Source organism: Pseudorca crassidens, chromosome 6 (genome assembly GCF_039906515.1).
Source record: "Pseudorca crassidens isolate mPseCra1 chromosome 6, mPseCra1.hap1, whole genome shotgun sequence".
Taxonomy (NCBI): domain Eukaryota; kingdom Metazoa; phylum Chordata; class Mammalia; order Artiodactyla; family Delphinidae; genus Pseudorca; species Pseudorca crassidens.
In genome coordinates, this window is record NC_090301.1 from 90,402,016 (window position 1) to 90,546,194 (window position 144,179).

At 39.7% G+C, this 144,179-nt stretch overlaps 1 protein-coding gene across 1 annotated transcript; it reads left to right on the plus strand.

Moving 5' to 3' along the window:
* Positions 1–6,573: 6,573 nt before the first annotated feature.
* Positions 6,574–115,193, plus strand: NXPH2 (neurexophilin 2). Its single transcript, XM_067742051.1, has 2 exons — positions 6,574–7,067; positions 112,739–115,193. Exons 1-2 carry the CDS (start codon positions 7,017–7,019, stop codon positions 113,480–113,482), a joined length of 795 nt encoding a protein of 264 aa, XP_067598152.1. The 5' UTR covers positions 6,574–7,016; the 3' UTR covers positions 113,483–115,193.
* Positions 115,194–144,179: the final 28,986 nt, after the last annotated feature.

Consider the following 144,179-nt stretch of genomic DNA (forward strand, 5'->3'; position numbering starts at 1 on the left):
CCACTAAACGGAGAGAAGGCGCCTCGGTGCGATTATCACTCTGCCAGGGAAACATTAGACAAGTTCATTTTAGATCAGCAGAGGGGGAAAAGAGATGCCCCCCAAACACCTAGAAATTGGGATTTTTTTGTACAAAACGCCAGCAGCCACTTAATGTAAATCTGTACTTTATTAGGGTAGGAAAACTAGCCCACTTGTTTCCTAACACAATTTCTGTTGGAAGACAAGGAAAGTACCACTCATGTGACACAGACTGAAATAAAACATGAAAGCAGCACCTGAATGGTAATGTTGAGGTCCAGAGAGACCACAAGTGGAATATGCCAGTTGCCTTGCACAAAAAGACTAAAAAGGCAAAACGCTGTGACTCATCCATCCTGCTAAAAAGCCACATGCATTTCAGAATGCCATGATTAAATAAATAAGAACATGGCTATAAACAAAAAATGAATTGTAACTGCTTGAAGCCAATGGACAGTGCCTTGGCATGGTTAGACCTACGCATAAGGGTAACTACTGTTACGCTTTGATAAGTGATGGCTTCCACGGTGCGTAAGAACCAACTCATGTTTGCTCAGAGGCAGGAAGTGGTAAAGGGAGCTGCTCCTGTGATTTTTTTGTGTGTGTGGTACGCGGGCCTCTCACTGTTGTGGCCTCTCCCGTTGCGGAGCACAGGCTCCGGACGCACAGGCCCAGCGGCCATGGCTCACGGGCCCAGCCGCTCCGCGGCACGTGGGATCTTCCCAGACCGGGGCACGAACCCGTGTCCCCTGCATCGGTAGGCAGACTCTCAACCACTGCGCCACCAGGGAAGCCCTGCTCCCATGATTTTGAACCATCTCCCACATGTCGCGAGCTCAGTTCATCTGATACAGCAAGTACGGGTCTGTGCTAAATGAGGTGATGGTTATCAAGCTGCTGTCCAAGCAGACACAGAAAGCTGGAGTGTGAGAAGCTAAGAGATGAGAATCATTCAAATATCTATCAAAGAAAAAGTGGAGGCACCTAAGCTAGGGAAGACCATGTCAAGGGAAAAAGACATCTGAAAAAAAAAATCAGTGAAAAACTAAAGAAACAACTTCAAATTCCTTCTGCAGAAAATTGGTGGTGGTTGGGAGGTGGTCAGGCTCTTACAAAAGTCAGTTCCTAGGAGGACAGGTTTTCATTCCCTGCTCTCCAGGGTCCAACCTTAAGCTTTCTACAGCTGTGCTCCCAGCCCACTTTCATGAACTTACACACAGAATGGCTAACCCAATATCCTGCTCAAAAATTTCTTAATTTAGCCTCAAATTGCCTGAAACTACCTTTAGCCTTTGAACTTACTGTTCCCATAGCCATTAAATGGCTTTCTGTTGTAACTGCTCAACTTGTTTGAGTTGTGTTTGGGTATTTGCAACCAAAAGTCTCTTTTGACTGTGCTAGGCTTACTCTGGAGTAGGGTGGAGCTGTGGACTGCCTACTGCCTGATCCGCAATGATTACGAAAAAGACAGCAAGGGAAAAACACATTTACAGAATGCTATCTTAGCCAATCAAAGGACAATTTTCCATTGAGAATGCTTAGGGTTCCTAGAAGGAAGACAGAAATCTGGGATGAAAAGAGATTGGATTGAGCTCCCCCTTGCACTGACCCTGGAGTCTAGCCTTCTTCTGCCACAGTCTGGCTGTGTGACCTTGAGAACATCACTTTCCATCTCTGGGCCTCAGTTTTTTCATCTATAAACTGAAGGGTTAAGCAAGATGTTCCAATTCTAACCTTCTATGGCTCTGTTCTCCTGCCTTCTTTCCATATAGGAAGCTACATCTGAAAGAGGTTAAATGATTTCCTAGTAATGACATCCATCATATTCGATGCACCAGTAGAAAAGGTGATTGATTATTCAGTCAAATAATCATGCATATATGAACAATGCATGGGAACACACATGGAAAGACAGTGACAAGTTTGCAAAAGTCAGTCTGATTTGGTAGAGATGCTCTCTCCTGCCTTGTCGGTCTTAAGTGATGCTCTCTTCACCCAGGCACCTTCTTATCACAAGACCCACTGGGACCCCCAGGCTGCCTCTCTTCCTCTCCCTCCAGCCTCTCCCCTTGGCTTCTGACAGTGGCATCAGCCACCAGTACACTGCTGGCAGCATCTTCTGACATCCAAGGGAAGAGATGGTGAAGAGAGAGAGTTGTGGCAAAAAAAACAATTTCACTGTAGAAGAATTCTTTGATTTGTGTTTGAACTTGGAACAACTGATACGTTTGTGTGATAAAACTTCATAAATCCCCTAATCATGTCGAAATGGCTACAAAGAAAATGTCCAGTTCTCTCCTGAAAAGTTCTGTAAAAACGAAGGATGTAAATAGGTTCTGATGATGTTCTGTTAAAGGCCTGAGTGCATTCCAAATGTGGGGCCTATGATTCTGTAGGGGAAGGGAGGGAGGGAAGGAGGGAGGGAGGGAAGGAGGGAGGGAGGGAAGGGGGGAGGGAGGGGGGAGGGAGGGGGAAAGAAATGTTTCTGGTAGAGTAGTAGCTCTCAACCATGGCTGTATAGTGAAATCTCCGGGTGAAAAATACCAATGTTTGAGTCCACTTTTAAAGAGGTTAAAGTCCCCAGTGCCATCAGGGTTGAGAGTCAATGTAATGCAGCATCATTTTAATAAAACAGCGACTCAAGAATAGTCAATTACTCAACAAGAATGGCAACTCAAAAGGATTTTCATTAAGAATTGCTGCCAAAAAGCCCACCAGCTTCTTATCATAGAGGTCTAAGAGGTCCGAAGGGTCCCTGAGAATTCCCTCTATCCTTGGGGTAAGCACTGCCATGTTCTTGAGTCCCCATTCCTCCTCTGAGCCCTGGGCCATGTAATTCTCCGTATCTCTCACCCTTCTAAAATTATTACCTGATCAGTGCTTCAGGCTCAGTACAGTCAACCCTCTTTTCCTGATAATAAGATCGACTCAGGGGCTTTTAACATCCGTAGATCATTCCTGTAACTCTTACTCGCTAAAGGTTCATTCATTCACTACATCACAACTTTTACAACTGCTGGCCAGCTGAAAAATACCTGAGGCAGAGTGATGAATTGGAAAGACACTGCACCGAGAAACTGAAGGTCTTGAATCAAGCTTCAGATTCGCCCATGCCTCTCTCCAGATGACCTGATGCAAGTCACATAACATGTTGAGCTTCCATTTCCTTAAAGGTAAAGTGAGAAATCTGGTTCATGTCTGATATCCACCGCAGCTCTGAAATGTTATACTGCAGATGATGTTCTCATCCACGTTCTGGTAACGATGCTAATGAACAGTAAAGGGTGAGAAAGTAAGTGCAGAGGAGAAGCACAAGGAAAAAGCTAATGGTCCCGGTGAGCCACAAGTTGACAGACTGGCTCTCAAAGCATCGACAATATCCCTATGAGTTACCTTTTTAAAAGACTACAATGGAATCTTATGGCAGTAAAATTTGGTAAGTTCTACTTTCTGCTACTTTGTCTGTATGGAAAGACCATTTTCACTCCCCTCACACTGGGAAAACCACCCTTTCAAAATGAAAAGGCAATGATCTGATTCTCCAGTTGTTAAATTGCCTCTAAGAGGAAAAGGGATTATGTTAAAAAAAATTCCTCTAATATGCCAGGAAAGTTTTACAATATTCCAACCCCAAATTCAGTTCCTTGTTCCTCTGTAGGAGCTCTTGCACCCACATCTCTCCATTCTCTTCTTTCCAGCAACCATGACCATCTCCTCATGGAGCTTCGTCCTTAAGACAATCCTGCCTGCTACCACTGCGTATATCTTTATGCCACTTGATGTCTGACTTTTCTACTCCAAAAAGTTTGAAGACCAAACTTTGGTCTTATTTCCTGCAGACCAAGTTAAACTATTGATATTTAGCCTGGCATTTCCAGATCCCTACAGTCTAGCTTTTAACCTACTTTTTCTCTCCCTTTTTCTCAAAGCCAGTCTGACCCACTTTACTGTCCATCCCTCAGTTAAGTCACACGAAGTCCCTCCACTGGGCATTTGCTTGTGCTGTTCCTCCCACATGGAATAGCTTTCCCCATTTTCTCCCACATAGACTAACCTTGGCTATTCTCAGAAACTGAGCCAGCTCACATTTTATCTCTGCCATGGAGCAGTCATGCTGGTCTACAATGATCTGTCCTTCCTCCAACTGTACTAGGCAGCACTTAAACTTGAACTCCCCTGTATTGTCTGCCTTTTGTTTGTTGCATGTTTCCTGGTTAGACTGCATGTTCGGAATGACAGTCCATGTATCTAATGCTTCTATCTTTCCCCCTTTTCTCCCTCCCTCCCTCCTTCCTTTCTTCCTTCCTTCCACTTTCCCATAGTACTTACAGCAAAATTTGGGGAATACACTAAATTAGCAGTAGTCACCTTATAAATAAACACAGTAATACCAGATGTTAGTCAAGGGGGTCCTTGGTGCTTCTCTCTGCCACAGCCTGATCAACAGGACACACGTTCTCTTGTGTCCGTTAGCTCTTAGCTTGGAATCCAACACCCTGCAGCAAGTTCCATTGTGAGAATACTTAGTATTATTAGGACACATGTCCAAGTTTAGGTTCTAAAATTTTATGCATAAATTTCCCAAAAGGGTAGAAATGGTCTAAGAAATAGGAACAAATTTAAAGAAAAGAGTGAAATATTCCAGTCATTAAATCACTTATTCATTTCAATAGTGTGTTAAGTCAGGCGCTCCTCATTTAAAGAGCTAATGATAACAGAATCGGAAACTACTAAATCAAGAAGGGACCTCACCTTCTGGTTTTAGAGACGAGTCAGCTGGGGCTCCGGCAGAAACACTGAGTCTATATGAGGTACTGCCTCTTGCAATGCCGTTTGCCTTCTTCCTCTTCTAGCAGCCCCTCTCCAAAAAGGGGTCCTTCTAATGTCTGCCAAACTCGTTCCCTATTAATCACTTCCCAAAGATTGTCTGTAAATAAAATGCAGAGACAAAGTTGGACAAGAAGATCAACCTACAGAGACCGCTCCCAATTTTTGAAATTATCTTATTTATGCTTCTAGGATAGAATAACTTTCTAGAAGTGAGCTCTAAGCCTAGGTAAAGAGAATTTTTGTGGAGGTGAAGGGTAGCTATAAGGAGGTGAGTTAAATATTTAGATATGCAAATAATGATTTTGTTTGTTTTTGAGTCTGTTGCAAGGAAAAGGAAGAGTCTGAGGACAAAGTGGGTTCTCGCTGCTGCAGCCTTTGCCACGGGCCCCAGAATCCCCCAGTCAGGCTAGGTGAGGCGTTAGGAAGGATATACAACCCTCGCTTGCCTCTCTTCCTCCATACAGGAAATGGAGTTGTATTAGAGAGGTACCCCACCTGCAGCCTCAGGGACAACTTTCAAAGTCACATTGGGACCCCAGAACACTCTGGAATGACCTCCCTCCCCATCTGCACAAAATTGACACACCCGGTGAAAGGAAGGGTGGGACCTTGCCCTACCCAGGTCAGTCCTCCTGCCCTTGGTCCTGCACCATTCAAAGACTTACCAACTCCCGTTGCATTTTATTTGGGGGTAGAAGAGCAGTAAGAGCAGGAGATGGAAACGTTTTTCCCCTAAAATTCCAACCCAAATTTCACTTTTTGTTGTTGTTTTTTTTTTTTTAAATAAAAATCTATCTCAATTCCACTCTCTTGCCTCAACGTGTTTTTCATTTGCAAGAGGATGTAGGAACTAGCCTTGCCTTGAGTGTTCTTTTGAAGTAGCTGCCTAGAGGCTCATCCCTGGAGAACTGATTTTACCTCTCTGGACCTTAGATTTCCCATCTGTTCAATAAAGAGGCTGATGGATGATGTCTAAATTCTCACCCGCCGTAAACGTGGGAGTACCTGAGCCCCACTGTCCCTTGACTTTTCCACTAGAGGGTCCAGCACAGAGATAGTTAAAGGTTAAGGATCTCTCCAATGGAGAGTTGTTAACATGGGGTTGAGCGAACGCGGGCAGCAGGTTTCTGGCCTCGCCCAGCCGCGGCCTCAGAAACCCTCTCCAAGATTTCCCAACTGGGAGGGAGGCTGCGGCAGGGTCTCCTCTCCTTATTCTTCTCCCCAGGCGCCCGGGCGCAGCTCTATCCTCCTCCTGGACACCGAGCAGCCGACAGCATCCTCAAACCCGAGTAAGCCTGGACCTCTACACCTAGCTCGGTTTCTCAGAGCCCTGCCGCTACCCCTCCTCAATGACCCTCTAGGTGCCCACTACTTTCCACTTCCAGACATTCTTCCAGCCGCACCAGCCTCACTTTGGAACCCCTGCGCCGGGCTCTGAGAGCCAGGGCTGCTGCGGAGCAGGGCGCTCTCCCGGGGCGTCCCGGGCTCCAGCACCCCTCAACACCACCACCACCTCCGCCCCCCGCCCCGCCTCAGGACCCTGCCGTCGCCTTCCCCTAGAACTCCCTGGGTGCTCTCCCGGCGCGCTCCTTCCTGCATCCACTCAGGGAGACCACCCGCCCCCCCACTCCCCGGTGCCACCTCCCCGGCAAAACAAGAGCTGGTCAGTGGGCAGGGCACCCGGCCCAACCGGCCCTCTGCTGAGCGGGGGCGGAGAAGGCCCCGGAGCCTCGCAGGGCTCCCGGGCGCGCTCAGCTCTTCCGGGAGCAGCCTCGCGCGGGAACCCCGCATCAAAGCGCCGGAGCCGCAGCCTCCCGCCCGCGGGCGCCCGCCGCGCTCACCCTGACCCCGGGACGCGGGAGCCCCGGGCGCTGCTGGGACCCCGCGCAGCACGCCGGAGCTCGAGCTGCCCCCCCACGCTCCTTTTCCGGCCCCCTCCAAGGAGGGGCGCGCGGGGCCCCAGAAGCATCTCCCGCCCGCCCTCCCCCACCCCCTTCCCAGCCCGCCCACCCGACCCGCGCGGCGTGGCGCCGCGCTGCGCTCGGATTCCGGGAGGGAAGCGCCGCGCGGAGTCCCTGGCGTCCTCAGTCCTGCCCCGCGAAGTGGAGATGCGCGAGAGGCAGGCGAGGGCGCGCAGCTCGTGAGACGCCGCGCCAGCCGGCACCATGCGCCTGCGGCCGCTGCCCCTCGTCGTGGTCCCCGGCTTGCTGCAGCTGGTGAGTGCCCGGCCCGCCGCGCGCCCCACGCCCCACGCGCCGGGGCCGCGTTTCGGCGGGAAAACCGCTCCGGCTGCCGACTCGGAAGCAGAGTCTGGAGCTGCTTGGGCCATGGGGTCGGGGGCGCAGGGAGTGGAGGGAGTTTAGGGTTGCCTTAGAGGTTGAAGGGAAAGAATCAGGGAACGGGGATCAGAGTGGGGACCCTGAGGCGAGTGCGGTGCTTATGGAGGATTGGGACTGGAGGGCTGAGGTAAAGAAGGCAGAAAGTGGCAGGGAAGAAGGCGAGAGAGAAGGAACACGTTTATTGAGGAGCGGTCAAGGAGGGGATAAGGGTAGACGGGCGCGATGAGGATGGGCTGAAAGACCTGCCTCTAGCCCAGAGTTTGGGGGGCTTGGTGGTTATTTTTCACGTGGTATTTTGCCCGGATGCCCGCAAACACTTATAAAGCACGGCATCGTCCATCCTCGCTCTCAGGGCCGGTTGGTGGCTCCTTGCTGGGGAAAAACTTAGGCAAAAGACCGATTTGGGAGGCAGATTGGATTTCTCTTCGTTTTCTATCTGGCACTGGGGACTAGGATGGGGTTTTGTTCCGGCGGGGACGCAGGATGTAACTTTCAAATCCAACTACACACAGGAGCCCCCTCCCCGTCGTCTCTACGCATTTTGTTCCCGAAGACCTCTCCTGTCTGGTCTGGGCGGCTCAGGGGCACCGAGGAATATGAAGGGTATTAGAAGGTGGTTGCACGGTCCGCCAGGGAGGCTCTAGGCGACCGTTCCAGTGGTGCCTCTCTCCTCGCTTTTCCCGCGTGGCGCCACCCTCTCCTCCTTCCGAAATATACCTGTATGCTGTATGGATTGCTAGTTAATTCTGTTTAAGGGAGATCCCAAGTAAGACGTTCAAGAAGACAACTTCTAAAGTACAATTATAGAAGGGGATTGCTTTGGCGCAGTCCGCCTCTGTGATGGATTTCTCTTGCTCTCTTGGCACTTGTCTTAATACGGTGCTATCAAGAGGGCTTTCTCCAGAAGCCAAGGTTTCTTTGGTCTTCATATTTAAGACTTGACCCAGTTTAATCTGGCTGTTAAAACAGGGTTAAGGAACCCAAGGATGATGATCCTTCCTTTTTTCCTTCCTTCATCCCTCCCTTCCTTCTCTCTCTCTCTCTCTCTCTCTCTCTCTCTCTCTCTCTCATTTCCCTTTAGAGGGAAAGATCAAGTAACTTATTAAAGTTTCTCTATGATACATATGATATTGTAGACGCAAAGCTACTCTGTAAGTTTGAGGATGGAAGGAGTTCTAAAATGTCTTAGTGAAGGGGAGAGAGCACGAAAGGGCCTGTCCATTCCTTTTCCACAGAGATTAGCTTCACCTGCACAGCATCAAGAAATTCTTCAGTGGCTTCAAGAAGAAAATGCAGTGATGTTCCCAAATGTCCTTAAATGAGCCAGCACATACTGCCTATATACAAGATGGCATGTTAAAATAAATTTTACATCTAAGGCATTAAGCATGCCACATATATGCCATAATACTCTTCAGTATCCCTTGCTTTTTGAAATGTTTGATCTAGATTCCAAAAAAAGGTGATTTAACAAAGCAACATTTGTATGGTGTGTGTAAGTAAAACTGTAAAAACCTGGGGAACTCAGGTACTTAGGTAGGATCTTCAGAATATCTTCATGAATCTCTTAGTTCATTCATTTAATTTTGCATTCAGTGATCATGAACTGTGTATCTGTTCCACTGTATTAGACTCTTAAAGATAAGGAGCTATATTGGGGGATCTGTTGGGAAAAGTTCTTCTATCAGTTTACTGTATTGGGAATATTAGATTTTTTTTTTTTTTCACACCACCAGAGTCAATAGGGAATAAGAAGTACATCTTGACAAGATTATATACCCTCCTTAAGAGCTAGATTCTAATATTACAGCGTGGCTTGATTTATCAGTTTTTAAGGAAGTGTATGTCAAATTCTAATCCATTTTTGGATTGTGCTTGGGTTGTAATGTTTTTTTCCTGGAGCACTTTATCATGGTAAGTGAGGTGGGGAGCTGCAGCTGGGCGATAAGCATACATTCCTTACACTGCCATCCTTTTGGACAATAAAAAGCTGTTTACATTCTCCACAATCTTAGAGCTGTTTCCAGCCTTATAACACAAAGGGGTTAGGATGTGAAAGGAAAACAGAGTGGCTGAGCAGGGTAGATCTAAATGAAAACACCCCCCAATCCCACCATTCGCCCCAACCCAGCAGGTATCCAAAAAAAAAAAAAAAAGTTATAATTTGGCCCTTTGGATGGCTTATAGTTTTAGTCTACCTTTTCAGCTAATATTGAACTTCTTTGCTAAATCCCAATAGCAAGTGGATAAAATGATTGAAAACTAATTTTTTCATTTTCTAGGAACCGTGTGTACATAGTACATCTGCCCTTGGGGGGAGGGAGTGGAGACGAGGTTGGGTTATCGCTGGAACTGGATTTTACTTTTCCATTCCCACTGCCATCCTAAAATGCTAAATATTTTTAAATGAGTAGTGGATTCATTGGGGGATATTGACATTTTAATTTTAAGAAAATTGCCTGATTCATATGAAAGCAGTCAGAGGGAGTTGGGCCCAAATAAGTCCCTATCATATAATACTGTTACAATAACTAGATTTTTACTTGTTTGGGGGATATTTATAATTTTTAAGAAAACAGTAAGCTGAATTGATAAATATTGCAGGTAAACTATGAAGTATGTGTGTCTGTGATTTGTCCTTACCCAATTTTCCTGGCCTGTGTCTAGTGTTTTAACAGACAGGTTGCTATGCCTAATTAATAAGATTACTAGGCATTTGCAGAATTAAGTATCAATCCTGAATGTATTATTTTCTTTGAAATTCTTATTCAGCAACATATCTTTATAAAAATATTAATAGCAAATTATCTCTTGTCTGCCATCTAATGAAGAGAAAATTAGCATTTGAAGTTAATATTATAATGAGTGTTATTTTGTGACATGATACAAGGTAAAGACTTCGCCAGTTGACAGCTTCTCACAGATTTGCATGATTATTTGTAACTCATAATAAGTGTGATTTTTGCCTCTAAGTAAAATGCAGATTGTAAAAAGATTAAATTTGAATTTAAATGGATGATAAGCTTGAGTTTAAGATAAAATTTAGTGGTGATTTTAAAAATTAGTTTGTTATACATTTCAACTTGTTTTTCTGTGATATAATGATGAGTTTATCAAGTAAAATATAAATTAAAAAAGCGATGCAAGTTAGCAAATTTTTAGAATCCTATAAAATCAGAATACTTGTGATGCAAAGTGTTAACAATTTTAAGTTCATCCTCATTATACAGTATCATCCCACAGGAACTTATTGAGGATATTTTTATCTTAACAAATGATTGATTTTAATATTTATTTAGTGTCATAGTCATAACATATATTTATTCCCAGTTCTGTATTTTCAAGAAGTGATAACTCATGACTGTCTTCCATTCAGAAATCACAATTTCCCTCATACAGTTTTGATCAATTAACATCAAAACAGTATTTTCCAGTGTAGGATCAATAGTCGTCTGTTGCCTAGATGACAATGCAGAGGAGAAGAAAATACCACCATATCATGGTTATGACTTAGAGTTGGCTGGGCTTTGAAATTGACTCCTCATTAAAAGCATCATTATCTTAGACATTTTTAAAAATGAGAACTAGGATTAGACAATTAAGTCCTCTATTCCAGCCACTCACCTCCCAGTATAAATTGTGTTCCCTTGGCCTATTTTAGGATTAGGTTGTGTAGTTCAGTTTTAAATGCCTTCCACATAGGAAACTGACTCCCCTTGGGAACCTATTTTATAGCTCAATAGATTTCCGAATGGAAAAGAAAAGCCTTGTTACTTTTTGTTCCATAGTTTTTTTTCTTTCTTTTTTTTTATAGTTTTTTTCTTAATTTTTTATTGTTTCTGATTAGTGGTCAAAATGCTAAATAAGGCAGAAGGCTTTTTTGCAAAACTTTTATTAGAGGTTTTCCATTCTCAGCTTAAAATGTGTAGCTCTTGCAAATCGAATGAATTAAAAAATGTTGATTTTTACAACACACTGCCCACCTTTTATCTATTAAAGAGCTAATCAATACATTGTGAATGATCTCGTTATTTAGTAGTAGCAATCAGAGATGAATATAAGTGTGTCACAGGTTTGTGATTTTGTAAAAGCACCAGGACTGTCTCCTACCGTTTACATATTCTGCGGTCTCTTTTACCTGAAGCTTTGCTGGGTAAGATTTGAAAAAAGAATTATAGCCACACGCTCAAATGCCTACAGTTAGGGCTGTGTCAGCATTTCTGTGAAGAATCTCATTTCTATCTTAGCCATAAGCATTATAGCCGGTTAGAAGTTGGCATTTAATATCTTGATTTGGGAGTCAATTATTTTAAAGCTGCTTTAAAAAATTGGTCCAAGTGATTTTGAGCACTCATCCATGTGAGTTTACTCTCTAGATATCCTTATAGTATGTGGAATGATGATTTAAGAAACTAATTTCTATATCATTCTTGCACAGTGGTTATAATTTAAAATGTAGCATGTTTAAATCATTTTCAATAGTCTCTTCCAAGTTAACCTATTTATTGAACCACTGTAAGATATTGTAACACTGTTTCATCACAAACAATTTTAATTGTGCCAAATTCAGATGCCTTAGTTGGTCTTTATTCACTAAAAATTGTAAGAGTCTTTATTTGCTAACAATCTGTTTGAATTTTTTATTACTTGTGATATGACCAACGGTATCGATGACAACTCTGTTCTTTATTTCAAAATCTTGCTCAATAAAAAAAGTATCTAAAGCAATTTACAATATAGATTTTCATATTATAGAAAGAATTCTAAGATTGATTGAAAACTTCCAATTTATGTTGGTTTTAGTTTATGAAGATCTAGATGAAAACCTTCAAATAAGTGTTTGGTTCATTATGCTGTAAGATCAGTATATAATAAGGAATTCTGTTTCTTTATAGAACTACCATTAAAAATGAATATTTCATTATCTAAACCCAAAAGCTATAAGAAATATTTTTCCTAGCCAGATCATTCAAGAAGTTAAAATAGTTGTCTTTAAAATTGTCATTCTTGTAAATTTTGCTTTTCTTAGATTTATGGACCCATAGTAAGAAAACTGGGAAGTTTTACAAATTTAAACTACAATGATAATAATGCTCTCTTAGATTTGCATATACCTACCTGTTTTCAAGTTTCTTTCACACAGTTTATCACATTCTGTTCTCCCAAAAAATCTACAAGAAGGACATGTTGAAAGTTTCCATTTGTGTACTGGAAAGAACAATGTATTTGGAGTCGAAAGACGAGTTCTATCTCTAAATAAATTGCATATTCAACAAATATTTACTATTTTGTCCCTGACTTTACACTGAGACTGTAGCTGACATTGAGGACATAACAGTAAAAAAAATGGAACTGCTATGAGAATATGAGTGTGTGTGTGTGTGTGTGTGTGTGTGTGTGTCTGTGCGCACGCGCGTGTCTGTGTGTCTTGGGCTGGTCATTTAATAACCTCAAATCCCTCATCTGTACAATGACGTCATCAGTGATAAAGAGAATGAAAAATGATTTCTAACATCTCTTTCCTTTTTTTAATGTACAGTAACAGTGTTACTGTATTTTTCTTTTATGAATTATGTACATCTTTACTGTACAATTTAAAGTATGTCTTACCTACAAACATAATTGCTTTAAATATAAGTTTTACATGGAGTTTGTGCTTTTAACCATATCACAAATGGTACATATATTTAGAAATAGATTTAAAATACTACAAGACTGCTTAATGTTATATCTTCTTATGGAAAAGGACAATTTAGTGAAACTAGGCAAAGGGAATTGACAAATACTGATTTAACACTTGTAATCAGCAAAATCAATAAAATTTAAATTAAAATGGTACAATAAGGGCTTTTCCCCCTATATACCATTTTTAAATTGTAAACCACTAACATCTACTCATTTCTTTAATTTAAATAAAAAGTAAATTGGCTCTCAGTTAAATTCTAATTATTAAGATAAGCAGCATTACAGCTTAATACTGTACTTCAACCAGAAAACTAGCATGCGACTTTTTGTACACCTCAGTAGAATCCAACCTATTTAAGTCAGGAATACTATTAACTAACTCCAAAGGTCTTGGGAGTTCTGATGTTAATGGTATGAAATTTTAAAAAGAAAACCAAGAAAGAACTGGCATGTGAGACCTATCAAAGATGGAAGAAATTGTTAATGCTTTTAACATCAGGCGACAAGTCAACTGAAACAGACTGACTAGTCCTGGGGTTCAGTCCAACTATATTCTAAACAACATGAATGTCTTTAAAAACGAAACTTGACTTTGTGATAGTGCTGGTTTGGGCCAAGTAAAAGGATTCTCAGGTCATAAAAACACTTAAGTAAATCTCTTTATTCAAGATTATGCAAAATGGTGATTTTCAAGCATTGACATATATATTGACAGTTTTAAAATCTCATCAGTTTTACCTTAAGTTATATGGCTTGTATATTTATTCACTCAAAACTGTAACTTAGGAAATAGTTGAGATTACTTGAAGGGAGAGACCACATATGTAATTTATATGGCTGTTAAAAGTCCATGATCTGCATGATATTTTGAATGGATAATGTATACATAAGAGAATAGGGACTCAAAAGAACCATTTAACACTTTGTAGCAATGATAACAATCATTTTTATTAATACAGTTTTTGCATTTGGATAACCCAAACAGAAGACCCAAAACATAAGAAATGTGGCTGCAGAAATGAAAAGGGAGGTGAAGTTTTCAAAAGTGTGTTTTCCACAGTCATGAATTCACCTGCTGCTTCCATGTTGATGACTCCCAAATTTGTACCTCAATTCCTACCCTACTGCTCAGCCTCCAAGGCCATCTCTCCATAGCTCACTTTCTTTGCCTTGGATGTTTTACTGCCAACTCACACTCAACATGTCCACAGCCACACACAGCTTTCCTGAACAAGTAACCTTCCAACATTCATGGATTCAGATCTTGAAGTCACTACCTTGTCCCCCTTTTTAATGTCTGGTATCTTTGTGTTGGGACAAGCGACTTAGTATAAAGCATCACATGGTTTATAAGATAATTTCATGTGTGTGATCTCAGGGTTCATCTTCACATCAGCTCTGGAAGGTAAACAGTACAATAGTTATTGCATCCATTTTTAAAAATGAAGACACAAAGGCGTGGAAGGTTTCCAAGACAGACTGTATACAGACCACACAAAAGGCGCAACTTGAATTGTCCGCCCAGTCCATCCCCAAGGTCACGGTAGCATCTGTTTGTAGCAGAAGGCTGTGAGATCCATCATAGACCCCCAGAGTGAAGGGCTTGAGGGACGTTTCCAGGAAATGTTCTGTTCTGCTCAGCAGCCATGCCGAGGCAGAAACCTCGACTCATTCTAGGAAGGTTTTAAACAAATTTGCCATGAAGTCAACAAGTTTAACAGAGTAAACAGATTTTTAGAGCCTGGCTGTTATTCGGGAGTCCCATTTAGAATTTAGCCTCAGAGTTTAGTTTCCAGGTGCTCCAGCTTTTACAGCTTTAGGGCTACGTGGACGGCCTAGTGATGTGGTTCCAGTTAGGATCAGCAGAGGGTTGGAGAGTTCCTCTAATTCCTCAAGATCTCAACCTGTCCCGCTTCAGATGGAAAAGGTGAACAAGAAGAGAGAGAAGGGCTTCAACTGCTATGAAGGGCTACTTAATCTTGTTTTTTTTAATGGACAGGTGGGAATATGAGAAGGAGCCAGTGGGGTGGGGGGAGGCATCTAGTAGGTGCTGACACCTACTAGACTCGCAGGACTTGTGAGCTTCCGTAGAAGATTTTACTCTACCAGTAGCATTCTGGCTCTTGCCCTCTCTCCCTTTCTTACTTTTTATGAAAATATGTATTTGATTACAGAGGTGGTATAGCATAGTGAATGTTATTGGCTTTCCACCCAGATCCCTTTGGATCTCTTCTTACCATTTCTGTGCGCCCTCTCCTTTTTTGGTTTCTGTTCTAACACTGGGCACCTATAACTCTCCTTCAGAGGATTTCCCTGGGGGTGTTGGATGCCCCCTCGCCAGAGAGCACTCAGAGCCAGACTGCAGTTCCCTTCCTTCTGGGACAGCTCTTGACAAATGACTGACAGGTGCCAGAGTGTGAAAGGCCCAGCTCCCTTGCTCAGAGGTTTAAGGAATATATTGGAGTGTCCCTGTGAGAGCAGGTCAAAGCTCCGCTCAAGGGGACTTTGCTTGGGATCGCACACGTCCATGGCTTCCTCTTGTTCACTGACCCGCTGCCCCACTTCCCCACCAGACTCCCCTGGACACGCTTCACGATAAATCACTTGCACTCAAACACTTGTCTTGCTGTCTGTTTCTGGGGAACCCAACCTAAGGTGTCTGTTTAAATTTTTTTTTAACATGCAGAAATTTTTAAAGCAGCTATTCGTACCTCTGCCTGCTTTGTGCTATCTTATACTAAGAGATAATCGCTATTAGTAGTTTAATGTGTCTCTTTCCAGAAATTACGGATATGTATGCTTTCATCATAATTATATCAACACAACATAACATCACGTAACATGTATTTTTAATGCAATAATATACTGTGGCCATTTTTATACCATGTACAACTTATATTTTTGAGAATTCTTAGTATTTCATGGCACTGATATGCCATAAGGTATTTAATCAGTCTCTTATTAATGAAAATTTTGGTTGTCTTGAATTTTTTCAGTTCATTTGTGAGTATATTTATAAAATGAATTCCTAGGGGGGTGGTGGTGGGATGAATTGGGCGATTGGGATTGACATGTATACACTGATGTGTATAAAGTGGATGACTAATAAGAAAATAAATAAATAAACATTTAAAAAATAGAAAAAAATAATAAAAAATAAACAAAATGAATTCCTAGAATTGAAAATACTTGGCCAAGGCTGGGAATGTACAATATGAATTTTGATAAATATAAATTTTCCCCTTAATAACCATACAAAAATACAGTACCACTCACAGTGGATATGCATCCTACATCCCTATCTGGATAGTGGCTTTTTTGTTTACTTTTTCAATCTGTTAGAGGAAAACACCTCATTGTTTTTAAAATCTGTTGTATATTACTTATTAAGAAGGTGAAGTTTATTCTTATATTTAATAACCCTTTGAATTTATTTTGTGATTCCTTCCTTTTTAAATAACTTCCCATTTTTCAATTCTTTTTGTCTACAGCTTTTAAACTTTTATAGTTTTTTTTTTTTTTTTTTTTTTTGCAGTACGTGGGCCTCTCACTGTTGTGGCCTCTCCCGTTGCAGAGCACAGGCTCCAGACATGCAGGCTCAGCGGCCATGGCTCACAGGCCCAGCCGCAGCGGCAGCGGCATGTGAGATCTTCCAGGACCGAGGCACGAACCCATATCCCCTGCATTGGCAGGCGGACTCTCAACCACTGCGCCACCAGGGAAGCCCTATAGTTTTTTTTTTTATATTGCTCTTGCACAATTGTTTATTTTACTATTCCTGGATATTTTATATATTATGGGGTTGTGGCTACCATTTCTAGGCCTGACATTTTAAAATTGATTTTTGCTGGAATTTAAAGAAAGCTATTTATTTTAGTATATTTATTGTATCAGTTCTATTTCTGGACTGGATTATTAGTTTTAATAATTTTTAATTTGATTCTCTTGAATTTTATATATAGACAATCATATTACCTATAAATAATCGTATATAGAAGCTAAATGGAAGCTTTCTGGGGCAGATTCCATAGCTAACTGACTAAGTGGCCTAGGTTGAATGAAGCCTGGAGTTAAGGGGTGAGCATTCAGGACCTCAGCCCTCTTTCTGCTTTAGTGAAGGACATGCATCCTCCTGGTAGCTGCTCTGCGCCTGCTTGCACTCCCAGCTCCTCCTGTGCTGATTTTGGTGGTGGAGAGGGGATTCTGTTGAGGGGGTAAACCCCTGTTCAGGTGCTGTTCTCTTTTGCCTTTGTTTGGTTACTGGCTGCTCAGCACAATTGGCTTCTCCATCATTCTGATTCACTCTTCTTTACATCTTCCAGAGATTCTCACATTTTGTGGACCCTTGGCATCCTTTCCTCTTTGTAGCACTAGGCACTCATTCTTGTTTTTGCATTCCTAGTTCATTTCATTGGAAATTTGGGAGAGAGGCAAGGTAAACACATTCACTCATCTTTCCTCATTGCAACTCAAAATCTTTCAGTCATTTTTGGCTCATCTTTCTTCATCCCCTTCAGTATCCATTCAGTCACAAAATCCTGTGAAATTTCCTTCCAAATCCATCTGTAAACTGTCTCTTTCTCTCCACCTGCTTCCATTTCATCACTACAGCAGCCTCCTAGCTGGTCTATTTTATTCCAGCATGAGCCCTCTGAATGCATTCCACATGTCACAGATCATCTTTCTTAAATTCTCCTTTGATTTACTATGCCACTCCACTATTAAGGATGAGACTGTGATTCCCTTTTCCTTAATACATTGAGTCTAAATTTCTCTTTCTGGTTTTCCAGCCTTAAATCTCCCATCCAATATTCATCACATACTCTTAACTGCAGCCAGGTCTGTATCCTTATACTCCATGAATACTTCAGAGTAAAGGGAAAGCATAGGTTTTAGTGTCAGACTGACTTGGATTCCAATGCTTTTTCTGGCACCTTGAACAAGAGGACACATCTACTCAATTTCAGTGGGGTTTTTTTCCCTGAAATAATGGTAATTATAGCTATTTCTTAGGGTTATGATTATATACCAAAAAAGTGAAATGCCTAGTACCTAGCATTAGCTTAACAAAGGTCAGTTTTCCTTTCCACCTGCAACAGCTTAGGTTTTTTGTGTGTAAGCAATAGAAACTGACTTTGACAAACTTAGAGAAGAAATTCCTGAATACAGGGTAGCACACAGGAAAGGTTGGAGAATCGGGCATGCCTAGAGCAAAATCAAGGGTCTAGGTATCGGGAAAGTATCAATTGGCCAAGATGATGAATAAATGTCCATCTTTTTCTCTCAAGTTTTTCTTTCACTTCATTTAAGATGCCACGTTCTGGTTGAGAGAGCCTAGATGGCTTGGGTCATAATGCCTTGGCTTGAGAAGGGTGGGACACTTTGATGAACAGTTCCACGCATCCTAGGGAATCAACACTATATGTTCCTGTTAGAGAACCTGTGATCAGAACTCCCACCACAGGAAGAGCTCAGAGAAAGAGACCCAAGCACCCACAGTGAAGACCCATTCCAGCTCTTTGTGTTAATCAACCAGATCTCCACTCGTAAACAGACATAGACCACAAGATCACCAGACATTTAAGTGAAATCTTTAGCAAAAAATAATAAGAAGGAGAAGGACAAAGAGAAACTAACAGAACCTACCCTGGAAGAAACAAATAATACAGGGGACAGAGTTCAATTTTAAAAATTCCTAATTAGGATTCTCAGAGAGTCAAGAGGATATTGCATCCTAAAAACAAGCACTTTTCACAGACTGCTATGAAGAAAGATCGACTGGGTAATAAGAAGGAGTTCTTGGAAGTGAAATATGTAACAAAATTAATACGTCAGGGAGAAGGTTAGGAAAAAAGGAACAGAGATCATGCTGGTGAACTGTAAGGTGAAATCAAGGGAACCTGCCATGACAGAGCCGAAAGACCAACATGGAAAATACGAGAGAACAGTGACAAGACGTAGAGGATAAATCCAGCGAGGAGCCCCAGAAACAGATAACAGGAGGCTATGAGGGGAAGGAACATAGTCAACAGGGTTGAATGGGCTGATAAAAAAAATAAAATCCTGGTGAAATTCCTGAACTCAAAGGAAAAAACAGAAAACCCTAAGAGCTTTCAGAGATTACTAACAAAACAAACATACGCCTCATCAACCACACTGGATGTTAGAAGCAATGGAACAATGCCTTCAAATTTCTGAATATTCTGAAAGAATATTGAACCAACAGCCAAATTATCAATCAAACATGAAGGGGAAAAGTAGGAGGAAGAGAAGGAAGAGAAAATAAACAATGACATCTGGAGCATGCAGGCGTCTCGGGGGAGTTACCACTCACTCCATATGGAAAAATCCTCAAAGAAGTACATCAGCAAAGCAAGAAAGAATATAGCACAAGGGGATGATGTGAGGTAGCGTGGTGTCTGAGTATGACTCAGAAGAAGTGAAGGAGGCTAGAGCCATTAACCTCTGACCCAGGGGAGATGTGGGTTCTGTTTCCTTCAGTGTGGTCCAGTCACACTGTGGCCCTACTGGGAATTTCATTTAAACCATTCAGTTTTATAAGTGCTGTTTATTAATTTGCTGTGTTTAAAATGGATTTGTACTCAAAGCAGGAATGATTTAAACATAGTTTAAGAATGGAATGGGCTTCCCTGGTGGCGCAGTGGTTGAGAGTCCGCCTGCTGATGCAGGGGACACAGGTTCGTGCACCGGTCCGGGAAGATCCCACATGCCGCGGAGCGGATAGGCCCGTGAGCCATGGCTGCTAGACCTGCGCATCCGGAACCTGTGCTCCGCAACGGGAGAGGCCAGTGAGACGCCTGCATACCGCAAAAAAAAAAAAGAAAAAAAGAGAATGGAATGTAACTATAATAAACATTAATGAACTGAAATAGTATAATAAAAATTGGAGGTAAAGGGAATACAAGAGGTGAAGCTAGGTGAGCATATCAGTTTCCTTGTTTTTCATAGTAAGAACTTAAGCTGTCTAATGTTAATAAATTAAGAAGTAGACTTATGAATAATAATACAACCAACCAAAACCAAGAATTGGAGAAAGGGAGATAGGCACAGTCATCACCCTTCATAAAAAGAAGTCAATGATGTTATTTAAACTGAAACAAAGTAGTAAAAAAATCAAAAATTTTAAAAAAATCTTCATGGTAAAAAAAAAAAAGAAAGAAATAGACTTAAAGCCTTAAAAGCTACCAAATAATAGAATTAAAAATAATACAACCAACAAAAATTCAATATGTAAGTTTATTTACTCTGTGCTCTAATTTCTTCTATCATTTAAATAGATTAGAAAGTGAATATTAACATCTGGAAAAGGCATTTTGACCTTAAAATGTGATTTTGTATTTGTGCCCTTCTTTTTCTGTAGTGCTTTTGACAAATATCATTCATCAGTGAATTTCAAGATAAAGTGGGTCTTTTCAGTGGAAGGAGCTGTCCAGCAGTTGTAAAGACATGCTCAGGACATGGCCATACGTGCGCCTTCCCTAGGAGGTGATAGATACGTTTATGGTGTAGATTGTGGCTTGATGGTTTTTCACGGGTGTATACTTATCTCCAAACTCATCAACTTGTATACATTAAATATGTATAGCTTTTTGTGTGTCAGTCATTCCTCCAAAAAAGTAATTTTATAAAAAAGAGGTAAGCAGAGGCCATCTGTTGGGTCATGCCTCAGGGAAGGGTTTCTCAGCCTTAGCACTACTGACATTTTGGGCCAGATAATTACTTGAGTGGGGGGAAGGGGTGGGAGAAAAGTGGCTGCCCTGTGCCTTGTAGGATGCTTAATAGCATCCCTGGCCTCTACCTACTTAGATGCCAGCAGCACACTCTCCCCATTGTGACAACCCAAAATATCTCCAGACATTGATAAATGTCCCCTGAGAAGCAAACACACCCCAACTGAGAACCACCAGTGAAGGGAATTCCTGGCTGTGAGAAGCTGAACCAGGTGAGCTCTTTGGACTCTCCCAGTTAAATACTTTGTCTTTGAACTGTTGGGAAGGGGTCAGCATTTTGCAAAGACCTAGTTTATTCCTTAACACTTCTTTCCATCTCAGGCAAGTTTCCTTCAGTTCAGTTTTTGAGTGCCAAGTCCATCAGGCGCTGTGCCCAGTGCACACATCTCTGACAAATTTTCCTTTTTGAGGGAAATGATTGATGAGTGATCCCCCTGATATTCCTCTCCTGGATAAGAGTTCCCTCCAAGAAAAGTTCACACATTTCATCTTGCCTCAGGTACACATCTTACCAGTAGTTAGGGCTGGCTCCAAGAGTTTTAGGAAAGCTTTCGAGTTTCCATATTTTACAGTGCAGTAATGAGGAAGTGTTACTTTGTAATGAAGATAGCAAATAAAACTGAAAATGATAACCATAAATAATAGTTGGTTAATAAAAACGTGAACTAAATCACCCTCGATGTGCCTATTTGTTATAATTAAAATATAGTGGGACTACATTCTTCAAAGAATTTATCCCAAACCCAGATGACACTATGGATATCAAAACAGGACAGTAACACTTTTGAGTGGAAGATTTGATCTAGTTTTTGAGATTTTTTAAATGTAGCTTAAAACTATTCAGTTCAACTTTTGAGGGCTAGACTGCATTTCTTTTTGTTGAAAATTGGGGATTTTCAAGTTTACAAATGTAAACTGTGAGTTAGTCTATTTTTTATAAATGGTATATGAATCACTTTCTCCTACATCAGAATGTATTTTTTAATTAAGTTTCTCCTTTAAGGCAATTCTCATTTTTTAAGAAATTGTATCTATGAAGGTACTATAAGACTTGCATCTTCTTCCCCAGAGATAAACGTGGTAATAAAAAGTAAAAAGAATCCCAGCTGGTGTTAAAATTTGAAATAGAGTATATTTTCATGAAATTAAATCTATACATAAATAGTGACCTTACTTATTGGGATAAAATCTGAGAACTCCAGTGAACTGCAGCTGGGCTGCCACTCCAGGGATGTATAAAGAGATATATCCCTTTATGTCAAGGCGGGTGGGCCTTTGTATAGGCTCCTGTAGCTTTCCGAGTGAGTGTGTTACAGACACGCCAGGCAGGTCAGGGCTCCTGCATTCCAGCCCGTGCCTTTAATACATACACACGTACATGCACACAGATGACGTTCTCCTACTGAACCTTTCCCACTACATCAAAAGTGGTATCCTGGGGCTTCCCTGGTGGCGCAGTGGTTGAGAGTCCGCCTGCCGATGCAGGGGACACGGGCTCGTGCCCCGGTCTGGGAGGATCCCACGTGCCGCGGAGCGGCTGGGCCCGTGAGCCATGGCTGCTGAGCCTGCACGTCCGGAGCCTGTGCTCTGCAACGGGAGAGGCCACAACAGTGAGAGGCCCGCATACCGCAAAAAAAAAAAAAGTGGTATCTTTTCACTTGCAAGAGGATGTGTTGTCTCTACCGTGAAAGTAACAGTCCTGTATAATGCTTCTGTCACTCTGTACAAATGCCTAAATAAGCTGTTACTTACTGATATACTCTTAGCTTCTGTCAAAGATTAATGTAGGATGTGGCTGTAGGAAAACACTTTTTTGGTTAACGCATATTCACATTTTCATTCATTGCTTTATTCGACAGTTGAAGTGTCTTCTGTAGGCATGACACTATGCTAAGCCTTTCCTTGGAATATATTCCTAAGGACAAAAACCTGTTTTCCTGATAAATCAAGCATCCTTATTTAAAGAATGAGAGTTTCAACTCAATTTGGCTCCTTTTTCACTTTTCATACCAGGAATAGCAGAGGTAATTTATAGCTCATTGCAACAAATACCTTTATTAAGCCCATTTTCTTTTTTTTTTTTAAATAAATTTATTTTATTTTTATTTATTTTTGGCTGTGTTGGGTCTTTGTTGCTGTGTGTGGGCTTTCTCTAGCTGCGGAGAGCGGGGGCTACTCTTCGTTGCAGTGCATGGGCTACTCATTGTAGTGGATTTTGCTGCGGAGCACGGGCCCTAGAGCACAGGCTCAGTAGTTGTGGCACATGGGCTTCAGTAGTTGTGGCACACAGGCTCAGTAGTTGTGGCTCGCGGGCCCTAGAGTGCAGGCTCAGTAGTTGAGGCACACGGGCTTAGTTACTCCGCGGCATGTGGGATCTTCCCAGACTAGGGCTCGAAGCCGTGTCTCCTGCATTGGCAGGCGGATTCTTAACCACTGCGCCACCAGGGAAGTCCAAGCCCAGTTTTCTTGACGTTTTCTCTCCTATTATGTAGTTCTTGACCTTGTACAAATGGTCCTGTTTTATATGGCTTATATCATGCACTTTGGAAATACTCTTTGAAAGTATTTGGACCAAATTTTTCTTTGCCAGATGTTCCACCACTGCTGTCCTAATGTGCCCGAAATCTGTTGAAGTCAGTTCAATTCTGTGGGTGTGAATTTCCTTTAAAATTCTCCTTGTGAAAATGGAAGTGGTTGGAGTCGGTGATTCCCAAACGCTGGTTCATGGGCTGGCTGCAGCGAGAGAGCCTTTTCAGAGTCTCCAGGCATGTTACATCAGTGTCTCCAGGCTGAGGCCCAGGCACCAGGTGATGCTGGGGCCCAGCCAGATTTGGGAACCCCTAGAGCAGATGGTCTTTTGGATGTCCCTTGGCTTTATGAATTTATCGTGCTGTTGGAACCTTGGCCCTTGGTTGGTGGAATATAAGCCAGCCCCGAGGAAAAGAGCCACAGTTATACAGATTACACTGCCAGTGACACAGGAGGAAGAATGCCTCAGGTCCCCAGGGGTCACCTAGCTTTTCAGATCTCCTCTCCAAAGATACCTCTGTGTTAAGTGTGTCCCTCTGGGCTCCTGCACACTGTGCATACCTCCGCTGTAGTATTGATCTCATGGCACTGTATCTGCAGGTGCTCCTCTTTGCATTCCACTTAACCCAGGTGAAATCTATGAACACAGAGAATGTGGATTTCAGTCTGTGTCACACCACAGCCAGTCACATAGTAGGCATCCAGTAAGTGCTCAAATGAATGAATGAATGAGTGAACCATTGAGAGAAATCACTCAGTATCCTTCCTGATAGGCTGTGTTTCCAAGTCAATGGAAAACTACCTGTGACCGATTACAGAGAAGTTTGGCTGGCAAATTAAATCCAAGCCCTAAGTCTGCTTGTTCAGTATCGCTGAACTCCTTCAAAGTGTTCTTGAAGCCCTTTTGTTTTGAAGCTCTGGATTTACGTGGGAAAAGGCCCTTAACTTTTCTTATTCTTAGCAGTATCATAAGGCTCCTTTGGGACAAAACTTCTACACCTAGGTTGAAGTGCCAAACTAAAATACTGTTATTTGTTCTGTCTGATTCTCTCAAGACTAAGTCTGTTTTCTTACATTAGAACAAAGAAAGGATATTCTCAGTAGCCAAGGAACTGGTTTGTTCCATTTTTTACCCTTTTAGAAGTAAATACAGTTAGCCACAAAAGATGTTTGTCCACAAATATCCACTTTGTAATGCTTTACAATCTCTTCCTATCATTATTGACTCGTGTTTTTAGTACAACATGCCATGCTCTTGTCCTTTTTAATATATCAATATTTATATAATTAGAGAAGAAATAATTAATATAGGAAAAAATTATTTCTAAAGTTTGCAGTCAATCATAAGGTGGAAAATAAGGATTTAGACATTCAGCAATTTTAAATTTATGATCAAGATTTCTGATCTGGTTTTTAATTGTGATATTTTAGCGCTTTTCTACATTAAGGTCCTTATTTCACTTATTTATTTTTTTGTGAGGTAGTAGGTTTAATTTGCTGACATTTATACACTAAGGGCTTTTTCTTAGTATAGATTAACTTACTCTTTTCAAATTGCAATCACTATGAATCAGATTTTTATTTAACATTAACATTAATTAAGGTGATCATTTCATGATTTAGGTTATTTTAAAAATTTCAAAGACCAGCTATGGTTTTAACATACCATATAAGCACTGTAACTTTGTTGTAACAATGAGATAGGCCACAACTCTCCTACCTTCTCTACAAGTAGGTGAAACGTTACATAATGGTGCACGCACGTAGGGACAGCCGGACCTGAGGCGCCAGGCATGACTCTGTAGGGAATGGCCCCTCTTCTCATTATACTAAACAAGCATATTTCCAGCAGATAAGGGAGAGATCTACTTTCAGTTGAAGAGCGCTATCTGGTTTAAGCAGGACACAGCCCACAAGCTCCCATGTGATAAAGGCATCCTCTGTTTATCCACAGCAACCCCATAGAGGCTGTCAGGGAAGGAATTTTTCATCCAGGAAAAGCTTTTCTTCTGGGTTCTGAACAACAAAAATACCAGGGTATAATGAGCCCTTCTCGTGTGTTGTACAACGTTGGAGTTGGTAGACCAAAACTGACACAGTGAAGGCACATGACCGGGTAATTAAGTGCATTCCTTCTACAATATTTGGTTTTGATTTGTCTGTGTTTGGATTTATATTGGGGAGATGTAGAGGCAAAGCATCTCTATCCAAGTTGTTACTAAATGAAATGCCTACAGTGGAAGAACAGTCTTTTATGAGTGCCTGCAGTGAGCAAAAGCTGTCAGCTTTGAATGTTATTAATGAGAGATTTGAAGTTTGTATTAAGAATTCTGGAATGTTCAAGGCTTCTGGGTAAACTGCTAAGCATGGGGAGAGACGTGCCAGCATTGGCATGAAATCTGGTTCCTTTGGTGATGTAACAACTGTCGTAGCCCGTGGACTTCTGTTATGTCAAGTTGACCTTGTTGACGATATAATAGAGTGTAGTTCAAGGCTCTCGTCTCCAGGTATGTCAGGGGCAGGCTAGAGGGTGTGCTATGAAAGAAGCAGAAGTCGTGCTTTTTGTCCTCACATCTGCTCCCTTCTCTCCTCTCACATATACTCAGCTTTGACTCTGCTTAATATGCTTTCCAACAGAAGCGCCTGCTAAGCTCTTTCTCTGGGGACCCGTGTTGTCCTGGCTACTTCCCGGTTCTGTATATACCATCCTTCTCTAATCCAGGAAAGAAACTCTCTTAAATTTCAGTTGTACCTGACCCTTATGCTACTCTGGATTTTAAGAAGCCTAAACCTTTGCCACCGTATACTCTGAAATGTGATGACCTTTTGTCTATTTAGCACTACTCCCATGACATCCCCTTCGAACACCTCCAAGCACTTTTAAATGGTTTGCTTCAGACGCCTGGCTTTTACTTTTCTAAATTTCAGAGCTGCTAGGTTTCTCTTTAGGTGAGTCTGCCAACCTTCTTTTTTATCTTCAGATGATACATACATTTGAATGCACACGATAAAACGTATTTTGCTTCAGATATGTACTTCAATCAGAATCTTTGAGAGTTAAATATTCTCATAGCTGCAAGCGGCCGGAAAACTACTTTCCCAACTTTATTTTAGTGAACTTTGTGGGTGGGAAGATGTACTCGGGTACTGATGCCCCATCCAGGATCCTCGTTTCTCAGCTTCAAATGGCACAGGAAACCCCCTTCTGATTTCCAACATACTCTCAGAATAGCACTCATTTCTGTTGCCACAGAACATGCTTCAGCTTCTTGCTAAAACCAACAGGAGGCACAGCAGATGTATTAGTAAATCACAGAAATTTCAAAACTACAAAGAAATACAGCCATATCGCATTGAAAAGCTCTGATGCATAGGTGTGACTGGGAGCCGGCTGCGGCCCCTGACTGTTGGGGACCTGGCCAAGAAGCTGGGTGTCAGGGTTGCCCCATTGCTAGAGCAATTGACAGCCATAAGTGAGCGGTAAGGTCAGGTAATACAGATCAGAGAGAATGTTTGGCATAGGGGTTAACCCTGGGCAGCCAGAGAACATTTTAGACACTGCCCTGGCGAAATAATTAGTTGAGGTTCAGCAGAGCCCAGGCAGGGAAGACTGGAACGGCCTGGATAAGGTCAAATGGAGGGGAGGGTTGAGACATATGGCAGCAGTAGGTCAGGCACAAGGACAAAAGCTTTGGACCTTTGTGGATCTCTGAGCTTCAGGTAAAGCTAGCTCCAGCACCCTGAAATCCCTTTAGGGTAGTAGACATTTACCTGGCCACGGTGTTAGTCAGTTGGAAGCTTGTAGGTGCAGAGCCTGGTTTAGTCAGTGGCCACTCTTGCTCCGAATAGTCACTCGGCAAAGGGAGCTCAGGCCTTTGTCCAGAGCATGGTTTATGTAAAGAGCTGAAATTCTTGTTCTCCCACCAGCATTTGGCTTCAGAAAGAAGGTCCACGTCTGGTCTGACTGAGAACTCTGCCAGCCTGTCCACTCAGCCTATGAGTCTGGAATGTTAATCTGTGAAAGTGGCTCTCAACTTGGAGTATGCAGCCACCTGGGAAGACTGCTAAAGATGCGCATTCTTGGGCTGGTGCTCAGGAGATCGATACCAGGTGTTGAAGTTTGGGCCCAGGAGCCTGCATTTTAAGCAGCATCTTGTAGGGCTTCCAAGGCAGATTTTAGAGGCAATTTGAGAAACACTAGCCTAAAGGGAGCTGGTTCTACTTTGTTTTAGAAAATATTCCTCTAAGGACATTATGGCTTTTTTTTTTTTTTTTAATTTTTTTTGGCTGTGCCGCATGTGAGATCCTAGTTCCCCAACCAGGGATCAAACCCGCACCCCATGCAGTGGAAGCACTGGAAGAGCAGATTCTTAACCACTGGACCGCCAGGGAAGTCCCGACATTATGGCTTTTAATGAAAAACCATTAGCTAAGGATCTTGACAGCATTTCTCCTCCAAAGCAGGGACCCTTTATGTGGCGAATGAGATGTGGTTCCCCATACTGTACATGTAACTTCTCAGGATGTCACCGTTGGTAAGCATGTTTCTAACAGACAGCTCTTTCTGTTTCAGAGGGTCAGGCTGAGTGATCTTAAAACTTAAACAGATATTGAGTATGGGGACAGACTCAGAGCGTGCAACAAGGAAAAGAGAATGGTTTGAAGATGAGTTTATTATTGCCCCCTAGTGGCTGGGGAGCAGGTAGCCCACTTACTTTACTGCTGTCTCACTAAGATATATAGGTATTTGTTCAATGTAGGGTTGGGTTTCTTAATTTTCCCAATTGTCCTTGAGAATGAACAAATTGTAGGTGAGTTTTAACTTTTTAATTTGGGGAAAAAAGTTTTAGGTTATGAACATGAAGACTTTTTCAGAATGATTGTTAATTTAAACACTTTATAGAAGAATAGTGGCAGAGGAATCTATAACAGACACTATTGGCTGGCTGTCACAATCATCGTCTACAACCTCTTTGTTCCTTGTAAAATTCTAACACAAGGTAGTTTATAAGACCTAGATATGGCCAACGGCATATGAGTACAAATTTACTGAGTGCTACTGCCAGGAAATCTTTTCCTTTTTTGATTAGAATAAGGATAAATTTGGCTGGAATGCCTTTGGCCCTTTGGCACTTTGCCCCTTTCCCACCTTCCTCCTGGATTATAGAATTATAGCTAGGGGATGCAGCAGCCATTCTGTGAACATGAGGCAGCAAGCATGGGCTGAGGGCTACATCTTGAGAATGGCAGAGAAGAATGATGACAAAGCCTGTGTCTCTTATGGCTTTGTTGAGCATCTGTGCCAGCCCTAGTCTGCCTGTCTCAGGACTTCTTGTTTCTTGAATTTCTGCCTATTTAAGCCACTGTGGTAATTAAGTTTTTGTTAGTTGAAACCACATGCTGTCCTAATAGACACAGGGTACTAAAATATTTTGTGAATGCATGACCTTAATAAAAAATAACCATTATCAAAGATAGCTGTGGGGCTTCCCTGGTGGCGCAGTGGTTGGGAGTCCGCCTGCCGATGCAGGGCACACGGGTTTGTGCCCCGGTCCGGGAAGATCCCACATGCCGCTGAGCGGCTGGGCCCGTGAGCCATGGCCGCTGAGCCTGCGCGTCCGGAGCCTGTGCTCCGCAACGGGAGAGGCCACAACAGTGAGAGGCCCGCGTACCGCAAAAAAAAAAGGAAGAAATAAAATCCTTAAAACCCACACACCAGAGTCTTATGGGGTTCAGAAGGAGTTACAAGGACTTTCAAATGACAGTTTTCCTCCCCAGCATATATATTGCTTTATAACTCAAGGTGGAGGGCACAAAATGTCTCAGGAACCGAGATGGTGACTTCTGTATCTCCTAAGGTAGCCAAAGGAAACACTTCCGTGACATAAATGTATTGTGATTGGACCAGCTCTCATCCTCCCAGAACGGGAGGCCAAGAACGAAATGTCCTGGAACCGTTTTTGAGTGAACTTTGGCTGGTGTTCTTGGTGAGGTGCAGAGCAAAGTCTGATGACTTCAGGATTCTCCAGACATGGTACACCCTCAGGGAAATCGATCTCTAAGGCCACAGTCTCTAATTATGAGTCTTTCAATTTTGAGAACTGGAATTTGCAAATGCAAGCATATGACAAGAAATGTAGGGCGTTTGATAGTGAGGCAGGGCGTGTTTCAGCCAGAACACTTATGTGGGAGTTTGCAGGGCCTGATAGGTGAAGACATGAGTCAGGCACAGAAATAATATCGTGTAGGGCACTCTGGCTTGGGGGCAGGAAATCAAACTTGAACACTGAACTCTTCTCGTTGACCAGCTGTGTGACTGTGAGCAAGTCACCATATCACTGAACCTAAATGTTCTTTTGTAAATAGTATATGAGCTTTAAAGTTGTGCTCAGACCTGAAATTCTATGATTCTACAGTTATTTCACAAAGATAGAGGAACACGTCTTTTGGATCAGAGCACATTTCAAGCAGAGGTCTCCTAGGTCCCTGGATAGCTCCTTGGTAATAATATTTAATAATGTTATACATAGAACCCAGGTGATAATATTTAAGATCAGTGACCAGATTTTTCAAAAGAGGTACAATCTTATTCAATTATGATTTTTCATTTTTCTGGACTTCTCTGTTTTATAGAGGGTTTTGGCCTCTTTTATAAGAGTTAGTCTGTGGATTTAGGAAATAGAAATTTTCCTAAAACCTTGAGTCTATCTGAGAGTCAAACAGACTCATCCCTGCTTCATCCTTGTGCCTCTCCCTTCTCTCATCACACAGCTTATTGAAGGCAAAATCATAACAGTGGTACCTGCTTGGACAATCACTCCTGTCATTCAGAAATGACTCTGGGAGAAAGTTCATGGTTGTGTATATTAGGGGTTAACTAGACAAGCAGAACCAATGAGGGATTAGATTAGATGATCGATAGATAGATAGATAGATAGATAGACATTACATATATATATATACACACACATATATAACCATCCATCTGTATATGCATATTACAGATAGATACATACATACATGCATATACATACATATACACACATGTATCCATCTATATATGTGTGTGTTGTACATATACATATACACATATAGATTACATATATATATATATATATGAGAGAGAGATTTGTGTATTTTGTGTGTGTATGCATAATATACACATATAGATTACATATATATATATATATATATGAGAGAGAGATTTGTGTGTGTATGCATAATTGGATCTATTATAGGGACTGACCTAATGCAATCTGGGGGCTGGTTAAGCTGTCTCTGTAAGGCTGTTGTCTCTGCATTTGATGCTAGAACTTGAAGGCCAGCCACACAGGCAGTCAAGAAGGGGAGATGACAAGCTGGCTAGAACCAACAAGGATGAGCTGCAACCCCACAAGGGTAGACCACAACCTATGTCAGGTCTCATTAACTCTGACCTTGGTTACAAGGCTTTCCTACAGAAGCCAGGGCTCTTCGACACGAGCTAAACACACATACCCGGCCCAGGAGTAGAGGAGGTGGGGAGAATCCAAGGGAAGGTGGCCTGATCACAGACCCACCTGCTGCTTCGTCTCAACACAACAGATCAGCAACACGTGTGACCCACCAAATGGCCCTTTCCTTCCCTCTGCCTTCCAAATCTCACAAGAATCTCTCTTGTGGGCCACCCGATCAGCTTAAAGAAAATTCTGAGACATGCAGTCCAGCCTAGCCAAATTGGCCCATTACACAGCCAACCCAGTGAGGAATACGAGGAAGTTTAAAGCATATATCTTGCCCCCAGGAACTTTATGACTTGCTCAAATTAATGGGAATCTCTATGTAAAAGTGCTCAGCATAATTCTTGTAAACTTCTAGTTCCCTTTCCCAGGGAGCTTTGTTTTGTGGAGGATTTAAACCCATGTTCATTCTTTTCTGTTGCAGTCATACTCCTTATAGACAGTCACACTTTCACAAAATAAAAAAGAAGACTGCGTGTTACATCACTTTGCCTAGTGTGAGAGTTTAGTTATTAAAATGAGTGTCTCACAGACCCGCCGAGTGCTGCCTCATTTGTTCATTGATCCAAAAGTAAGGCTATAATTTAATACAGTAAATTACCTTTTAACCCATTTAACTGGTTTGCCAGTCTCACTAGTGGCTTCATTTCTCTCTGTCAAACTATGCGGCACTGAGAGTTTGAGGTCACTAGATACCTTTCTGAGAACTTTCTCAGTACAATAGAGTTGCTGTTATCAAGTCAGCACCCAACTTATTCATGCCACCTCTGTTATTGTGATTCTGTAATTAATTATTACTGTAAACTGATAAAAACTGAAAGACGTTTTTATTTCTAAATAGTATTTAGTTAAATGCCTTTGAAAGGTTAAATAAAAGCTAATTTTTTTTTTAATCACTGGAAAATTAGGATGGGCAAGGCAACTGGGAGAAAAGCAAAACATTTCCTAAAACTCTAGGCAGATTCTGTACCCAGATTACTTTGCAAGTATGTTCATTGTGGGGCGGGGGGGGGGGGGGGGGTGGTACTTAAAAAACTGGCACTGGAAATCTTAGAAAAGCTGTGGTTTTTATAAGAAATATGATGCCTAACTCCCATCACTGGGCCCATTCTCAGGGAAAGGTCTTGGCCTTACAATGAAAGATTGGCATATTTATATGTTTTGATCAAAATTTTAAATGTTTATATTAGGAGTCTTAATAATGCATTGAGACAAGGAAAATAAGTAAATCCTGTTCATATTAGAAAGGAATGAATAAAACTCTTTATTCATGGTTGACATGATTGTATAACTAGAATATCCCAAAGAATCAACAGCAATAACAACAAAAAGTTCTGGAACTAATAAGTGAGTATAGCAAGGTCTCAAGATACAAGGTTAATATGCAAAAGTCAGTTTCTTTCCAATATACCGGCAAAGAACAATTGGACTTTGACTTTTTTTTAAAAAATACCGTTTACAACAGCACCAAAAATAATGAAGTACTTAAGTATAAATCTAACAAACTATGTCAGGATCTATATGTAAAAAACTACAAAAGTGATGAAAGAAAACAAAGAAGATCTAAGTAAATGGAGAGATATGCTTGCTATGTTCATAGATTGGAAGTCTCAATATTGTTAAGATGTTATTTCTAACTTGATCTACAGATTCAATGCAATACCAGTTAAAAACCTCAGTAAGCCATTTTGTAGTTATTGACAAACTGGTTCTAAAATTTACATGGAAAGGCAAAGACCTCAAATAACCAACATAGTACTGAAGGAGAAGAACAATGTTTGAGGAGTAATACTATTCAATTTTAAGACTTACTACTAGGCTATAGTAATCAATACAGTGTAGAGTTGGTAACATAGACACACAGATCAATGCAACAGGATAGGGAGCTCAGAAATAGATTTACACAAATATAGTCTGCTGATCTTTGACAAAGGAGCAAAGGCAGTTCAACAGAGAAAGGACAGTCTTTTCAACAAATGGTGCTGGAACAATTGGACATCCATATGCAAAAACTGTACCTAGACACAGACCTTACATCTTTCACAAAAACTAACTCAAAATTGATCATAAACCTAAATGTAGAATACAGAACTATGAAACTTCTAAACAAAAATATAGGAGAAAATCTAGGTGACCTTGGATTTGTTGATGTGTTTTTAAATAAAAAACCAAAAGCAGTCTGTGAAAGAAAAAAAACTTCATGGTGAAAGGACTAATAAGAAAATGAAAAGACAAGCCATAAACTGAAAGGAAATATTTGCTGAATACATACCTGATAAGGAGCTTGTCTCCAAAATATACAAGGAACTTTTATAACTCAACAATAAAACATTTTAGAATGGGCAAAAGATCTGAACCTCATCATAGAAGACATACAAATGGCAAATAAGCATGTGAAAAGATGCTCAACGTCATTTGTCATTAGGGAATTGCAAATTAAAACAGTTATGAAATATCACTACGCATCTATTTGAATGCCTACAATCCAAGTAACTTTCAATACCAATTGCTGGCAGGGATGTTGTGGAGCAACAAGAACTCTCATTTGTTGCCGATGGGAATGTAAGATTGTACAGACAATTTGGAAGACAGTTTGGCTGTTTCTTCCAAAGCTAAACATAGTTTTATCATATGATTCAGCATCTGAGCTCCTAGGTATTTACCCAACAGATTTCAAAACCTATTTGCACACCAAAACCTGCATGAAAATGTCTGTAGCATCTTAGTTCAGAGTCACCAAAACCTGGAAGCTCTCAAGATGTCCTTCAGTAAGTAAACAGATAAACTGTGGCACACCCCATAATAGAATATTATTCAATGATAAAAAATTTGAGTTATCAACCTTTGAAAATATACGGATGATTCTGAAACGTATACTGGTAAGTGAAAGAAACCAGACTGAATGGCTATATACTTTATGATTCTAATTATATGACAGTTTGGAAAAGGCAAAATTATAGAGATGGTCAAAAGATCAGTGATTGCCAAGGGTTCAGGGGGCAGGGGAGGGTTTGAATGGTAAAGCACAGGAGAGCTTTTAGGACAGCGAAACTATTCTATAGGCTACTATGATGGTAGATACATGACATTATGTGTTTGTTAAAGCACATACCATTTTGCAGCACAGAGTGAATCTTCATGTGTGTAAATTTTTTAAAATTATATAGAATTTGACTGAACTGAAAGAGCTTCCAGTGGTCAAAGCTGGATGATGTGGGCAACAAAGTCAATTAGTATTAGTCATAACCCAAAGTTTAAAATAAATAACTCTGAGTCCTTACTGATACAAGTTACTGAATAAACAAGTGGGGGAGAATAAACAAATCTCCCAGGCAGAATTCCAAATGATTTATCGAGATGCTCCACCTTCAAGGATATGGACCATAACTCCACTTGTTAAGCTCAGGCTGTCCATAGTGACTTCCTTCCAAACTGTATGGAAAGGGAAAAAAATGCACATGTGGTGGGGAAAGCTGGCAAACTTTGGTCATCCAGGTGACCAGAGTTAAAATTAACAGTGATGTCATATTGATCGTCTATTTCCTTGATATAATAGAATCAAAAAGGCAGATTAACTCTGTGGTCTTCCTCCTAAAAACAGAAGAGCATCAGACAAATCCCAGGGGAGGGACATTTCTCAAAATACCTGACCAGGACCCCTCAAAACTGCTAAGGTCCTCAGAAACAAAGTAAGTGTGAGAAACTGTCACAGACAAGAGGCGCCTAAGGAGAAACGAGAACTGAATGGACTGTGTATCCTGGATGGGATCCTGCATCAGGAAAGGACGTTGGGGAAAAACTAAGGGGATCTGAACAAAGTATGGGGCTTTAGTTAATAATAATGTATCAATATTGGTTTATTAATCATAGTAAACAAGTATACCATACTGATGTAAGGTGTTAATAATAGGGGAAATCAGGCATTGTCACAATTTTCTATAAACTTAAAAATGTTCTAAAATAAAAAGGTTATTTTTTAAAATTTTATTGGGGTATAGTTAATTTATAATGTGTTAGTTTCAGGTGTACAGTGTAGTGATTCAGTTATACAGATACATGTATCTAGTTTTTCAAATTCTTTTCCCATTTAGGTTATTACAGAGTACTGAGTAGAGTTCCTTGTGCTATCCAGTAGGTCCTTATTTGGTTATCTGTTTTCTATATAGTAGTGTGTGTATGTTAATCCCAAGCTCCCAATTTATCCCTCCCCTGACACATTTCCCCTTCGGTAACCACAAGTTTGTATTCAAAATCTGTAAGTCTGTTTCTGTTTTGTAAATAAGTTCATTTATATAATTTTTTAGTTAAATTCCACATATGAGTGATATATGTGCCTTTCTCTTTCTGACTTACTTAGTATGATAATCTCTAGGTCCATCCATGTTGCTTAAAAAGTTTACTTTTAAAAAAATGTTTAAGGTATGCATGATGTATGTGCACATCTCAGATAGAGATAGATGTCTTTTGAACTGGCTGAGTGCCAGGTCTAAACTCATCAAATAAGAGGCCTTCTCCTGAAACCTCTGCCATTAATTCAGGACCGGGAATTCCACCTGATACTTGCCTTTTATTATATCATCCAGTCCCGAACATAACCCCACAGAGACAGTGTTTTTCTTCAGACCTGTGAATAAGGAAACTAATGCTGATAGAAAATAAAGGATTTATCAGAATTCTATAGCTCGTTAATAAGATTGGAGTGGAAAAGAAATCATATGTGGACTTTTTCTCTTTACATTTCCTTTCCACATCGTTAGATTCAGGAGGCCTTTTAAACCATGTTGTTAGCTAGAATTAAATCATTCTTTATTACTCTATTCTCAAATTTTATTTTTTAATCCCTTCACGGCTCCATTTCATAGTTTAATGTATCTTTGAGACCAAACTCAAAGTAATTTAGGCATTTCAAATATTACTAAAGTTATCTCCCCACAATTTCAGTGATGTCTGTTAATCAATTTAGTGTCAGGTATTTAATGTTGAGTATTAAATGTAATATTTAGTATTACAATTTAAATTCAGTATTCCTCACAGCCTTTCAAATAAGAATTGAAGATACCCTGGAAAGAAAAATAGAGTAAAATTAATTTGAAAACATCTAAACAGAATTACGACAGGATAAACAAATACTTTAACCATAAAAGTTAATACAGTTGTTAAAATTCATCATGAAAGCTGCCACTGTTTTACCCGGTGGCCAAGAAAAACAAGGAATGTGATCAAATTATGTCTCCTTTGAAGAGGGAAAACACCAGTTTCTCAGAGAGGCAAAACAAAACTTTCCCCTGTTCCAGATTCTGAAAGAATTTATTATTTAGGGTATTTCAAGGGGGTAAAATAAAAGAATTGTTCACAATAGCTTCACAGCCAATATGGAAATAAAATGTATACGTTTGTTTCTCATAAAACCTGACTAAAAGATGGAAGACATAATAGTAAATGGTAATTCTATGCATATAGTTATTTGAGATGATATTCTAATGTGATCCGTGTGTATTTTAATATATTCCAAATTCTATTTCACTTTGAGAATATATTAGATAACCAAGAGCAGTATATAGATATATGGATACATAGGCCTGACATGACATGTGAGCTGAGACCAGAGTGAAATGAAGAAACCGGAAGTGGGAATAGCTGGGGAAAGAGAATCTGTATCCAGGAAGAGGGTACAGAAATGCAATAATGCCCATTACTTCCTATTTTAGGTATTAGTAGATTGAATAACAACAGCATTGAAATAGTAGATATAAATTTCAAAGGAAGGATGCTAAGGCTTGTTCTGATATGACACCATTTAATATTGTCTGGTTCAGCAAGAATCCTTTTTGCCTCCCCTTGATGATGGTGGGGCTACTACAAGGCAGCTTTTGAAAGAGTAGTTTAATAAAACTGGAGATTGTGTCCTTGAAAGATGTAAATAGACTTACATTTTTCTTGGACTATTTTTCCATAAGATGAGAAAGACTATAATGGGAATAAACTTGCTTCTTCCACAAAAAAAAAAAAAATATTGGATTGAGAGACATAAATTTGCCATTTATTAAAAATAAAATTTTAAAGCTAGGAATAATATTGAAATGCAGTATTGAAAGACCCTAGTAAAGTCATCGGCCTGCCTTTGTAAAAAAGCAAACTGTATGGTAATTTTAATTATACTTTTAATTTATCTGCAGGAAATCAACTCTGAACTAAAGGGTAAAATTAGGAAAATAATCTGTGAATAGCTAATGGCAGGGTTTAGATTTAGCAGAGAGAAGTATTTAAAGAGGTCTTCTTGCCTTATCTAGCAAGAGGGTTAGGGACGTGGAATTTGAAGTATATTTCCTAGAATAGAAAGCTTTATGTTATTACTCTAAGGTTATGTCATACACCGTTCACCAAATAAATATGTTCCCAAACTGACCATAGTTCTAAGAGCTAAACCTAGTGCCTCCCGTAGGGTTTATTTTATATTTTTTTCAAGTAACAAAGCATTTGTTAGAAAATATTTAATAAAATCAACTCTGTTTAATTTAACTCAGTGCCATTGACTAACTCTTGGTTAGTTTTTTAACAACCTAGAAATGCTTTTTCTTTCCAGTTATTTTTATCATGTTCAGGGGTGCATTTGTCTCACCACAGAATGTTTTCATTCAATCAGTCTTGTCAGGTCCTTCAATGGAAAGAGCTGTCCTATACCAGTGTGAAAAAGTCTGTAATATTTAGGGGTTTTTTTAATTGTCTTAAAGTTTCTGGGGCTGTGCATACATCTCCTTTTCCTGTTAATTTGATTTTTGAAGTCATGTTATTATCCAGTAGATTTGTCGTCATCCACTTGTCTATAAGGCCTTCATAGGCAAGGACTGGGTCTTATTCGCCTTTGTGTCCCTAATATCTAAGCAGAGTTCATGGCCTTACAGTAGCACTCAATACATGTTTGCTGAATGAATGAATGAGTGACTAGACAGATGAATGAGGCTTCATGCTGCTCTTACACATTTACAGCTCTACTTGCTGGGCTAGATCATGATATTTGTAATATCTAGATACTCTAGATAGAACTTTTTCTTATTTCGTGAGTTCTTTTATATCCAAAAAGTGATGCATTATTTAATCCTTCACTTGCTTGTATTGTCGGCTATATTTGGACTGTATATTACTGTTTAGAATTAAATTATTTGCATATATTCCAAGTTTTGGGGGTTTTGAGAGACACTAAAAGGAGAACACACAAGGACTTTCACATTCATAAAATGCTTCTTTTGAACATAGTAAATGGTGAACTACAAAAAGAAACATCTTTTCGGTCTTTACCATGGAAAAAAAATACAATAAAATAAGAATAAAATAAAATTGCCTCCTGTATTTTGGAGGCAGCAGAAGATTGCATTATTATTTTCCTTCTGTAGGAGCCTCGTGTCACTGAATATCATTGTGTGTGTACACACCCTTGTGTGTTTTCTGTTTAGGGCCAGGAGGAAAGAATGTTTAAACTGAAATGCCCCCTAATCAGTGAAACGCCCGGTATGCTATTTCCTTGCCTTCCCTGAGATCCACGGGTAATACGAGCACCAGTGCCCTGGGTTCCTGGCTGCAGCCTGACTTCTAAGCATTTTTGAAATGAAAAACAAAACAAGTCCTTTATGTAAGCAACACACTCCCTGCTATTGGTTTGTTTTAGATACCAGGAAACGCTTGCACTGGTCTTAAATTAAGCTGGTAGAGGAATGTTTGCTCATTTAAATTCATCCCTTATGAGGAACAAAACTTAGACTGTGGTGTTTTCATAAAAGAAATATTTCATGTCAGTGAATTTATTATCTTATCCTGACATTATAAACTGTACTCTTAACTATTTGTGATTTAAAATCATCACTCTTTTTTTTTCTTTTCTCTGTAGTTCAAGCAACCATCCTCAAACCCTTGAATGTTTTTGCTGTTTTATTTTTAAACTGAGAATTCTGCTTGGGTTAAAGAGGCAGATAAAAGATAATGTGTATGGAAACCTCTAATTCTTGAACTTGTGTTAAATTTTTGGTTTTTTTCTTTAGTAAAGAGTTTATTCTTTGAATATCTTACGTGATCAAAATCCATCATTAGAAAATTTAAACACATATTGATAATATAGGGTAAAGTGTATAAACATAATTTGATAAACATAAAGAAATGTATGAGGCATATATGGAAATCACATATATGTGATTAAGCACATTAAGCACATTAAGTTTAGAATTAAGCACATCAAGTTTAGAATTACTTCAAAATAAAACTTTTTTTTAAGATGGGAAAAAAAATAAATATATAAGGTATTATCATTAATAGTAGCTTTACTAATCAAACCTGAAAATTTAGGACTAAATGTACTAGGTCATAAGAAATGTGGCCTTTTGGTAAGAGAAGTAGATGTAGAAGCGAGAATGCAAAACTATTTTTCTTTTGTTCCATTTTATTATGTAATCACAGAGTAGTCCTTAAGCTTGCTGACCACAATGCACCATTTTCTTTTTTAAAAAAATGCCATTCTTAGTCTAACAACAGGTGCTCTGTTTTGTATATTGATTCCTCTTATTTTTAGTTTGTAGTACCATGCCATCTTTGATTTCTAAAAGCAAATCCAATAGTAAGTGGAAGTTCCTCTTTCTGCTGTTTCAACATGGCAATTCCTTCCTCTCACAATAAATACATTGCCAACAGTATATTATTGTGTGCGCGTGTATTTGTGTGAATCTCAAATCTCGTTTTCCATTTCTGGCCCATTTCTATCCAGTTCAGTAATAAATCTTTCTAGCTGGTACCATAATTTTGGCCCACCTTTTTGTTGTTTCTGCTATCGTTCTTGTGCAAGGTTTGGACCTTGATGGGGAGGCGACCCAGAACTGGCCTTACTGGGCAACAGGACGCCTTGTTGCAATGCTGACCTGTGGAGGATATAAATGATGACACTGAGCTAAGGTTTAATGAGCGCTCACTCTCAAACACCATGCTAAAACCTTCACAGCAGACCTTACAACAGTCCTCTGAGATCAGTATAGCCATTTCATTCCTGCATTACGGATGAGAAAACTGAGGCCAGCAAGATTAAACAAACATTAATTGTTCATCATCCCTCTTCCTTCCTGACACACTGCAACGTCCCTAGCACCTAGCACAGTGCCTGGCACATAACGGCATTCATAAAACATTGGTTGAATGAATACATGAAGATGCTTGCCCTGGTAAATGACAAAGCCATACAAGAATCCATGGCATCGGATTCCAAACCCATTCACCTAATCTCTAAAATAAGGTAGAGGGAAGCTGTTAAAATCATGGTAGGGAAACAAGTCCAGAAAGGAAGATCTGAGCAAGAAAGTCAGAGGATGAAGAACAAGGGGAGGTGTGCAGGTTAAAATGAGTCCGAGGCAGGGTCGATGAAGGTAAGCAACTGAAACTGGAAAAAAGAGAGATAGTCTAGACAAATTCTGGAGAGACAGTTGATACCCATAAATGGATTTTATGAGTGGTTGGCATATTGTTTTGTGTGGTCAGGCTGGGTCAACTTCAAGCAGGGAAGGTACTCTCCCAGCATGCCTTCTCAGGCCTTTGTCCCCGGAAGGATGGACCCAGCCAGAGTTTGCCTAATTTCAGATAAAAAGCTCTTAAAGTGCACTGATGTGTGTGTGTGGTGAGATTTATGGCCACCTTTCTGATACACACTCGTCCTAGAGCAAGCCCAGGTACAGCAGGGCCTCCAGCATCACAATGGTGCCATGTTCCAAAGAGGGTCCATCAACACTGTGATGGTCTCACAGCCATGGCAAGGAAAAGGTCATAATCTGGGGCCAAGTGTACCATGTGGGGCCCCCCAACAGCCTTTGGGATTGTATTAAGAGTTTCAGTTGGACCTTCAGTGGTCCATCCAGATGGTGTCAAGGCACAGTCCCCAAACTCGGGTATGTGCCTCCTTGACTGTTTGTCCTAATAAACCAGGCCTTCCCCAAACTCTGCACCCAGCACAACCAGCCCCAGGACACTCACCATTTCAGCAAGGTTTGTTAGGCAAGGGCACCATTTTTCTCTCCCTGCCAGATCTCCATCAGGCTTAATAGGAACTGAACTGTCATAACCCGGTCGAGCTTGAGGATGTTTGATAAATGTGCATGAATGTTCATCACAGCACTGTTTATGACGGCAAATAATTAGGAACAGTTATCAACAGGAGGATGCTCAAGTAACTTGAGATTTATCTTCATAGTAGAGTATTTAACCCTAGGTGGGCAGGAAATATAACGTACTTGATGAACCCCTGAAATAGGTTGGCACCTATAAATTTAAGGAGAAGCTTCTCACAAGGCAGGGCCAGGCACTGCGTCTATCATACAGTTACTCGTCTTTAGTGTCTCCTGGTCTAAAAACATCTTTCTTTGTAGGAAATCTACTTGGGGGAAAAAAACTAAAGGAAGTGTGTGGTGGCACTGGGCCCTTCTTTAAGATGAAGACAATGCTAACAACAGAATTCTGATGTGGAAATGATGGTGAGAATTATTCAGGGATAATGGAGTCATGGGGCTTTAAGTAAGAGAGGCCAGGGTGTGGGATGTGAGCGACAGAGAGCAGTAGTCTTTTGTTGCCCTCCCATCTGCTTAGTTCAGTATTTTTGTTTACAAGGAAGATTAGCAATATCCTTACCCACCAGGGGAGTCTTGGTCAGGTGGGCAGCTGGGCATACTGGGCAGGGTTTGGCTACCAAAGCTCCCTGTTGCTCTGAGAGCTATCGTAGGGCAACAGCTATCACTCTACAGTCAGATACAAGTCACCTTTCGTTCTCCGTATGACTGGAGCCAGGTACAACGAGGGAGCTTCAAAAGTCTTGGCCAATTTCTACACAAGGGGTGCTCTTAGTTGCGGAAGTTGTATTGTCAGGTATTTGCAGGCACAGTGAACTGCCCCTTCACAGTATATAGGTAGTTAACCTGTCTAATAGCTTGTCCTTTCTTGAGATCCCAATGAGGGATAAACAGAGACAGATATCAGAGGGATCGATGGCGGCCATGAAGAGGTCTCCATTGGTTCCCAGGGGCATCTGCTATTATTATGTCTAAATTGACGAGACTGGAGAATTTGGTGGGCTTGGTTGTTACAGCAGGCTCAACGCGCAACATCACCTTAATGCCTTCATAGAATGGGCCCAGGGTGCCAGCTTTATCCAATCAGATAACCACATAAGAAGGAAGTCCAGTTGTGGGCTGCCACCTTCCTCACCCCAATCCCCATGACTGTTAACGCTTCCACCAGAATGTCACATGGTCAATAAAGATTTGACAATCACTTGGTGGAGTACGCCACCAGCTATGTCGTCCCATGTGAGTAGGATGTCCATACCGACACCAAATGGAGTTATGACCCTTTAATCATCTTGTAATTATGAAGTATATCAAATTCAATAAATAAAACATTATAGACACAATTAAAGCACTTTCCTACTGTCCGTGCTCCCACTCTGTAATTTAATTCCTCTCCCACCCCAAATGCAATAGCGCTAAAATTGCTCCTGAAATTGTAGAGTGGCTTTTCCTGACATGTTCCATGCTTTAATACATATAAATAAGTTTATTATAATTTAGGACTATTCTCTGTGTTTTAAAAATGTACATAAATCATATCATACAATGAATATCCATTCGCAACTGTTTAACCCAATATTATGTTTCTAAGAATTTTCCTTTCACTTGCAAGTTTCTCCTATTTTTTTCTCAATTAGAAAGTATTAAACATAAGACTTCAAATCCCTAACAGGTCCAAATAATTCAGTTAAAAAAATAAAGAATATACGTAATGAGCAACGTGAAAACTTGAACAACGAACAAAAGAGAAAACATCAGTAGTCAGTACACATTTAAAAGCATTTTCAACCTCACTGATAATCACTAGCAAAAAGATTCTATTCCATATCCATCTGTGTGTTGGGAGAATTTAGGTAAACCGACTCTCTTAAACACGACTCTCAGAGTGTAAATTGGAACAACCACTTTAGAAAACAATTTGTTAGTATCCAGTGCAAACCCTGTGATCTCCTTGGTCCCGTTTTAGGGGATGACTCTTCTCTCTGCTTCTCCTTTCTAGCAAGAGACAAGAATCCTTAGCCATTCTGTTTGCTCAGCACGCTAGGTGTCTGGCGCACCCAGCTACGGTTGCAACCAGAACAATGATCAGAGCAGTGTGAGGGCTTTTCTCTGTTAGGCTTTGGAGCTGCAAGAGCCGACGTATGGGCGGATGGGCTCGCCTTGTCATCACAGCAGTGGCTGCGGCTGTTCCCACAGCTTTGCTAACTACACGTGGAAAGGTGACAGCTGGACACACATTTCTGCACGTGCACCGTGAAGGCTGCTAAGGTCCGGCTAAGGGTCCCGGACTCTCCAGGAACACATGACCACTTAATTGTCCACTGTGTAGCGGCCTGGGTATGGGAAGAAGCCTCTGGAAGCAGCAGTCTGCACTTAGAGATCCCCCACCAAACCAGGGAAGAAGTGAGCCTGACTCTCGGTCCTTGCGTGGTGAGGCTGGAGCCAGGAAGAACTCTTCCCCTCACACAGTGGAAGAAGCCAGACCTTAAGAACCAGGGCTGCACCCACGGGAGAGTAACTGGGAAGCATGTTCAAGTTGGTCTGTTAAAGTAAGGGAGGTTCAAGAAGAGGAAGGGGGTCTGGACACCTGAAGGAGGGAGACGTAGGGAAGATGGCAGCAAAGGGTAGCACATTAAGGGCATCGGTAAGTGTCAGGAAGATCAGATGCACACCTACCCACTGCCCAAACGTTGAGCTAATCAAGGAAAAGATTAGTCTAAGAGGTGGTTTTGGACACTCAAAAACAGCCAGTTTATACAAGCCTGTAAAGACTAATGTGAAATAGTAGGACCAGCACCAAAGATGACAATAAAATACCATTCTGCCTCTCTTTCTCCCTCTGTAAAAGCCTCTTTTTTTGTCCTATTCTTTTTCACTTTCCTTTATATTGACAAGAAAGAGATCCATTATTAAGTCGGTCATCAATTCACAAATTACTTATCTGTACTAATTAGAGGGGAAAACTTATTGCCTATTTTATTTATAGTAAGAAAATTCTTTTTTTAAAAAAATAAATTTATTTATTTTTGACTGCATTGGATCTTCGTTGCTGCGCGAGGGCTTCTCTAGTTGCAGCGAGTGGGGACTACTCTTTGTTGTGGTGCGCAGGCTTCTCATTGCGGTGGCTTCTCTTGTTGCAGTGCACGGGCTCTAGGTGCGTGGGCTTCAGTAGTTGTGGCACACGGGCCCAGTAGTTGTGGCTCGCAGGCTCTAGAGCGCAGGCTCAGTAGTTGTGGCGTACGGGCTTAGTTGCTCCGCGGTATATGGGATCTTCCCGAACCAGGGCTTGGCTCGAACCCATGTCCCCTGCATTGGCAGGCGTATTCCTAACCACTGTGTAACCAGGGAAGTCCCTATGGTAAGAAAATTCTTTAAAAAACATTCCTACATTCTAATGGTCACAACAAATTCATAGCGTTATACCTACTGAAAGAATAGTTTTTGCTATAGCCATGTCAGTCCTCTACTAATAATGTTCTTAAAGAGAGTAGGATAAAGACATGGCAAAAAAAATAAAATAACAGGATCGCTTCAGTCATTTTTATAATAGTTTCATTGAGATATAATTCATAGACCATAAAATTCACCTTTTCAAAGTGTACAATTCAATGCGTTTTAGTGTAGTCACAAACTTGTACAACCATCACTACTAGTTTTAATTTTAGAACATTTTCATCACCCCAAAGGAAATGCCCTACCTATTAATAGTTACTCTCCATCTTTTCCCTCCCTTCCAACCCTAGACAACTTGAATTTACTCCTCATATGGATTTGCTTATTCTGGACATTACAACAAATGGAATCATATGATAATGTAGTCGTTTGTGACCGGCTTCTTTCACATAGCATAATGTTTGCAAGGTCCTTCCACATTGCAGCATGTATCAGTACTTCATCCCTTTTTATGACTGAATAATATTCCATTGTATGAATATATACCACATTTTGTTTATCCATTCAGCAGTTGATGGACATTAGTTTCAGTCCATTTCTCCTAGAACTGGATCCTGCCCAGATGACCTTGATTTCAAAGAGGTACCTCATAACATACACAAAATCCATTTCTCCTTGCATTGGGAAACCTTATTTAATTGATGCAGACCAACTGCCTTTGTCACAAACAATCAAAAGAACTACTTTGACACTATAATAACTCTCTTGAAATACATTTGCAAATGATTTCTTTCGGCAAGTTCTTTGAATTGTGAGTTGCAAGTGTTTACCAGAGAGAACAGTCCTGCAAATAAGAAATGATCTCACTAAATTATACCAATATGCATGGATTTAGAAGTGAAAATGCAAGATAAAATATTGTTGCTGTTTGTGTTTGCCATACCTAAGACCAAGTAATATTGGCCATTTTTTACCCCAGCCATATCTCTACTGTGATATAATTCATTCTATTCAAGGTCAATCTCTAGGCCTCCTAGATATCTGGAACCTGAGCTTCAAAAACACTGCTGACATTGCAAAACTTGAGTCAAGATTTATATTGTCACTTTTTTTATTTGAGTTCATCTAATAAAGTTGACTTGCTCTGAGCTCAACAGCAAGGGCAAATGCATGCTTGCCAGGAGTAGATGTAGTTTCAGCCATTTGGGAGATTTGCACTGCTCCTCCATGTGTCCTGCTGGGGTCTCACACACACTCCTGTCACATGCATACATCATGGGATCAACTGTTGTCAGTGGACACTTATGGTGTGTTGGAAACCTTGGGACAAAACCTTTCATCTTATCTGACTCTACAATCGTACCAGAGTTTTTTGAAATGAATATTCACCACATATGTTAGTAAGACTCAAATTCATCTCTTGCTTATCAGAAGCAACTACTGTTTCTCAGTATGCTTTATTAAAAAGCCCTCACTTCATCCCAGGATTCCTCAGTATTTTAATGTTTGTAGGTTCCAGAAAAAAAACACACCTATTTCTGGTCTCCAGCCCCGCATCACAGCAAAGCACCTGAAGATAGTCAGAGGTATCTCACATCTGTGAAGCTGGACACCCAGCTCTGAAGTTGTTGAGGATAAATAAAACAATCTAAATTGGGAGCCCAAGACTCATTATTCCTGGGATTAATACCTCAGTAATGAACTGGTTCAATTCGAGCCAAATTTTGTGTTGATCTCTTTCACTTGGAATGCTGACAGTTGGCCAGAATAATGGGCAAATGATGGCATGGGATTGACTTTGCAAGCTTACTAAATAAGAGAGCAATATGCTAGATTCTGTGGAAGGTGTAACCATGAATTAGCAGTAACACATTTTACCATGGCAACATTCTCCCTGTTAATGCCCAAATCAAGCCCAATACTGGGGTTTCTCTGCTTTGAGCATCCTCTACTTCTGTCTGTTCTGCATCCAGTTAATTATATAAAGGCAGAAGGAAATAGAAGTAAATGTGGTTGATATCCAGTCATTTCTAGCAGCAATACAGTGTAGGATTAGATGTAAACACTACAGAAAGTATATAATACACTAAGTACCTTGCTTTCAAGTCAATGTTTGTTACTTTTGTTGCTTTAGTCTAGATTTTTTTCTAGTTAAATTTGGACGTTTGTGTCTAGGTTACTTCATTTTGCCATGATCGTATAGTGGTTAGTACTCTGCATTATGTTTAGGTTGTTTCATTTTAAGATTCCAAGTAGCTTATGAGTGGTACTACTTAGTTAAGTGACAAGAAGTGCCATCTCCAGTTGAGAAATCAGTTTGTTTATCTCTTCCAGAAATCACTACAATTTCAGAACTTCATTAGTGAGAAATATGGGGGGGAAGTGGGGGAGGATTTCCCACTTTTCTAGCATTTTTGAAAATCACTTCAAAGAGAAGGTAAGCAAAGGTAGCTGTCAGGGACTCTGGCCTAATACTTCACCAGTTCTGAACTCCCTGGGCTAGTCCTTGTCTGAGTGGCTGGATGAATGAGTGTGTGCAGGGCTGTGCAGACCATCCGTCTCTTGGACCAAGGGTGTCCAGGGCTCTGCCAGCACTATCTTGGCCGGAGATATAAGGCATCATGCTTCTGTGGACTGATTCCTAGTGCAGGCCTTACTGGTTCCCATGCACAACAAAGCCGAAACGTCAACAGCATTCATGGAGAATCTGGCCTAGTTGTCGAGCAAAGGTGTTTTCATTCCTTTTCTCCGAGCTGTTAAGTGGATTTCTGTTCTATTTTAAAATCAGTCATTTTCACCAGGAATGGATACAGCGCCTATGACTTGCCAGGAAAAGGTGGAGAGGGAGGCGGAAAGTGAGGGGATTGTCCCAACATGGCTCTTCACTTTAAGGGTCTATTTCAAGGCGTATTTTTCCCACCCAGCCCCCACTCACAGCTCGAGTTGTATCGGCTGTTCTAAAGTGCAGGAGGAACCAGCGCGCGTTTCCAACATTGCTTTAGCAGAATTTGCAGCATGCAGTTATGCACGTCATTTCAGGCCTTTTACGTAGCCTCCCTTTTGCCCTCAAGCCCCATTGTGAACAAAATTTTTACTGTGATCTATTAAGCAAGCAAGAGACTTTCAACTTTAGAATGCAATAAGAATTAAAATTTTGGATGATAAAAGTTATTACACATGAGTGAGTTTGTCTCTCCAAATCAAGGAAATGAATTACATTCCCTACTTTGTAGCATATGGTATCCTCAGAATTGCCTGCATATAATTATAACTCTGTTTATTAAAAAGAATTATGTAACAATATGGTTGATTTATTCTGATGTGATTGGATTAGTAACTTAATTGGACTGAGCAGCATACCCAAGATAAAATTAATTTAATTAGCTGATTCATTTCAGGATGACTGGAACCCCTCATCCCACTTTGATAATCTTCTGCAGAGGTGTGCAAGCACACAAGCAAAGTTCAGGAACAATTGGACCGCTGTGTGGCATATTGAGTAAGAGGAAACAGGAAAAACAGAGCATCTCCAGCCAAAAAGTTGAAGAATAATACTTTACCTTGTGCTCCTAACTCTTTTTTTTCCCCAAAGGACAGACTTTGTCTAAGATATCTGTGGTTCTGGGACCCTCTCTTCCTAAGGTGACTAGGATGACCCAGTTACCAAAATCTCCCCTGGTTCCTGAATTGCCCCATCCTCTTCTGCTGTAGTGTTGCAGCTGATCTCCAGCTGCTCAGGCCCTTTGCCCCACCTGAGCATGAGCTTGAGCCTAGCGTGGGCCTGTTTGCATGATTCTTTTCTGTGGATACGGAACATCATGGTGCAAAATTGCACCATTTCACACAAGAGGATTATAGTGAACAGATATAGGTAGATTAGGGCAAAAATACCACAGTCATTACAAAAACAACTGAGACTCTGTCCATCCAACTTGACTCATAATTCCAGAGTCAAGAGCTACATCTCTCCATCTGTTTCCTATCTGTTCTCCCTGGTTCTGTTTGTTTGTTTTTTCATCTCATTCTAATCCATTCTGTATAGTGACACTATATTTTACATATATTTCTGTTTCTTTCTTTCTCTCTTTCTTCCTTTCTTCCTTCCTTCCTTCCTTTCTTTCTTTCTTTCTTTCTTTCTTTCTTTCTTTCTTTCTTTCTTTCTTTCTTTCTTTCTTTCTTTCTACATACTTAAAGATCTTGCCTCATTCCAAAAAAGGACCTGAGGCAGCTTCACAACTGCTAAGTTAATCTTGCACCACACCTTTGATCATATGTCATTTCCCTACTGGAGAGCAGATGGCTTTCCATCAACTAAACTGCAGAAGAGAATCACAGTTCCTCAACCTGGCATCCAAGTGCCTCTACGGCTTGCTTCCACCATATTCCTCCCACCCTGCCTAGCGCAGTCCCACTGTGGGCACCCTGTGTGGCCAGCCCCTGGGACTTCTTGCCGTGTCCTCCCTTGGCGGTTTCCTTCATCCTCCTTTGTGCCCTCTGTGCCTTAGCTCATCTCAATATTTCCAAAGTAATTCCTCACTACATTGCATATGAAGCCTTTCCTTATCAGCATGGCCAGTAATTACTTCTCCATCTTCCAAATATGTGTGTGTATGAAATTTTGGCATCAAATATCGTGGGTGTTTGTATGTGTCCACTTGTTTCATTACACAGGAGCAGTGGTCCTTCTTCCCAGAGCCTCCTAGCACAGCCGTGTAGTATGGAATCTAAGATGGAATTCATTGGTTACTTGTGGCATGAATGAAAATGCATGATGATGGTGATGATGATGATGATGACAGTGTTGGTGGTTGTGGTTATTATTGTGGATATTTTATTTTTATCATTGATGCAGTGCTTTGTTGTCTCTGCTCCTCAAGCAATACAACATTGCCAGTGGAAACAATAATTGCAATCTTATGCACCATCCTACATCCAATGTGGACTTTAACCCATTGTTTTAACAAGTTTCTCCTCTTAAAAAAACATAGACCCTGTTTCCCAGGAGTTCATTAATTATTAGAGACAAGATGTCTTTTGGGGTTTGCTGACTTTCATTGTACTCTCTAGAGCTTCTATGAGTCGCAAGCAGAGAAGGTCTCTGAGGATGGTGTTATAGGTCTGTCCATCCCCAGAGAAGCTGATGAGAGATTAAATTCCCAATTCACCCGATTCTGTTCCCTTTGATGCTGTGGCACATACAGCATGAGCGATAATATATTTCCCTGCAAGCAGGACTCACCGGGCAGAGCAAGGGGAGCAAATTCAGACAGTCCCCTTGGTTCTGACTCTTTGTTTCAATGTAGTTAGATCAGAGTTGCACTGCATTGCATTGAACTTGGGTGATTTGACTTCCTTTGTTGTAGGAACAAAAGTGTAAAAGAGAGAATAGAACAGAGGTGCTTCTGCAATGAGCACCAAGGTGATGGAGGAAATCTATATTGGACAAAAGACCCATTTATCAGTGTCAAGACAGTCCTTTGAATAACCACAGTGTGTTTTTTTTCTTAGTGTTTTACCTTGTGGACCAAAGTAATAGGTACATCTCTAAAGGCTAGATAAAGATTTTTGCACACAAGGAGGAAAGGTGAAAATATGTTTTCCAAAATAAAATTAGAAATAGTAATTACCATTTGGGGGTGAGTCCACTAAATGCATGCATTATTCCAAGTGTATTTTTCTTCTTCTTCATTTTATTTAATTATAAGAAAAGTCCCATTAGTTATATATCATTCCCATTTTACAGATAAAGAAAATAAGTTTTAGAAAGTAATAGAGTCAGATTTGGAACCCAAAACCTAATCCCAATTCTACTATAATGGACTGGGTCTACGTATGAGAATGAAGATGTTCTGTTTAACAAGACGATAGAATACCTCCTTTGTGTTGACACTGGATTGATTTTTCACCACAAATTAGACTGGCAGTGTCTTTCAAAGGATGACACACAAAATAGTAATCCAAAGAAGTGCTCTACTTATTAGTTGCCTGAAAATCATGTAAATATATTTAGACACTGATTAGGATACCAGCAATTTCAATGCTGTGACATGTATAACCAATGGCAGTGAGCAAACTTCTAAAAGTAGAATAAAAGGAATAAGCAATGGAACGAAGAAGAGCCATATTATTCAGAATTATGAGGAGTCAGTTATCAGGACTTCAAATAAAAGGCCCAGGCCACAAACTAGACTCAGAATACCAGCAGAGGGAACATTTAAAAGACCCTAGGCTCAGAGGGAGATTGGGATTGACATATATACACTACTATATATAAAGCAGATAACTAATGAGAAGCTACTGTACAGCACAGGGAACTCTACTCAATGCTCTTGGTGACCTAAATGGGAAGGAAATCTGAAAAAGAGTATGTATATGCATATGTGTAACCTATTCACTGTGCTGTACAGCAGAAACTAATACAACATTGTAAAGCAGCTATACTCCAATAAAAATTAAAAAAAAAAAAAAAGACCCTAGGCTCAGGAAGAGATGTCGAAGAGATAACAGCACAGGTTCTTAAAGCCAAGGTGATAAGGCAGTCGAGAAGGTCAGGGCCCACATGGGGAAGGTTTGAGGTGTAGGAATCAGAAGGTGAGACCACCAGACCTGAGAGAGCCAGAGAATCTCCCCTCATGTAGAAAAGGTCCGCAGCCTCCAGTCTAACATTGACAGAATTTTACAGGAGACCTTCTCGTGAAAGAAGTCCCCATCCTCACAGTGGGGACTTTTGAATGGTGCCTTTTACCTCTCCTCCGGTGCTGTCCCTATGACAGATCACCTGAGGAGCTCCCCGGCCCCCTCTTCTTCTCTCTGATTTTCCATGGGCCAAATTTCTCTATAGTAGTATCCTAAAAATACTTCTGATGCCTGAGATGATACATCCCTAATCCCAGAGCCCCCCTTCTGACACAGCATGTATGCTATTAACAAAACTTGGAAAGCAACGCAGTCTGTAGTTTCTTCTTTCCAGTTTGACACACTCCATATTTAAACCAAGATTTCTGAGGACCATCAAGCCGTTCCTTAATCTCCTTTGCCACATCAGTCACGTTTTTCTCATTTCTGTTTCCTCTTAATCCACGTCTTCAACCACACCGGCCCACTTGGAGCAGCCTACCCGGACATCATGTTCAGACTTTGGGCAGAGGTGCATACACGCAGATCACAGGTCAAGGCAGTGTACAACTCATGAGAACTGAGAAAATAACGAGAAACAACTGAAGACTTTGGGGGCCAAAACAGAGGCACGGGAGCTTCCCTGGTGGCGCAGTGGTTGAGAGTCCGCCTGCCGATGCAGGGGACACGGGTTCGTGCCCCAGTCCGGGAAGATCCCACATGCCAAGGAGCGGCTGGGCCCGTGAGCCATGGCCGCTGAGCCTGCGCGTCCGGAGCCTGTGCTCCGCAACGGGAGAGGCCACAACAGTGAGAGGCCCGTGTACCACAAAAAACAAAAAAAAACAGAGGCACTATTTCAGAAGGAAGTGACTCTTAGGAATTGTGAAGTCAGACTTGTCAAGCCCACGCCATCACCTCCTCCTCCTCCTTGTGACGGTTTGATGGCTCTGCTCACCATAGACCAGCACGCTGGTCTTAAGTCCCGAGTCTCCCGTCCTGTCCTTCATCCCTAAGCCTCCAGTTCTCCCCTTGGGTTGACCGCTCTCATTTCTAATAAATCTCTCTACAAGTTTGCTTAAATCTTTCAGCTTTAGCGTCCATAGACTTCTAAAAGCTTAGGCTGGCATTTATGGGAGAAGGTAGAAACAACTTCACCAACCAAGCACACACAGGGATGAGCATTTTTATAGTCTCATCACTTTGACGCCTACCTTAAGTTGCCAAGGGCCTGGAGAGACTATTGCCAAAATGCAGACTATTTGCGAGGTGCCACAGTGCTCTCTCCCCTCCAGGATTTATTTAACATGTGGTGTTCCTGGTTGTCACTGCTTCCTCAGCTGCTAGATTAGAGCTAGCAAGAACAGGTGCTCCGTAAAAGCATACTGCTTACATGTAACCGAGCCTCTTCCTAAATCCGATCAGTTTACTTTCAATGACTTTTTTGTAACCAGAACAGAGCAATGCTGAACCCACAGTCATTTATCTATTCAACAGATATTCCCCAGCCCCTTATGATGAACACATAGAGCATATCCTATGCTCAGGGAACAAGTGAAAAGTGGTTCCTGCTCTTCAAAAGCAAGTAGTATCATGGGAGACAGAGGCTGAAAAATTAAAGAATTAGATACTGTTAATAGGAGCTCTGAAGGAGAAGAACAGGGAGCTCTAAGACAAATGAAAAGGGATACTTTGGTAGTCAGAGGAGACGTCTCTAAGGAGGTGATGTTTAAGGCAAGAATCAAAGGATGATGATAAACGGAAGAGCACTCCAGGGAGAGAAAAGAGCCTATGTGAACCTCTCCCCCCAAGATGCTGTTGGAGTCACTTATTGCTGCATAATAAACTACCCCCAACTTAGTGACGTAAAATAGCCGATTTACTGTGCTCATCAGCCCTGTGGGTCAGGAATATGGATAGGGTGCAGCTGGAACAGATTGTCTCTGCTCCACAAAACTTGGGACATCACCTGAGATGACTCAAAATATCTGGATAACTTGGATTACTAGGGGCCGAAATGAGCCAGAGTTGTTAGGACTTCACTCCCATGTCTGGCTCTTGTGCTAGCATGACTCAAAGGCTAGGCTCTGTTCACAGCAGCACTATTTACAATAACCAAGACCTGGAAGCAACCTAAATGAATGGATAAAGAAGATGTGGTACATGTATGCACTGGAATACTACTCAGCCATAAGAAAAGAATGAAATAATGCCATTTGCAGCAACATGGTTGGACCTAGAAATTATCATACTGAGTGAAGTGAGCCAGAAAGAGAAAGATAAATATATGATATCACTTATATGTGTTATCTAAAATATGGTACAAATAAACTTAGTTACAAAAGAGAAACAGACTCACAGACACAGAAGACAAACTTATGATTACCAAAGGGGAAGGGTGAGGAGGGATAAATTAGGAGTTTGGGATTAGCAGATACAAACTACTATATATAGAATAAATAAACAAGAAGGTCCTACTGTATAGCACAGGGAACTGTATTCAGTATCCTGTAATAAATCATAATGGAAAAGAACATGAAAATTTCGATACATGCATATATATATAACTGAATCACTGTGCTATACACCTGAAACTTAACACATCATCGTAAATCAACTGTTCTTCAATAAAAAAATTTTTTAAAAAGAGGCTAGGCTTAGCTGGGGTCATGAACCCAAGCATCTACACATAGCCTGGCCAATGGCTTGGTCTTCCTCATAGCATGGTGCCTTGGGCTAATCATATTTCTTACCTAGTGGCTCAGGGCCTCAAGAATTAGCAATAGATGTTGCTTAACTTTTATAACCTGGCCTCAGAAGTGTTGTGGGCTGAATATATCCCCCATAATTTATATGTTGGAGTCCTATCCTCCAGTACTTCAGAATGCAACTATATTTGGAGTTAGGACTTTTAAAATGGTATTTAAGGTGAAATGAGCTCATATGGGTGGGCCCTTCCAACATGACTGGGTCCTTATAAGAGGAAGTTAGGACACAGACAACACAGACAAAGGGATGGCCATGTGAGGACACAACAAGAAGATGGCTGTCTACAAGCCAAAGACAGATGCCTCAGAAGAAACCGTCTTAGACTTCCAGCCTCCAGAACTGTGAGAAAATACTTCTTTTAAGCCACCCAGTCTGTGGTATTTGTTATGCCAGCCCAAGCACACTCATACATCACAAAACATCACTTACGATATACTCTATTAGTCAGAGCATTCACAAACCTACCCAAACAGGGGCACCATGGACCCCACTTCTTCATGACAGGAGTGTCAAAAGTTCTGGGACCATGTTTTAAAACTGCAACATGTTGGAAGGAGCTTGGTAGTCAGAGGAACTAAAAGGCCAGTGTAGCTGGGCCATAGTGGGCAAGGCACCACACGGGAAGAAGTCATGTCAGAAGGTAGGTGGGATCCGCTATTTGAGGACGTTTTAGCCACTGCAAAGAATTCAGAGCGTGCTCTAAGTGCAGCAGGAAAATTTTAGGTTAATCGGGAGGATGATGTTTTGATTTGTATTTTTAAAAGACATTAAAGCAGCTGTGGGGAAGGGGATGAGAGGAAGCAGAGTGACTGATTCTGAGGCTCACCGAGCAGCTCAGGTGCACAAAGCTGTCGGCTTGGACGAAGGTGGTGGTGGTGAAGACAGAGAGTGATGGGTGGACACAAAGTAGGGTTTGAAGGTGAAACTGACAAGTCTTGAGGAGGAACTGAATGTGCTAATGGAGAGAACTGGAAGTATGAAGGATCACTACCAGTTTCTGGCTTGAGAAGTGAATGGTGATATTTACTGGGGTGGGAAAACCAAAGATATACAGATTGGGACAGGAAGAGGAAAACAAATCAAAAGTTTTATTTTGGTTCCAAAATGTATCTTCTGAACTTTCCTCAAATAGGGTTTAACAAATCTTCCCTAAAAAAATCATCCAGAAATGAAAAAGGGTCCCTAATTATTATTCACATTTTTCTCATGTAACACAAGCAGATCAGAAAGAAATTATCTGGAACTATTGAAGGCAAACACCAGGAAGGTCACCTCTAACATCCAATCCTTTACTTCCCCACCTCATCCCCAGTTGAAGGTGGACTCCAAGTGTGCAAGTATGTACTGGAAACTGTGCTTTCAATGAAAAAAGAAAAAAAGTAGAAGATTAGACTTTTTTGGAGCATCAATCTCACTTTATAAAAGAAGAAATATCATTTCTTTCAAGGAACAAGTAAATCCAATTTGTCCAGGAAAATAATTGGAATGATATTAAAACTCTGTATACGTCTAGAAAAAAATTGAACTTTAAGCAGCATTCAACATCAACCTCATTTTTTAGAAGAGGAAATAACATATTTTCTTTTTAAGAACAACAACTACAACCTCTTACCTGATAAAATATTTAGCAAAACATAAGGGTAGTTCTGAACATCGGGAGAAGAATGGACCCATACACAGTAATCTAAAATGTTTTCTCTGAAAAGCAGATAATCTTGTATAATAATTGGGCCAATATGTATAAGAAGAAATATAAGTAAAGTTCTGATCAAATTTAACCCTAAATATTCAGTAGATTCATAAGGTATTTTAATAACTACCAGGAAATGGCTTAAACCCTTTAGCATAACTTTGTGTCTACATGAATCCCAACAGTTAGAATGAAAAATGAAAACAGAAGTCATTAAAATATTTTGTAAAGCCACATCTGGATTTTTTTAACTGATTTTCCCCATTGTGATCTATAATTTTGGCTTTGTTTATTATGCAAATCTTGATGTCTAGATAATGGCAAACATTTTTATTAGAGAATAAGTGTGTCTACATTGTTGTTCTGGCAGTATTTTCATCTAGGAATTTTTTATTTACACTGTGTTTGTAAGCATTGTTTATTCTTTAAGAAAGAATGTGTTTTAGGTGAAAGCCTTCTGTTTGACTTCTAGCACATGAAGCACCCTCTTATCAAAAATAATAAAAGCTAATATTTATATTGAGATCCTTCAATATGTCAACTACTATGCTAAGTAATTGAAATGACTTTCTTTTTAATTCAAATACTCCTTATCAGGTATGTGCTATTTTTATACCCAGAAGGTTGAAAACTCTGTTTTAGAGATTATATTAGTCTTCTAGGACTGTTATAAGAAAATACAACAGACTGGGTGGCTTAAACAACAGAAATTGATTTTCTCACAGTTTTGGAGTCTGGTAGTCCAAGATCAAGGTGCCAGCAGGGTTGGAAAACAGATGGCCACCTTCTCACCATGTCCTCACGTGGCCTTTCCTAGGTGCCTTCAGAGAGAGAGCTCTGGTGTCTCTTCCTCTTTTTATAAGGACACCAGTCCTATCAGATTAGAGCCCCACCTTATGACCTCATTTAACCTTAATAACCTCTTTAAAAGCCATATCTACAAATACAAGCACATTGGGGGCTAGGGTTTCAAAGTATGAATTTTGGGGGAACACAGTACAGTCCGTAACAGCGATGTGAAGAAACCTACCCAAGGTCAAATACCCAGGAAATATGAGAGCTAAGTTTGGAATCCAGGCAGCCTGACTCTGGAGCCTTGAGCCTCCAACTACTATTTTATATTTTCATTCACTCAGCCTTATATAGTAACATCTGTCTCTGTCTTCCAGAAACCTTGCCAGGGTACACAACAATTAGGAGTAAACTCAGTTGGCGGAAATTTATTTAGGTCAAATAATATGAAAACATGTCTCATATATGCAACAAATAAAATTTGGTCTTTGGTGCTGTGTTGGAGATATTTTATGCATGTTCCTTTTTTATTTTTTTTTCAAATTGATGCAAATTAAGCAGCTGATTTCGGTATGGATTGAATTTTTTTTTTTTTTTTTTTTTTTTTTTTTGCGGTACGCGGGCCTCTCACTGTTGTGGCCTCTCCCGTTGTGGAGCACAGGCTCCGGACGCGCAGGCTCAGCGGCCATGGCTCACGGGCCCAGCCGCTCCGCGGCATGTGGGATCTTCCCGGACCGGGGCACGAACCCGTGTCCCCTGCATTGGCAGGCGGACTCTCAACCACTGCGCCACCAGGGAAGCCCTGGATTGAATATTTTTAATCTCTAGAAATCCTAAGGAAAGTATTACAGTAATAATAATGGTTCATTTCAACAACACAATTTCTACATCTTGGTTAATAATCTAGGGGAGAATATATCAACATCATGTTAATTAAACTCTAAACTGGCGGTACCAAGGGAGATATTATGAATGATGCTGAGGAGAAAAAGTCAATATGCAAATAGTTACAATATCAAGATATAGTCAGGAAATTGTAGCACAGATGAAACAAACTTATATATCTAGGAAAGAAGAATATAAATTGAGATAATGTGAATGAGAGTAAATACTAGAAGCAGACATCCCAGAACAATGATAATACTTCTTACCTGTGCATTTGAAAATTCTCTACACACAGTAAATGGATTTTTTAATGCAGGAAAATAAAAAAGCACAGAGACTGTCAGAGAAAGCCACTGATCATTGAAGCTGGAAAATACAACTCATTGTCAGAAGACTATTTTGAAATACAAAGAACAACTATATACATAGTTTGGTGGAACAAATGTGGGATAAACTCAAGAATAAGAAGCAGTGTATCTACAATGCCAAATATTATGTAACATAAGTTACATCTGTAACAACCTGTTGCCACAATCATGAATTAAAACTATCTGTGAAAAAAACCCTTGCATGAACTTTACCTAAAACAGTCACAATTTAGCATCTATTAATTATTTGCCTTCAATAAACAAGTGTTCAGTCAACAAGCGTTTACTAAATCAGACACTCATATCACATAAGAAATCATAGCTTTGTGGATTTATCTCTTTTCTCCATCCTCCCCCAAGGATCTAATATTTATCAAAGATTGGGACACTAGTAAATACAGTAAAACCTGAGTTCAGAGGATGGGTAAATATGTGAGTCTGTCTTGTCTATTTGGGGATGCAGAGTCCATTAACAAAACATCAAGTGAAAACTTTAAAAATCGACCACTTAGTAAATATTTGTAGTGCATTACCTCAAATACCTGCACATTTTAAAACTTACAGAGGTTTGAAGTAGCAGAATAAAATATTCCAATAATTAACTGGCCTCTCAACTCTTTTGTTATGGAATCAACATAATCCATGTTTATATTTCAGACTACATTTTCAAAGCAAATGCAAATTGTATTTTAATCGTTCTGTGTCTTAGCTCATCTTTTTCACCACTGCCATTTGTTAACAAAAAAATAGTGAGCCGTCCATATGTGGAACTCCAGAAGAAGGGCTTGGTCATAGTAACAGTGGCAATCCCAGCGACTGCTGTCAGCGTGTCTCTTCCATTCATAGACTAATTCTCAACTATGTGTACTCCTATTGTGTTAAGAGAGCCAAGTTCCAAAGGGGGCTACATGCTACATGCATGAATGCCTGCTGTGTAATAAGCACTCCGTTGATGTTTATTTAGTTAAACATTCCTCTTCTTGAGCCATTAACAGACTAATTTGGACAAAAAACACATACGCACAAAATTATCAGTAGTAGAGTTTTGCCATTTCATCAAATTATCTGAGCACCGAAGCAGTCATATACTATGGCTACTCAGTGTTCCTTCCCAGTGAGGCTATGCTTTTCTTAAAGGCAACAATAGCAATAAATAATGTGAGGGGGAGAATGGTACCGGGAAAGGGACAGGTATCCAACAGTGAACAGTGATCTGCTGAACTCTCCCCACCAACCCATACAGAATGCTTCATACAGTGTTTGTAAGTGCGCGCACACACACACACACACACACCCCATAATCCCATTGCACAGCAGTGGTTTGCTGAAATTGTCTGACATGAGTTCATTCCTTGCTGAAGCTTCATCACTTATTGCAAACTCTGAAGACATGGAGTAAAGCCGTCATGCTAAGTGTGATGCAGTACTCCCTAAAGTTGATAAAATCTTCTCTCTGCCTAATGTTGCTCCTGATACAAGTATTAATAAACCATGAAATGAATGGTTTAGGCATAATGGCGAAATAATCCAGGGGCCATACATACTAGCCAGTGAGAGAGAAGGACATCTGAGGCCACAGAGGAGAGGCCTGGCCATCTGTCTCCGCTCAGTCAGATGTAACATCTGTGGGCTGGGGGTGAGTGACCTGGCCTCTGTTAGTCTCAAGTTCCACCTCTGAAAATTGGAAATAACGATAGTCAATCCAGAGTGCTACTGAGAGAATTAAACTGAGTTCCGAGGACCTGACAGGAGGCAGAGGGCCAGTAAAAGTTGGTATCCCTTTATGATCTAAAAGCTAAGGGCCGGAACTTCCCTGGCGGTCCAGTGGTTAAGATTTCACCTTCCAGTGTCAGGGGTGCGGGTTTGATCCCTCGTCGGGGAGCTAAGATGCCACATGCCGTGCGGCCAAAAAACCAAAACATAAAACAGAAGCAATATTGTAACAAGTTCAATAAAGACTTCAAAAATGGTCCACATCAAAAAAATCTTTTAAAAAATTAATAAATAAATAAAATAAAACCTAAGGGCCTTTTAGATGCCTAACCCTAGGAATTGAACTGCTTGCCTTGGTTTTCTTAGTATCCTGATGTTTCTGGCTGTACCTGCACATAAAACGCTGCACCTTGCCCATTCAGTTCCTAGAATTAGGCATCTAAAATATGTGGAATCTAGAAAAATGAGACAGATGAACTTATTTGCAAAGCAGAAATAGAGACACAGACATAGAGAACAAATGTATGGATACCAAGGGGGAAAGGAGGGGTGGGGTGAATTGGGAGATTGGGATTGACGTATATACACTACTATATATAAAATAGACAACTAATGAGAACCTACTGTATAGCACAGGGAACTCTATTCAATACTCTGTGATGACCTAAATGGGAAGGAAGTCCAAAAAAAGAGAAGATATATGTATACACATAACTGATTCACTTTGCTGTACAGCAGAAACTAACACAGCATGGTAAAGCAACTATACTCCAATAAGATTAATTTAAAAAGAAAAAAGAAAACCAAGGCTGCTGCCCTCACAATTGGCCTAACATGAAAACCTCACTTGAAAAGAAGGCTTACAGCTTAGTCATTGAAAACTAGATTCCTGGAACAGGTGTGGGTCAAAGGGGTTGGTTTCTCCTCAAATGTCAGGTATTCTGGTAGGTACACTTAACCATGTTTTTTTTTTTTCCATCCATTTTTCATTTTTTCAGTATTTATAATGTTCAGTGAATTTCTTTTTTTCATTGCTCTCTCTGGAACTGAATTCTCTGCCACGGTTGATTGTTGCTTTTCAGGGCTTCATTACAGCTACTTGGAATAAAGCTTTGAGTCTTGAGAAACACAGTTTGTGTGTTTATTTCTGTTGCTTGGCTGTGCTTCAATGCGAAAACCTACAATGAATCTCCTCAGTGCTGTTCTGAGAAAGAAAATATCTCGTCTCAAGGAGTTCTTGTCTCTGCTTGCCCTGGCGATAGATATAAAAATAATGCGACACTTAACCTCTTTATTTTTGTTCACCCAGAAAACAAGTAGTCCAGAACACAGGAAGCAGTAGATAATAACTGAAAAAGCACCTTATGCCACTTTTTTCCCCTTTATTTTATTCTATTCTCCTCTCCCATGTCATTTATGATTTGGGCCTTTACTGATGAGGAGAGAACTTCTGGCAAAAAATCTAAACTCAGATCTAGCTGGTACAGAGTGTCCTACTCTTCTTTCATCCTTCTTTCCCCTCTGTGCCACTCATGGCTAAGCTCTTCTTGGGCCAAGCAGCTGGAGAGGCTAAAAAACCTCCAAGGAAGGTGGAAGGGAACTCATGTTTTTGAGCAACTATCACATTCTAGGCATTTTATTTACTTTGCTTTATTCTTACAAGACCAGCCAAAACTTTCTTGAGCCAAAGTTCCCACCTTAGCCATCCATCAGCAAATCCTGTCAGCACCACCCTCTTAAAACATCCAGAGTATAAGCACCCCACAACACCTCCACTTCCTAGTCGAATCTAGATCCTCTTCATGGCTCTACTGACCCTTCATAGTATCTCCTCACTGTGGGTATGATGGTCCCCCCGACACCCCCTACAGTCTGTACTCAACACTGCAGCCCCAGTGAGGCTCAGGCATGTCAGGTGACGCCCCTGCTCTGCTCAGGACTCCTTGCCATCTCTCTGATGACTCAGAGACGATGGCCTGCATGCCTACCAGTGCTTCCTTTGCGAGCCTCCACGCTGCCTGCGGATCCCACTGTGTTCTGACCTGCACCCCCTCCCTGACCTCATCTCCACCACTTTTCTTCTCCTACCACGCGTGGCTCCTTGATGTTCCTTCCCCCACGCCCAGCTTACTTCCGCATCATAACCTTTGCACGTGCTGTGTTCGAAGCCTAGAATTCTCTCTTCCCCAAACATCTTCAAAATTTACTCCCTCACTTCCTGCAGGTGGGTGCTCAAAACCTTATCTCAGATGCCTTCATTGATCACCTTATGTAAAAAGTGGTTCTCAGTTACTCTCTTATCCCCTCACACTGCTGTGTTCTTCTTTACTACCCATACCGTCTTTGCAATATATTTGTTTATTGATGTCACCTCAGCTTCCATATTTCATGAGAGAGGCACTTAGGGATGAGATTGAGTCTCTGGGAGACGTTAACTCATTTACCCATAGTGAAAATGGAGCCGCTAGACCACAACCTCCAGTCTGACTGCCTCTGCTGCCCATGCTTTCTCTGCTAAGTCAAGCAGGGACAAGCAAAGATAGCCAAGCTCCATCCATTGCTCGTGTGAGTCTGCACATTCAACAAAGACAGAATGGTCAAAGCACAGTTGCACTCTCATATCTACCTGCTGCATCTAAATCCTGCAAACTTACAGGCATTATCCACCTGCTGACAAGGTTGCTCAGCCTGGGGAACTTTAAGCCTCTGTCACTCTTAGGTTTGCAGAGGGGAGAAGAAAGGTAAGAGAACAAGACGGAACCTAACGATGGATTCCTTAACTCCCGGAGTTTGTATCACTTGTCTAGCTATTCAACATACTCATTTTTATTAGCATTTTTCTGCACACGTCATATCGCACCCACTGCAACTTAAAAAAAAGCGGGGGGGAGCTTCCCTGGTGGCGCAGTGGTTGAGAGTCCGCCTGCCGATGCAGGGGACACGGGTTCGTGCCCCGGTCCGGGAAGATCCCACATGCCGTGGAGCGGCTGGGCCCGTGAGCCATGGCCGCTGAGCCTGCGCGTCCGGAGCCTGTGCTCCGCAACGGGAGAGGCCGCAACAGTGAGAGGCCCGCGTACCGCAAAAAAAAAAAAAAAAAAAAAAAATGTCTAATGCTTCTATTGAAATAATGTGATCCCCCTGCCTGCAGTGTTACCACCAAGCCCTACCTCCAAATACCTCCAGGACATCCTCTGTACTGTTCCCAGGAAGGTCTTTATAAAACATGAACCTCATTATTTTACTCCATTTTGAAAAAGAAAAACTGCTGTACTATGTAATCATGATTCCTTGACCTGGCATGCTAGCCTACAAGGCCCTTTCTAACTGAATTCCTGTGTTCCTCTCAGCCTTCTGCTCAGACGTCCCCCCCTCTGGCCACTTTTAATTTCACGATGCAAGAGTATTTAATAAAGCCCCACCTACATCGTTCAGTTTCACATTTAAACACTCTTTTCTACTCCAGACACTCTGAAATACTGCCTTCTCTGCCCAGTTTTTGCCTGCTGTACGTTTCTGATTGTCCTTCATATCGAGCATCTACTGAGAGCCTGCTGTGTGTCAGGTGTTGTTCAAGGGGCTTTATGTATTGTTGAATGCTTACAGTAGCCCTGCTCACAAGCAGTTCTGTCCATCTTTTCAGATAAAGGAACTGAAGCTAAGAGAGCCCAAGATCCCATGACTAGACAGTGGAAGAACAGGCATCTGAGCCATACTTTCTTGTCATGGCACCAGTGCCCATAATTTTCGCACTGTGCTGGGTGCCACGCATCTACCTTTGTGACAGTATCTCCTCCTAAGTGATGCAAGGCTCTCGGTGGCAGAGCTTTTTTTTTTTTTTCTTTTTGCAGCTACGTTGCCTCCATGACCTGGGTCATCAATTTGACAGTTACATAAATAAGATTAATTGTCCGTGTAAAAAACCATGACTAGGAATTACATCGCACACCACCAGTTGTAGACCAGTCAGCCCTTTAACCACGTGACCTTGTCCCTCACCACCCATTCAAAGCTGGCTAAGAAAAGCCCCATACTTTGCTGAGGTTTACTCTTTCAGTTTATGATAACCCCAGCCGTGCACACACACTCATGTTTTGTTACTGTCTGCCGACAAGGACGTTTACTGCCATACTTATCTTTTCTGTTAGCCAGGATTTTGTTTGATGCATAAAGATGGAGTCCTCTACCACTCAGTGCTTGTGCTCTTCACACAATCAGCAGGAGACCTGCTTTGCATTGTCCTCCCTTTGGTGAAAATGCCCTCTGTTGATTTAACCATACTGCTTTTTTATTTAAAAAAAATTTTTATTACACTTACAATGCATGTTTCATGTAATCCCCCCAGAATTCAACAGATTTATTTTTGCTACTGAACTGGATGCTTTAAAAGTTCATATGTAAAAATAAATGCAAGGATGCTCAAGAATGTAAGAGGGAGAAAGAATAATGAGGTGGAACAGGTAGTACGAGATATTGGAATTTACTTTAAAGCTAATGTAATAGAAAAAAATGCTCTTTGCACAAGAAAAAGCAAATATAGCAGGGAATAGAATCAAACTGAGAAACATGTATAAGTAAATGTGGAACATTACTATATGATAATGAGAGCATTTCCATGCCACGGGAATTAGAGTTTATTTAATAAATAATATTGGCATTATTGGCTATCGAAGCAAAAAAAATAGTTTGAATGTTAATAATATATTTAAACAATTCACTTTTAAATGAAGAAAGTAAGGAAGAAAAAAAGTAAGGAAGAAAGTAAGAACACTATACATTTATAAATTTACATTTTTGACTCGTTACAACACATATTACCTTTGTAATTTAAAAGTAATATTTACATATTACATATTTCTAACATTAAAACAATTCAGAAGTTTTAGCAGTAAATACTGAAAGACTCCTTCCTTTCCCCAGTACTGTCAGTTTATAGTTTCTCCTCCCTGATATTTACATATATATATGCACACAGACATATTTATTTTACCTTAGTGAGGATGACACAATATTATGTTGCAAATTCCTTTCTTTTTTTACATTAAACATGTAATTGTGGACAACCTTGCATAAAAATATACGTTGACAAATCTCATTCTTTCCAAAGGCTATACAGTATTTCATTATCTGATTCCACTTCAATTTATTTAAGTAATCCTTTACTGATAAAGGAGGTATTTAATGTATTTTTTAAAGTCTAATCATACAGAAGGGTCAAAAATGAAATGTTCAGCTATCTTCTACTATATTTTGAATATTCTCCCCCAGGAATAAACACATGGAAGTTTCTGTGTTGTAGTTCTTCTGGGGTTATCATTACTGCTTAAATTATATTTTTCTCTCTCTCTTTCCTATTTGACTTCCTGGTATGAAAATTATACCATCTAATGAGTGATACTATGTCTCCCATCTCCTCTACTTCCCTACATCTGCTGTTCCATGACTATGATTATTTATCCCATGTTTAGTCTATAGGCTAATGCAAAATTTTTAACCCCAACTTAAGAGGCTTTAATAAGATTATGCTCTTATAAATATTTACAACCAAGTTATGCTATTGGATTTAGAGAGAAAGCAGTATAATGTTAAGACACTAATCTCCAGCCACTCAAAGGATGACGATCCAAGCATGACAGTAGTGGTTTCTCCTCTAATTTCTTTTGAGTTCTTCTCTTTCCTCGTAAGACATTTCAGCTGCTACTCTTGTGGCTCATGGTGTACTCTTTATTTTTTTTTAATTTTATTGGAGTATCGTTGATTTACAGTGTTGTGTTAATTTTAGGTGTACAGCAAAGCGATTCATTTATACATATACATATATGCATTCTTTTTCAGATTCTTTTCCCATATAGGTTATCACAGAATATTGAGTAGAGTTCCCTGTGCTATACAGTGGGTCCTTGTTGGTTATCTATTTTAATATATATAATAGTGTGTGTATGTTAATCCCAAGCTCCTAATTTATCCCTCCCCCCTACGCTTCCCCTTTGGTAACTGTAAGTTTGTTTTCAAAATCTGAGTCTGTTTCTGTTTTGTAAATAAGTTCATTTATATCATTTTTTAAATTAGATTCCACAATGAGTGATATCATATATTTGTCTTTCTCTTTCTGACTTATTTCCTTTAGTCTGGTAATCTCTATGTCTATCCGTGTTGCTGCAAGCAGCATTATTTCATTCATTTTATGGATGAGTAATATTCCATTGTATATATGTACCACATCTTTATCCATTCCTCTGTCAGTGGACATTTAGGTTGCTTCCATGTCTTGAGTATTGTAAACAGTGCTGCAGTGAACATTGAGGTGCATGTATATCTTGTAGGAGGGTTCCCTTTTCTCCACACCATCCCCAGCATTTATTGTTTGAAGACTTTTTGATGACGGCCATTCTGACCTGTGTGAGGTGATACCTAATTGTAGTTTTGATTTGCATTTCTCTGATAATTAGTGATGCTGAGCATCTTTTCATGTGCTTTTGGCCATCTGTATGTCTTCTTTGGAGAAATGTCTATTTAGATCTTCTGTCCATTTTTTGATTTTTTTTTTAATATGTAGAGCTGCATGAACTGTTTGTATATTTTGGAAAGTAATCCCTTGTTGGTCTCTTCATTTGCAAATATTTTCTCCCATTCTGTGGTTTGTCTTTTCATTTTGTTTATGGTTTCCTTTACTGTGCAAAAGCTTTTAAGTTTAATTAGGTCTCTTAAAATTTATTTCTTTCTTGTTTGATCTGCTTATTATTCAATAAGAGCCTTATTGAATAATGCTTATGGACAGCTTGTGAGGGTGATAAACTTTCTGAGAGTTTATATGACTGAAAATGTTACATGAAATAATAGTTTAAATATGGAATTCTAAATCTAGAGTCATTACCCCAGCGAGTTTTTGGATGGTTTTTGTTCCTTTGAGTTTAGTGTTCGGTGCTGCTAATGGAATATCTGCTGTTAATCTGATTCTCCTTCCTTTATAGATGACCTCGTTTTTTTGTCTTTTTGGACATTTTTAAAATTGTCTTTCCAGAAATTTCAACAGAGAGTGTTTAAGTATGGATCTTTTTTTCCATCTACCTCACCTAGCCTTGATGAGACTTATTCAATATGAGGGCTCTTGTTTTTTCAGTCTGGGATATTTTTATTCCACTATTTCTTTTATTATCCCCCTCTTTCCTATCTATTCTTTTCTCTTGGAACTGATTTTCATCAACAATTGAGCTTCTTGGACTCTTTCTCCGTATTTTTTTTAATTTTCTTTCTTATTTTTGTGTCATTTTTGTTTTTTGTTTTGGACTGCTGGAAATTTCTTTGCTTGAGCTTCCAAATCAATAATTGTTTTTTAACTCTATTATAATATGTGGTGATCGATTGAATTTTTTATTTCAGCAATCATATTTTAAAATTCTTTTTATTTGGTAGGTGTAATAACCTCTCTAATTTTTCTACAGATAATATTTAGAATTTTTAGGTCATTTGGGATCCTTTGTGTTTCCTCACCTTTCTGTTGATATTCTGCTATTTGTTCATATTTGTGAATCATATAGGTTGACCTGAGGTGCCACGCCATGAGTATTGTTAAAATTTCTGCAGGTGATTCTCATGTGGAGAAAAGAACTGGGGTATTTCTGCTGGTAATAGAGAAGCTGTATGATTATGCACATGCTTCTTTACCTTGTCTTCTTTAGTCAATAATATGTCCTGTAGATTTCTCCTTATCAGTGTATAAAAAGATTTCTCCCTTGTTAGGGCTTCATAGTATTCCATTGTGTAGGTATACCATAGTTATTTAATTACTTCTCTATTGATTTGAAACACTTGAATTCTTTCAGATATTAGAGAGAGGAATTCTTTCCTTTAATGCTCAATGAATAATCTTATCCATCTATCATTTTGTACAAGTGTACCTACAAGATAAATTCTCTAAAGATGGAATGCTGGCTGAAAAGTTAAATGTATTTTTAATTTTGATAAATATTGACAAATTGTTCTTCCATTTTAAACAGGAGGAAACAGCCCTAGAAAGGTGAGGTGGCTTGATCATAGTGACATAAGTTTATGCCCATATGGGGAATGGAACCTTGTGCTTTGTGTCACTCAGTCCTGCATTTCTTTTACTATATGACACTTCCTTCACTGTGTCCTATGAACAAGGACTACAGCTATGTCAGGTAATTTGGTGAAACTGATCATCAGAGGTTATTCATGATATCATGAATTGGTGTCTGGAAAAGACTAAATAGCTACCTCCCATTTTCCATGGCCACATAAAATAATAAATATATATATATACATATGGAAACAATGCAACAATGATTGAAGATAAAGCAAGACAAAATAAAAATGAAGTTGACAATGGGCAAAAAAGTTTAAGGAAATTTTGGAGAGAGACAGCCAGAAACACCAGAGATAAGAATAGTTCTTCTTGAGATAGCTTCCAAAGAAACTATAAGTACAGTCAGGGCAAAGGCAAGAGTAGATCATCAGCCAAACACCAAGATCTTTTAAGTTAAGAACTACATTTACAGCAGCCAGTCCAGCTCTTTCCCTAACCCTCACCCCACCCCAATATACAGAGCCTAGCAGGGGAGTATTTTGCCCTTAGTATTGAAGACCTGTTCTCTAAAGCATAGGTGGCTAATGAGATTGGGGAAGAATCCTAGAAAATGTACAGGACCTGAGAGAGAAAAGAAATGAAGATTTAGGTAATTCTAGACCTCTACTTCAGAGAGTGAAGGAAAATATAAAAGAAGCGGCTCTGTCCAGGAATAAAAACAGGAAAGCCCTCTACCACCAGAGTAAGGTCTTTTTTTCCTTGACTCTTGTGGGATTCCTAGCCTCCTGTCTGCTCCAAGCCAGCATGTACCTGTCAGCATGTCAGCGCACTATCACTGATGAATTCTGCCCTCCAAGTCAGGAGAGAAAGCGTTTGGTAAGCCAACCTGCACCAGGGGTGTGTCACTTTGTTATAATTCATCCAGCTACGCACGTAAAATTTGTGCAAAATTACATACATCAAAAAACCCACCAAGTAACTCTAAGTTGCAGCCAGGATTGAGAAACCCTGCTCTAAACAACTGAACTGAATATGTTTCTATGTGTCTAGTATAAAATGACCTCTGTTTTTTTAAAATTGAGTTTAGCGTGAAAAATCAAATTCTACATCGACTTAATAGATAACAACTTTTGTGCCAAGAGAGCTGTTAGCTTATATTCAATTATAATAAATGTACAGGGACTCAAGTGAAAAGCAAAGTGGCTGTAGTGGACCTACAATGCAATAGAATCCTTTTCAGCATCTTTGGACGAGTGTACCTAGAGGCGACGGAACACCAGTGTCTCCATCACTAATATAATCAGTGAATAATCTGTATTTTCCTTCAAGTTTCACATCTCCTCTTTGTCACTGGTGTTCAGGAATTTCACTATGATGTATCTACTCATGGAATTGTTTTTACTCATCCTCTTTGGATTACTATTTGTAGATTAATGTCATTTATAATTTCTGGAAAATTCTCAGGCATTACTTGTTCAAATATTTCTTCTCCATTCTCTCTCTACTCTCCTTCTGAGATTCTAATTAGACATGCTAGAACTTTTCATTCACTTCATATTTTGAAACTTTTCTTTCATATTTCCATCTTCTTCTCTCTCTCTGATGATATTTTCTTCAGAGCTCTCTTTCTGTCCACTAATTCTCTCTTTAGCTTTATCCAAATGGCACTTTTGCCTTTTGTGTCCCTCCAAAATTTTCCATTTTTAGAGTTTATATCTGATTTTACATAGAAAGTTTATATTTTACATAGCAACGTGGTCATTCCTGATAATCCCTTGCTTCTTGCTTGTATTTTTAATTTCTATATTATTTCTTTGAATCGTTTACAGATAACTATTCTAATTCTATATCAGACAATTTCAGTGTCTGCATCCTTGAAGGCCCAGATCTATTCCTTGTCATTTCCTTTGACTGTCACTCATGGAGCTTGCCTTACCTTGTGCTTGTCGTTCTTTTTTTTTTAAATAAAGTTTTTTGTTGTTGTTTTTTTTTTGGCTGCGCCACACGGCATGTGGGATCTTAGTTCCCCAACCAGAGATCGAACCCACACCCCCTGCATTGGAAGCATGGAATCTTAACCATTGGACTGCCAGGGAAGTCTCTGCTTCTGGATCTTTGATTTCAGGCTTTTTGTTTCTTCTTCATTGGTGGGGATCCTAAGGGGATGCTTTCCTCAGGAGAGTGTTTTTATCTGCTTCTGCTGTGAAGTAAGGGTTTACACCAATCTGGGACCATTTGGTCTCTTTAAGAGTCACAATTCAAGACAGGATTCTCAGACTCAGCCTGTCAATGTTGTTGTAGACCCACTGCTCAGTATCAAAGTTACTGCACCTCTATAGGCGTAAGACCTCAGAGCAACCCTGCCCCCTCCCTCTACTTCTAGTTCTGAGCACCTCATGGTTTGTTTTTTTATCATAATCAGAAAGCATGCCCTCACTAGGATCTTTTCTACAGCAGAAGGGTCCTTCACAGCAACACTGGTCCAGTTATCATTATAAGATAGTTTTAGCAATGTTCTGGGAAGCCATGAGTGATTATATCAAAAGTAATTGAGCATAGGATGAAACAATTTGGTTAGTTAAGACAAACTGTAATAAAAAATATTAATACAGTGAAAACAACTTTCTTTCTGATCTCTTTTGTATTAACCCAGAATCTATTTTCTAACATCTCTAATTAAATCCTAAATTAATTTGCTTGGCCACAACGTTTTATGGATTTTCATTTAAAAGTGTGAGAAAAATGTGTTAATATGCCTTTTAACTAACTTTGCAAGTTACTTTGCTGGCTCTGTTGCACATATGTAATGCTTTCTGTGATCTCCTTTGTTTCTCTGGATAAAGGAATCACAGAGCTAATGTTAATGGACAGCAACAAATTGAAAAAAAGTATCAGCATCTATCTATCTACCTTGTATATGTATATGCCTTTAGAGGTTACAATATTTGGCATGAAGTTAGGTTGTTTGAGTACATGGTCTAGTTTCAGGTTCTAGATTCTGTTCTTGTGCTATTTTGAATAAATCTATTGAAACAAACTAGATAATGTGGTGGGAGGACATGGTGGAAATAAAGTAATTCTCATGGCTTAACACCATTATCTCAGAGGTGAACCTAGTTCTTCAGTACCTCACCTTATATTTTTTATCAGGCCATCAGCAGCAAAGTGTGTTTTTTCCAGTTTGTGGGGCAGTGATTCTGTGTTTAGAAGAATCCAGCACTCGCCTTGCACATCATCTTCAAAAAGACTGCAATATTCTTCCTGGGCTTCCCTGGTGGCTCAGTGGTTGAGAGTCCGCCTGCCGACGCAGGGGACATGGGTTCGTGCCCCGGTCCGGGAGGATCCCACATGCCGCGGAGTGGCTGGGCCCGTGAGCCATGGCCGCTGAGCCTGCGCGTCCGGAGCCTGTGCTCCGCAACGGGAGAGGCCAAAACAGTGAGAGGCCCGCGTACCGCAAAAAAAAAAAAAAAAAAAAAAAAAGACTCCAATATTCTTTCTAAGGTGCTGGGAATAGGGAAGTCTTATGTTTATGTGAGAAGGGTTACTCCATTTCTAAGAATTCAAAGAAATTCAAGATACAAAGATCGGCTAAATGAGGGTATATACAGCATCAAGTGAGGTACATGCATGACAGGCACTTAATAAATATTTGTTGAATAAATGAAAAAAATGAATGGATGTACTTTTTAAAATAAGGAACCAATAACATAAAACTATCATACTAGGAGTGAGCTAATGGTGAGATTTTATTTGCTCTTTTATTTAACACACACACCCCCATCACATATACACACAGAAGAGAGAGAAGCAGGAATAGAAAATAAATTTAATTTATTCCAGTATGAATTTGAGGCCAGACATAACCAATAATTATAATCCAAATGAGTGATATATTGCGTTAGGACATATATTTAAGCACCTACACTTTTCTGACAACAAGAAAAAGGGAAGAAGCTCTTCTCACTGACTTTTCTAGCCTATTTTGTTCCACTACCTGTAGGGTTTTTTTCTTTTTTTTAACATCATTTGAGAGCGGTGCCCTGAATAGGAATGTGCCAATAGAAACTGAAATTTATCTTGTGAGGAGATAAAAATCAGTATGGAGGATTGTTCAGTAATTCACACTGAAAACAGAAAGGTTCGATAAGAAACTTATTGGATTCCCCTGACGGGTCCATTGTTGAGTCTGTGTGAAACAAAAGGCAGGGAAGCATCCCCTGTGCCCTCTGTCCTGTCCCAGTCCTATTGTCTGGGCCCACGGCCCCATCACAGAATGCTTCGAGATAGCACTTCTCTTGGGACCCTCAGCAAGTGGAGATTTTGCTTGCACCAATTTTGCAGGGTTTTTTTTTTTTTTTTTTAAGATTTCTACAATTGACTTTAAGTGCAGTGAAAGCCAGTCTTTAGAAAGGGTTTTCCGTTCTCGTGTTCTCCTTTCCTATTCTTTCCCTTTCCCTCATTGAAATCAGAAGATGAGTACTGAGCACCCCGGATCACCCAGTACCGTGCAGCAAAGCTAGGAGCCATGTTCACTCGGTTTGCATCTTGTCTCCCTCTGGAGTATCTAAAGATGTCAGGGGAAAAAAAAATATCTGTTACTCCTAATGAATAAGGGTTCCTCTTCAGACTGCTGGGGCCAGCAACACGGCTGAGGAAATCCGGCGTGTTCTCCTGTAACTCTGAGACTTGCTGCTCCAGTCAAGGGAGGCCAGATTCTCAGACAAGCAGCGGCCAAGGGCCCATTCCCAGCCCCAAGTAGAAGCCACTTGGCAGGGTGGAAGCAGAACCCGAATAACCTCCAAATCCAGTTTTCTCCCCAAAGGAAGCCCTTTTCAACTTAGCAGAGACTGTTTCTCCACAGTTAACCACTGAAGGCCTGGATGCATTGGATAATTAATTTTTTTTAATTTTAAAATTTTTAATTTACTTAATTTCATTCAGAGCATTTTCGTGGACAGCCAACATTAAAAATTATCAAGACAATCACAAATGGTAGACACAACTGAGAGAAGGAAGAATTGGTGGGAATTTATCACGGAATATTTACTAAGTTGTTTCTTTTCTCAATAGTATTAGCTGAATACCTGCTGTGTGGCAGGTAGGCTGTATAGGGTGTAGATAGACCTACAAGACACTGGACTAGTCCTCAAAGAGTTTTCCATCCAGACGTGGAAATAAAGGCTGAGCCCAAGTACTTGTAGTGCAATAGAGTTAGTGCACAGTGCCACAGAATAATGAGTGCATGACAGAACAATAAAGTCTGTCATAAGAGCTCAGAGAAGGTAGAAAATAGCTTTGCCTCTGGGAGGTAAACTAGGAAGGTACACTTAGACACGTTCACAGGAGTTGCCCTTGCTCTGAGGGTTAGCCACAGACAGTGTGCTGCTGCACATTTCAGGAAAACAAAGCTACACTCAAAGGTGCCTGAATGTCTCAAGGCATGTGTTAGGGCTGGGAGAGGTGATCCTGAGGTGAATTGTGTGTAGGCTGTTTGGAGAAAACGGAATCGACAGAAGGTCGTCAGCCCAGAGAGGAGGGAACTCCGAAGTCCAGTGCGCATTGGCCTGAGGAGATGAGCCGTTCAGACCTGTGACAAAGGAGTCCCCATTTTGGGTCATCGACCAGCCACTTGTTCTGATTCTGCAGTCACTTAATATTCTGGTTAGAAATTGGCTTCTAGTTTAAGTCTATCCATCAGGGAGAGACTTCTACTCATGTGACTCACAGGCTTCGATCCCTGTAGGTTATAGTTGTCATTATAAATTAATGTCATGGCCTCCTACAATGCACACACACACACACACACACACACACACACACACACACACACACCAGTTCTATAGGCTCAGGTAACGTGTACCCATTCCTAAGAAATAATACTGCCCAACATAAGCTTTCAGAGTCAGGTTCCCCACCTACCAGTCTGAGGATAGCGCCTGATGTTAGTGAATGTCCCAAGGCGAGCTGATTGAGACCATTTGGCAGCCGGCCGTCTGCGCTCTTCTAGCAGCACCCCAAGCTCACCGAATACTTTTCAGATCAAACTAAAACATAAACCAAGTGCTGTAAACTACACGAGACCAGCAGAGGATATGCATTGCACATCTAGCTGGAGTCATCACATAAACTCTATCCTTGAACAAGTGTAGAGGCTCATTAGGCAAAGGGTCTTGGTGAACGAGAACCCAAAAGCTAAGTCATGAGCCAGATGCAGAGGACGTGCACAGCCTGGGCAGACAAGAAACACAGCTAGGAAACAGTAGGCGATCACGAGGGGAATGTGAGTTGGGCCATCGTGGGAAGTTGGGCCAACTGCGGGGGTTATGTGTTGGAATCATCCTGAGTAGGAACTAAGGGAGAGTTGAAGGGTGTTTGAGTGAAAGAATTTGTGCTGTATGAGCTGTACTGTGATTGCAGTTGACAAGATGGATTCGACTTAGGTGCACTTCAGAGGCAGTGAGACAAGTTTGGACAAGTGTGGAAGCTGTTGCCGTGAGATAAGTACAGCCACCAAGCAGGATGGAGGCAGATGAAGGACTAAAAGGAAAGTGTAAATGCTAGAAAAAGGTGAAGCAGATTCCTATAGGAGTGGCCATTAATTATCAGCCTCCTTTCTCTGACTAAGAGTTTTACATAGAATTCAGTTACTGCGGCCATAAGACTGCATTGAATTAAAAGCAGCATCTCGCCTCATCTTGGTAAGAGGGGAGCCGGCCCTAGGAAGGTGGCAGCAAGAGGAACGTTCACTAAAGAGCAGCGAGAATATCAGGAAGAAACGCTGAGGGCTCAAGTGAGGTCAGGCAGAGGCTGAGGAAGTGGTGGTGAGGATGCCAACTTGGATAAACGTTGGCCCTAGGTGGTTTAGATGAGTTCGATTCGGAGGTGGATTAGACTTTTCAGCAGAGAGGGAGACGGAGAGTGAATGAATGAAGGCTATGTTAATGGGAGAGTAATTAGCCTAAAGCATAGAAAAAAAGGTGATAGTGAAGGAAACTCCCGAGGGCAACCATAGGTCTGGGGCTGGTAAACTGTAATGGCTTATAGTAAAATTTATCTTTTGGAGTCTGAGGTGGAGTAAGGATGCCAGGTAACTTCATGGTAACTGTCAGCTGAACTAACCACTATGCCTGGGTCTGGAGATAAGCTGCAAATTAGAACTCTTGTGCACTCCTGGTTGGAATGTAAAATGGTGCATTTGCTGTGGAAATCAGTTTGGCCGTTCCTCAGAAAGCTAAACATGGAATTACCATATGATGCAGCCATCCCACTTCTCGGTATTGAAAAACAAGGAAATTGAAAAGAATTGAAAATAGGACTCAAACATATACTTGTCCACCAGTGTTCGTTGAAGAATCTATTCAGGATAGCCAACGGTGAAGACAAACCAAGTGTCCATCACCGGATGAACGGATGAGCAAAACATGGTACTTACATACAACAGAATGGTATTCAGCCATAGGAAGGAATGAAGTCCTAATATATGCTACAACATGGATGAATCTTGAAAGCATTATGCTAAGTAAAATAAACCAGACACAGATGGACAAATACTGTATGAGTCTGCTTATACACAGTATTTAGAAAAGCAAATTTACAGAGCCAGAAGGTAGGTTACCAGGGCCTTGGGGTGAATGGGGAGTTATTGCTTAATGGTTGCAGAGTTTCTGTTTGGGGTGATGAAGAAGTTTTGGAACTAGATAATCATATTGGTTGCACAACAATGTGAATGTACTTAATGCTGCTGAATTGTACACTTAAAAATCATTAAAATGTAAATTTTATGTTATGTATATTTTAGCACTATTTTAAAATATTTTTTAAAAAGAGAAGCTGCAAAGGTTGCTTGTAGGATTTAAGAATGAGAGAAAAATGCAGTGCCTGAGGGGCCCTCCCTCACCTCCTCCTAGGGGATGCTGGGTCCCACTGCTGCCCCTATCATCCTGAGATGCTGCAGGACCACAAGCGAAACTGCCAGCCCACATCCCAGCTTCCCCAAGTGACTCTCGGAGTCAGTCCTGCGGGGTCTAAATAGCTAGTCCTGCTATTAGAGCACACACAGGGGGGCCAGGGGAATAGTGAAGTGCTGGTTTCTGCAGCGTTGGGTTTGGTAGAAAGCCAGAGAACACAGCTTTTGCTGTCATAATTGGTCTAAATTTAAATGCTCACTTGTTTTTGTTCCCAATTGGTGTGTGTGAATGTGGACATAGCCTAGGTCTGTGGGCATAGAGTATTTTGTCAACATGGAGAGAGTGAATCAGAGTGTTTTGTTGTCTAAACCAGCCCTTGTTTTCAGTCTTGATTTCCCTACGAGTTGATAATGTCCTCCAGCCTTTGAGTCAAGGAGAGGTTGGAATCCAACCATTTAATTGGAGGTTTTCCAGTTCACAGTAGTTAACTCTTCTACAACTTGTCTGCTTAATTTAGAACAACATTCAAAGAATAATAAACACTCTAGCTCACATTAGTTTGGGCCTATTTCTAGACCTCTGTGCGGAATATTCAGAACACAGTTATTGTCTTTCAAGAGTTTTCAGTAAAATTGTGAAGAAAGAAAACAAAGCCATCTTGAATTTTATTAGAGATTTTCAAATTGCTAAATGGGGTTATTTAATATTTTTCAGTGAATGCAGCATTAATTTGCATATTAAATCACATTACATCTGCCTCTATTAATGAAATTATTTTTAGGTTTAGGCAATCAATATAGTCTTTTGCAATATTCAAATCCTGATGTAAGAAATAGTGCTGGCTCAATTGTATGTTCAGATAGTTTCTAAAACATCTTAATTTGTCTGTGCTCATTCTTCTCCCAAGTTTAGGTTCATGGCTTTGGGGATCGTTTCAGAGCAGTTTGTGTGTCTGATGGCTGGGGAAAGTAGCAGCTGTTTTTGTTTTTGTTTCTTTCCAGATAGGCTTTCCTTATTGTCCTATGCCAGAAAAAAGAATGAAATTCTCTGATCTAAATACGTTTATTAAATGCTCTGTGTATTAGACTAAATGCAATTGTGGACAAGACAGGGAAAGCAGTGCACATGAGGCTTTGCCGAAAGACAGCCCTGGCATCTTGGGACAGTCAGAGTTGTGACTGCAAGCACAAATTATTCCAGTGAGGAAGAAATGGAGGAAGTATCTATAGTCATCAGCTTGACTGCCGAGGGAGCCTTCTGACAAGGTCAGATTTTAAAAGGGCAGACACAAGTCTTACTTATTAGCTGATGACATGAGGCTCAGAGAGACGGGGCAGGATATGTTGGTTGACAGATTTCAAAAAGATCTCAGCAGGCTAGAATGATGGACCAAATCCACAAAGAAGAAAGTTAAAAGGGATCATTTTAAGGTCTGGCACTTGGATACAAAAAGAACAGCACCACCAGAGGATAAACGATATATGGTGAGCAAGTATGGAAAAGTTTTAGTTGCAATAAACTAAAGTTTTGAGTCATCAATATGTCCAAAGCTTTCCAAATGTGCATAAGTTTTACAAATGCTTATGCAACCCTATACTGTATTAATAGACTGTGGTATTTAGTAAGAGAAAAGTGATAACATAAAGCATTCGCAGGCAATATACACAGATGTCAAGTAAATGCTCTTTGGGGTCAGACAACCATTTTTCAGATTGCATCTCCAGCTTATCATAGCAACTCTTTAAGTGATTCGTAAAACTATCAAATGTGCATTAAACCTTTTAACTTCAACTATGAATGTTCATTCTTTTACACATTTTTTGGTGTAGGATCAAGCCTTTTCCTTTGCTGGTGGAGCTGACCTTCCACCAAATACACCCTGATACGGCCATCTCTGTGATTTGTGACTGGCCTCCATTCCCATTTGCTAGGCGTATGTTCTCATTGGTTATAATAATATTTGGAATATCATCCCCCTGCGTATGGGTCCCCTGACTGGAGTTTTTCATTATCTCACTTAAACAAACCCCATCATTAATTATCTAGGATTTCTAGCTGCTTTTTTTTTTAATGGAGCAATTACTTAAAGACAACTTCCAATCCATTCAAATCTTTTTAGAATTTTGATATTTTTTTCTTTTGTCCTTTTACAGTTTTCTTGCTCTCACTTAGCTCGACAGAAATATTTTAAGAGACTCATCTGCAACAAGTTTCTCTAAGCATTCAACTTGATTTTCATATAAATGATAACTTTCTTTTCTCACTCATATTTCATCAGCTTATGTAATATTGTATTAAGTTATATAATTTAAATGACCAATATAAGTGGCATAAACAGGATGAGGATAAATAGCTATCTCACATTCAACTCAGAAGAAGAGCCCACTAGCGGTGAACAATGTACTGTGAAACAGTATCAATAAGAGCAAAGTCACCAGGATGGTTATGGGAACTGAAGGACAGCTTATGATTGAAGCAAGTGGAGGCATTTAGTCTAAAGAGGGGCTGGTTCAATGATATGAATGTCTTCCAGTGTTAGAAGGTTTATTGTATAGATTCACTGAGCTTCTTCTCTGGGACTCCAGAGAGAGACTGAGAGAGAGAGAGAGGGAGAGAACACAGACCACTCAATAGTATTATAGGCAGGCAATGTTCAGCTCATATCAGGATGAACTGTAATAGAGAATTTAAAGATGACATAGGATCTCTTGGGAGATACCTGTCACTGGACATGTTTCAACACAGACAGGATGACCAACTTGCCAGTGATGGTATAGAACAAATTCAGAATAAAGAGGAGAATTCAATTAGATAATGGTAACTTCTCAAATTGTAATGACAATGCAGGAATCAGTAATTGAAGAAAATCTACTAAGAAGGATTAGGCAGAAAACATTCCTTGGGCTTTTAGATTGCCAAAATAAGAACAGTTTGAAGTGTCATTGCTTCATCTTAACTTTAAAAAACACATTTTCTTTGTAGAAGAATGATTATTAAGATGTCTGGTATCTAAGAATCCATGTGATATATATGTGTATATATTATATATATATATATAGAAAGAGAGATTCACAGTATGAGAATTCCATATCTCAAATCAAGGATAAAGAAACAAAGAAACACAGATCTTATTAATAATAATAATATTTTCCAGAAGAGGATTATTTTGCATCTCCACTACAAAAATATTTGTTATATCAATTTGAAATGATTTACAAATCTGAAAAGAAGTGTATTAGATTGATAATGTTCAATAATGCTTATTTGAAAAATATGGTGATATGTTCTACCCTGTTGAATAAGATCCACTTGACATAGTTATAGCTCTCAGAGTATAGCAGTCTGATAGCATAGATATCCCTTTATTTTCTTATTGGGAGACAGGATACTGCATTATGGTAGCTTTTAACTCTAGATGGCTGTCACATTTTGAGGGACATAATTTGAACCCCAGTGTACCTTAGCTCCATTCCACAACGAAGTTTAACTCTACTTCATAGCCAGTGTGTACTCATAAATTTCCAATTTGAATACCTTTAAAGCACATCTATATGGATAAGAAAAATATCTTCCCTTCACATGTGGCCTCATCTATCCAAATTAACTCAGATGTCTTCATCTAGGGATTCATCCCATTTGGACCCTTTAACGTGAAAGGCTGCTCTTCAGCTGGTACTGTAGTGCTGATTGGTTATAGCCTGTGTCTGTTCTGATTGGTGGGCACTGACCAGCCACCATTCTGATTGGCTAGTACCTGTGCTGAGCCAGTTGTTAGATCTATTTAGTATTACCACATTAGAATCCCCTGAGGAGCTTAATACCCAGGAGATGCTCAGCCTCCACATCCCTCGCATCCTGAATTAATTGGTCTGAGGTGGCACAAGCTTTCTAGGTCGGTGTTTCTCAAACCATTTTTTTGTAAATGACCAGTTGTTGCCGTTGTTGCTTGTTTTAAGTTCCAATCTGATACTTTCATAAAATGAAAAACCACATGATTGGATGCTGTTGCAAATGGCAAATTGCTATAAACGTTTCTAAACACAGAAGGATTTATCTTGGACTGGTGACAGTTTGTGGATCATACTCGAAGGAGCACTGATTCTAACACAAGGCCAGAGTAATGAACCACAGACTTAGAGAGGCTGGACTGTCAGTCATTGCCTCCCTTGTAACTGCTTACATTTTACACTTTAGTAGCCTAAAGACACTTTAGTCAGAACCATTTATTGTATCCTTACTGGTCCATATGATTATGGAGGCTGGCAAGTCCCAAGGTCTGCAGGGTGAGTCGGCAAGGTGGAGATCCAGGAGAGGAACCAGTGGTGTGGTTCCAGTCCAAAGACCAGCAGGCTCAAGACTCAGGAAGAGCCGATATTTCAGTCCAAGTTCAAAGGCAAGGAGAAAAGCTAATGTTCCAGTTTGAAGGCTGGCAGGCAGGAAGTCTTCTGTCTTACTCAGGGAAGGGTCAGTCTTTTCGTTCTATTCAGGCCTTCAGCTGATTGGCTGAGGCCCACCTACATTAGGGAGAGCAGTCTGCTTTACTCAGTCTACTGACTTAAATGCTAATTTCGTCCAAAAACACTCTCACAGAAACACCCAGAATAATGTTTCACCAAATATCTAAGCACCCCAAGACCCAGTCAAATTGACCATAAAATTAACCGTCACCCTATGACACAGGAAAATACTAAGACCTTTATCAAATATGTGTATTACAGTCATCGTCTAAGGCTCTGAGGGACAGAAGGTGACTCGGATCCAAGTTTTGCCCTCAGTAGGCTCACATCTGGTATGGGCAAGGGGGGTGTAGCTAGCATGCATTCAAACCATTACAATGCATTTTAGTAACTGGTGTAATAAAGCCATATCCTGGGAGTTGTTGTAGGAGAAGTCTGTAGTTCCCAAGGGTTCCATAGTTTGGAATGAAGCCCTAACCATTTGTATTTGTTATAAAATCCCACTAACCCACCTTATAAATGATCAATAGGAATAGACACATAATGCATTCCCAATAAGTACCATTTCTCAATAAAGAGTGCGTTTGCCATCCTTTTTATGTGATAGCTGTATTACCATGATAAGCATCCTTAACAATGTACAAAAAGAATCACTGTCAGTTGTGTTTCATTATATTGGCCAGATGATTCCCATTTAATCACAGCATTTCCCAAACATTGTAACTGAAGTAGAATCCTCGAGACTCCCTTAAAACAGAAGTAACAGCAAAAGCTGTTCTTACTTAAAACTTGGTGTGGTTAAGAACTTGTGCTGGGTTTTAGTAATAAACCACTCAGACACCTACTGAGCTACTAGCTAATGACCCCCAGGATCTTTCAGTTGTACTCAAGTGGCTGGAAATAGTTTGCTGAGGCACCTCTGCCTTTAAAAGGCACTGGGGACTTATTATTTTAATCCTTGTACAGCCTGATTTATCCCTTCAAACATCTGTCAGCTGTGCTTTGTCTTGAAATTGGTACCGATGCTGCTGCTGATTTTTCAACAGCAGCTGGGAGGCGTTCATTAGACTCTCAGAGGGTGTGTATGGCTGTAATATTTTCTTTTACTAATGATCTCTGAAGCATTAAATATTATGCATCCCATATCTACAGGAAATCTTGAATTTTTATTTCCCTGCTTCAAGATTTGAAGCATTAGGTTTTACTCAATTAGCTAAATTATTAACAATCCAGTCCCTGGGTCCTAGAGATATAAAAGAAAAATGGACTGTAATTTCCTGGGTTAAATGATTGTTATTTAACACAAGGGAGAGATCGTAGCCCATTCTCTCCAGCAGATATAAATAAGAGCTGAAGCACAATTTTTCTTAAACGATTTCCAAATTAATTTGTCAATAGAGCATCCCTTGATTTAGCTCTCATTAAGCTGGACTTAGCTCTCACTTGCTTTACCTCCTTCTACACTCAGAACAGAAGAGAGGTTTTTTTTTTGTCCTCCTAAACTTCTCTATCTTCCCTTTGGTTGGCCATTGTTGAAACACTTATTTGTCTGCTCGAAGATTTAAAAGATCTTTCCCTTTTTTTTGTTCTCAGCACCTGGAGACTTACTTCTCACATGTAGACAAAGGCAGCAGCATTTTACACTGTACTTGAAGCACCGGCTATTCCCTGTCAAAGTCATCTGCCCCTCCAGCCGCAGTGTTGCCATGCTTCCATCACTATTATTTTTTCCTCCGGTTAATTTATTCAAGTAATGTGGGGATGAAGGGGGTAGAGTTGGAAGGTGACACAAGAAAAATTTTGAATCTCTTGTAATTCTGGTGGTGGACGCTGTGTGTGGGAACCAGGAGGTGATACGATCTATGGGCCAACGTTAGAGTTTTGCTCGTCAGGACTGAGTCTGGAACATATTAAAAGATAAAGAAACAGCCTCTAGAAAATGGTAAAGTAGCCTCAGTGTTACGGAGAATTCTCCCTACATTCCTCCACGCTTGCCTTGCCCTACGCCAGAGTAAGAGACCGCCCCCCCCCCCCCCCCCCCCCGCCCCTGCACCTCTCCTCTCCAATCGTGGGCAGCCGGGAAGACCCTCTCCCTACAAAGCTAGCTCTGCGCATGCGCAGGGGCGACATTCACGTAGAAGTGAAATGCTCTGAAGTGAATTTCCCCAAATGACCTAAGGCGGATTCTCTAAGCAAGCCAGAGCCCTCGGTTAAATGAAGCAAGTTTCTGTAGCATATGGATGACACTGCTTTTACAATTTAAACTACAGGCCATGAACTCTTTGAAGGAAGGATTCCTGTCTTATTCATCGCTGTACCTCTCTGAAATATTGAAGGACAATGTCGCATAATGTAAAAGCTATAGGGTTAGACAACCAGGGTCTCAAACCCAGATTCTGATCTCTCCAAGCCTCATTTTCCTCATCTGTACAATGAAGATAATACCCACCTGACCCAAAGACCCGAATCACCAAGCACATCATAAACATTCAGTGAATGGCTCTTTTAATCTCTCTCCTTGTGTGTAGTTCGTGCTCAAAAAATACTGCAGCTGCTCCCTAGGATGTTTTTTCTTCCTCTTCCTCTTTCCTCTATCCTATCCTTCTTTTTATTCCTATTTCCTTTTAAAAAACCCTTTCTGTTTTACTTATTTTGCCTTTTTTTTTTTCTTTCTCACATATTTTTACCTTAAGTCTGAGAATTGTAATCAGTTCTGCCATCCAAAGGGCATTCCCTTGTCTGGCTGATGCCATTCCAGGCTAAAGATATCATTGACCTTTCTCTTAAAACAAGAAATAACGTACTCCACCCTGCTCCCACCGATTGGGCCAGCAGATTGCAAACCCTCTAGGAATTAGAATAGCTGCTGCACAGTTAAAATCCTCCCAACCTGAACAGAACTATTACCTGCTATGCTTCCGATTTGATAGCTTTTGTTTTTTCCCCAGAAGGTATTATCATGAATACTTTTACAATGGAGTCTATTTACCATATTTACAATTCTTCCTGCTTGCCTTTGTTCCACTTCTTAAAATACAGCTCTCTCCATCTCTTTCAAACTGCCTTCTTTGGAGTGAGGGCCAAGGTAACTCTTGCTGGAGGCCCCAGGGGATGAGAACAGATGTGAAATTCTCCTGCAGTTCAAAGATATCAGTGCCACTGTGCTTCAACCGTAGATATGAACCAACAGATAATTACAGTTTAAAATTAGTATTTTAATGAACCAGCCTTAGCAAATGTAAAGCGAAATCTCCCGGGCATTCAAGAAATGAGCAAGAGAGAGGACATTAGCTAAGAAATCCAGCCAACGAATGGTCAGCAGATGCTGGTCTGTTGGAGAGCTGAATAGTCCTCTTTTTACGTGCTGCACAAGGCAGAGAAAAGCCCATATTTAAAGGTGAAGAGAAACACCCAAAGAGCAATGTCAAATTCTAATCAGTCATAGATCTGAGGCTTCAATCCAAGAACCTCAAATTAAATATCAGTGCAAAATATAGGGAAATAAATTCCTTATCCATTTAAACCTAATGTCAAGGTTCCCTTTCAGAAATTAATGACATCATTAAATATTTATGTGGTCTGATACCCAGCAGTAATTGTTAGCAATATCATAAACTGTTTCAGCACAATAGAAATGCTAGAAACCAGGTATGAGTAGGTGAAAAGCTTGTTGAATTGTTACGGTTTATTTTTTAAGTGTTTGTAGTGCTAAATATATATTTTACTAAGGGCTTGGTTGTTATACACCTTATTCAATTAGAAGAAAAGTCTTAGGTTATGTTAAAATGGTTTGAATGCTGGATTAAAATGGACTATTAGATGCATCCCTGTGAGGGTAATAAAAGGAACTGGGCTCTGTTTATTTTCCAGGGCTCACTTGCTTGGGGAACTTGGATTAGTTGCTTAAACTCTCTGTGCCCTGATAGCTCAGCTGCAAAATGAGGTTATTACAGTTTGCCTTACATGGCTTACTGGAAAATAGGGAAAACGGAATTCACTGATGTCCTCAAACTGCACAGGCAGCGCAAGGACACAACCAGCACATGAATGGAACAATGTTTCATTATTACACAAGAGTGCACATGTTAGCACACATGCCTCAGTTTATATCTTAATATATTTTGGCCCCCTGCAGGATTTTGAATTCAAGGTTACTATTAACAAGAAAATAAACGTGAACATTTTTCCACAGCTGGTGCTTTGCACCCCAGCAGGAGAGGGGCTGGGATCAGGTATGAGACTTGCTAACCCGAAGCTCTGACTCAGTCTAATCCCAGCAGAAAATACCCCTCTTGCTAGCATCTATCTCTCTCAGAAACTGGGCATAGCAAGATCTGCCCTCACTCTTACCCCACCGTGGCCTAGCTCCCTGAACCCACTTAGACCTTGAACCCTATTCATCTGTTCTCACTGCTCTTTCATGTTTTACTTTTCCACCAGCAATGTATAAGAGTTTTAGTTAATCCACATCTTTGCCACCATTTGGTACCATCAGTCTTTTTAATTTTAGCCATTCTAGTGGGTATGTAATGCTATCTCATGTGGATTTCATTTTAATTTTCCTGATGACTATCGAGTATTTTATAATGAGCGTATTGGACATTTGTGTATCTTTAGTGAAATATATCTTCTTTTGTTCAACTATTTTTCCCATTTTAAAAAATTGCTTGTCTTCTTATTGTTGAGTTGAATGAGTTCTTTACTATAATCTGGATACAACCCTTGTAAGATAACTGTATTGTGAATATGTTTTCCCAGACTGGATTGTCTTTCATTTTCTCAACAGTGCCTTTCAAAGAGCAGACAGATATTGTTAATTTTGGTGACATACAATTTTATCAGTTTTTTTTCTTTTATGATTCCTGCTCTTTAAATCCTATCTATTTAAGAAAACTTTGCTTATGCCAAGGTCTTGAAAATTATTTCCTTTTGTAAAAAAATGTCTTATAGTTTTAAATTTTACATTTAGGTCTAAGATCCATTAGATCCAGCAATTAAATCTAGTGGATCTAATTATTATGTATAAGAGGTTCGTTTGTTCCATGTGGATATCCAGATACTTCAGCACCATTTGTTGAAAAGACCACTGTTTTCCCATTTAATTAGTTTGGCACTTTGATCGAAAATCAATTGACCATCTATTTGTGAGTTTATTTCTGGGCACTTTCTTCTGTTCCATTGCTCTATTTGTCTCTCCATATATCAGTACTTTGGTGCATCCTTTTGTTTTAGGGTAAATTCCTAAAACATGGAATATTGGGTTTGAGGGTATCACAGTTCTTAAGGCTATAGATTCATGTGCCTAAATGTCTCTCTAGGAAGATTGCATCTGTTTATTTTTCCAGGCACTTTCCCAACCTTCAACATTGGTTGTTTCACTTAAAAAACTCCAACCTAACTTTTGGAAAATATTATGTCATTATTTTTAAATGGATATTTGTGTGTTTATCACAATATTCATTTTCTATTTGTATGTCTTTTCCGGTGAATTATATGTCTTTATCCTTGTGTATGTTTTCATTGTGATTTTTACTCCTTTTTCTTACTGATATGTATTGATAAAATCTCTCTATATGACAAGGTTAGGAAGCTTTTTTCTACCATATTTATTCTAAATAGTTTATCAATTTGTGTTTGCATTTTAATTTCATTAGTCAGAATTCCAATACCAAGAGATGTTTAACATTTATTATTTTATTTCTGAATGGACTTTAAAATCATTTTTTATGTTCTCCAAAAAATCCTGTTTGAACTTTTAGATCAAATTACACAAAACCTGTACATTTATTTGAGTAGAAGTAATACCTTCACACTATCCATTCTTCCCAGTCAAGCACATTGTATGTCTCCATGTAATGTAGACTTCCTTTATTTCTCTTCGTAGAGTTCTGTAAATTTACTCACAGATGTCCTAGGCCACCCCTACGTTAAATTTTATGTTGCTACCATGAACAGCATCTTTTTCAAATTACATTCTAACACAGTTAGTACTAAAATATAGAAAACTATTTATCTTTGCTTATTAATCTCTTATCTAGTTACTATGCAGGACTAGTATCAATTTGGAATCTTTTTCATTTCATTTCCTTGGATTTCCTGTTTATCCAACTTATTTTTCTCAGCAGGTAATAATAATTTAGTCATTTCATTGCCAGGAGTTTTTCCGACTATTTTTCTTTATGCCTTATTGAATTGGCCAGAACTTCTGCAACAGTATTAAATAATAATGGTGATACATGATCTTATTAAAACCTCAAATATCATTTACAGACCATATAAAAGTATATTAAAAATGAAGGCAATTTTGAGACTGGAAGAAACATAAAGGTTGTCTAAGTGAATACTTAGTTGATTTATGAATTTCCTTATAACCTCAGATATTCTGCTTTAACATCTCAAGTGATGAAGACAGGGAAGCTGACCACCTGTGTTAGTTTTCTAGGGCCACCATAACAAAGTACTACAAACTAGGGGGCTTAAAACAGAAATTTATTCTGTAACAGTCTGCAGGCTACAAGTGCGTAATCAAGGTGTTGGCCAAGAGCATGGTCCCTTGGAAGCTTCTAAGGGAGGATGATTCCTTACCTCTTCCAGCTTCTGGTAACCCTAGGTGTTCCTGGGCAGGTGGCAGCAAAACTCCAATTCTGTCGCCCTCTTCAGAGACTGTCTTTGTGTCTCTCTCTTCATATGGTGTTTTACCTGTGTGTTTTATCTTTTCTTAAAAAGACCACATCATATTGGATTAGGGCCCACCCTAATGACCTCATCTTAACTTGATTACATCTGCAAAGACTCTGTTTCCAAATAAAGTCCCATTCACAGGTACCAGGGGTTAGGACTTCGACATATCTTTCCGGGAGTACACAACTCAACCCATTACCCCATCATAGGAGCAGGCTGTTCTACTGATGGATAGTCCTCATGGTTAGGAATCATTTTCTTTTACCAACTACAGTCTGCTTACCTTCTGTCTCCATACTTAATACCCAGAGCAAACCGTTAGAAATCTCACCTGGCTTCTATTGGACAGCCGTTCAGATATACCAAAAGAGTTCTCATAGCTCACAGTTTAGTATAGTCACATTTTGATGAAAAAAATCAAGAAATGGCCACAATTAAGGATCTGTAAAGTATATGGCAGCTCGCAGACATGGACCTTACCTTACATTTTTAGCCTGACCAAAGGCTCGTAATAGAGACACTCTCACACCTTTGTAATGGTGAGTTTTGTCCTACAACTGTTGGTAAAGAAGTAGGTGATCAACATTTCTATTTTTTAATCCTTTTATTTTTATTTTTTTAACATCTTTATTGGAGTATAACTGCTTTACAATGGTGTGTTAGTTGCTGCTGTATAACAAAGTGAATCAGCTATACATATACATATATCCCCATATCTCCTCCCTCTTGCGTCTCCCTCCCAGCCTCCCTATCTCACCCCTGTAGGTGGTCACAAAGCTCCGAGCTGATCTCCCTATGCTATGTGGCTGCTTCCCACTAGCTATCTGTTTTACATTTGGTAGTGTATATATGTCTATGCCACTCTCTCACTTTGTCCCAGCTTACCCTTCCCCCTCCCCGTGTCCTCAAGTCCATTCTGTACATCTGCATCTTTATTCCTGTCCTGCCCTTAGGTTCTTCAGAACCATTTTTTCTTTTTTTTTTTTTAAATTCCAGATATATGTGTTAGCATACGGTATTTGTTTTTCTCTTTCTGACTTACTTCACTCTGTATCACAGACTCTAGGTCCATCTACCTCACTATAAATAATTCAATTTCGTTTCCCTTTATGGCTGAGTAATATTCCATTGTGTATATGTACCACATCTTCTTTATCCATTCATCTGTTGATGGACATTTAGGTTGCTTCCATGTCCTGGCTATTGTAAATAGAGCTGCAATGAACATTGTGGTACCTGACTGTTTTTGAATTATGGTTTGCTCAGGGTATATGCCCAGTAGAATCCTTCTTTTAATTGACCATGGTGGTGAGAACAGATGGCCTCTCCTAAGTGTTTCAGCCATGTTGAGAGACAAAGCTTGAGAAGCATAAGTGCATTTATGAGGCAAAGCATGAAAAGAAATCAAGCAAAGCTATTAAAAAAGGAGATAATATGGAAAAGAGGCAAGCAGGGTGTAGTGTTATTAATCGTTAATTCCTTGTTGGAAATTTCTTAAAAAAAAGAACATGCATGCAATGGAAATATAACTTATGTGCACTGTATAACAAGGAAAATTTTTTAATTTATTCCAAAAAGGCTTTCTTACAGTTCTGACAACTGACTTAAGAAATTACGCCTCTTCTGATCGTTTTCTCCTCTGCTATCCTTGACATGATTCCTTTATAAACATTACAAACCTCCAAGTGTTTTGAGGCACCCACTCTTTAGCATTATGTCGTATCAAGATGAGGAGTGAGATATATCTAAAGATCACATAAGCTGTGTATAAAAATGATGTCTGTTGTGAGTATATTATTACATAAATAAAACCCCACAATCATGAGTGTCACCTACGTTCTGTTAGCCTAGCTTAACAGTGCCTGCTTGGTCATTTTCTTTCTCTTTTGCTGTCCTTTCAGAATCAACCTTTAATAATTTTCCTCTGGGCAAAAAAAGGTGCCCAAGTAAGACCCAAGACATAGGAAATCTTAGGCAAAGCAAAGCAGAGAGATGGTTACTTAGCATTGGAGGATAGTTACTAAAGCTTCTCTTACACATATCTTGAATCTCATTGAAATCTACAAATTGACCAAAGCTCTGCAGTAGCTGCTGAGGAACTAGCACTGGTTCCTTGATGGTATAAACACGATCTTAGAATCTTTGTGGAAGTCATCCCAGCAGTCTGGACGCAGGTGATCGTGTTCGGGGGAGCCCAGGGATTGGGTCTGGAGTTTTCAAGAGCCTTCCTCAACGAGGACCGTGAAAGGCAGAGTTTAGGCAGACCCCAGGGCTTTGGGTGGGATCCATAAATCAGAGCAGCTCAGGGCTGAACCATCTAGGCTTATGCTGCGGGTCACTCCACATACAGACAGCCTCATGTACAGGCTCTGTTTATGAAAAGTTCTGATTATCTCTTTAGTGGCTACTACTCTTCACCTCACAGAGTTACACATGCTCTCCGTGTGTCAGTTACTGGCTGCGTAAGAAACTACCCCCAAAATCTGACACCTTAAAGCAACAGCCATCTTATCATGTCTCATGATGTTGTGGACCAAGATTTAGACAGGGCTTAGTTGATTAATTCTCCTGCTCCAAGGGGCATTCACTGGCATCACTTGGAAGTTCTCAGCTGGCAGTTGAATTGATCTGAAGGGTGCAAGAGGACTCCACTCACGCCCAGGGCCTTGGAAGGGTGGCCGGAAGTTTAGACTCAGCTGTGTTCCGTGTAATTTCAGAGCCTCCACACAAGATCTCTCCAGCAGAGTTCTTCAGCTTCTCACAAGGCTGCTCAGGTTCCCAGAGTTCATCTGTGAGAGTTACAACTTGGTCCCGAGAATGAGAACAAGCTCCCCAGATGGAGAAAACACAGAGCGTGATTAGACAAAAGGAGTTTGGGGAAAAGGGAACATTCAGGCAGAGAGCAGTATCTGCTTTCAGAATGAAGCTGGACTCAGGGAGACTCAGTAGCTGTCACGCATCCTGATAAAAGGCTGTCAGTTAGTACATGTCAATCACGTTCAATCTGTGCACGATAGAAGCTGGCACTTAACCTTCAGATGTGAGTGATCACATCTCCACTCTGCTTCCGTGTCTCCCTGTGGACTTAACGGTCTATGGCGATACTAGAAAGAGAACTCAACTGGAAATGTGGAGACCTCACTTCTAGGTTTTTTTCCTTAATTTTAAGGACCTCAGTTTTTTAGCCTGTATAATTTTGCAGCTGGAGTATATTCACCTCATGAAAACTCAACAAGTATTTATGCAACCCTTCCTACCAGTGATCTGACCCCTGCCTACTTCTGCACCATCACCTGTACCCATCCCCCCACCCCCATTCCCACTAACCACCCTCATTTGATTCTTGGGGTTCCCTGAGCTTTAACTGGTCTTTCACACACTGGCCCTCTGCCCGCAACACCCCTTCTGCACTGTTCCTACAGTGAGCTCAGTTCACTCTCTCTGTGTGAGCTTAAATGCCACCCCCTCATGCTACCCACTTTCAAGTGATTCACCCTATTCTCGCATGAATCTCCTCTTGCTTCTCCTCTCTGCACCCCCCACAGTTTGCATTTATTTTGTAAATGCATTTGTTTACACATGTTCTGTCCATCTTCTCTACTCCACGCTACACTCCATGAAGTGGGAGTTGTCACCGTCTCATCCACCGTTGCAGCCCAGTGCCTGGAACGCAGAAGTGCCCCTCAAATATGTGCAGAATGGATGTGATGGGAGACTCTCAAAGTGACCTGCAATCCAGTGAGAGAAGGTAAAACAAGGCAGAATGTTCACGTGCTGTTAAAGAGCCCCGAGCAAAGTTGTCTGATGGTTTTCAAAGGGAATTGAAAGAAGATGACATAAGGTTACTGCATGGGAGTGAGTGGAGTGCTGTTGGAAAGCCAGGAGGAGCAGAGCCAGAGGACCTTGGTCACTGTCTGAGGAGTCTGAGTTTTATTCTCAGTGTACTGGAATCTGCTGACGAGTTTGAGCAGTGGAGGGACACGGCCTGGTTGCCTAAAGTTCATTCTGGATGCTGTGCAGAGAGCCGTGGAAGGGGCAAGATTGGACATGAGGGTCCTAAGTTGTCCAGGAGAGAGATCTCATTGTTGATGGAGGAGACAGGTAGACAGACTTAAAATAGATGTGAGCATAGACTATAGGAATTAGTGATGAATTAGCTGTGGATGGCGGGAACAAGGGAGGACTCAGAATAACTGAGCTAGGATGAGTGACTAGTGGATGGAGAAGCACCAGATGAGAGATTTTGTGGCAAAGGGAGAATACGTTTACAGGAGGGAAATCAGAAAGGAAATCAGTGTAAGTGACCCTGTTATGGGCATGGCGGAGGATAAGTTTACATTTCAAGTTTCCCAGTCTCTGGATAACTTTGCTTTCTGACCGCTTCCACCCTCTGCCACCACTTCGAGCTACTTCCCGCACGTGCAGCCCCTTCGATTCCACTGCAAGTTTGTAGCGAGGGGATGTCACCCATGTGGTCTGTACGCCCTAGATGCTCAGTAAGCACCAAAGTGAACCGACTTTCATCAACACTTATTTGTACATGAAGACCTAGTGAATCGCTGACTGCTCCCCCTTCCCCAGTAACACACTGAAAAGGTTTCCACTCGTTATTAAGTATTCTGGCTTATTTGGTGGATTGTTAAATATGTCTACAAAAGCCAAGTGCGGTACAGTGAGGAATGGAATGTATGTGATTGAGGTTCAGAACACTTTCGGTCTGAAATCATCAGATCTCCCCACAACACTGTAACTTACTTGAATAACTTCTTCCTTCGTTCTTCACTTTGACATGGACATTCCTGGAAAAGCATCCTCTCTCCTTGGTACTTTGGTGGATGCTCTGCTAATTCTCCCCCAGGCCCGGAAGGACACCCTTCACAGGAATCTTTCTCCCCCTTTTCCTGTTTAACTAGAGTAAGCCATAGCAGCCCGTTCCAGGTCCCTTCCTGAATCTGACCACGCCCCCCAACCCAGTCCAGGAACCCTTCTCTTCTGGATCCCAGAGGGTGGGATTATGCTTGAGTCTTCAAGGGCCAGGGTGGCCTGGACGCCATCAGGAATAGTTTGTAACATCCCACCTTTTTCCTTCCTCAAGCGTGGCTTTTCTCTCCAGGCTCTCTATGGAAACCACAGTCAGTTAAACTTCATGTATTTGATCCCCAATAAATTAAAAATATTATATGGTCATTTGGGTACAAGCCAGGAATGACTTTGCAATACATAAAATCTCAGGGGAAGTTTAACCAAGTCATTCAGTCAATATTGAAATGATACTGGCACTTTATGGGAAGGGTTACACTTTTTCAGCAACATATGTTTACTAAGTATGTGTACTTTATTTTAGACAATGTGCTGGGCCTTGGGAATACAACAAAGAACAAGAAAATGTCCCTGTTATTAAAGAATTCAGCCTAATGAAGGGAGACCAACCAGTTCAGGTGCTATTATAAGAGTATAATGGTGAAAGCCCAAAAGGAGAACAGCCAAGTCCATCAGATTGTCACAGATACTTTATGGAGGAAGTACTACCGTGAGCTATTTTGAGGCAGATATGACTGCAACAATCATCTGTTTCCTCTGATTTCAAGTTTCATGTTTGTTTTAAGATCCTTATTGCACTCATTCATGAAGTTTACAATAATAGTTGTTACACACTTGAACTCATGTATAATTGTGCATGTAAATGCCATTTGTGTCTCTTGTATTTATTGACACTCTACAAAAGCTTACTTTAGGAGGAAAAGGTTCCAGAGCTCTGAAAGTGTGAAAATACCGCTCTGGGTAATAAGGAGATATTTAAAGGCTCACAATCAGATCTTAGAAAATTCACTGGACCAGATGCCTGATGGATATGGTTTGACAGGAAATGGTTGCAAGACAGAGCCTGGCCCACTGCCTGTGGTGCTGAACCAGCTCCTAATCCCAGGACCATACTGTTTGACCTTTCCCAGGACTTCTGAACCAGATGTGCAGAGACAGCCGGAGAGACAGAGGAGGCTTTGATTTTGGTCTGGTTTACAAATGATTGCAGATGGCAAGAAAGAAGCCACAGTTGATCTTAGCCAAGTATCAGATGACTGAAAGAGAGCTCCCAGGATATATACCTGGCTGTGCCAGTTGTCAGCAAGGTACTTCTAGAAGTTCAGGGAGTTGTGCAGGCATGAACGTCAGCCCAGTAGGTCGGATGAGGAAGCGTTGCAGTCCGTTGAGCTCTAACAGAGAGCTCATAGCCTTCCCAATCCCCTTCTATCCTCATTGTTAACTGCTACTTCCACAACCTTGAAGGCAGCATATTATGTTTTACAAAGTGCAAAACTGGTGGTGTATACTTTTCATGGTTCATTTAAAGTGAGGCTGTCTTTTAAAAAGGGAGATATACGGATCATGAACTTCAGAGAGAGTCTGGGCTGAAGGTGGAGGCCTGTGAATTAATATTAGCTTATAGGTATTAGATGAAGACACAGGTATGAGGACCCCTTGAAAGTAACACCCTATAAATTAATCCTTTTAATAATTCCTACTAACTTTTTCAAATATTATTTTTAATATTTTTATTTAGGTTTCATTCTTTTTTATGTCGAATCACTATAATCTTTTTTTTAAATTTTATTGGAGTATAGTTGATTTACAATGTTATGTTAGCTTCAGGTGTACAGCACAGTGATTCAGTTATATATACATATATATTCATTCTTTTTCAGAAGCTTTTATCATATAGGTTATCACAGAATACTGAGTAGAGTTCCCTGTCCTATACAGTAGAGGTTTCATTATTCTTCTATCCAGTTATCATTACTTATTATTCAGTTCCATTCTCCCAACTTGTAACTCCTTACTCTCCATCTCCACTGTTTTTCTTACTTAACTCCTTTACCAACTACGTTTTATTTAAGATTTAAAGCATTTTCCAGTGTGTCCTAAGAGTAAGGCCTAAAGAAATAAAAAGTTGTGAAAAGTCCAGGATGTTCTGTCAGATTTATGTATTCAGTTTTTACTGGGCACTTACTGTGAATCAAGCACCGTGAAGAGCGCTGGCAACATAAAGGTGAGCAAGATACGGTAGCTGCCACCAAGGAGTTTACAAGAGGAAGAGTCAAGTAAAACATAACTACTACTAATAATAAACAATATGACAAGTGCAGTGATCTAAACTTTCACAGTTTCCTCTGGGAGCCACATGGAGTCCCTTGATCCTAAATCTGAACCAGCAATTAAGTCACCATCAAGTATCCCTATACAGTTGACCCTAGAACAGCACAGAGGTTAAGAGTTGCCCACCCCCTGCACAGTCAAAAATCTGGGTACATTCAGCCCTCCATAGCCACAGTTCTGCACCCACAGTTTCAACCAACCACAGATCGTGTAGTAGTGTAATGCGTAATTAGTGAAAAAAATCTGCATATAGGTGGACCATGCAGTTCAGACCTATGTTGTTCAAGGGTCCACTGTATTAGGTTCTATGGAGAAGACAAGAAAGAAAGAGGTATAATTGAATCATGAAAATAAGACATTCACACATGAACATAATTATTAAAATCAAATGGCAGTGTATCAGAGTTCTTCAAAGGTACAGAACCAGTAGGATAGATGATAGATAGATAGATAGATGATAGATAGATAGATAAATAGACATAGATGATACAGAGAGAGAGAGAGAGAGATAATAGATAGATAATCTAAAGAGCTGTATTTCAAAATATTGGTTCTTGCAATTATGGGGGCTGGCGATTCTGACACCGTAGGGCAGACTCCAGAAACTCTTGGGCAAAAGTCGATGCTGCAACCTTGAGGCAGAATGTCTTCTTCCTCAGGGAAGAAGTTTTGCTTTTAAGACATTTCAACTGATTGGATAAGGCCCACTCACAACATCAAGAATAATCTACTTAGAGTCAAACTGTTTGCTCTGGAGAAAACGCCAAAGGGTGTGACTGAACAACTTTTGCTGAAGATATTGGGTGTATGACACATGGATCCAATCAACCATCTCAGCATAAACAAGAAGCAGAGACACACTTATCCAGAAAAGATGCTTGGAGGGCGCTCTTATTGATGGCTTGGACACCACAGGAAACTGACAAGGTTTTAAGAATTTTATGCCATCAGAAACGTTGCCAGGGACTTCCCTGGCGGTCCAGTGTTTAAGACTCTGTGCTTCCACTGAAGGGGGCATGGGTTGGATCCCCGGTCAGGGAACTAAGATCCCACGTGCCATGCGGGGCAGTCAAAAAAAAAAGAAAGAAACTTTTCCAGCCTGGACTGAGAGGCACAGAGATGGGACAAAATAAAGAAAGAATGACTCTGACAGCAGAGCCATGGATGCAAAGACCAGGGCTGACAATACTTCCTTGGGCTACGAGGGAGGGGCTGCTACCCCAGCTCACCCAGAGGACAGTGAGCTTGCTTCTTTCCAGAAAGATCCATGATCCCAAATGATGGAACAGTAAAATGTCCTTCAAGATCTAGGGAGGAGGTCTAGGGGAAGCTGACCCAGATTAGAATTTAGATTTTACTCTTAGTAATAGCAAGATTTTTTTCTTCTAGACCATTTGAATTATTATGCGACTGAATACAATGTATTTTCCTTAAAAATAATTAAAGTAATATATAAGATATATATTATTTATATTACATTTGGAGAAAATATAAATAAATATTAAAATATTAGTAATTGTAAAGACTAATTTTCTTCAGTTTTCTTAGTTTCATTTTCTAGAGTAAACTTCATTTTGTACTTAGAAAAAATTTTTATTTATAAGGCAAATGTTATATTATTATTTATATTACATTATTCAAGCTTTTTTGTGTGTCAGGTCCATTACAGTATTAGTGTGGAAGGAGCAGTGACGTGATACAAAAGACTTGATTTCTAGACTTATTGCTACTTCTCAATACTTAGACCTTGGGCAAGTCTCTGAAGTTCTCTCAGGCTACAGAGAATCTGTAATTCTCGGTATAAATGTCAGGAATGATTAATGCAAAAATAATTTTGACACAGTTATCAGTTTCATATACACAAGCAATATGCATTGAGGTTTTTTTTTATTAAATAGATGTTTTTTAGTGTGGAAACTGACACTGATATTACAAAACATACTTATATTGGACCATCATAAAGCAGCACTTTTATGGAGGATCTGTAAAAATCCCCAATAGACTATGAATATTCACATTTAAGTGAAATATCATCTGTGTATCTAAAACCATTTGAAAAAATATTTTAAATTACTGAATGTAATGTTTGGTGAAAGATGTAATCAATAAATGCTGACATTTTTAACTGAAAAAGGAAAAATCAACTTATTGGCAAAGTTAACCACATCTACAAAATACCTTCACAGCAGCACCTTGTATTTGCACCTTGTGTTTGCATACTGAGTACTAGAGCCTAGCCTAGTTGGCAATTAAAACTAACCCTCACAGGCAGTATGTGCTAATTGCTGGATTACTGGTACGTGAAGAGTGAAATATCAAGTGGATTTGATGGTAGAGTACAAAGCCATACACAGTACACCTCTCCTAACCCCTGTCTCCTGCCCTGTCCACCCACCAGCCTGCCATGTTTCCTCATCCTGCATTGAAACTGCCTAAAGTGGCGTAAAAAATACAATATCTGCCATTTCCACTTCTCCTTTCACTGCTCTTCCCTCTGTTGCAAACTTTCCTTTTTAAATGCCAGCTTTTAGGAGTCAAGGCACAGATGCCTGTTGTCTTTCCCAGGCCATTATATTTCTAAGTATTTATGTGTTCCTGTCATGTAAAGCTCTTCTCTCTCATTGAAAACTTGGATGGGGCTTCTAAGGGTGGGGGGTGAAAAGAGACAGTGCCACTTACCATGCTGAGTCGCTTATTCCTTAACAGTGAAAGGACTGTTTCTATTAGATGATCAAAAGAATACCTTCTGTGACTTTGCAAACCTTGGGTTAAATGAGATTGCCCTCTGACCCTGTTTTACTTGGGAAGCATAGCCATAGCCTAACATTTAGCAGCCCTCTACCACAAGGCATCTTAAAATTTACTTCTAGTCTGTTCATAATTTGTTAAAGAGCCCCTTTTCTGCAGCTTGCGAATACAAAATGACATCTGTTTTCTTTCACACCATCTCTTTTCTTTTTTATTGAAATATAGTTGATTTACAATGTTGTGTTGGTTTCACGTATACAGCAAACTGATTCAGTTTTATAGCTATCTATCTATCTATCTATATTCTTTTTCAGATTCTTTTCCCTTATAAGTTATTACAAAATGTTGAGTACAGTTCCCTGTGCTATACAGTAGGTCCTTGTTGGTTATCTATTTTATATATAGTAGTGTGTGTCTGTTAATCCCAGACTCCTAACTTATCCCTCCCCCCCCCAACCTTTAGTAACCATAAGTTTGTTTTCTGTCTGTGGTTCTATTTCTGTTCTGTATATAAGTTCATTTGTATAATTTTTTTTAGATTCCACATAAAAGTGATATCATATGATATTTGTCTTTCTCTGTCTAGCTTACTTCACTTAGTATCACACCATTTTTTTTAAATGTTTACAGAAATTATGGTATGTGCATGCACACATGCGTTTATACACGTGATATTTCTGTGTGTCAGAATGTGGGCTTGTGTGTGTGTGTGTGTAAGATTTTTTGCAGACGTTGTGTCATCGATTTTCCAGATTACTGTCATCAAGATAAAATAAGAATTTCCATATTTAACCTTAGCAATAAAACTATGCCAAGCCTTGCAATCTAGCTTTCTGGCTCTTACTACTAAGATTTCTGTCTTCACATTTATGTTTCCTGTTAGTTCCTATATCAATTTAGAAAAATGTAAAGGGTAGCTATTAAAAGATATCTGGAAAGTAAAATGAATTTGCTACTCTCAGCAGAAAGGACGTTCATTGTTTAGCTTTCTTCTCCTAAGCAATCATTTGTTTCTCAACTTGCAAGATGAATTTTGAAACAATGCCACATTATGCCACAAAATATTAATAGGTACAATTAATACATTGTTATATGTTTGATTCTGTCATTCTTCATTCCTTTCATGTCATTCTTCTTTTAATCTGCTGTGACAGTTCTGTAATGGAGCACCAGAAATATGACTTCAGGGCAAGCCATACTACTAATCATCAATATAGCGTTGTCGGTTGTCCAGCAGATACGTGTTCTCTTGCCAGCAGGGATGATACTCTGCAAAATTTCGACCCAGAGAAAATGCTTTCCAAAATTCGTTTACAAGCAAAAAAAATAATGGGATGCTAATTTCGATCATAACAGGGTTTTTCCTTTTTTTTCCTGCTGAGCAGGTCGTTGTTTCATTTTAACTGAAGGATACGGGACAGAATTGTTAGAGCAATCCAGTTATATAAGCTATAAATATATGCAACATAAATGATGCCTTAGACCACGTTTCATTATTGGTTCTATAATTGTTCAGCTATAGTGGGATCTGCAGGCCACCTCTGTGTTGTATAGCAGTGGTCACTTTGGGGATCCTTGGCTTGAAGTAATACTACCCCAGTGAAATAATTAATGTATTCTATCAGCAACAGTAATATAAACAAATCTATTAAACAAACCAGTTATTCTTCCAAACTGGCACTTAGCAATGATTGTCACTGTGAAAAAACGTTAATAAATGCTTCCAGGATATCCAGTGGGGGCAAGCCAGCTGCCTTTAAAAATATTTGTACAGATCTCTATCAATTTATCTCTAGTAGCATATGCCAGTCCTGTTATCATGGAAAAGCCAATCCTCCCAGCTTGGTATAAATTCACAAGTTTGGAGCACTCAGCTCATTCTGCCTGATCCTGGAAAGTCATAATTATTTTTCCTTGATGGACTACATATTTTTGATGTACTATAAAATAGTTAAGGGTACGGCCTTCCTTGTTAATGGAAGGTGATCTATTCAATCTATGCATGGTGCATTACTTCTATTATTGCAAGCATTTCACAGAAAATCAGTATGGGCTATAAATATTTTATATTCAGTGTAAACAACAAAAACTGAAAACATCCACTTGAGGTATAGATGCTATGATTACGGGAAAAAATTCAGTTGTTTTGTTTTATCTTTTATTCATTTATTTATTTTCTTCAACATCTTTATTGGAGTATAATTGTGTTACATTGTGTTAGTTTCTGCTGTATAACAAAGTGAATCAGCTATACGTATAAATACACCCCGATTACCCTCCCTCTTGCGTCTCCTTCCCACCCTCCCTATCCCACCCCTCTAGGAGGTCACAAAGCACCCAGCTAATGTCCCTGTGCTATGTGGCTGCTTCCCACTAACTATCTATTTTACGTTTGGTGGTATATATATGTCCATGCCACTCTCTCACTTCATCGCAGCTTACCCTTTCCCCTCCCTGTGTCCTCAAGTCCATTCTCTACATCAGCATCTTTATACCTGTCCTGCCCTTAGGTTCTTCAAAACCATTTTTTTTTTAGATTGCAAATATATGTGTTAGCATATGGTATTTCTTTTTCTCCTTCTGACTTACTTCACTCTGTATGACAAACTCTACGTCCATCCACCTCACTACAAATAACTCACTTTCATTTCATTATATGGCTGAGTAATATTCCATTGTATACATGTGCCACATATTTATCCATTCATCCGATGATGGACACTTAGGTTGCTTCCATCTCCTGGCTATTGTAAATAGAGTTGCAATGAACATTTTGGTACATGACTCTTTTTGAATTATGGTTTTCTCAGGGTATATGCCCAGTAGTGGGATTGCTGGGTCGTATGGTAGTTCTAGCTTTCCTTTTTTAAGGAACCTCCATAGTGTTCTCCATAGTGGCTGTATCAATTTACATTCCCACCAACTGTTCAAGAGGGTTCCCTTTTCTCCACACCCTCTCCAGCACTGATTGTTTGTACATTTTTTAGTGATGGCCATTCTGACCTGTGTAAGGTGATACATCACTGTACTTTTGATTTGCATTTCTCTAATGATTAGTGATGTTGAACATCTTTTCATGTCTTTGTGGGTAATCTATATATCTTCTTTGGAGAAATGTCTATTTAGGTCTTCTGCCCATTTTTGGATTGGGTTGTTTGTTTTTTTGATATTGAGCTGCATGAGCTGCTTGTGTATTTGGAACATTAATCCTTTGTCAGTTGCTTTGTTTGCAAATATTTTCTCCCATTCTGAGGGTTGTCTTTTCATCTTGTTTACGGTTTCCTTTGCTGTGCAAAAGCTTTTAAGTTTCATTAGGTCCGATTTCTTTATTTTTGTTTTTATTTCCATTTCTCTAGGAGGTGGGTCAAAAAGGATATTGCTGTGATTTACATCATAGAGTATTCTGCCTATGTTTTCCTCTAAGAGTTTTATAGTGTCTAGCCTTACATTTAGGACTTTAATCCATTTTGAGTTTATTTTTTGTGTATGGTGTTAGGGAGTGTTCTAATTTCATTCTTTTACATGTAACTGTCCAGTTTTCCCAGCACCACTTATTAAAGAGGCGGTCTTTTCTCCATTGTATATTCTTGCCTCCTTTATCAAAGATAAGGTGACCATATGTGTGTGGGATTATCTCTGGGCTTTCTATCTTGTTCCATTGATCTATATTTCTGTTTTTGTGCCAGTTCCATATTGTCTTGCTTACTGTAGCTTTGTAGTATAGTCTGAAGTAAGGGAGTCTAATTTCTCCAGCTCCGCTTTGTTCCCTCAAGACTGCTTTGGCTATTCGGGGTGTTTTGTGTCTCCATACACATTTTAATATTTTTTTTTCTAGTTCTGTAAAAAATGCCATTGGTAATTTGAAAGGGATTGCACTGAATCTACAGATTGCTTTGGGTGGTATAGTCATTTTCACAATATTGATTCTTCCAATCCAAGAACATGGTATATATCTCCATCTGTTGGTATCATCTTTAATTTCTTTCATCAGTGTCTTATTGTTTTCTGCAAACAAGTCTTTTGTCTCCCTAGGTAGGTTTATTAATAGGTATTTTATTCTTTTGGTTGCAATGGTAAATGGAACTGTTTCCTTAATTTCTCTTTCAGATTTTTCATCATTAGTGTATAGGAATGCCAGAGATTTCTGTGCATTAATTTTGTATCCTGCAACTTTACCAAATTCATTGATTAGCTCTAGTAGTTTTCTGGTGGAATCGTCAGGATTCTCTATGTATAGTATCATGTCATCTGCAAACAGTGACAGTTTTACTTCTTCTTTTCCAATTTGTATCCCTTTAATTTCTTTTCTTCTCTGATTGCCGTGGCTAGGACTTCCAAAACTATGTTGAATAATTGTGGTGAGAGTGGACATCCTTGTCTTGTTCCTGACCTTAGAGGAATGCTTTCAGTTTTTCACCATTGAGAATGACGTTTGCTGTGTGTTTGTCGTACATGGCCTTTATTATGTTGAAGCATGTTCCCTCTACGCCCACTTTCTGGAGAGTTTTTATCATAAATGGGTGTTGAATTTTGTCAAAAGCTTTTTCTGCATCTATTGAGATGATCATATGGTTTTTATCCTTCAATTTGTTAATATGGTGTATCACATTGATTGATTTGCATATATTGAAGAATTCTTGCATCCCTGGGATAAATCCCACTTGATCATGGGGTCTGATCCTTTTAATGTGTTGTTGAATTCTGTTTGCTAGTATCTTGTTGAGGATTTTTTCATCTATATTCATCAGTGATATTGGTCTGTAATTTTCTTTTTTTGTAGTATCTTTGTCTGGTTTTGGTATCAGGGTGATGGTGGCCTCATAGAATGAGTTTGGGAGTGTTCCTTCCTCTGCAATTTTTTGGAAGAGTTTGAGAAGGATGGGTGTTAGCTCTTCTCTAAATGTTTGATAGAATTCACCTGTGAAGCCATCTGGTCCTGGACTTTTGTTTCGTGGACGATTTTTAATCACAGTTTCAATTTCATTACTTGTGATTGGTCTGTTCATGTTTTCTATTTCTTCCTGGTTCAGTCTTGGAAGGTTATACCTTTCTAAGAATTGGTCCATTTCTTCCAGGTTGTCCATTTTATTGGCATAGTGTTGCTTATAGCAGTCTCCTAGGATGCTTTGTATTTCTGCGGTGTCTGTTGTAACGTCTCCTTTTTCATTTCTAATTTTATTGATTTGAGTCCCCTTCTTTTTCGTGATGAGTCTGGCTAATGGTTTATCAATTTTGTTTAGCTTCTCAAAGAACCAGCTTTTAGTTTAATTGATCTTTGCTATTGTTTTCTTTGTTTCTATTTCATTTATTTCCACTCTGATCTTTATGATTTCTTTCCTTCTGCTAACTTTTGGTTTTGTTTGTTCTTCATTCTCTAGTTCCCTTAGGTGTTAGGTTGAATTGTTTATTTTAGATTTTTCTTGTTTCTTGACGTAGGCTTGTATAGCTGTAAACTTCCCTCTTAGAAGAGCTTTTCCTGCATCCCATAGGTTTTGGATCGTCGTGTTTTCATTTTCTTTTTTCTCTAGGTATTTTTGATTTCCTCTTTGATTTCTTCAATGATCTCTTGGTTATTTAGTAACGTATTGTTTAGCCTCCATTTGTTTGTGTTGTTTACATTTTTCCCCTGTAATTCATTTCTAATCTCATAGTGTTGTGTTCAGAAAAGATGCTTGATGTGATTTCAGTTTTCTCAAATTTACTTAGGCTTGATTTGTGACCTAAGATGTGATCTACCCTGGAGAATGTTCCATGAACACTTGAGAAGAAAGTGTAATCTGCTGTTTTTGTATGGAATGTCTTATGAATATCAGTTAAATCTATCTGGTCTATTGTGTCATTTAAAGCTTCTCTTTCCTTATTTATTTTCATTTTGGATGATCTGTCCATTGGTGTAAGTGAGGTGTCAAAGTCCCCCACTATTATTGTGTTACTGTCGATTTCCTCTTTTAGAGCTGTTAGCAGTTGCCTTATGTATTGAGGTGCTCCTATGTTGGGTGCATATATATTTATAATTGTTATATCTTCTTCTTGGATCAATCCCTTGATCATTATGTAATGTCCTTCCTTGTCTCTTGTAACATTCTTTATTTTAAAGTGCATTTATTTCTGATCTGAGTATTGCTACCCCAGCTTTCTTGTGATTTCCATTTGCATGGAATATCTTTTTCCATCCCCTCACTTTCAGTCTGTATGTGTCCCTAGGTCTGAACTGGGTCTCTTGTTGACAGCATATATATGGGTCTTGTTTCTATGTCCATTCAGCAAGCCTGGTTCTTTTGGTTGGAGCATTTAATCCATTCATGTTTAAGGTAATTATCGATATGTATGTTCCTGTTACCATTTTCTTAATTGTTTGGGGTTTGTTTTTGTAGGTCCTTTTCTTCTCTTGTGTTTCCCACTTAGAGAAGTTCCTTTAGCATTTGTTGTAGAGCTAGTTTGGTGGTGGTGAATTATCTTAGCTTTTGCTTGTCTGTAAAGCTTTTGATTTCTCTATCGAATCTGAATGAGATTCTTGCCGGGTAGAGTAATCTTGGTTGTAGGTTCTTCCTTTTCATCACTTTATCATGCCACTCCCTTCTGGCTTGTAGAGCTTCTGCTGAGAAATCAGCTGTTAACCTTATGAGAGTTCCCTTGTATGTTATTTGTCGTTTTTCCCCTGCTGCTTTCAGTAATTTTTCTTTGTCTTTAATTTGTCCCAAGTTTATTATTATGTGTCTCGGCGTGTTTCTCCTTGGGTTTATACTGTATGGGACTCTCTGCGCTTCCTGCACTTGGGTGGCTATTTCCTTTCCCATGTTAAGGAAATTTTTGACTATAATCTCTTCCAATATTTTTCTCAGGTCCTTTCTCTCTCTCTTCTCCTTCTGGGGCCCCTATAATGCAAGTGTTGTTGCATTTAATGTTGTCCCACAAGTCTCTTAGGCTGTCTTCATTTCTTTTCATTCATTTTTCTTTATTCTGTTCTGCAGCAGTGAATTCCACCGTTCTGTCTTCCAGGTCACTTATCCGTTCTTCTGCCTCAGTTATTCTGCTATTGATTCCTTCTAGTGTATTTTTCATTTCAGTTATTGTATTGTTCGTCTCTGTTGTATTGTTCTTTAATTCTTCTAGGTCTTTGTTAAACATTTCTTGCATCTTCTCAATCTTTGCCTCCATTCTTTTTCTGAGGTCCTGGATCATCTTCACTATCAGTATTCTGAATTCTTTTTCTGGAAGGTTGCCTATCTCCACTTCATTTAGTTGTTTTTCTGGGATTTTATCTTGTTTCTTCATCTGGTATATAGCCCTCTGCCTTTTCATCTTGTCTATGTTTCTGTGAATGTGGTTTTTGTTCCACAGGCTGCAGCATTGTAGTTCTTCTTGCTTCTGCTGTCTGCCCTCTGTCCTCAATTCTTTTCAATCTTTTTTATTCTGCTCTGTGGTAGTTATTTCCACTATTTTATCTTCCAGGTCACTTATCCATTCTTCTGCCTCAGTTATTCTGCTATTAATTCCTTCTAGAGAATTTTTAATTTCATTGATTGTGTTGTTCATCATTGGTTGTTTGCTCTATAGTTCTTCTATGTCCTTGTTAAAAGTTTCTTGTATTTTCTCCATTGTATTTCCAAGATTTTGGATCATCTTTACTGTCATTACTCTGAATTCTTTTTCAGGTAGACTGCTTATTTCCTCTTCATTTGTTAAGTCTGGTGGGTTTTTACCTTGCTCCTTCATCTGCTGTGTGTTTCTCTGTCTTCCCATTTTGCTTAACTTACTCTGTTTGGGGTCTCCTTTTCACAGGCTGCAGGTTCACAGTTCCCGTTGTTTTTGGTGTCTGCCCTCAGTTGGTAAGGTTGGTTCAGTGGGTTGTGTAGGCTTCGTAGTGGAGGGGACTGGTGCCTGTGTTCTGGTGGATGAGGCTGGATCTTGTCCTTCTGGTGGGCAGGACCAAGTCCAGTGGTGTGTTTTGATGTGTCTGTGAACTTATTATGATTTTACGCAGCCTGTCTGATAATCGGTGGGTTTGTGTTCCTGTCTTGCTAGCTGTTTGGCATAGCTTGCCCAACACTGGAGCTTGCTGGTCATTGGGTAGAGCTGGGTCTTAACGTTGAGACGGAGATCTCTGGGAGAGCTCTGGCTGATTGATATTATGTGGGGCTACGAGGTCTCTGGTGTTCCAGTGTCCTGAACTCTGCTCTCCCACCTCAGAGGCTCAGGCCTGACACCTGGCAGGAGCACCAAGACCCTGTCAGTCACATGACTTAGAAGAAAAGGGAGGGAAAAAAAAGATAGAGAGGAAAAAAAAATGTTTTTAATTAAATAAAATAAAGTTATTAAAATAAAAAGTTAAAAAATATATTATTAAAATAAAAAATGAAAGTAATTTAAAAAAAAGAGAGCAACCAAACCAATAAACAAATCCACCAATGACAACAAGTACTAAAATCTAAACGAAGACAAACATATAAATCAGAAACTAGTCAGTCACATACAGCAAACCCCAAGTCTATAGTTGGTCCCAAAGTCCACCGCCTCAATTCTGGGATGATTCGTTGTCTATTCAGGTATTCCACAGATGCAGCGTACATCACATTGATTGTGGAGATTTAATCCGCTGCTCCTGAGGCTGCTGGGAGCGATTTCCCTTTCTCTTCATTGTTCCCACAGCTCCCAGGGGCTCAGCTTTGGATTTGGCCCCACCTCTGCGTGTAGGTCGCCCTCTGGCATCTGTTCTTTGCCCAGACAGGAGGGGGTTAAAGGAGCGCCTGTTTAGGGGGTTCTGGCTCACTCAGGCCGGGGGTGGGGGGGGAGGGAGGGGTATGGATGCGGGGCGAGCCTGCGGCAGCAGAGGCCAGCATAACATTACAACAGCCTGAGGCACGCCACGTGTTCTCCCCCTAGACGTTGTCCCTGGATCCCTGGCAGTGGCGGCTGCACAGGCTCCCGGGAGGGGAGGTGTGGGGAGTGACCTGTGCTCGCACACAGGCTTCTTGGTGGCTGCAGCAGCAGCCTTAGCGTCTCATGCCTGTCTCTTTGGTCTGCACTGATATCCGCAGCTCACGCCCATCTCTGAAGCTCATTTAGGCGGTGGTCTGAATCCTCTCTCCTCGTGCACCCTGAAACAATGGTCTCTTGCCTCTTAGGCAGTTCCAGACTTTTTCCCGGACTCCCTCCCAGCTAGCCGTGGTGCACTAGCCCCTTCAGACTGTGTTGACGCTGCCAACCCCAGTCCTCTCCCTGGGATCTAAGCTCAGAAGCCCGAGCCTCAGCTCCCAACCCCCACCCACCCCGGCGGGTGAGCAGAGAGGCCTCTCGGGCTGGTGAGTGCCGGTCGGCACCGGTCTTCTGTGCGGGAATCTCTCCGCTTTGCCCTCCGCACCCCTGTTGCTGTGCTCTCCTCCTCTGCGCCGAAGCTTCCCCCCTCCGCCACCTGCTGTCTCCGCCCGCGAAGGGGCTTCCTAGGGTGTGGAAACCTTTCCTCCTTCACAGCTCCCTCCCACTGGTGCAGGTCCCGTCCCTATTCTTTTGTCTCTGTTTTTTCTTTTGCCCTACCAAGGTACGTGGGGGGTTTCTTGCCTTTTGGGAGGTCTGAGGTCTTCTGCTAACGTTCAGTAGGTGTTCTGTAGGAGTTGTTCCATGTGTAGATGTATTTCTGATGTAATTGTGATGAGAAGGGTGATCTCCATGTCTTACTCCTCCATCATCTTGAAAGTCCTCTCTACCTTTCATTTAGAGCATTCATCAGTTCTTGTGAAAATCATAGACATTAGTCAGATTTGTTGCCTGTTAGCATATCTTCACACACCTATAAACATGAAGACAAACATGCATTATTTCAAAATATTGTTATTTACCCAGAACATACTTGGTTCATTATCAAGAAGCATTAATATATATCGTAATAATTATATAGGATAATAGAAAAGTGTTACACCACAGTTATGGCAAAGGTCTGACTGTCCTAGAACCCAAAAAATAACTATTGTTACCTTCAACAGCTCTTAGGAGGTTTAAGGCTGAAACACAAAGCCTGCTAAGGTTGCCACCCCCAAGCACAAGACCTCCAAGTAAGGAATTTAGCACTGACTGAAACTTGGAGCCTGTTTATTGTTAAAAGAAATGGACATGTACTTTAAATTATAAGATAAATAAGGTCTGAGCATCTAACGTATAGCATGGTGACTGTAATTGATAATACTGTATTGTATAATTGAAATTTACTAAGAACCCTATCTTAAGGATTCTCACCCAAAAAAAGAAAAGAAAAAAGGTAGCTATGTGAAGGGATGGATGTGATACTTAAATTACTTGATGGTAGGAATCCTCTCACAATGTAAGCATATATGAAATCATCGTGTTGTACAGTTTAAATATATTACTATTTCATTTGTCAATTATACCTCAATAAAGTTGGAAAAGAAAATAAAAAATGAGTGTTTCACTAGGAAAAATATAACTGTTGTCTTACATTGTGGTAAAGGGTTATAAATTGAAATGCTTGAGAGTTCCTGACATTTAAAAAAAATTAATCCTAAACCAAGTGCCGCTGAATTAAATGTAAATTAAACTAAGCTTATAATAACAAAAATGTACAAGCCTTGTGAAAATTCTGAAAGCAAAACTTAAAAAAAAAATCTTCCCTACTTAAGCCAGAGATTAACATCAACAGTGATTAAGTCACGCTGCTAGCACGTACCCTTGAGATGAAGTAATGAAAACGGCACCTTACTTCTGTATTCTTCCTCCCCAAGGCCCAGTCTAATCATGAGAAAAACATCAGACAAACTCTAATTGAAAGGCATTCTACAGAATGCCTAACCAGTGCTCTCTGAAACATTCAAGGTCATCAAAATCAAGGAACGACCAAGAAATGGTCACAGCCAAGACAAGCCTCAAAATTCATGATGACCAAATGTCATGTGGGACCCTAGATGGCATCCTGGAGCAGCTAAAGGACATTAAGGAAAAACTAAGGAAATCTGAATAAAGTATGGACTTTAGTTAGTAATAACGTATAAGCATTGGATCATTAGTTGTGACAAGTGTAATATGTAAGATGTTAACAATATAGGAAACTGGGTACAGGGTATTTGGTAACCCTTTGTACCACACAACTTTTCTGTAAACTAAAACTATTCTAAAATGAAATGTTTATTGAAAAATACATAACAAATACAGTTGAAGAAAAAGATCTTCTGGTATAGTATTTGCAAAGGGAGATGCTTTTTAGTTTATAAATTATTTCCATAATTCGTGACAGTTCTCACATCTGCTACTATAAAATTCATTGCACCCTCTCTGCCTCTTGGAAAAAAATGCATTTAATTATCAGTGAAATTCAACTCCAGCCTGTTATGATGAATGATTTGAACCTGTCAACTCCTTTTCCCCCCTAAAAACAAAAGAACTGAAATGAAATACAGTCTTCTTCCTCTATTTCCTTCCTTCCACCTGCTTCATTTAATTGATGAGGGTTTGAGGTTTTATTAATCTTTTTGAGCTCCTCTCTAAGATGCAGAAAAAGCTAATATGATATCATTGTATCTAGCTAATGTGTGTGCTTTGTGAAATTGATACACCCTGCCAAGACATAAATTACTTAAGCTTTGATAAATGTGTTGAAATCAGGGAATGTTCAAACAGATAAAACACAGCAATTCCTCTTTTTCTCCCTTTTTTAAACTCCATTTTGTGCATGCCGTCAAACGTTTTTGCATTATTATTGTAATATGGTGGGACAAAAGATAGCAGTGATACTGATATTAGCATAGGAAGCCCCAGCAAGTACAAAAGTAATGGGGGATACAGCCTTGTGTTTTGCAGATAACATCTAACAACCTTGCCTTGGACAGAGTGGTTTGCCCACAGGCTCGGAACCACCTACGGTCCTCTCCCAGCAGGCTGTATCACCGAAACTGTCTATATAGGAATGAGGGCACCTGCCAGACACATTGTACTTTCAGATCCTTTGCTGACTCATTTCGTAGGTTGGAATAAAAGATCCACAAACACATTTTGTTGGCAAAAAGAGCTCACCTGTCCCTGTGATATGGGTATGACTCAGATGTCAGCGAGACTGGAAACACAAGGCAGCATTTGATTGATGCTCTGGGGTTGAGAAGGTCAATTTCTACTCGTTAATGTATCATATGGCACTGAACAAGTTGCTTGATTAACCACTAATCAGTTTCCTGGAGACCGGAGAATCCATATAATCCTTTGAAAACAATTCTTGGATAGGAGGCATGGGACTGCACTTTGGACCACGCAAGAGCCAGCAGTCACTGAACGCCTTTTGCAAGAGATTGGGCTCAGTAATTTCTATCCATTCTTTTTCTCTTTTTTTTTGGCTGCGTCAGGTCTTAGTTGCAGCACGTGGGATCTTTGTTGAGGCCTGCAGAATCTTTCCTTGCAGCACGGGCTCTGTAGTTTGCGGCACGCGGGCTCTCTCATTGAGGCATGCAAGCTCAGTAGTTGTGACACGAGGGCTTAGTTAGTTGCCCCGCATCATGTGGGATCCTAGTTCCCCAACCAGGGATAGAATCTGCATCCCCTGCAGCGGAAGGCAGATTCTTTACCACTGGACCACCAGGGAAGTCTCCATCCATTCTTTTATTTAGTCCTTACAATGAACTGGTAAAGGACATGAAGGTGAGAAAATTGGGGCTCACATCAAATACTTCAAGCTAAGGGGGTGATGAGGTCATCAGGCACCAAACCCTATGCTTTTTCCACCATGCTGCTTTCATATTGGGAGTTTATGGATGAGTGCAGGCAGGGTTGTGGTTGATCCAAACCCCAGTCATCCCTGGTTAGGTCTTTTGAGGTGAAGCGTGAGCCCTGGGGACTTTGGTCTCACAACTGTCTTTGTAGACCTGTTTAGGAGAGGGTGCCCTCTCAGCAGTAATGCATGCCTTTAAGAATATGTTCCAGGGAGAAGGCTGAACAAGTTACACCAAAGGGAGAGGAAGTTGGGAGAGGAGGTACAATTGTTGGCTTTTTAAGACAACTAGAAATATACTTACCCTTTTAATTATACTCTTCTACCAATACATCATCATCCAATAGTTTTTTTAAATTTGGGTTTAGATTTGGAAATCAGTACTTGTAAGAACCGTCCAAGCATTTTAGAGTAAAAAACAGATGAAGTTATACACAGCTTTTCTCACCTTGTTTAATGTTATCAAAGCAAATGACAAATGTGATGGTCTAGGGCAAAGCAAAAAAACTAAAAGATACATCCATCTACTTTTTTTGTCTAAGGAACTGTCAGTGACTGTTTTTCATTGGAACAGAGAACAATTATAGATCTGTGCTTAATAGTTAAATTTGATTATTTTTATATAGGCCAACCTTAAAATCAAGGGCTCCTTGAGCAGGTTTGAACCTGAAGAGTATTATGTTAGAATATATTTTTTAGGAATCAAATTTCATTTTAAATTCTCATCTGGAGAATCTTTTCTGAAGAATTGAAGAGCCTTTCTAAAAGCAAATAATCATATCTAATGTATCTGTTTAATAAGCTTAGGTTTGTTTTTTTTTTACACTCATATTTCTTTAGGATGAGTCACATATGTTTGGGTCAAGTTGCTACACCATGTTACTACAAAGAAAATCTTCGGGTTTTTTAAAAGTCAATAAATGACTTTTTGAGTAATTATTATTGACTAATCTCAGAACCATCACATCAGAAGTCCAAAGGATAAGAGAAGGATCTCATAATGTCTATCTCATAAGGGGGCCCATCATGTATTCTAAAATACGCTAATACTAGTTAACCTGAGACTATACATGATTGAAGACTTCCTGTTGAACAATGGGTTCAATGTTGGTAGGTTTTCAATAACAGAAAAGGAAGGAGAAAAATAAGGCAAAGGACTAAATCAAGAAAAATGATCCAGGCAGAAAAAACTCAGGAAAATGTGTAATGTAAAACAAACATTTTAAGAAAAAAAAAGAACATGTTTCTCCTGGTAGTGAAGAGTGTTGTCATACTTGTAAGTGAAAAAATATTTTTGAACGGAAAATGGATCTTAATTCTGCTAATAAAGTATTCATCAGGAGCATGGTGTGTAAAAGTAAGAATTAAGATTTGGGGGGGTTTTTTGAAAAAGCAAGCTAAAGGGAAATTTACCCTATGAAAGAGAGAAAGAAAGGCAGGAGCGAGGGAAGAAGTGAGGGAGTTGTACAAATAGGGGAGTTGAGATCAGGAAGTAAAGGAGAAGCTTGAGTACCAGTGATTCTCAGGAACGGTAGTTGTGACTGTCAGCAATGACCAAGCAAGGCACCTCTCGTGAAATACTGGAAACAGGCAAAACAATAGATAATAGACAGCAAGAATCATAATCAGAGAGAAGAGAAATTGGACCTTGATCAGCAAGGGGTTTCTTATCTGCCCATGTGTCCTTGAATGTCTCTCTGGAGAGAGAACAGGACAAGTCACTTGGACCAGGTTGCATCAGTTCCCAGGAAACTCAAGTCATATCTGGAGCCTGTACTGACCTTCATGAGCTGTACGACCAGTTGATCTGAATGAGGTTTTGTGCACATTATAATTAAGAGTGTTCAAAGACAGAAAGCTAGTTACAGTATCAGAAATACCCAGAGTATTTTGAGCCAGAAATCCTGAGCAATGATACCTCTTTTCCTGGTGAATATGCCAGCCCTTTAACGCCAGGAGAGAGAAAGAAGCATCAACTCAGGATGTGTAAGCCCCTAAGAAGAGGTAGTACGGATTTAGGTTTCCGAAACAGTAAGAACATGCAGCATGCAGTTTGACAAACCTCCGTAATTTAAGTAAAGAGAAAAGAATTTCTAAAAATACCAGACCTGAGTGGGGGAAAGCCTTCGGGAAATTAATCAAAGGGACCAATACATTATTATGTGCTCCCTCCCCACCAAAGCAAAAAAAGGAAAAATCTACACATATATTTAAGTCCTTGGACTCCTCCTCTAAAGTGTTTGGGTACAAGCTATAGATGAAAACACTTCTCACAAAACTCTATTAGAACTTAAAACTTTTATGAATATATAAAATGTAACCTCATATTATTAAACTCTACCATGTAGTCAGGTGCAATATTAATAATTCAAGCTTTTTTTTTCAAAATTGTATTGAAATCAATAATTTTTGTAACAGTCTGAGACTGGTTTTACCAGGTGCTTTGCCAAGTTTGAAATGGTTGGGGAAACTACATAAACACAGCCCCACTTCTTCCTCATCCTTTTCATCTTGCTGACACTTTTCCAGAGAATCATTACCAGAGTGCTTTGTGCCGTTCGAGATAAGAGGCTATCTGTGTTTCCACTAGAAACCTCTATTTTCCAGACTTTATAACTCATCCGTAAATATTCACTCCAGGCAACGGTTTCATATATTATGATTCTGTCCCTCAAAATTCATACTGACTTAGCTAAGTGATTTTTAGAAATCATGAGGACTCTTACACTACAAAAAGAATAATAAAAATCAAATGCAAATAAAGTGCTGTGTTTCAGTGGGTATGATTTGAGTTAAAATACTGTGGAATCCATAAAACACATGCACATGACTCTTTCCTGGCAATCCTATCTTTCAGGGTATTATTCAGTTGTAACAAAATTTAATTTATCAACAATAGGTCTATTAATTAATTCAAAATGTACATTTCCAATTTATTTCTGTTTCTATAAAGGCAGCTAAATTTGAAATTATATTTTTTCAACTAAAACTTTTGTAGAACTTCCTATTCACACTACTTTTCGTTACAGAATTTGAAGTCAAATTATATCAGAAGTTATGAAATTATATGACATAAGCTTTGAATACAATAATACCCTTAGTACCTGCAAAAATATTTTAAGAGTCTTATCAATATCTTATATTCAGGTGGTTTCTAGCTCCATGGTAGAAACCTCAGCATTCTAGAGTTGTTTTCTACCTGAAAAAAAAGATCTTACAAATTTAATGTTTTTATGAAATAAGAGACCAAAATATACTATTTCCCCCAGTCTGGGAAGATAGAATTGTAAAGATTAGGGAACAGAGACTAAAACCACATCAACACATTAAAATGAAATACAATCAACCCTTGATATCCATGGAGGATCGGTTTCAGGATCCCCTTGGATACCAAAATCCAGGGATGTTTAAGTCCCTTACATAAAATAGTTTAGTATTTGCATGTAACCTATGCACCTCCTCTTGTGTATTTTAAATCATCTCTAGATTACTTATAATACCTAATACAATGTAAATAGTTGCATAGTCGCCAGAGTATGTCAAGTTTTGCTTTTTGGAAATCTCTAGTTGGGGGCGGGCGTGTTGGAGGGGGTTTTCATTTGTTTTTAACTTAATTCAGTGTTGGTCAAATCCACTGGATTCAGAACCTGCAGATACAAAGAGCCAACTGTACTCTCTTCTTGATCTCATCATTTCCGTTTTCGTACTCATGGCTTTACATTGCTTGAATTAAATGGTCATCTTGTTACACTGTGGAGCCCAGCTGTGTGTGTGAAATGCTATTTAGCAGGAACTGAAATAAATTACAAGAATTAACCTGGTGGGGCTTCCCTGGTGGCGCAGTGGTTGAGAGTCCGCCTGCCGATGCAGGGGACACGGGTTCCCACACATGTGGGAAGATCCCACATGCCACGGAGCACCTAGGACCGTGAGCCATGGCCGCTGAGCCTGCGCGTCCGAAGCCTGTGCTCCGCAACGGGAGAGGCCACAACAGTGAGAGGTCCGCGTACCGCAAAAAAAAAAAAAAAAAAAAAGGCACTCAAAGCCTAACCTAAAGTGTGTTTCTCTTTCTTCTTTTCGAACAGCTATTTTGTGACAGTAAAAAGGTGGTGCATGCCACGGAAGGGCTGGATTGGGAAGACAAAGATGCTGCCGGGACACTGGTGGGAAACGTGGTACACTCAAGGATCATCAATCCTCTGCGTCTGTTTGTTAAACAGTCTCCAGTCCCCAAGCCCGGGCACTTGGCGTATGCGGACAGCTTGGAGAACTTTTGGGATTGGCTGGCCAATATCACGGAGGTTCAGGAGCCCTTGGCAAGAACTAAACGGAGGCCAATAGTGAAAACGGGAAAATTTAAGAAAATGTTTGGATGGGGCGACTTCCATTCCAACATTAAAACTGTTAAGCTCAACCTCCTTATCACGGGGAAGATCGTTGACCATGGAAATGGAACCTTCAGTGTTTATTTCCGACATAATTCCACAGGCCTGGGCAATGTTTCAGTGAGTTTGGTACCCCCCTCCAAAGTGGTGGAATTTGAAGTTTCCCCACAGTCTACCTTGGAGACCAAGGAATCCAAATCTTTCAATTGTCGCATTGAGTATGAAAAAACAGATCGGGCGAAGAAGACTGCCCTGTGCAACTTCGACCCGTCCAAGATCTGCTACCAGGAGCAGACTCAGAGCCACGTTTCCTGGTTGTGTTCCAAGCCCTTCAAGGTCATTTGCATCTACATTGCCTTTTACAGTGTTGATTATAAACTTGTGCAGAAGGTCTGTCCTGACTACAATTACCATAGTGAGACTCCATACTTATCTTCTGGCTGAATCTTTCAACAGCCAATAGAAAGGAAGGACAAATATATATTCAATTAGAATGACCAAGAACCAAGCCCAGCTCTTCGTGGTAAAGGATCCCTTTTGTTTCTGGCAGTGAACCTTCATTCCCTATAAGGTTTTCAAACTTAAAAGAAAAAGAAACATCTTTAAATGTGAATTGTGCTTGTTTCGATCATAAGTACCTGAATCTAAAGAGTAAAACTGTGTATGAAGCCATCGCTCTCACATAGGATGGCTAAGTCCTCCAGGTATTGTTGTATCTCTAAGAGTCGATGGTAGCAACATGTAACAGGAAAGAACCAAATTATGCATGTGATAAACATTGCTCTTGAAGTGAGCCTGCCTTTGAAGTATGTTTTGGAAGATTACCTTAAAAATAGCAGATGCAGTAAAGCAACTGAAAAGATTGTATTGGGCAGATGAATCGCATTTCTGACACTGAATTCTTTTTTTATTGCTGTCTTTTCTCCCACATGTGTGCTGTCACTGATATGAGAGATGAAGGGGTAAAATTTGTTTCCAAACTCATGTGTGCAGGTACAGTGCCACAGTGATTGAGTGGAGTGGGATTTAAACACTTAGCCCTGGTTTGGTCACCAGCCTCAGGATTCTCATGCGAGTAGTAACATTAGTGTATTAAGAAAGCAAATCTGGATATATTGTAAGTCAGTTCAACAATAATGATGATCAGGATGTTTTTAGATTGTTTTGTCAAATTCAGTGCTGTGAGGTGGTCAAAAATATCATAAATCTGTATTCACCCTTTAACCTCATTCTATTCATTTGGTAGTATGATTTTTATATACAGGTGTAGAACAACTCTTGAATTGAGAGCAAGTGATTGTTTCCTAGGCTAGAATGGGAAAGAAATTGGAATTGGAAGGAGGAAATTCTGGGATGATCTATTCATTATTTCTAGCCTCTTAGATTAAGTTCTCCTTGCATTTAATTATTTACATGAGGGATCAAATTGTGGAAATAAAGAGTATATTTAAACATTGCTAATTATTATTAAGTGTTAATAACCAAGATGCATGATTCACCAGTCTTTTGAGATGACTTCCTAATAATGTTGCTTCACAACCCTGTCCTCCTCATCTTCTCTGAGGGGGTCGACGATCATCCTGTGTCATAGAACTGGATGGTCTTTGAATTAGCACAGAAAGACAGTCTGGCTGACCAGTACCAAGGTTTCTAGAACCTGTAAGACTCATGGAATGGTTACTCTTTTTTACGATAGACGTTAACTTTTTTCCCCCTTCTTACCTGAAAAATATCAGTTAAAGTAAAACATTAAATTGAGGACTAAAGGAAGACCAGTCCTAACCAACAAAAATGCTCTTACTACATTGTTCAAAAAGCCAGCAGCACTCATCTCTATTTTGCATCTCCATTCCTTTCCTTTTCTTGGTGATATCTGCACAGTGTTTGGTTTTTGTCTTTTGTAAAAATTGTACTAGACTTAGTGTGTGGTAGTACAGGCTTGAAATTTTTGCTCTGAGTTCATCGGGCGCTTTTGTAATTTTGTGGTTGGTGTGAAATATTTTGAGACATCTTTTTATTTTCACGTAGAAACAAGATTAAAATACTATTTATTGTAAAATATGTGGGAACCATCTATGTATATAAACTTAGAATTTTCTGTGTACAGAGAAAGTATGTGTACACATTTCTATGTAAATAAAAAGAATTTGCTAAATCTGTCACATGGCTTCAGGGTTGTTGTTGTTTTTTAAGACTGTTCTTGTTTCTTTTCCTCACAGTGGTTTAATGTGTGTGCTCGTGCGTGTGTGTGTGTGTGTGTATGTGTGTGTTTTATCAACTGAGCATTAAGATTTTCCATATGTTCATATTAAACAGAACAGCTGGGCTATGGAGATTTTAAAGTAGAGTAAAAGAATAACTCATATAAACCACTTGACACATAGCTTGGCATCTAGTAAGAATTCTGTAAGTGTGAGCTGCCATTATGATTATTATAATTATTATTACAAATGAAATGTGATTTAAAACTATCTGATGTTCAAAAGTTGAGTGGTATAAACATTATATGCATGCCAAAAAAAAAAGCTAAATCAGTCTACACAATTCTTAGATTTTAGCAGGATCTGTGGAATTAAAAAAAAAGAAAGAAAGAAAGTTCCCCAGGCATATTTTTTATTTGGCATAGAAAATATGCCACATATATTTTTTAGTCATAATTTCATTTCAAAGCCTACATCATTGCCATTAATGGTACTTGGCACAATACAAATCAGATCCCATTTAAACATGCAAATGCACACATTTCCACAAAACCATTTTTGCCTTTGAGTACTTCAATTGAGGAAAGGGACATTCATGTAAGCTAATTTTATACCCAATCACAAATTGTTCAAAATGTAAAGGAGAAGACCCTTTTAAAAATGAAAATCAAACTAATAGATGAACACCTGAAAACAATAAAATGTGTGTCAATTATGCCTCAATAAAAAAATTAATTTAAAAAATAAAAAAGCACTAGCAGAAATTTAATCTTCAAGGAGGTGTTAGTTATCTTCTCAGGATCTCTCTAGGCCAGCTGTTTACGAGAAAGCAAACGAGTTTGAAGACCTTTTCACCCCTCAGCAGAAACAATCTTGTTACTCATCACCACACAGAATCAGAGAAGAGGTCATATTTCCATGACTCTGGACAATGTGATCATATCAGCTACAGGGTCTGTAAAATCTGGGGAAGGGAAATAAGAGGAAAAAACCTGTGGACACCATGTAGCACAGCATAATCAGTAAAAAGGACACAATTTTCTTTCTTCCTACTGCTTGGTACTTGGAATTTCAACACATTCTCATGATCTAGAATAACAGAGCAAGAGTGAGTATGGTTCTCTGGCGTGGGTACTCATAAGAGAACCTGATTCATATCACATTATATTTTTTAATCTGTATTCTGCAACACTGTTCTTTATATGACGCAGATGCTACATGACCCACAATTGCTACACCTTAAACATTCCACAATTGGCTAATTCTTTCTCCATTCAAGACATGGTTCTGCTGAGTAGGAGCTGCCATTAAGTGCAGTTGGTACATCAGCAGTACTACCTGTAAGCTTGTTAGAAATACAGAATCTCAGGTCCTACCTTGGACACCCAATTGGAGTTTTCATTTTAACAAGATACCCGTGTGACTTGTATTGACATTAAAGACTGAGAAGTACTTCCTTAGAAATTCTGATTTAGTAAATGGAATTAGTAAATTAGGAATTAAGGATCTACATCTTAAATAAGAACTCTAGGTTGTGCTGGTTCCAATAGGCTTCTGACAATACTTTAAAAAACTGTTGAAGGAAACAGACCCTTTTAAAAATGAAAATTAAACTAACAGATTGATTACCAAATAAAGAAAGTAATCAAACCAACATTAACATATAGAAGAGTAATATTTCAAAGAGAGTACAGCCTATACTATCTTCTGGTTCATCCCTCTCATTTGACAGACAAGTAAAACCAAGACCCCATCAGAGTCAAGGACATGTCCAGTTGGTACGTGACAAAGCCAACTGAAATGCAGGTCTCCCGACTCCTCTTCCCAGGTCTTGTGTTACAGAAGAAAGGTAAATTGAAGCAGATATTCAAAACAAAACAAAAATAATTGCGGCGAGTTTATTACAAGATGTGATCCAGAAGCCAAAATTGAACATGAAAATGGCTGGAAATGCTCTTTCCAAAATCCTCAGGATAGTGATTTCTCTAAGAACACAAAATTTTTTAAAGCTAAAACTCTGGAAAAATGAAGTCAGAATAAAACCATTATGTCCAAAGATGAGAGTCCTGGGATGTATTAGAGGTATGACTGGCTAAGAGTTAACAGCAGTTACTACATTTGACAGAATTTTCAACTGATTTTAACACCTGAGAATACATTTTCATAGAAATGGGTAAATTGTGTGAAATGCCTTAATTACCCAAGGGTCCAATTTTACTTCATAAAATAGAGGATGGAGTCATGCATTTTTACTTGCAGTAAAACTATCGTTAACCCCAAGTTAATTAGAACATTCAATGAATGGAAATTTCATGTCTCCAACTGTCAGTGACAAATCACAGGCAAAGAAGCTCTTGCTACAGATCTTTTTTCTTCATAAAAATCTTGTAAAAAATATTCAAGGGTCATATTTCATATTTACCTCATGTCCTACCCCATAACGCGAGGTCTGGAACCCTGGTAATGTATCCCTTTCTGCTTCACTGGTCGTCTTCCCTTTTCATCAGCTGCTCAGCTTCCCCATAAATAGCCCATAATCTCTTCTCAGAAAGAATGAGTTAACTGTGTCCGCTACAGCACTGGGCAAAGTGTCTGGTATGTAGTAGGTACTTAGTCAATATCTGTCACTCGATTTTCTTAAAATCTCCAGTGAAAAAACAGTGATTATTCAAGACCCCCACTACCCACCTGAGTTACCTTATTTCCAACATGAAGACATTGCTCCAGCTGAATGCGGTACCTGTTGAATGCTAGCTCCCAGAACCACAGAAGCTTAAAAGATTGAAACACTCTAGAATAGGTTTTGTATATCAGATAAAGAATTGGTGACCTGATGAGGTTCAACAGTCTTTTTTTTTTTTTTTTAGCTATTTTTATTGTTCTTCCTGCCTGGATAAAGCCATTCTTTCTCTTCTTTATTCCTCCGAATCACTGATTTTCCATATTTGTGATAGAGACTGTCAGCTGTCCACCAGGACGGGGCCTTCTCCTCCTCGCATTGCAGTGGAAGGGTCAAGGGTATTGCTGGACCACTAGACCGCATGACCCTGCCTCTCCTTCAGTGAGGTATGGCCTGGTTGCTGAGCTACAGCTAGTATAATGTGAGAGGAAGACATGTGTAGACTTACCGTAAAAGCACATTCAGGCTTGCTGATGCTCTTTTCCCTTTGGCTGTCTCAGATAGATATCTAAAGGACCTGAGATGCTGCCTAGAAAGGGGGGCAAAACAACTGTCCATCTGAATGTCTTTCCAACCATGGAAGATAGCCACCCAGCTAACTAAAAGCCCACCCTGGACGGCTACAGAAGAAATAAACATGTATATTATTCTTTAAGCCACTGAATTATCAGGATGGATTTGTTACTGCACCTTAGCATGAGCTTAACTAATACAAATATTGCAAAAGATCTTCTCTATGTGCTCTAACCCACTATAATCTCTATGTGAATTATTTCAATCTATGTTAGACACTGCAGTAATAATTTCATACACACAACTTTTAGCTTGTGTTATTATTTATACTTCATGTGCTCTGTCATCCAATTCACCAAAGCCAGAGATCACATTTTCCACTTTTTTGGGATATCCTACAATGCCCAGATAAAGCTATTGCCCTTTTTTTTTTTTTTTAACATCTTTGTTGGAGTAAAATTGCTTTACAATGGTGTGTTAGTTTCTGCTGTATAACAAAGTGAATCAGCTATACATATATCCCCATATCTCCTCTCTCTTGAGTGTCCCTCCCACCCTCCCTATCACACCCCTCTAGGTGTACAAAAAGCACTGAGCTGATCTCCCTGTGCTATGCGGCAGCTTCCCACTAGCTATCTATTTTACATTTGGTATTTATATATGTACATGCCACTCTCTCACTTCGTCCCAGCTTACCCTTCCCCCTCCCCTGTCCTCAAGTCCATTCTCTAAGTCTGCCTTTTTATTCCTGTCCTGCCCCTAGGTTCTTCAGAACTTTTTTCTTTCTTTTTTTTGGTTTCCATATATGTGTGTTAGCATACAGTATTTGTTTTTCTCCTTCTGACTTACTTCACTCTGTATGACAGTCTCTAGGTCCATCCACCTCACTACAAATAACTCAATTTCCTTTCTTTCTATGGCTGACTAATATTCCATTGTACATATGTGCCACATCTTCTTTATCCATTCATCTGCCGATGGACACTTTAGTTTGCTTCCATGTCCTGGCTATTGTAAATAAAGCTGCAATGAACACTGTGGTACATGACTCTTTTCGAATTATGGTTTTCTCAGGGTATATGCCCAGTAGTGGGATTGCTGGGTCGTATGGTAGTTCTATTTTTAGTTTTTTTGTTTTTTTTTAACATATTTATTAGAGTATAATTGATTTACAATGGTGTATTAGTTTCTGCTGTATAACAAAGTGAATCAGCTATACATATACATATATCCCCATATCTCCTCCCTGTTGTGTCTCCCTCCCACCCTCCCTATCCCACTCCCTAGGTGGTCAAAAAGCACTGAGCTAATCTCCCTGTAATATGCAGCTGCTTCCCACTAGCTATCTATTTTACATTTGGTAGTGTATACATGTCCATGCCACTCTCTCACTTCATCCGACCTTACCCTTCGCCTCACCATGTCCTCAAGTCCATTCTCTACGTCTGCATCTTTATTCCTGGCCTGTCCCTAGGTTCTTCAGAACCATTTTTTTTCTTTAATTCCATATATATGTGTTAGCATACAGTATTTGCTTTTCTCTTTCTGACTTACTTCACTCTGTATGACAGGCTCTAGGTCCATCCACCTCACTACAAATAACTCAATTTCATTTCTTTTTATGGTTGAGTAATATTCCATTGTATATATGTGCCACATCTTCTTTATCCATTCTTCTGTCGATGGACACTTAGGTTGCTTCCATGTCCTGGCTATTGTAAATAGAGCTGCCATGAACATTGTGGTACATGACTCTTTTTGAATTATGGTTTTCTCAGGGTATATGCCCAGTAGTGGGATTGCTGGGTCGTATGATAGTTCTATTTTTAGTTTTTTAAGGAACCTCCATATTGTTCTCCATAGTGGCTGTATCAGTTTACATTCCCACCAACAGTGCAAGACGGTACCATTTTATCCACACCCTCTTCAGCATTTATTGTTTCTAGATTTTTTGATGATGGCCATTCTGACTGGTGTGAGGTGATACCTCATTGTAGTTTTGATTTACATTTCTGTAATGATTAGAGATGCTGAGCATCCTTTCATGTGTTTGTTGACTATCTGTATATCGTCTTTGGAGAAATGTATATTTCAGTCTTCTGCGCATTTTTAGATTGGGTTGTTTGTTTTTTGTTTTTTTTTTTTTGATATTGAGCTACATGAGCTGCTTATATATTTTGGAGATTAGTCCTTTGTCAGTTGCTTCATTTCCAAATATTTTCTCCCATTCGAGGGTTGTATTTTCACCTTGTTTATGGTTTCCTTTGCTGTGCAAAAGCTTTTAAGTTTCAATAGGTCCCATTTGTTTATTTTTGTTTTTATTTCCATTTCTCTAGGAGGTGGGTCAAAAAGGATATTGCTGTGATTTATGTCATAGAGTGTTCCACCTATGTTTTCCTCTAAGAGTTTTATAGTATCTGGCTTACCTTTAGGTCTTTAATCCATTTTGAGTTTATTTTTTGTGCATGGTGTTAGGGAGTGTTCTAATTTCATTTTTCTACATGTAACTGTCCAGTTTTCCCAGCACCACTTATTGAAGAGGCTGTCTTTTCTCCATTGTATATTCTTGCCTCCTTTATCAAAGACAAGGTGACCATATGTGTGTGGGTTTATCTCTGGGCTTTCTATCTTATTCCATTGATATATATTTCTGTGTATGGGCCAGTACCATACTGTCTTGATTACTGTAACTTTGTAGTATAGTCTGAAGTCAGGAAGCCTGATTCCTCCAGCTCCGTTTTTCTTTCTCAAGATTGCTTTGGCTATTCGGGGTCTTTTGTGTTTCCATACAAATTGTGAATTTTTTTGTTCTAGTTCTGGTAATTTCATAGGGATTGCATTGAATCTGTAAATTGCTTTGAATGACTATTGTCATTTTCACATTGTTGATTCTTCCAGTACAAGAAATTGTTATACCTCTCCATCTGTTTGTATCATCTGTAATTTCTTTCATCAGTGTCTTATAATTTTCTGCATACAGGTCCTTTGTCTCCTTAGGTAGGTTTATTCCTAGGTATTTTATTCTTTTTGTTGCAATGGTAAATGGGAGTGTTTCTTTAATTTCTCTTTCAGATTTTTCATCGTTAGTGTGTAGGAATGCAAGAGACTTCTGTGCATTAATTTTGTGTCCTGGTACTTTACCAAATTCATTCATGACCTCCAGTAGTTTTCTGGTGGCATCATTAGGATTCTCTATGTATAGTATCATGTCATCTGCAAACAGTGACAGTTTTACTTCTTCTTTCCCAATTTGGATTCCTTTTATTGCTTTTTCGTCTCTGATTGCTTTGGCTAAAACTTCCAAAACTATGTTTAATAAAAGTAGTGAGAGTGGGCGACCTTGTCTTGTTCCTGATCTTAGTGGAAATGGTTTCAGTTTTTCACTATTGAGAACGATGTTCCTGTGGGTTTGTCATATATGGCTTTTATGATGTTGAGGTAAATTCCCTCTATGCCTACCTTCTACAGAGTTTTTAAAATAAATGGGTGTTGAATTTTGTTGAAAGCTTTTTCTGCATCTACTGAGATGATCATATGGTTTTCATCCTTCAGTTTGTTAATATGGTGTATCACATTGAATGATTTGCACATACTGAAGAATCCTTGCATTCCTGGGATAAACCCCACTTGATCATGGTGTATGATCCTTTTAATGTGCTGCTGGATTCTGTTTGCCAGTATTTTGTTGAGGATTTTTGCATCTATGTTCATCAGTGATACTGGTCTGTAGTTTTCTTTTTTTGTGACATCTTTGTCTTGTTTTGGTATCAGGATGATGGTGGCCATGTAGAATGAGTGTGGGAGTGTTCCTCCCTCTGCTATATTTTGGAAGAGTTTGAGAAGGATAGATGTTAGCTCTTCTCTAAATGTTTGATAGAATTCGCATGTGAAGCCCTCTGGTCCTGGGCTTTTGTTTGTTGGAAGATTTTTAATCACAGTTTCAATTTCAGTGCTTGTGATTGGTGTGTTTATATTTTCTATTACTTCCTGGTTCAGTCTTGGAAGGTTGTGCTTTTCAAAGAATTTGTCCATTTCTTCCAGGTTGTCCATTTTATTGGCATATAGTTGCTTTTTGTGATCTCTCATAATCCTTTGTATTTCTGCAGGGTCAGTTGTTACTTCTCCTTTTTCATTGCTAATTCTATTGATGTGAGTCTTCTCCCTTTTTTTCTTGATGTGTCTAGCTAATGGTTTATCAATTTTGTTTACCTTCTCTAAGAACCGGCTCTTAGTTTATTGATTTTGCAATCGTTTCCTTCATTTCTTTCTAATTTATTTCTGATCTGGCCTTTATGATTTCTTTCCTTCTGCTAATTTTGGGGTTTTTTTTGTTCCTCTTTCCATAATTGCTTTAGGTGTAAGGTTAGGTTGCTTATTTGAGATGTTTCTTGTTTCTTGAGGTACGATTCTATTGCTATAATCTTCCCTCTTAGAACTGATTTTGCTGCATCCCATAGGTTTTGGGTCAACGTGTTTTCATTGTCATTTTGTCTCTAGGTATTTTTTTATTTCCTCTTTGATTTCTTCAGTGATCTCTTGGTTATTTAGTAGTGTATTGTTTAGACTCCATGTGTTTGTATTTTTTACAGATTTTTTTCCTGTAATTGATATCTAGTCTCATAGCGTTGTGGTCAGAAAAAGTACTTGATACAATTTCAATTTTCTTAAATGTACCAAGGCTTGCTTTGTGAACCAAGATAAGATCTCTCCTGGAGAATGTTCCATGAGCACTTGAGAAGAAAGTATATTCTGTTATTTTTGGATGGTATGTCCTATAAATATCAATTAAGTCCATCTTGTTTAATGTGTCATTTAAAGCTTGTGTTTCCTTATTTATTTTCATTTTGGATGATCTGTCCATTGGTGAAAGTGGGGTGTTAAAGTTCACTATTATTATTGTGTTATTGTCAATTTCCCCTTTTATGGCTGTTAGCATTTGCCTTATGTATTGAGGTGCTCCTATGTTGGGTGCATAAATATTTACCATTGTTATATCTTCTTCTTGGATTGATCCCTTGATAATTATGTAGTGTCTTTCTTTGTCTCTTGTAATAGTCTTTATTTTAAAGTCTATTCTGTCTGATATGAGAATTGCTACTCCAGCTTTCTTTTGATTTCCATTTCCATGGAATATCTATTTCCATCCCCTCACTTTCAGTCTGTATGTATCCCTAGGTATGAAGTGGGTCTCTTGTAGACAGCATATATATGGGTCTTGTTTTTGTATCCATTCAGCCAGTCTATGTCTGGATTATCGATAATAAGGTAATTATCGATATATATGTTCCTATTACCATTTTCTTAATTGTTTTGGGTTTGTTACTGTAGTTCTTTTCCTTGTCTTGTATTTCCTGCCGAGAGAAGTTCCTTTATTTGTTGTAAAGCTGGTTTGGTGGTGCTGAATTCTCTTAGCTTTTGCTTGTCTGTAAAGATTTTAAATTCTGTGTCAAATCTGAATGAGATCCTTGCTGGGTAGAGTAATCTTGGCTGTAGGCTTTTCCTTTTCATCACTTTAAATATGTCCTACCACTCCCTTCTGGCTTGCAGAGTTTCTGCTGAAAGATCAGCTGTTATCCTTATGGGAGTTCACTTGTATGATATTTGTTGCTTTTCCCTTGCTGCTTTTAATAATTTTTCTTTGTATTTAATTTTTGACAGTTTGTTTAATATGTGTCTTGGCATGTTTCTCCTTGGATTTATCCTCTATGGGACTCTCTGTGCTTCCTATACTTGACTATTTCCTTTCCCATATTAGGGAAGTTTTCAACTATAATCTCTTCAAATATTTTCTCAGCCCCTTTCTTTTTCTCTATCTCCTCTGGGACCCCTATAATTTGAATCTTGGTGTATTTAATGTTGTCCCAGAGGTCTCTGAGACTGTCCCCAATTCTTTTCATTCTTTTTTCTTTATTCTGCTCTGTGGTAGTTATTTCCACTATTTTATCTTCCAGGTCACTTATCGATTCTTCTGCCTCAGTTATTCTGCCATTGATTCCTTGTAGAGAATTTTGAATTTCATTGATTGTGTTGTTCATAATTGGTTGTTTTCTCTTTAGTTCTTCTAGGTCCTTGTTAAATATTTATTGTATTTTCTCCATTCTATTTCCACAATTTTGGACCATCTTTACTCTCATTACTCTGAATTCTTTTTCAGGTAGATTGCCTATTTCCTCTTTATTTGTTTGGTCTGGTGGGTTTTTATCTTGCTCCTTTATCTGCTGTGTGTTTCTCTGTCTTCCCATTTTGCTTAACTTACTCTGTTTGGGGTCTCCTTTTCGCAGGCTGCAGGTTCACAGTTCCTGTTGTTTTTGGTGTCTGCCCCCAGTTGGTAAGGTTGGTTCAGTGGGTTGTGTAGGCTTTCTGGTGGAGGGGACTGGTGCCTGTGTTCTGGTGGATGAGGCTGGATCTTGCCCTTCTGGCGGGCAGGACTGCATCCGGTGGTGTGTTTTGAGGGGACTCTGACCTTATTATGAGCCTGTCTGCTGATGGGTAGGGTTGTGTTCCTGTCTTGCTAGTTGTTTGGCATAGAGTGTACAGCACTGTAGCTTGCTGGTCATTGAGTGGAGCTGGGTCTTAGCATTGAGATGGAGATCTCTGGGAGAGCTTTCGCCTTTTGATGTTATGTGAGACCAGGAGGTCTCTGGTGGTCCAATGTCCTGAACTCGGCTCTCCCACCTCCGAGGCTCAGGCCTTACACCCAGCCAGAGCACCAAGACCCTGTCAGCCACACAGCTCAGAAGAAAAGGGAGGGAAAACAAAGAGAGAAAGACAGGAAAAAAAAGTAAGATAAAATAATATAAAGTTATTAAAATAAGAAATAAAAAAAATTATTAAAAATTAAAAAAAATAAAGTAATAAAAATAAAGTAAAGAAAAGAAGAGAGCAACCAAACCAAAAAACAAATCCACCAATGAAAATAAGTGCTAAAACCAATACTAAAAAAAAAAAAATAAGCGGTCAGACAGAAGCCTAGGACAAATGTTAAAAGCAAAGCTATACAGACAAACTCATACAAAGAAGCGTACACATACACACTCACAAAAAGAGAAAAAGGAGAATATATATATAAAGGAAGAGAGCAACCAAATCAAAAAACAAATATACCCATGAAAATAAGCTCTAAATACTAAACTAAGATAAACATAAAACCACTAATAAATTAGATGCAGAAAGCAAACCCCAAGTCCACAGTTGCTCCCAAAATCCACCGCCTAAATTTTGGGATGATTCGTTGTCTATTCATGTATTCCACAGATGCAGGTATATCAAGTTGATTGCGGAGATTTAATCCACTGCTCCTGAGGCTGCATGGAGAAAATTCCTTTTCTTTTCTTTGTTCGCACAGCTCCTGGGGTTCAGCTTTGGATTTGGCCTCGTATCTGCGTGTAGGTCGCCTGAGGGCATCTGTTCTTCACTCAGACAGGACGGGGTTAAAGGAGCAGCTGATTAGGGAGCTCTGGCACACTCAGGCCAGGGGGAGGGAGGGGTACGGATGCGGAGTGAGCCTGCGGTGACAGAGGCCGGCGTGACGTTGCAGCAGCCTGGGGTGCGCCGTGCATTCTCCCAGGGAAGGTGTCCCTGGATCACGGGACCCTGGCAGTGGCGGGCTGCACAGGCTCCCAGGAGGGGAGGTGGGGATAGTGACCTGTGCTCGCACACAGGCTTCTTGGTCGCTGCAGCAGCCTTAGCATCTCATGCCCATCTCTGGGGTCCGCACTGATATCCGCGGTTCACACCCATCTCTGAAGCTCGTTTAGGCGGCGCTCTGAATCCCCTCTCTTCACACACCCCAAAACAATGGTCTCTTGCCTCTTAGGCAGTTCCAGACATTTTCCCGGACTCTCTCCCGGCTAGCTATGGCGCACTAGCCCCCTTCAGGCTGTGTTCACGCCGCCAACCCCAGTCCTCTCCCGGCGCTCCGACCAAAGCCCGAGCCTCAGCTCCCAGCCCCCGCCTGCCCTGGCGGGTGAGCAGACAAGCCTCTCGGGCTGGTGAGTGCCGGTCAGCACCGATCCTTTGTGCGGAATCTCTCCGCTTTGCCTTCCGCACCCCTGTGGCTGCGCTCTCTCCTCCGCGGCTCCGAAGCTCCCCGCCTCTGCCACCCACAGTCTCTACCCGCGAAGGGGCTTCCTAGTGTGTGGCAACTTTTCCTCCTTCACAGCTCCCTCCCAGAGGTGCAGGTCCCATCCTTATTCTTTTGTCTCTGTTTTTTTCTTTTTTCTTTTGCCCTACCCAGGTACGTGGAGAGTTTCTTGCCTTTTGGAAAGTCTGAGGTTCTCTGCCAGTGTTCAGTAGGTGTTCTGTAGGAGTTGTTCCACATTTAGATGTATTTTTGATGTATTTGTGGGGAAGAAGGACCATCACCATCTTGAAGGTCCCCCTGCTATTGCCTTTTAAGTGATATGTATCTGATGTTATATTGTATTAAACTGTAACATTAGAAGTTATGTATTTTAAAATATTTGTTTTACAAATGACCCATAAAAAAACAGAGTTGGAGAATTCTTAAAAGATAATAAAATAGAATTTGAAAATCATGCTAATTCTACTTCACCTAATAAAATAGGGCAGAAGAGTATATGGGTTTTTTTTTTCTGTCTTTATTTTTCGTTAGTGACACACTTACATGGATTCATAATTCCAAAGGTATCAACATGATATACAATGGAAGTCCTCTCTCCCACCCCTTTTCTATTGCCACTCTGCTTCTCTCTCCAGAGGAAAACCATAGTATAAATGTCTTGTGTATCCTGGCAGAGATAAATGAATATGTCCTGAAGTGTTTTAAATGATTCAAAGTGTTTTCAGGTTCCCCAGATTCTCCCTTTTGTGTGTGTCTGTTTAGTTGAAGTGCTGTGATCTGTTCATTTGTTATTTTTTTATTTTTAAGTTCAACAAATCACTTTCAAATTTCAATTTTTTTAATTTAAAAATATTACCCATAATCTCATCACCAATAAGTTAAATATATTTTCTTCTCATCTGTACCCATATATATGGATACTTGTGTACACATGCATATATATACGGTGTTTATGTAGTTGCAATAGGTATAGTATGGTAATGCAGTAAATATACCATTATATCCTATGTGCAAAATTTTTGACTGGGATATAAAAACACTAAGAACATTTCCTCAGTGTATGGCTCAATACATTCTCAAAAAATGGAATAACCCCAGGATCGTATGAGTAATGGATGCTCTCTACCTTCTCTCTTTCTTGTCATCCACACTATGACAAACAGAGGTCCCATGGAATTACTCTAGTCCCTGAAACATAAAACAATTTTGCAGAACTTTTAGGCCAAAGAGAAATTACAAATCTTAGTTAAGAGGATTAGGCTCACATCCCACTCCCAATAGGATCTGGGAAGCCAGCTCACTCTCAGAGCCCCTCTGGCACTAATGTGGTAAATGCAGCCTATCTTTATCATAATCCCACTCCACTCACTTTCTGAAAGAACCATTCAAATCATAGTATAACAGAAATGAAAGAGTCTTTGTAGGAAAAGGGAGCTAATGTTTGTTGATGCTTACTATGGGTCTGACACCATCCTAGATACTTTTCAAATAAGTACAGACTTTGTAGTTAATCCAACCTAGATTTGTGTCTTAAGTCTTCCATTTAATAGCTGTGTGACCTTGAGCGACATGCTCAACTTCTCTGAGTTTTCCCATCTTCAAAATGGAGTTAGAATACCCAACTCATAGCAGTGTTGAGATTATGAGCTGTAAGGAATGATAAGAACCTTAAAGCAAAATACTCTTTTTATTATTTTCTACTTACCAATTACCAATAATTTTAGACAATGAAGACACACCAAAGCCAGTGTAAATAATTAGATTTCATTGTTTTTATTCAAAATCTCTCCCTCGAAAGTACCTGGTATATCAGTGGAAAAGTCCTTATTACCAGGCTTAAAGTGATATGTGCAGATAAACAGGTAGTTGTACCCTCAGGTGTCTTCAGAGAGATATCTACTTAAGATATTTTCATAGGAAACTTGCACAAGCCTCTTAGATAGCCTTATCCACCAGAGGGCAGACAGCAGAAGCAAGAAAAACTACAATCCTGCAGCCTGTGGAACAAAAACCACATTCACAAAAAGAGAGACAAGATGAAAAGGCAGATGGCTATGTAACAGATGAAGGAAAAAGATAAAACCCCAGAAAAAAAACTAAATGAAGTGGAGATAGGCAACCTTCCAGAAAAAGAATTCAGAATAACGATAGTGAAGATGATCCAGGACCTTGGAAAAAGAATGGAGGCAAAGATCAAGAACATGCAAGAAATGTTTAACAAAGACCTAGAAGAATTAAAGAACAAACAAACAGAGATGAACAATACAATAACTGAAATGAAAACTACACTAGAAGGAATCAATGGCAGAATAACTGTTGCAGAAGAACGGATAAGTGACCTGGAAGACAGAATGGTGGAATTCACTGCTGTGGAACAGAATAAAGAAAAAAGAATGAAAAGAAATGAAGAGAGCCTAAGAGACTGCTGGAACAACATTAAACACAACAACATTTGCATTATAGGGGTCCCAGAAGGAGAAGAGAGAGAGAAAGGACCTGAGAAAAATATTGGAAGAGATTATAGTCAAAAACTTCCCTAACATGGGAAAGGAAATAGCCACCCAAGTCCAGGAAGCCAGAAAGTCCCATACAGAATAAACCCAAGGAAAACACGCTGAGACACATAGTAATCAAACTGGCAAATATTAGACACAAAGAAACATTACTGAAAGCAGCAAGGGAAAAATGACAAATAACATACAAGGGAACTCCCATAAGATTAACAGCTGATTTCTCAGCAGAAACTCTACAAGCCAGAAGGGAATGGCATGATATACTTAAAGTGATGAAAGGGGAAGAACCTAAAACCAAGATTACTCTACCCGGCAAGAATCTCATTCAGATTCGATGGAGAAATCAAAAGCTTTACAGACAAGCAAAAGCTAAGAGAATTCAGCACCACCAAACCAGCTCTACAACAAATGCTAAAGGAACTTCTCTAAGTGGGAAATACAAGAGAAGAAAAGGACCTACAAAAACAAACCCCAAACAATTAAGAAAATGGTAACAGGAACATACATATCGATAATTACCTTAAACGTGAATGAATTAAATGCTCCTACCAAAAGACACAGGCTTGCAGAATGGATACAAAAACAAGACCCGTATATATGCTGTCAACAAGAGACCCAGTTCAGACCTAGGGAGACACACAGACTGAAAGTGAGGCGAAGGGAAAAGATATTCCATGCAAATGGAAATCAAAAGGAAGCTGTAGTAGCAATACTCATATCAGATAAAATATACTTTAAAATAAAGAATGACACAAGGAAGGACACTATATAATGATCAAGGGATCGATTCAAGAAAAAGATATAACAATTATAAATATATATGCACCCAACATAGGAACACCTCAGTACATAAGGCAACTGCTAACAGCTCTAAAAGAGGAAACCGACAGTAACACAGTAATAGTGGTGGAAGTTAACACCTCACTTAAACCAATGGACAGATCATCCAAACAGAAAATTAATAAGGAAACACAAGCATTAAATGACACAATAGACCAGATAGATTTAATTAATATTTAATATTAATTTTATTTAATAATAAATGAGACTCATTTAATTTATATTTAATGGACATTCCATCCAAAAACAGCAGATTACACTTTCTTCTAAAGTGCGCAGGGAATATTCTCCAGGATAGATCACATCTTGGGCCACACAACAAGCCTCAGTAAATTTAAGAAAATTGAAATCATATCAAACATCTTTTCTGACCACAACGCTCTGAGATTAGAAATGAATTAAAGGGGAAAAAACATAAAAAACACAAACACATGGAGACTAAAAAATACATTACTAAATAACCAACAGATCACTGAAGAAATCAAAGAGGAAATCAAAAAATACCTAGAGACAAAAGACAATGAAAACACGATGATCCAAAACCTATGGGATGCAACAAAAGCAGTTCTAAGAGGGAAGTTTATAGCTATACAAGCCAACCTCAAAAAAAAGAAAAATCTCAAATAAACAATCTAACCTTACACCTAAAGGGACTAGAGAAAGAAGAACAAGCAAAACCCAAAGTTAGCAGAAGGAAATAAATCATAAAAATCAGAGCAGAAATAAATGAAATAGAAACAAAGAAAACAATAGCAAAGATCAATAAAACTAAAAGCTTGTTCTTTGAGAAGATAAACAAAATTGATAAACCATTAGCCAGTCTCATCAAGAAAAAGAGGGAGGGGACTCAAATCAATAAAATTAGAAATGAAAAAGGAGAAGTTACAACAGACACCGCAGAAATTAAAAAAATCCTAAGAGACTACTACAAGCAACTCTATGCCAATAAAATGGACAACTCGGTAGAAGTGGACAAATTCTTAGAAAGGTATAATCTTCCAAGACTGAACCAGGAAGAAATAGAAAATATGAACAGACCAATCACAAGTAATAAAATTGAATCTGTGATTAAATATTTTCCAACAAACAAAAGTCCAGGACCAGATGGCTTCACAGGTGAATTCTATCAAACATTTAGAGAAGAGCTAACACCCATCCTTCTCAAACTCTTCCAAAAAATCGTAGAGGAAGGAATACTCCCATACTCATTCTACGAGGCTACCATCACCCTGATACCAAAACCAGACAAAGATACTACCAAAAAAGAAAATTACAGAGCAATATCACTGATGAATATAGATGAAAAAATCCTCAACAAAATACTAGCAAACAGAATCCAACAACACATTAAAAGGATCAAACACCATGATCAAGTGGGATTTATCCCAGGGATGCAAGGATTCTTCAATATACGCAAATCAATCAATGTGATACACCATATTAACAAATTGAAGAATAAAAACCATATGATCATCTCAATAGATGCAGAAAAAGCTTTTGACAAAATTCAACACCGATTTATGATAAAAACTCTCCAGAAAGTGGGCATAGAGGGAACCTACCTGAACATAATAACGGCCATATATGACAAACCCACAACAAATGTCATTCTCAATGGTGAAAAACTGAAAGCATTCCTCTAAGATCAGGACCAAGACAAGGATGTCCACTCTCACCACTATTATTCAACATAGTTTTGGAAGTCCTAGCCATGGCAATCAGAGAAGAAAAATAAATTAAAGGAATACAGATTGAAAAGAAGAAGTAAAAATTGTCACTGTTTTCAGATGGCATGATACTATACATAGAGAATCGTAATGATGGCATCAGAAAACTACTAGAGCTAATCAATGAATTTCGTAAAGTTGCAGGATACAAGTTAATGCACAGAAATCTCTTGCATTCTTATACACTAATGATGAAAAATCTGAAATAGAAATTAAGGAAACACTCCCATTTACCACTGCAACAAAAAGAATAAATTACCCAGGAATAAACTTACCTAGGGAGACAAAAGACCTGTATGCAGAAAACTATAAGACACTGATGAAAGAAATTAAAGATGATACCAACAGATGGAGAGATATATCATATTTTTGGATTGGAAGACTCAATATTGTGAAAATGACTGTACTATCCAAAGCAATCTACTGATTCAATGCAGTCTCTATCAAATTACCAATGGCATTTTTTACGGAACTAGAACAAAAAATCTTAAAGACTCCGAATAGCCAAAGTCAAAAGACTGAATAGCCAAAGCAGTCTTGAGGGAAAATTGGAGCTGGAGGAATCAGACTCCCTGACTTCAGACTATAGTACAAAGCTACAGTATTCAAGACAACATGGTACAGGCACACAAACAGAAATATAGATCAATGGAACAGGATAGAAAGCCCAGAGGTAAACCCATGCACCTATGGACAACTAATCTGTGACAAAGGAGGCAAGGATATACAATGGGGAAAAGACAATCTGTTCAATAAGTGGTGCTGGGAAAACTGGACAGCTACATATAAAAGAATGAAATTAGAACACTCCCTGACACCATACACAAAAATAAACTCAAAATGGATTGAGACCTAAATGTAAGACCAGGTACTATAAAACTTTTAGAGGAAAACATAGGAAGAACACTCTTTGACATAAATAATAGCAATATATTTTTGATCCACCTCCTAGAGAAATGGAAATAAAAACAAAAATAAACAAATGAACCTAATGAAACTTAAAAGCTTTTGCACAGCAAAGGAAACCATAAACAAGATGAAAAGACAACCCTCAGAATGGGAGAAAGTATTTGGAAATGAATCATCAGACAAAGGATAAATCTCCAAAATATATAAACAGATCATGCAGCTCAATATTAAAAAAACAAACAACCCAATCCAAAAATGGGCAGAAGACCTAAATAGACATTTCTCCAAAGAAGACATACAGATGGCCAAGAAGCACATGAAAAGCTGCTCAACATCACTAATTATTAGAGAAATGCATATCAAAAGTACAATGAGGTATCACCTCACACCAGTTAGAATGGGCATCATCAGAAAATCTACAAACAACAAATGATGGAGAGGGTGTGGAGAAAAGGGAACCCTCTTGCACTGTTGGTGGGAATGTAAATTGATACAGCCACTATGGAGAACAGTATGGAGGTTCCTTAAAGAACTAAAATTAGAATTACCATATGACCCAGCAATCTCACTACTGGGCATTCACCCAGAGAAAACCATAATTCAAAAAGACACATACACCCCAATGTTCACTGCAGCACTATTTACAATAGCCAGGTCATGGAAGCAACCTAAATGCCCATCGACAGACGAATGGATAAAGATGTGGCACATATATACAGTGGAATATTACTCAGCCATAAAAGGAACAAAATTGGATGAATCTAGAGACTATCCTACAGAGTGAAGTAAGTCAGAAAGAGAAAAACAAATATCGAAAAACAAATATGGTATATTAACTCATATATGTGGAGCCTAGAAAATGGTACAGATGAACTGATTTGCAGGGCAGAAATTGAGACACGGAAGTAGAGAAAAAACGTATGGACACCAAGGGGGGAAAGTAGTGGGGTGGGGGTGGTGTTGTGATGAACTGGACGTTTGGGATTGACATGTATACACTGATGTGTATAAAGTGGATGACTAATAAGAAAAATAAATAAATAAATATATATATATAAAGATGTTTTCTTTATTTGGCAGAAGGTGAATATTTGGACGTTTTGTCTTGCATAGGGAAAATGAAAGATTTTAAAATCAAGGGACAATTGACTTCTTATTAAAAAGCCCAGATTTCTTTTAAGTAGAGAATAGATATTGCACTAAACAAAAAGGTAAAGCAAAAGTAAATTAATTTTACTTCGTTATAAATGCTGTTTAACAAAATAATGATGACAAAGGAAAATCTATCACCAAAACAATATCTGTGTATAGTGAGCACTTAATGGATGGTCTTGCCACCCCCATTGTCTCCTATCAATTTTACTTTGGCAGAATCAATGTAGTGACATTGCTGGATCCCAGCAGCTATTTTGTGCAATGTGACCTTGCCGGTTGGATTCCTTCAATAGCACTGGGAATGAGCACCTCTTGCACACTGAGCCAGCCAGAAGTTTTCTCTGGGAATGTCAAGGTAAGACCAAGAGACACTTAGGGACCGTTGGCCATGATGTTTCCAACGTGTAGGTAAAGAAACAAATGAAACTATCCTACAGAAAAAGAAAGAGAGAAGCAAACAGAAAGCAGCAGAGATGAGAAACAGAAAGCATGTGAGTCTCTGATTCCAGTTCATTCCCAGGAGCTGGCTGCAATCCCTGTCTTTGGGTTCAGAGAGACTACTCTAGGTATCATTTTAATCATTTTTTTTTCCTATAGATAGTTGTATTACCTAGAGTCATAGCAGGAAATAAAGGTCACCCAGATTGTCTGAGAATCCTGTGGAAGAAGTAAATGTCCCCACTTATTTGACTTTAGGCTTGGCCATGTTACATGCTTTGGCCACTTGGAAGTGAGTAGACTTGACTTTTGCCCTATCCAAACAGAAGCTTTATGTGTAATTGTGGGGTTTGGGTTGGTTCACTTTCTTAAGTTTCTGCCCTCTGTCATGAAAACATCATATTCTTTCAGCCTGGGATTTAAATTGAGAAGACACTTGGAACTTGAGCCACAGCTGACTCATATCCCTCATGTTACATGACCCCAAAACAAGTGTCCATTGTTTTAAGCTACTGAGACTTTGCAGTTGTTTGTTGCCACAATAAAAACTGACAAATACAGTGAGGCACCCATAGATGAGCAATAGCTAGAGGCCATCGGTACCTTAAGTTAAAGAAATAAAGGAAAAATTAGTATACTGAGAGCCAGTGAGAGCTGCAGGAGTGAGCAAAGCCTAGGGGAAGCTGTGGTCCAGGGAGTGGAGCCACTGCTCAAAGAACAGCAGAGGAAAGAAATGAATATCCAGGTCTCTCCCTCCTCTTACCTTCATTCATATTTGACAGCACTTCCCACTGTCAAAGCCAACCAGAAGTCAATCAACAAGATGGTCCACGTGAATGAGCCCAGAGGGCTCAGCATCCCAGAGCGTTGACCAACACGATGGCAGACACTAGCCATTAGCCATACTGGCAGTGAATGGATGGAGAATGGGAAGGACAAGTGTAGAATAACTCCAAAATAACTCAAACATATTTATGTTTCATGCAACCAAGAGTCCTACAAATATAAAAGATAAATTTTACTTACACAAAGAATTAGTGAGAGATACATAATGATTTGAGATCATTCTCTCAATAGAAAAGAACATTGAGACCATAGGTTACTAGTAGGCTATAAGCTACTTTATTGAGAGGAAATAACTTGATGGGAAGGGGAATCACATTTTATTTAAGCTGATTCTATGGTACCTGATGTTGTACCACATAATTTTATACGTTACATAAGTACTTGATCAGGACAATGACAGTGATAATAGATTTGCTTCTCTTCCAGCATGGATTTAGAGAGTGTATTTCTATTTTCCTGATTATGCAATGTAGAAAAAAAAAAAAACCTGTACTGTAGTTCTCAAAGATTTTAGGTAACAAAAAACTGAGGGTGTTATTTTGCAAAAGACAGTCCTGAGTTGTGGGATTCTACAAGTGATTTATTCTGCTACATCATGGGAAAATAAATGCTCTTTCCAACTGACTGAGACTCTTTTCATTTGTCAACTATTGATCCCCTCCCACAACCTCTCTACTTAGTGCCATGATTCTTCTTGAGGTTAAACCAATGAAGCCCAGTCCCATTTATTTCTTCCTACTTTATGCTGTGGTATCACCACGATAACATCAGAGCAGCCAGCCACTCACCTTCAGTTAGTAGCTCTGTGGCAGACACTAGCTAAAAGGAAGCTTTTAGAGGTTGTCTAGGTATTTCCTTTCAGAACCTAATAATATAAATTAAACCCTGAAAGGAACTACAGAATGCATATTTTTAAGAATTATTTCCTTTCAATTTTATAAGCATCTACATCTGCAGTGCCCCTTTGTTTGCATTCTAAGGAGAAAGCAAGAAGGAAAGTCATAACAGGTATTAGCACCTTCTATATTAGGTAGGAGGCGGGCAGGTTCCAAGAGAGATAATGAAGGGAATGGACCAAGTTGAAGGTCAAAGAAAAATCCGCCATGACTCCCAAATGCTCCTGATAATTTATTCCTAGGATCCACAGATGACGTTCCTCTAACATTTAGTTCCTCAAATCTTGCTGAAGAACTTTTTGCTCCCAGAGGATTTGTATTTATTGTTTCTAATTCATTAATCACTACTCCCTATTTCTGAGCTATTGTGCAAAGATGCTCATCTCCCTCTTAAGTCCTCCCATTAGGGAATTTCCTGGCAGTCCAGTGGTTAGGACCCCGAGCTTCCAATGCAGAGGGTGATGGCTCGATACCTGGACAGGAACGCAAGCGGAGCAGCGCGGCCAAAAAAAAAATAAGTCCTCCCATTAAATTGACATGGTTCTGAACACATCAGGGATCTAGACTCCTCCACAAACACTTAGACTACCCAAACACTAGCTTATATTGTGGAAGTGAGAGGCCAAAAGAAAACGTCTGTGTCTGTCTAAATAATTTTTGTTGATTCCTTTAGATAGATCAGTAATTTTGTCATTTGAGGGACATTATCATTTGAATTGTACTGACTTTCTTTTCAGACTGAAAGCTACATAATTTAAAAAAAAATGTTTCTTAGCTTCTAGTCTATGAAATATTAATAGCTGCTCATGTGCCCTCAGTGATGCTTGACCAATATTATTAAAAGTACCAGGAGATCAGTCTCTCTATTTATTTACTTACGTTTCATCTTGTCCAAGAAATTATTTAAGGTGGCTTAGAGGGAAAGTTTTTTTAATACAAAATGCTATAGATCAATGATGACAAATGGCTTTTATGCTATATGAAACTTTATTGTTTGGTAGTGGAGACCCAGAAAATGGTGTTGAAAAAGAGTTGCAGCCTGCTTTGCTGCTCACTAAGAATGAGTGACATAACCAATTAGCAATGTCTGCCATGAGTGTGGGAGGGGAAAACAGCAGATATACCATCATAGTTTTTTTTAGGTAAAAACTGAAACCTAAGTTTTAAATGAAAATATAAGTGAATAATCATGTAGTGGAGAAGGTTTCCCCAAGTATGACACTAAGGCAGAAACTATAAAAACAAAAGACTGATCAATTTGATCATGGAATTTTTTAAATACCGAAAGAGACCACACAAAAAAGTTTTAAAATGAAAAACTGGAAAAGATTTGGCAATACTCATTAAATAAGGTGTTTTCATACCCTTTAAATCAAAAGAGCTCTTCTAGATTAATAACCAAAATATGATCTTCACAATTAAATAGGGGCAGAGAACATATCAGCTCCACCTAAAAAACACCCAGCTTAGAATGGCTTAAGCAAATAAAGATTTTGTTGTTTTCATGTAAAGTAAGTCTGGAGGTAAGCAGGGAAATCTAGGGCTGTTATGAAAGCATCATGATGTAATCTTGCCAACAGGGACCAGGCTCTTCCTGCTGTGCCATCCCTAGCAGGTGGCTTTCCTCTCCTCCTTACCACACAGTGAAAAGGTTTGCATCAATGCAGTCTTATATCAGGCAGGAGGAAAAGGAAAGACAGCGGGCAAAGCCAAAACAATGAAACAGACTGGTTTATCTACCCCACGTTAAAGGGCTTTCCCCGAAGCCCCTCCCAGTGACGTCCACGTCACATTCCCTAGGACTGCACAATCCCAGCTGTGAGATAGGCTGAGAAAACAGTTGTTGGTGTTGTTTGGGATCCTCATTTTCTTCCACAAAACGTGGTTACAAGAGTTTGAACCTGAGAGTCATTCTAAGGAAGAGGAAACCCAACAGCTATCCTTCCCCAAACAAACTCTCAGTAAAGCCCTTATCAATTGATTGCCAGTTTTCGTCGATGAAAATAACTTTCATCGAAGTTATTTTCTGATGTACTCTACAAAACGAACCACTTCCTAAATGTATGCTGAGGGAAATACATGAAGTTATTTCGCAATAAAGCATTCTTATTTATTGAGGATGTTTACCAAGAATAACAACTTCATTTAGGAAAAAAGCTATAGCCTTTTTCCTGCAACACTCAGGAAGAAGTTTTTGTTCAGGTCTTTTCTAACTGAATATAATAAAATCCTATCTGCTGCAAATAAAAGAATGGTCATCTTTCTGTTCCCTGTAGTAAAGGTTGGGGGGAAAGCAGGCAAGATGCAAGATGTGATTAACTCATTCACAAATAGTATGAATGTGTAAGAAACAAGCGAAAGAGAAAACATTTCAAAACACATGCTGGGGTTACCCAACTGGAAATGTTTAACTCTTTCATCCCCAAACCTTCCCATCCGACTTTCATGGAGATCTTGTCTAAGCATCAGTATAGAGGGTTCCATGCTGAGTGTGAGCACTTTAGTCCAAGGACAGGTCAATAAAACCTCAACTCATCAAATATTATTTTCCATGATTTTCTATGAGGTGGTAATAAATATAACACGGTCTATGGCAGAATAACTGTGTCCAGAGACGATGTGCTTCTTAGTAGATGTTGCCTTGAGGTGCAACCTTAGTGACATGATATCTGGTCAGGGTACAATGTGGACACAATGATAAATAGCAGGTATATAATTTGTGTTAAAAAAGCACTCTCCTTTTGACTAGATTGTCCACTTGCTCAGACCATGGATCTCTTCTTCATTGTTCTTATTCATCATTCTTCCCGAGCACTTAGCAAAGTGCCCGACCCCTAGTATGCCCAGTAATTTGTGTTTAATTCACTTGACAATGAGGAGACTACCTTCTGGGTCCCTCCATTTGGGGCCATATTGTGGAATTAGTAAAGTCCGCCCTTAGGTGATGTATCTGTCAGTCAATATTCCAGCAGGAAACAAAAGACACCCAGAAGAGGTATTCTGAAAAAAATGTAATGAGGGACTTATTTACAGAGGTACTGCAAGGATTGAGGAACTACCAAAGGGTGCTGAGACACCGAGGGAAGGCAGCAGTGGGAATTCCCTACTACTCCCAAGCCTGAAGGGAAGGAAGGAAACAGGAAAAAAAATCACAAGAACAACAAAAACAAAAATCAGTGAATTGGAGCTACTACCAAAGAAAGTATGTTCAACAAGAGCTGAGCCATGAAGGGATGAAGACTCAACAGAATTTTAGTCTGGAGCACGGATGGAGCTGAGGAAGAAATACCCCAACCTTTCTGTCCTCCCACCTTCCAATCTCCTGTTGGTGCTTCCACTGATCAACTCAACCATAAGCCAAAGAGCAATGGAGAACACACACTACCACATGTAGAGGTCAGACTCCCGTGGCTCAAAGCAGAGCAAAGAAAGGCAGGGAACGGATTGGTTTGGAAGAGGCAGCAGCAGATGAAGACGGACAAGCACAGGGGGAATATGGTTTCCCTTGAGGCGTGTTATTCGGAGTGTGAGAGACCATTTCTGAGACTCAATCAGAAAGAATGTGCAGATAAACTGGATTTGTAAATATGGGAGAAATGAGCCTCTCAAGTATGTATGCTTTTCTAAACATTACTCATCAGGACCATGTTTTACCATCTGACTCTTTTTTCACTTAAAAAAGAACTACTAAACTTAGGTTCTCCACAAGGTTTTACTCTGCATTTTGAAGAGAAATTTATAACGTGCTTTAAGTTTTGCAAGACCGTTTATGACTGATTCTTATAAACTATACTTTGGTTTTGCTTGGTTGTGAGGAGAGGAAAAATAGTCTTCCCCCTCCCCTTCTAGGTTTTTCGCTGAGACCACCCCCCCCCATAATAAAAGAGAGATTAACAGGAGAAAAACAAATTTAATTGAATTTTGTATGTACGGGGACCCCAAAGATAGGAGACTCAAAGGGGTGACCAAAGCAGGCAGGTTTTATACGTTTTTAGACAAAGAAATGATAAATACATGAAGAATTGATAAGACAAAGAAGTTTGAGCATAGGGTAGTAAATTACTGAGGAAGTAACGAAGTTTGTTTATACAGCCTTCTCGGACCTGAATTCCCTGTCTCTGGTGATAAGGATGTCTCTCTAACCCCTAGTACAGGGAGGGTACCTTTCACATGAGAGATTTATCTCCCGTTTATTTATCTCTCATTTATTCTTGCACCTGATGTTTCTTAAGTAACTTTAAATCAAAATAATCAATATGTCAAAGTGGTATATTTTGGGGTGGCCTCCCCTGAACCTCATCAGTTGGTTTGTTTGGTTTTGTTTTGCTTTAACTTTTCAGCTACAAGGCCTTCTTAGGAAAAATCAAGCAATAGGATATTGGAACCATATTTGTTGAGACATATTTTATTAGGTAGGTAAAATCAGTTTTAAGTGATTTTCAATATTCAGTTCCTTTAAAAGAAAGGAAACCTCTACCTCCACATGCCTAAAGCCAAGTGTTATATTGTCCTTGAGTCTGAAAGCCTTTGAATCCATCATATTCCACAACATCTTGCCCTTCTCAGGCCTGTGGGCTCCCCAAATTTCTGGAACGGCTATATTCAGGACTAAAACAAAAGGGGCCTCTCCCCTGAACTCCAGACCCATACACCCCTCTGTCTATCTGACATCTCCATGTGGATGCCACAGGCATCTCAACCCTAACTAATCCAAACTCAATCTCTTAATCTTCAACCAAAGTTGGCTCCCCCCACAGGCTTCCATCATCTTTCCCGTTACTCATCCCCAAACCCTTGGAGTCATACTTGGCTGTGCTTTTTCTCGTACCTCATATCCAACCCAATTGCAGGTCCCTGCCCTATTCTGAACCACATCACCGCTGGAATGGATTATTGCCTCCTAACTGGCTCGCCTCCATCTCCTCAGGCTCCTGACGGTATATTCTCAAGTAGCAGGCAGAGTAACCCTTCAAAACGTAAGCCAGGTCACACTACCCTTTTGCCCACAATTTTGCAAGACCCGCCTTCTCATTCAGAGAAAAGTCAAAGTCCCTCCAATCAGCCCTCATCATCTGACTTTGCTATTTCTTCTCTCACCTTGTTTCCTTCCGCTTCACCACATTGCAGGTACACTTGCTTCCTCGGGTCCTACTAACTCAGCAGGCATGTTCATGCCTTAAGACACTGGCCGTCTGGCCAACTCTGCGGGGGCTTCTGCCCCAGAGCCACATGGCAACCTTCTTCCACCTCCATCAGGTCTCAGCTCAAATATCCGCTCATCAAATGAGGCTTTCCCTAACCACCCTATTTCAACCACCCATCCCTCACTCTCCTCCTTTCCTGCTCTATTATTCTCCACAGCATGCGTCACCATCAGCATTCTATGTATCTTTACTTTCATTTTTTTTCCTTTTCATCACGCTTTCCCCACTCCCAAGAATAAAGCTTCAAGGTGATGGGAGATTTTCCCAGCTAGCTGTGCGCCTGGCACATAGTATGTACTCGATAAGTAATTATTAGATGAATGAAAGATGGGATGAATGGTAGAATAATGTTGTAGTAGAGATGTGGATAGACTTCTTTTTTTCTATACCTATTATTTGACTTCTCACGTTCTGTTCAATAAAAACTTTTGGATTTTTTTTCATTTAAATCAGTATATCTCTCTCTCAAATTACATTGCATTAGGAAGTGAACTTCTCATTCCTCAGTTTCCCTAGATTGGAGATCAGCACAATTTTTTCTTAAAAATCAAGTAGTAAATATTTTTAGCTTGCAGGCCAAAGGGTCTCTGTCACAACTACTCAACTCTCCCTCTGTATTGCTAAAGTTGCCCTGGGTACAATACTAGACAAAAGGGCGTGACTGGGAGCCAGTGAAACTCTATTTACAAAAGCAGCTGTGAACCAGATTTGGCTTTTGGGCTGTGGTTTGCAACCCCTGCTCTAGAAGAAATCCCAACAGATTTGTTACTAATCCTGGGGTATAGATTACCACAAATCACCAGCTCTGCCAAAAACTACCAATGCTTGAATACACTCAATAGAGTAGAATCTGAGCAGAAACCAACTTGCTTCTTGCTTTCACTGCCTTCCAGCCTGCTCTATGAACTATGTTTTCTTTTCTCTCCCCTGGACAAAATCTCAGACTGATCCTATAGCTTGTTCAGTCTCTCTCAGATTAAAAAAGTTTCTGCTCCCTTTGAGATAGCATAAAGCCCACAACATTTTAACCACATAACTACGTGACCTGTCCAAATTCTCCCATTCCTTCAGGGCCTTACTCTTCCCTAAGTCTCCTCTGATCATTTCAGCCTATGGCATCCTTTCAGCTTCTACTCCAGCTTCAGTGTAGTCTCTGGTCTGCATGTTAATTTTGTTAACATATCCTGCCATACAGTTTCACGTTTTGTACCTTTTCTCTCTAATGACAAGCAGACCTCAGAGATACTTCAGGTTCAGTCTCAGACCATGGCAATCAATCAAGCATCGCAATAAAGCAAGTCACACAAATATTTTTGTTTCCCAGTGCACCTAAAAGTTATGTTTACACTGTACTGTAGTCCATTAATTGTGCAATAGCATTATGTCTAAAAGAATATTGATACATGCCTCAATTAAAAAATACTTTACTGTTAAAAAATGCTAACCATCATCAGAGCCTTCAGTGAGTTGTAATCTTTCTGCAACAGTAACATCAAAGATCACTGATAAGAGATCACCGTAGCAAATAAAATAATGAAAAAGTTTGAAATACTGAGAAAATTACCAAAATATGACACAGAGACAGAAAGTGAGCAAATGCTGTTGAAAAAAATGGCCCATAGACTTGCTCAAAGCAGTTACCACAAATTGAATGTTTGTAAAAAAATGCAATATTTGTGAAGCACAATAAAACAAGGTACACCTGCATTACAGTAAGTTCTAAATATCGTAGACATCAGACTGAGGAGTCTCCCCACCTCCCCACATTCCTCGTATGGGAAAGTTTCATTGATTTTACTCCCAAATCATCCACTCACCATGCCATGGTACAACTATCACCCGCTCCTGTGTGCACTGACCTGGGCCCCAAGTAATGACCTCATTCCCTCTGGACCACCCCCCTTGAATTTATTCTCCACTCTACAGAGAGAATCATCTTTCTACTTCAAACTGTAAATCTGATCCTCTCTCCAGACCCACCCAGTCTTTGCTCCCCCAAACTCCCTTTAAAACCTTTACTGACTTGCCATTTGCTCTGAGAATTAAGACTCCTCTTGACTTAAAAGATAACACACTGCTATATTTAAAATGGGTAAACAGCCCAACCAAAGTCCTCAAAGTCACTATGGTGTAATGTTCCATCTCATGAACCCATGAATATGCCACCCTAACTTATTAGACAAAGAAGTCATTTCCAATGTTTTGAAATAATTGTTTCAATGATTATTCTCCCTTGTCTTCCTTTGTGAGGTTCATCTTTCTTTTCACCATAGGCACTTTATTTAGCTATTATAAATAGCTATTATAAATAATACTGAGATAAACATGGTTTTGTGCATAAGTGTTTTCCTACCTCTCTGATTATTTCCTTAGGATAAATGCATAAAGATGCAATCAATGGGTCAAAGACCAAGGCTGTTGAAATATAAATTGTCCTCCAGGAAATTGTACCAATTTGGACTGTACAGCAGGACCTCAGGGTGTGACTGTGTTGAATTCCTAACAGTTATTTTTCAGTCCCTGAATTTGACCTCTGCGCATTTTGGTTAAATGGGACCTGCCTCTTGAGGCTCTTCTACCCTCTTCCACCATGTCCATCATTTCCATCATGGGTCTGGCCTGTCGTACCTTCCCTCACCCCCAACTGCAACCCAAATCTGGAGCTCTCAGACAGGGGCAAAACCAGATTAACTTCTGCTTCGTGATATAAGGACAATGGATGGAGTTTTCCCTACTCTTTCTTCCAACAGCTCATCCTACTTTCCCCACTCAATCTGAGATGTGTTTCTTGCCACATTACCATGGTATTGGCGACCGCTGAGGATTCTCCAGCCCTTTCCTAGTTGAAATAATACAAGTGTTATCAAATACTCTATCCTTTCCACAGAATGTATTCTGCACCTACTAGAAGGGTGAAGAGTGGATATGGAAGGGAAAACATGATCCTGCACACTTTGTTTCCCTCCCTTTTTTTCTTTCATCTTATTAATTCCTCTTTTTCTCCTTCAGCACAGGAATTATTATTTTGATCATAAGATAGATGAAGAAGCAGTGGGCAAGAAGCTGCCAGGTCTGGATGGTAGCCTAATTCTGCCAGCACAAATTATATGATCTGACACGCGCAACTTAATCATTT

Excerpts from the sequence above, each read along its gene's own strand:
- NXPH2 (XM_067742051.1), top strand. The coding sequence starts at position 7,017 with ATGCGCCTGCGGCCGCTGCCCCTCGTCGTGGTCCCCGGCTTGCTGCAG. Across the intron at positions 7,068-112,738 it reads TCCCCGGCTTGCTGCAGCTG|CTATTTTGTGACAGTAAAAA; the intron begins GTGAGTGCCCGG and ends CTTTTCGAACAG.